The sequence below is a fragment of the Vigna umbellata genome, chromosome 3 (assembly GCF_029865625.1).
Source record: "Vigna umbellata cultivar VRB3 chromosome 3, Vumbellata_1.0, whole genome shotgun sequence".
Classification (NCBI taxonomy): domain Eukaryota; kingdom Viridiplantae; phylum Streptophyta; class Magnoliopsida; order Fabales; family Fabaceae; genus Vigna; species Vigna umbellata.
Window position 1 is genome coordinate 36,684,749 of NC_142167.1, and position 133,823 is coordinate 36,818,571.

At 35.6% G+C, this 133,823-nt stretch overlaps 3 protein-coding genes, 1 long non-coding RNA gene and 2 pseudogenes across 5 annotated transcripts; 5 read left to right on the plus strand and 1 right to left on the minus strand.

Moving 5' to 3' along the window:
- Positions 1-32,173: 32,173 nt before the first annotated feature.
- On the plus strand, positions 32,174-32,697 carry LOC148202455 (uncharacterized). The gene is made up of 2 exons (XR_015784749.1): positions 32,174-32,296; positions 32,424-32,697. It is a non-coding gene; the product is annotated as an uncharacterized LOC148202455 (long non-coding RNA).
- Positions 32,698-40,592: 7,895 nt separating this feature from the next.
- LOC148202456 (uncharacterized) lies at positions 40,593-42,119 on the plus strand (annotated as a pseudogene).
- A 5,719-nt stretch (positions 42,120-47,838) lies between these two features.
- On the plus strand, positions 47,839-54,140 carry LOC148202457 (NADH--cytochrome b5 reductase 1-like). Of its 2 annotated transcripts, XM_088110120.1 has the most exons (9): positions 47,839-48,030; positions 48,600-48,741; positions 48,868-48,958; positions 49,319-49,396; positions 50,163-50,243; positions 51,534-51,623; positions 52,525-52,590; positions 52,803-52,889; positions 53,840-54,140. In XM_088110120.1, the coding sequence occupies exons 1-9, from the start codon at positions 47,865-47,867 to the stop codon at positions 53,930-53,932; spliced, it is 894 nt and encodes a 297-aa protein (XP_087966246.1). In that variant the 5' UTR covers positions 47,839-47,864; the 3' UTR covers positions 53,933-54,140. The 2 variants fall into 2 exon arrangements, with proteins under 2 accessions (XP_087966246.1, XP_087966247.1); XM_088110121.1 differs by lacking the exon at positions 49,319-49,396.
- Positions 54,141-54,375: 235 nt separating this feature from the next.
- On the minus strand, positions 54,376-85,259 carry LOC124836689 (vacuolar protein sorting-associated protein 36-like). Its single transcript, XM_047311863.2, has 8 exons — positions 84,488-85,259; positions 82,788-82,991; positions 74,414-74,507; positions 74,259-74,316; positions 73,454-73,523; positions 56,555-56,690; positions 55,001-55,085; positions 54,376-54,618 (listed from the first exon to the last, which is right to left on the minus strand). Exons 1-8 carry the CDS (start codon positions 85,130-85,132, stop codon positions 54,561-54,563), a joined length of 1,350 nt encoding a protein of 449 aa, XP_047167819.2. The 5' UTR covers positions 85,133-85,259; the 3' UTR covers positions 54,376-54,560.
- LOC148202458 (uncharacterized) lies at positions 56,710-61,147 on the plus strand (annotated as a pseudogene).
- A 17,956-nt stretch (positions 85,260-103,215) lies between the features above and the next one.
- Positions 103,216-109,760, plus strand: LOC124836690 (uncharacterized). Its single transcript, XM_088108464.1, has 8 exons — positions 103,216-103,648; positions 104,391-104,564; positions 104,660-104,761; positions 105,429-105,527; positions 106,105-106,236; positions 106,529-106,666; positions 106,986-107,165; positions 109,203-109,760. Exons 1-8 carry the CDS (start codon positions 103,268-103,270, stop codon positions 109,602-109,604), a joined length of 1,608 nt encoding a protein of 535 aa, XP_087964590.1. The 5' UTR covers positions 103,216-103,267; the 3' UTR covers positions 109,605-109,760.
- Positions 109,761-133,823: the final 24,063 nt, after the last annotated feature.

Genomic DNA, 133,823 nt, shown 5'->3' on the forward strand with positions numbered 1-133,823 from the left:
AGGCAGAATAGGACGCTCGTCCAAGACACTCAGTGGACGCTCGGCTAGCTAGAAGTGGACGCTCGTCCAGAGATCAGTGGACGCTCGCCCATATCCAGATGGTCCGCGCCCGGGCGTGACAGAGAGGGCGCCCAGGCGCGACTTTTCTAGAGAGTCTCGCGCCCAGGCGCGACTGAGAGGGCGTCGGGCGCGACTTTTGCTGATGTGTCAAAATGCCTATTTATTCAAGTTGTCTCCAAGCATTTGGGGATCTTGGGCTGCCCAAACACGATTTCTCTCATTTGGAGTTCTAGGAGGCGAGCTAGGAGCTATGGGAACCGTCCTTCTTCACCCTTGGGTCTTCTTCCTTCCTCCATTTCCACCATTGTTGTAAGCTTGAGCTATCCATTCATGGAGAGTTAGTTTCATTATTGTTGGGGGATTGATGTAGCCACTGAAATCTTATGTAAACTAATATGTTTAGAATGAATTTATGCCTCTTTCATTGATTGTTAGTGTTTAATTCCTTTTCTTAATGCTTGTTGTGAAGTTGCTACTCATTACATGATTTTAGGGTTTGCTTGATATTGGGAAATGTTGGGTAAATCTGGACTTGGTTTAAACACCTAAAGGAAATAGTATCTAGGGATAGAATTAGGACCTTGGGTTGTCTTAGATCTCAATTCTTAATGCGGAAATAATTGTTAGGTCTTCTAAGGGATTGGAGCCTAATAAGGAAGTCTAGGCTCTCTCTACCAAGGGATTGGGTTTGAGTAATTTAGTAGATTGACATTGGCATATTAATGAAGAGGAAGTGATTTTCTATACATAAGAATGAAGTAGGTGAAATCATACCCCCAACAATACCATTCCATATCATTTCTAATCTTTCCATTTCCAAGTGTTTGAGTATCTAAGATCACTTTTATCAATTATGTTTCATGTTTACTTTAATTGCACAAAAACACAAATTATGAAGCATTCTTTAGTCTAAGTTAGTTGGAAATTATACGATTGTTTGGTGACACGAGTCTCTTGGGAAACGATATCCGGTCTTACCGGTTTTATTACTTAGAACGATTTGGTACACTTGCCAAAGTCTCAACAAGTTTTTGGCGCCGTTGCCGGGAACTCGTGGTTAACACTATACTTTTGTGTGATTCTTAACCAATTTAGGCTTTATTCTTATATTCTTTTTACTGTGAATAATTTTTGTTTTCTTTTATTTTTGGGATAACTTGGTGCTCTAGTATTGTTGTCTCTAGTGTGTGCAGGGCACAATCCGTACTAGGAGCACAACATCATCTGAACCTCTCCTTTTAGACCTTGAAGTTGAGAAAACTGCCCGTAGAAACAACAATAGAAGGAGAAGGCAAAACAAGGCTGCTAGAGAAACTTCTCTCATTCCTGAGATTCCTGAGCAACCATTCATACCTGTTTTTGATCAGGAAGGAGAAGATATGGCCGCCAATCCAAATGGTCATGGTGATGGCCAAGCTAGACGCACCTTGGAGGACTATTCTACATTCTCAGGGCCTCTTCACTTCAACAGCATTGCTAGGTCAAGGGTTAATGCCGCCAACATGGAGATAAAGCCTGCTCTCATCCATTTGGTGCAGAACAATCAATTCCATGGCCTTTCTCATGAGAATCCGTACAATCATTTGGCCACCTTCCTTGAGATATGTAATACTGTGAAGATTCATGATGTTCCTGATGAAGCTATAAGGCTCAGCTTGTTTCCATTCTCGTTTGGAGGCAACGCCAAGGTGTGGTTGAATTCTTTTCTTGAGAATAGCTTCACGGCATGGGAGGATGTGGTTGTCAAGTTCCTCAACAAATACTTCCCATAGTCAAAAGTAAATAAAGGAAAGCAGGAAATATCATCTTTTCAGCAAGATGGTAGTGAAACTTTGAGTCAAGCATGGGATAGGTTCAAGGGCTTACTACGAAAGACGCCCACTCATGGGTTTGATGAGCCTATTGTCCTGAATATGTTTTTGGGAGGATTGAGATCCCAAACCAAATTGATGTTGGATGCCTCAGTTGGAGGAAATATTCGATGGAAGACACCAGAAGAAGTCCATGAGCTAATAGAAAACATGGCTGCAAATGACAGTGAATTGCAGAATGAAAGAGATCAACAAAAAGATGTTTTTCAACTACAATCTCAGGACGCCTTCTTAGCTCAAAACAAAATAATGACCCAACAACTCGAAGCTCTCATGAATAAGCTCTCTCAACTTCCTAATGAGCTCCAGAATGTTTCTCAAGCTCAACATCAAGGATGTGAGCTATGTGGTGGAGATCATGTAAATGGTCAGTGTGCCATGCAAGCCAATTTCCAAGAGGTGAATTATATGGGTAATCAAGACAGCCAAGGTAACTACAACCAAGGATGGAGACCTCACCCAAGCATGGACCAAGGACAAGCTGGGCCATCAAACAGACCACCTCAACAACAATATCAACCACATCCCTCCTTATCTGACAGGACCTCAAAGTTAGAGGACACTCTTCAACAGTTTATGCAAGTGTCCATCTCCAACCATAAAAGCACAGAAGCTTCCATCAGGAATTTGGAGATACAAGTTGGCCAACTAGCCAAGAAGTTAGAGGAAAAGTCTGATAAGAATTTTGTGGCCAACACTGAAGTTAACCCTAAGGAGGAATGTAATGTCATTACAACAAGAAGTGGAAAAGAGGTTGGGGTTGATTACAAGAAACAACTGCCAAATAAAGAAAAGAGAAGCAATGAAGATGAGATTCAAGCACAAAAGGAAATTGATCAAGAGATTATTGGGGGAGAAGAAGAAAATAAAGGAAAAGAAAAAGAGAAAAAGCAAAAAGAGAAGGAAATTTTGAAACATCTTCCTTATCCGAAAAATCTTTCCAATAGAGAAAAAGAGAAACATTTGGATCGGTTCAAGCAAATATTCAACCAGCTTGAGATCAAAATACCCTTGACCGAAGCACTACAACAAATTCCTGCTTATGCAAGGTACATGAAACAATTCCTCAACAAGAAAAAGAGGTATTTAGATGAGGAAACAATTGAAGTGCAGGGAAATTGTAGTGCCATCATGCAGAAGACTCTCCCTCCAAAATTTAAAGATCCGGGGAGTTTCACCATTTCGTGCACCATTGGAGACCATGATATAGGGAAGGCTCTTATTGATTTAGGGGCTAACATCAACCTGATGCCTCTCTCTATGCTTAAAAAGATTGGTGGTCTTGAAGCCAAGCCAACAAGAATGATGCTTTAGTTGGCAGATAGATCTATCAAATATCCATTTGGTGTAGTTGAAGATGTGATAATAAAAATTGATAAGCTCCAATTCCCGGTGGACTTTGTAGTGATGGACATAGAGGAAGATGCGGAGATACCACTCATTCTTGGAAGACCTTTCATGAAGACAGCTAAGGTTGTCATTCATATGGAAGAGGGAATATTGAAATTAAAGGACCAAGATAGAGAGATAACGTTCAATGTCTTCGAAGCTGAGCAACAAAGTCGAGAAAAACAGGCTAGTCTTAAAGCCACAAATGAACTTTATCAGTGACTAGTCTAACAGGGCAAGCTGCCAAGTTGGTCAAGAAAAGCCTTAAGTGTTTCCACTCAAAAGTGAAGGAAGAGGAAGAAGATAAGGAAGATGAAATAGTTCACCAAGGCTCTATTGTGGAAAGTGATGAACCCAAACCTGGCAAACCAGTTAAGCTTAAGAGCAGGGTCTGGGTTATCAAGGCTATCAAAGCAAATGGGGTTCTCGAAATCGAAGCTCCATATTCAAGAAGAGTCAAGTTGGTGACAAGAAAGCTGCTTAGAACATGTTGGTGTCATGAAAGGAAGAAGCACACCAACATCAAAAACCAAACTTAAATGCTCATTTGTCAAGCTAATGACGTTAAACAAGCGCTTTTGGGAGGCAACCCAATTTTCTTACCCTTTTTACTTGTGTTTGTATTGTTTTAGTGTCATGTGCTTGTATGTGTTTCAATTTCAATTAGTGACTTGTGTTATGCATGTTTGTATTTTATTGCATGTTTGTGATTTTTGAGTTGTAATGTTGTTTTTGTGGTTTGTATAATATATTATGTTATTTGTAGCTTGGTTTGTGTGTAAGTGCATTGAACGAAGGTATGAAACTAAAAATCACATATTGAATGGCCAATCTCGCAAGAATCTGCATTATTTTCCCCTAGGCTAAACTTTCTCGCTTGGGCGAGATATGCAGAAAACTGAAAAACAAGTTTTACTGATATTTTCGCTTGAGCTAAAATTTTTCGCTTGAGCTAAAATTGTCCTGCAACTAAGGTTGAGCCACTTGAACTTTTTCGCCTGGGCCAAACTTTTTAAAATTGAATCCTGTCAGGACTAAAAAAAAAAATAATAATAATAATAATAATATACGTACGCTAGTGGAGTCCACGTGGCGATCACAGAACGAGCCACATCAGCAACTCACGTGGAGACAGCAGCACCTGACAACCACTAACGGACGCCAGGTGTCGCACGTGGAGGTGAGTCAGAAACGTTAGTGGAGAGCGACTGCCAGGGTGTGAAGGTGCGTCCGGCGGAAGTGGAAAACACGTGGCGACATCAGAGTGGACGACCGTCCGGTATGGGCTGTCAGAAACGTAGTGGAGTGCGCTGGCAGCATGGGAACGTGTCTGCCAGAATGGGAACGTGCGCTGGCGGAATGGAGACGTGCGCTGGCAGAGTGGAAAGCAAAACTGAGATTCTGAACTTATTCTCCACTCCCTCTGCACGCACCTCACCTACCTTATTTCTGAAAATTCTTTCTCTCCTCCTTCTCTCTACGTTCCCTGTGCCTTCTCTCTAAGTGTGCACTGTTTCATCTCCTCCAACCAGAATTCCGGCACCGTTGAAGGACGCTCGGCGTCAAGGACTTCAAGAAGAACCGTTCGTTTCGAGAACTGGACTGGTAAGTCCATCCTTCCCTTCTGTCGTTCGTTTTACTGGCACGCAAACCTAGTTTTGGGATCGTACGTTGATCACCATTCTCAAATGGATAGATCTGATTGGTGTCGGGGTTCGTTTGTGTAGTTTGGATTAACGAGCGTTGACGGTAGGAGAGTCTGTGGTTGAGAAGTTGTGTGTCTGCGTTTGGAGAGCGTTCGGTCATTTTTAGAGGTAAGGGAAGCTTATTTAATTTAACTGTTTTGATGTTGTGTTTTGTATGAACGATCGTTATCTGATTACATGAAAATAATATATGATGCATGATGTTTGATGGGATTGAATTGTATGAACGTTCGTTAATTTACTGCACGAGTATAATGCATGATATTTGATATGACTGAAGTACATGAACGTTCGTTGATGTCGTGAAATGAAATACATGAATTTTGATGATATGGATCGTATGAAATTAGGAAGTTGATTTTGATATGAACGAATGAAACTGAAAGTTTAAGATGAGAACCTTCCCTATAACAATCTGCGTTCGTTGCTGAACGGTACTTGACCGTTCGGTTTTCCTGGTAAAAATAGCGGATGTGGGATTCTTTCATTTGGATAGATCCCTTGTTGAGGACGAGCGTCCTCGTACTAAAATACTTTGCTTGAGCGTTCGGCTAAGCACTGTTGTATCTGGTATCTTTGATAAAATCCATTCTTTTGTAAAAATATATATATATGAAATAGTCCTTTTCCGTTCGCAAACAATATCTTAATAGCCCTTAGAATATTTCTTGAGATATATCATTTTAAGGTTATTAACGTTCGGTCTCACACCTAACGTTCGTCCAGAGTAGCGTTCGGTCTCACACCAGCGCTCGTACTGAGGAGTGTTCGGTCTTATACCTAGCGCTCGCTCTAAATGGTGCTCGGTCTTATCCTGAGCGCTCGTACTCTCTCTCGAAAACTAGTCTTATAAATAGCGTACGTCCAACTTCAGATTTACCACGCTCGGTCATTGACTGGCAGTGGGTTTCAGTTTGAGAATTTTTATAAAAACGTTTCCTTGAAGTCTTGAATGTTCGTGTTTGATGTATTCGGCCTAGAGCCTCCACACTTAAATTATTCTGGAAGTATTGGTTTAAATTCCCGAGAGTCAGTTCATCCAACTGATTCTTCTGGTAAAATAACGTTCGTCCCATGAAACTGGACATTACTTGGTTATTCCCGAACGTAGTCGTGACTCTGGTATACGAATATGAACGGGCGTCTTTTGGTCTCGTCCACAGCGTTCGTCCTCGGTCTTATTGGGGATAGAATGTTCGGTTTTTGATGGTCTCCCTATTAATGATGAAAATGGATATGAAATGATGAACAGTAAATGATGAAAAGTATATGAAGTGGAATGAGAGTTGTGACTATTGAAAGATCGTTCCAGGTAGGAACGACTCATGAATAAATGTTGGAATTTGTCAAGTATGACTGTGGGAAGTTAATGCTGGCTGTTCGATCCTTATGTTCCGTGAGTGCTCGTCCTCAAGTAGAGGGCGCACGTCATGCGTGGGAACGACAGGAGGTCGTCGTCCTTAGAGGTACTTTGGACGAACGGACTAACCTCGGGTGGCAGTTGATGAGGATGCCAGTTACCACACCACCCGGGTGCGTGAACGCCTGTAACTACGCAGAATTCATACAGTCCGGACGGTCAGTCGAGTGTTGAGTCTTATTTAGTACGTACGTTAAATTGTGTTGATATGTGATGAATTGTTATATTACTTGATGTGTTGATGCATGAGTTAAAATACATAAGCTTACCCTGCGATTTTCCTTGTGTTGTCTCGTTTTGTACGTCCGTCCTGTCATTGCAATCATCATCCGTGTGGATGTGAGTAGAGGGAGACGAGCGTTTGGAAGATGCACTAGACGAAGAGAACTTGGTTGAAGTTGAAGTGAAGACCGAGCAGTGAGACGTTCGGCTAGTAGTGTAGGTTTATGGTTGAGTGGTCGTTCGACCGCCCCATCCTTTATTTCTGTTATATTTCGACCGTTCGGTATTTTCTCGTGTAAACCGTTCGGTCAGGTTTCAAGTTACGTTCGGCTTTAATTTGTAACTCTTATTTAAGGACGTGCGGCTTTGCGCGTTCGTTTCTTTAAGGTTGTAAGACTGTACTCAAGGACGTTCGTCATTGAGCGTTCGTTTCGTTCGTTTTTGCTTTTAGTTGGAAAACTGTTTTGGATTATTATTAAAAGTGATTTTCTAATTATATGGTTTATGACTGTAGTTTTGGGATGTCACAAATCCTGTCAGTTTAGCTTAAGCGAAAACTTTTTAGCTTAAGCGAAAAATGTTTTGCTTAAGCGAAAACATTTTAGCTTAAGCTAAAATCTGATATGGTGCCCTGTTCTGTACATTTGTTTTTGTTGATTGATTTTGAGTTTTCTCTTGCTTTGCACTCTTTCACACACTCCGTTTGATGTGTTTTTAAACCTTTTTGTATTTTTGTACCTTTGGGAAGTTTAATTCTAAGACTTCCCTCTGTGTTCATGTACTTTTGTCTTTGTTTGTTTTGACTTTCATTGTTTTGTTTCTTTACTCTCTTTTGCATATTCCTTTTAGTATGTTTTATGGATTCTTCTCTTCAGTTGTTGACTATGGGATACTAATTTTACTTTGAGCTTTCTTGTTACAGGATAAGATCTTCCTTAAGACTTAACAAGTTTAAAACCACCAGTGGTCATCCTTTGAGGCATGCGTGAGTTGAGCAACCATATGACTTGAAGATTTTGCTGCTCGTGTAGCATGGCCTGGGGGCCAGGCCCCTACTGATGGGGGAGGTGGAGCAGTTGCGGAGTATAAGCTACTGGGAGGAGGAAGATGTTTCAGATCAAAGTAAAGCTAGTGTCCTACACTGCTAGAGATGCAAAGAGTCCATTTTGATCGGTTTTTCAGTTTTAATTTCAAGTTTTATTTGATTTCAGCTTTTGTGTTTTTGATTTCTTTTTGACTTGCCTTGTGGATAGTTCTTGTGCAATTGGTCTGGTGATTTGAGTGAATCATATGTTAAGCTTGAATTGAATGCAAATCTCTTGTGCTTGCTCTTTATCCATGAGAATTGTTTTGAAAATCTGATTGAGATTATGTGGTTGAGCTTGATGAACAGAGATTGTGGTTGCTTGTATCTGTTTAGATAGATGCATGGTTTTAATTGTGATCAATATTCTTGGCATGATGTTTATCAAATTTTGGAACCTGGAGTAAACCTGTGAGATGTTGTGCCTCAGAGTTTATTGATGAATGTTATTACTTTGAAATCACAGTTGATTTTGCCCAAGTTTCTCTATTTGAACTAGTTACTTGCATGTTACAAATGATCAAGGCCATTCTTCTTCCACCTCTTCTACATTTTGAGCCTAAAAGCCAATGTATAACCTTTGAACCTTAAAGAAAACTTTCTCATTCCCGAAACCTTAAGCCTATTGAAAAATCCTTAACCTCCTTACCTTGAGTAGAGATGAACATTTATGTTAGAATGAGGAGAATGGTTTAAGTTTGGGGGAGTTCTTGTCAAAAAGGGGAGCATTGAGAAAACAATAAGTTGAGTTAAAAAGAAAGAAAAAGAAGAAAGAAGAAGAAAAACAAAAACATGAATTCAATGAGAAAGAGTTGGGAAATAGGTTGAGAAGTGGGTTATTCAATTTTGGAGCAAAAGAGAGACTATGATACATCATGAATTAAATTGTTTGATCTCTCATCTCAAGGTGTTTTGTTGTCCAGAAAAACCAATTTTTCTTCTTAGCCCGGCCACAATACAAGCTTCAAAAAAGTCCTTGTGATGTAACTTGCTTGTTAAGGTGTTTGATATTGTTGAAACGAAAGGCAAAGTTGATTTGTGTAACACTGTAATAGTTGAGAGTAAGACACACATCCTTATACACTATTGTGCTTGAGTGAAACACTTTCTTTGGTGAGGATTGGTTCCATGCACTCATTGAAAACAACTTGCCATTTTTATTGATCTATCATTTGCATCTATCTTGTGACTTTTAATTTGTGAGCACCATGGTTGAAGTTTAGCTTCCTAAGACTATATTGTCTCTTGAATGTGATTTATAAGTTGAGCAAGCATGATTGATTTTGTCTATTTGATTAAAAGTGTGGTTAAAGTTGTTAGACCATTGGGATTGAATTGTTTACTAGGTGAAGTACTTTTGCTTGAGGACAAGCAAACTTTTAAGTTTGGGGGTATTTGATAACAGTAATTCTTGCCATTATTTAAGCATAATATTAACAACAAAATGACCTCCTTTCTAGCTTATAACTTGCTTAATCCTCTAATTTATCTTAATTTTATGAATAATTATGTTTTGGGCTACTTTGATGTAATTTCATCTATAATCCCCTATTTTGTAGCTAATAATGTGCTTGGAAGGGTCTCCAATAATGTCTAAAGTTGAACCAACCACTAGAAGCAAGCAGATCCGCAGAAACGCTCGTCGCATATGAACGAATGCTCGTCAACCTGTGGACAAAAGCTAGCGGACGCTCGCTCATAAACGCTCGCCCAGTGTGCAAGACGAGAGGACGCTCGTCCAGATAAGTGGACACACGAGCGGACGCTCGCACAGCGAGAAGAGGACGCTCACCCTGTGGACGCACGAGAGGATGCTCGCACAGAGAAGAGGACGCTCGTCCAGCTAATACGCTCAGTGGACGCTCGGCAAGTCAGAAGAGGACGCTCGTACAGAGAGGACTCTCAGTGGAGGCTCAGCCAGGCAGAATAGGACGCTCGTCAAGAGAGGATACTCATTGGACGCTCGGCCAAGGAGAATAGGACGCTCGTCCAAGACACTCAGTGGACGCTCGGTTAGCTAGAATTGGACGCTCGTCCAGAGATCAGTGGACGCTCGCCCATATCCAGATGGTCCGCGACTTTTCGCGTGACAGAGAGGGCGCCCGGGCGCCGGGCGCAACTTTTCCAGAGAATTTCACGCCCGGGCGTGACAGAGAGGGCGCACGGACGCGACTTTTCTAGAGAGTCTCGCGCCCGGGCGCGACTGAGAGGGTGTCGGGCGCGACTTTTGCTGATGTGTCAAAATGCCTATTTATTCAAGTTGTCTCCAAGCATTTGGGGATCTTGGGCTGCCCAAACACGATTTCTCTCATTTGGAGCTCTAGGAGGCGAGCTAGGAGTTGTGGGAACAGTCCTTCTTCACCCTTGGGTCTTCTTCCTTCTTCCATTTCCACTATTGTTGTAAGCTTGAGCTATCCATTCATGGAGAGTTAGTTTCATTATTGTTGGGGGATTGATGTAGCCACTGAAATCTTATGTAAATTAATATGTTTTGAATGAATTTATGCCTCTTTCATTGATTGTTAGTGTTTAATTCCTTTTCTTAATGCTTGTTGTGAAGTTGCTACCCATTACATGATTTTAGGGTTTGCTTGATATTGGGAAATGTTGGGTAAATCTGGACTTGGTTTAAACACCTAAAGGAAATAGTATCTAGGGATAGAATTAGGACCTTTGGTTGTCTTAGATCTCAATTCTTAATGCGAAAATAATTGTTAGGTCTTCCAAGGGATTGGAGCCTAATAAGAAAGTCTAGGCTCTCTCTACCAAGGGATTGGGTTTGAGTAATTTAGTAGATTGACATTGGCATATTAATGAAGAGGAAGTGATTTTCTATACATAAGAATGAAGTAGGTGAAATCATACCCCCAACAATACCATTCCATATTGTAACATCCCTTATAGGATATATTAATAATAATAATAATAATAATCTTGAAGCTTGAACCTTATGAAAGTGTTTTTTTTTTATTTATTTTTTTTTTTTTGAAAACAATCCATCACATAAACAAACCATACACACATCATAAGTTCATATATTACAACAAACCAAATCTTAATTGTTTCCTTGAAATAACAAAATCAAACGAACATAAATAAGAAAACATTATAAAAATCCCAACAAGTTTTATTTCCCGTCTCTCTCGAAGAACTATCCCAATCCAGCTTTATATTCAATACCATCTACTCCCGTACAAGTACGATCATCGTAGGTGGAAACCACAAGCACAACATTTCAAGGTGAGTAACCAGAAATATCATATCATAAACTTATTACATATAAACTATAACATTAATCTTTAGTGTAAAACTGCATTGTTGGATTACGAAATGTAATTAATTCTATTATATGGTTATTACTGTATTTTGGGATGTTACAGTACCAAACTAATGACCATATGATACCCCCAATAACCTTTTAGAGCTAGAATCTTTATCAAAATTATTCGGAATAATGAATGTACTCTCTTCTAAATTTGTTTCGAAAATATTCATTACTATTATGGTTTTTTTTAATTTTTTGTAATTCCATTAAAAGGAAACCACCAACAAAATATATATGCAAAAGAAGAAGAAGGAGAGTATCAAATAAATTGTAATAATAGTTACGTTTATCGAATAAAAAATATTATATTAACATTTTTACTTTCTAAATTGTTTTGAAAATAGTCATTATAATCTTTACTTTGTATTAATTAAATTTGTCTTTTTATAAAAGTTAAGTTTATGAAGTAAAATGTATTATTAACTGTAACTGAAATTGTTCCGTAACGGAGGAGCTTATGCCACCATTTCCCATGCATCAAAAACTTACAACAACAAAATAAAACAATAAAATAAGATTTTGGAAGTTAAAAGACACTTTTTGTAACATCCCAAAATACAGTAATTACCATAAATCAGAATTAATTACATTTAACAGTAAAACAATGCAGTCTTTACACTAAGAGAACGAAGCTCAAAAACCGAACGGCTTAAATACGAAATTAAATACAATTACAGCAGTATCGAATTCAGAACTACAAGAAGTTAGGACGAACGGTTTTACAAAATTAAATAACCGAACGTCAGAAATAGAAATCTAACAACTAAGCACTAAAGAGAACGAGTGTTCTAAGGTTCGGCTTTAACTTCCACTTCAACCAGGTTTTCTTCTTCAATCACGTCCTCTAAAGTGGCTTCGCCTTCTGCGCACATCCACACGGATGATCATTGCAAAGACAGGACGAACGTACATAGACAATAGACAACACAAGGAAAACGAAAGGGTAAGCTTATGTAATTTAATTCATACATCAACATATACATTTAACATTTCAATTCACACAACATGTAACTTAACATATAACATCATAAGAAATATATATCTAGACAGACCGTCCGGACTGTATGAATCTGTGTAGCTACAGGCGTCCCTTGCACTTGGGTGATGTAGTAACTGGAAAAACACATAAGCTGCCACCCGAGGTTAGCCCTATCCAAAGTACCCCTAAGGACTAGGACCTCCTGCCGTTCCCACACATGACCTACCCTCCTCTACGTGAGGATGAGTACCCACGGAACATCAGGATGGACAGCCAGCATTAGCATGCCCATAGTCATACTTTACAAAAATTCAATATTCAATATATATATATATATATTTATGAGTCGTTCCTCCCTTGAACGCTCGTCCAAAATCCATAATCGTATAATCATTCCATATCAGGTTCACCCTTTAAAATCTCATACTTCATTATCATTTTCATCTTTTCTTTCATAGACATAAAATAACGAATGTTCAGCCCTCTAAAGAACGAGGACGAACGTTAGAGATGAGACCGAGAAAGACTCATTTCCGAGCAGAATAAAGCCGACACATGTTATTTGACGAACGTCATTACCACTTGAATCAGTTAAATGAACTGACTCTAGTACGATCCGAATAATACTTAGAATAAGTTAAGCACAAGGGTTCTAGGCCGAATGCAAAAGGATATAAACACCATCCAACGAATAAAGAACTATACCGAGATCAATTCGATTAGGAAAACCGACTGCCAGTAAATGACCGAACGTAAAGAAAAAGGAAAATCTTGTTACAGTTGAACGAACGTTATTTTATCCAGGTTGATTATAAAATAATACGAGTACAAGGTATAAGACCGAGAGTTCATTAGGATGAACGCTAGGTATACGACCGAGCGCTGCTTATGACGAACGCAAGGTATAAGACCGAGCGTTACCAATTTTTTAAAGTATAAGGGTATACATATTACTATTTCATTTCAGAGACTCGGATACAACTAGGCTGAGCCGAACGCTCAGACATAGCATTTCACAGGAGGACGCTCGTTCTCGACCAGAGTTCTTTCCGAATGAAAGAATTCCATTTTTAAACCATTTACTAGGAAACCGAACGGTATAAGACCATTGATGGACAAATTTATGATCACCAAAATATGATGTCACAAACTTGTTTAACAATCGGCAAGTATGACCGAATCGTTTCAAGTAATAAACTCGGTAAGACCAAGTATCGTTCTCCCAAAGGACTCACGGCCTAGTTTAGTTGTGTGGTTTGTTGATTAGCTAAGACTTAAGGACGAAATATTTGGATTTTTATATGCAAAAGACGAAAATAAACATGTATGCATGAGGTTTTGATCAATGACAAAAGCAAAAGATAAACACTTTCAATGAAATATATGTATGAATATGTTGTTGGGGGTCAATTTCATCTTATCCACTCTCATATATTTTAGGAATTCAACATTCAAATCATCATTGTTAATGCCACCCTCTAAAGTACCTTTCAAGAAGGCTTCTCCCTAATTACGAGTTCATACAATTCCTAGCATTCCTAATAATTAGTTCATCAAGTGCAGGAGCTTAACGACAACCAATATAATATTGGGAGAGATTCCCCGGATCTAGACTTCCCCGTACGTGCCCGTATCGACAAAACCAATAATCATGCATCGAATGAGTTAAACAACGCAAGCATTAAGCAAAGAGGAAAAACCCTAACTAATGATGCTGCTGATGATGATGATGATGATGATGATGATGATGATGATGATGATGATGATGATGATGATGATGATGATGATGATGATGATGATGATGATGATGATGATGATGATGATGATGATGATGATGCTGCTGATGATGATGATGATGATGATGATGATGATGATGATGATGATGATGATGATGATGATGATGATGATGATGATGATGATGATGATGATGATGATGATGATGATGATGATGATGATGATGATGATGATGATGATGATGATGATGATGATGATGATGATGATGGTGATGGTGATGATGATGGTGATGGTGATGATGGTGATGATGATGATGATGATGATGATGATGGTGATGATGATGATGATGATGATGATGATGGTGATGATGATGATGATGATGATGATGATGATGATGATGGTGATGATGATGATGATGATGATGATGATGATGATGATGATGATGATGATGATGATGGTGATGATGATGATGATGATGATGATGGTGATGATGGTGATGATGGTGATGATGGTGATGATGGTGATGATGATGATGATGATGATGATGATGATGATGATGATGATGATGATGATGATGATGATGATGATGATGATGATGATGATGATGATGATGATGATGATGGTGATGGTGATGATGATGGTGATGGTGATGATGGTGATGATGATGATGATGATGATGATGATGGTGATGATGATGATGATGATGATGTTATTGTTATTATTATCATATTTTGTTAACGATTACAAATATTTAGTGATAATAACTATAAATTATATGTAATAAATATTGAGAAAATTTACTTTACGCTTTTTTTATTTTTAAAAATATATTTCATATAATTATAAAAATATATTGAGTTATTATTTTAATTTAAAAGTTAAAACTAAAATATTATAAATATTTCATATTTTACTATATTTTACTTTATAAATCATATGGATGAATAAAATAATAATAAGTTTCTTCACATAATATATTTTTTATATATGTGAAGACCTAGAAAATTGTATTTTAGAAGCGGTACTGAGTTAACAATAATGAGACTATTATTTTAATATTAAAAGGTTTTAATACAAAATGAATTGTTATAAATGAGTTTCATTATGTTAAAAGTCACCATTTATCTAGAAACTACTTATCTGGAGTCCTTTACTTTCTCTCTAAGGGTTCTTGAACCCTGTTCATCTATTTGAAGATCGCGAACCGTCTGTATGATCCTTGTAGTGAGATCTTCAAGTATGCCTGATCAATTTCTCAAATAGAGTAATTTAGTTTTCTACCCTTTTCTATAAGTTTCACATTCTTCAATGCATGTGAAGTTTCTCTTTATCGCATGTATGGTATGTGTGTTCTCTTAGGTTATGTACTGATTACTGGTTCTAATGGTATACCCTGATCATGTTTTCGAGATCTGTAGGTGTTGTTTGATCTCTTGGAGCTAAGGGAGCAGAGTAAAGTTCTCTAAAGTTAGCTCGAGATTCTAAGAGGTAAGGGAAAATAATTCCATTTTTCATATATGTAGTAGGAAATTTCAAACCTGTTATTGATGTGTTTAATATGGTTTATGATAACTTGGATATGATAAATTGGGTGAATACGTGATTGTTGTATTATATGATGTGTCCTTGCATTTATATGTATGGATGTATGTATGTTGTGTGAGTGCATGTATATTGAAATTGGTATGGTAGTAAATCAAAAGTTGTATTAGAGATGATATTAATGAAGAGAAATTGTTGAGGTACTACTTAGTGGTTTAAATTGATGGGTGTTGGTATGTCAAATTTTGAAATAATGAGTTAAAGAGAAATCTGTAGTTTGGTAAAGGTCATAGGGTCTAGTATAATACGTTTAAGTTTTAAAATAGTTATATTATGAAGATTAGATTGAGAAAGAACACTTGAGTTCATTTTTCTATTATTTTAGAGTGAAATTGGGGGTTTTGCTAGGTGAGTTTTTGAGAGAATGATGATTTGAGAAAAGTAGAAGTATGGGGACTATTTTGAGATCATTTAGGACTTGTTGAGACTTTAAACCAGTAAACTTTTGTTGCATTATGTAGTAGAGGGTTGTGAAGGTGTATTTTGCATGGTTTTGGTCCAAATGAAGGGTTTTGGGTAGTAAATTTCTAAGGGAGTGATTATGGGTTGAATTGGAGACTTTAGGATTTGTTCTCAAGTCATTTAAAAATGGTTTATGCAACTTGTGCAGTGGATTGAATGTTAAAAGAAAAAGAAATGGGTTTCATAGCTTAAAGAGCTTAATTTGGGTTTGGGGTGGCAAAATTGAGTTACAACAGTGTCTTTATAGTTTTCTTAAGGTTTAGAAGGTCCTAAGAGTCTTTAGAAGTTGTGGCGAAAACAATTTAAAAAGGGTAAGTTTCTGATGGTAATGTTGAGTGCCCAACGCCACCATTCCAAGGGCACCCGCGCTAAGCACTAGCTTTCTAGCGTTGAGCAACACCATTCCAGTGGCTTTGACACTGAGGGGTAACTTCTGGGCATTGAGCGCTATCGCACCAATTTTTGTTTCTATTTTAGCTTTTGGAAATACTAAATTCGGGGTCTCGAGTATCGGTTTTGGATGTTCTTTAGGCCGTTTTTAAGGGTTTTAGAACCTTCTCGAGCAGTTGGTGAGGGTTTCAAAGTTTTTTTCCTTTTATATTTCTTGTACTGTATAAGCTTTTTATGAACGCCAGCTAACTATATAGAACTAATCATATCAACTTTTCTCACATTAATTAGCATAAGATTAACATGAAAAAATAGTTTCCTACCGATTGAGTTCAGAATCGTTTGGTGAAATTTAACATATTGTGTAATTTTTTCTAAAATTATTAGAATGGCCATTTTTAAAGGGATTTTTGTATTGATAAGAGTAGTTTGATGAGCACAACTTTATATTAGAAAGATCACGTGACTTCAGTTTAAGTTCTTGTGTGCCATTGGAACCCTTTAAAAAGAACATAATTTTTATGTTGTTTAATTATTTTTTAAAACATAACCACAACATCTATTTAACTTTTGTCTAAAAATTGTTTGCAACTTCGATAAAAGTTGTAGGAACTACAAAAAAACATCAGTGGTCCTAAACGTTGTGGCCATATTGTGGTATGTAACCATGACATTGGTCTTCTACTTTTTGTTAATTTGTAGCAATCATAGCCATAGACAAGGAATATGGATTCACCTTTGCCTCTTTCTTATGTAACCAATACCCGTCAAATTTTATACACTCATACATTGGTTGCCTCGAATACTCAAAATGTATTAGTTTGGCTATTTATAATACTTAATTTCACTAAATTCAAAGTCTATTTTCTTAACTACAATAGAATAAGATGTAGATCTCAAATCAATTAAAGATAAAATGAATTTATAATATATAAGTGAGTACAAATATCAAACCGATTGTGTAGAGTTGCATTAGGATTAAAGTTCACTTCTTAAGATGGTATCAAAGTCATTTGAAGTTTATCCTAGCAATATTTGTTAACTTTTTAGTCTATCATGCCACTTGTTATCCAACTATCCATTAATATTCAATCTCACGCTTGATATGTATATGTCTTGATATGAGAAGGATGTGTTGAAGATTTCATATCAACTAGATAAAAAATGTAACATACATCATCTTACAAGTGAATTTTGTAAAGTTAAGTTAGACTTAAAATGTATTTCTTAAGATAAGTCATGGTGGTAAAGCGCGTATTCATTGCATTAAAGTCCACTTCTTAAGAGGGTTCAAAGTCATTTCAAGCCTATCATATCAGTATTTGTTATTTGTTGGATCCATCGTATCATTTGTAACATTTATGTCATGATGTCCTAGAGCCCTTCACTCTTTTCTTTCTTCTCTAACCTTTCTATGTGTCTCTAAAATTCTCTCTCTCTTTCCTCTAAAATTTTTCCTTCATACCTCGTCTATTTAGAATTTATCATGCATGTAGCAAAGGACCTAAGGATCCAATCTAACTAATCAAATTTTTCAATATAATAAGTTTTTATTTACTCTATAATTCTTTCTTCTTTTACTTTTCATATGATTTTGTCGTCAATCTTAGTGAGGTTAATTGAGAAAAGTGATTCTTTTAACTTGTTTTTATCACACACTGAAATGTTGTCATATTCGAATAATTTGTTCTAGGTCTCTAGATTTTGGAATACTTTATTCATCATAGTTTTGAAAATTGATTTTGAGGTAAACATTTCATATAGGTAACTGTTATGTTTTAACATTATATTTTGGAGGTGCAAATTTCATATTATTTGTCCTCTGATTATCTTTTATCAGTAAAACATTAAAATTAAAATTTAATTTAATTTATTTTTAAATTAACTTAAATTTATATTTTATTAGGTTAAATTTAATTAAAGTAAAAATGAATTTATATTTAATTTGATTTATATTATATTTAACATTTTTATAACTTTATTTATATTTTATTTTTAAAATTCATAACATATTTTTTTAGTTACTTTCCAAAATTCTAAAATTCTCATAAATATTTTTTAAACTAATATCCTATGAGTAACGAGACAAATAACATTGCGAGTCATAATTGTAAGATCTAAAAAAATGGTATTTTGAAAGTGGTGATAGTTTAAAAATAGTGAGACTCGATTATTTTTATATTAAATGATTTTTTAATATAAATAATTTCATTATGAACGCGTTTCATTATTTTAAAACACATCATCTCTCTACAAATCACTTTTCTAGAGTTCTCTGACTTCTCTCTAGGAGTTCTTCTTTTCTGTTCATCTGATTGAAGAATTGAGACCATAGGATCTTGGCAGCACGCTCTTCAAATCAAATCGATCAGTTTCTTCGTTTGAGTAAGTTAAGGTTCGATACCTTTTCTCTAGTCCTTTCTTTATCTGTTGCATGTGGGCCCTGCTCGATTTGCAACCAAGAGGAAGTTACAACCAAGAGGAAGTCAATTTTATGGGTCAAGTTAATCAATTTCGTCTAGGTATTTACAGCCAAGGATGGAAACCTCACCCAAGTAGGGGTCAAGGGCAAGCTGGGTAATTTAATAGACCACAAGAAAAACAATGGCAACAACAACCCTCCTTATCTGAAAGAACTGCAAAGCTAGAAGAGACACTCTAACAGTTCATGCAAGTGTCTATCTCTAATCATAAGAGCACTCAAGCTGCTATAAGAAATTTGAAGATACAAGTTGGCCAACTGGCTAAATAGTTGGAGGAGAAATCCGAAAAGCAATTTAGGGCTAATATTGAAGTTAACCCTAAAGAGGAGTGTAATGCTATCATGAGCATAAATAGTGAGAGGTTGAAAGAGAGAGAAATTGAGAGAAAAGAAAAAGATGAGTTGAATGAAAAAGAAGAAGAAATTGAAGAGAGAGAGAGAAAGTGAGGTTGAGATGAAGGAAAAGAAGAAAGAAAAGAAGAAGAAGAGGGCGAAAGAAAAGGAAAAGAAATTGAGAAGCCCCTTTCTTACCCAAAGAGCTTTTCAAAGACTGAAAAAGAGAAACAACTCGGGCATTTCATGGAGATCTTCAAGCAATTAGAGATTACTATGCCCTTGACCGAAGCATTGCAGCAAATTCCTGCTTATGCGAAACACATGAAGCAATTCCTCAATAAGAAGAAGAAATATCTAGATGAGGAAACAATTGAAGTGTAGGGCAATTGTAGTGCTATTATGCAGAAGACTTTCCCTCCAAAATTTAAAGATCTGGGAGTTTCATCATTCCTTGTACCATTGGAAACCATGATATAAGGAAGGCTCTTATTGATTTAGGGACTAGCATCAACCTAATGCCCCTATCTATGCTTAAAATGATTGGTGTTCTTGAAGTCAAGCCAACAAGAATGATGCTTCAATTGGAAGATAGGTCCGTCAAATACCCTTATGATGTGGTAGAAGACGTGGTGGTGAAGATTGATAAACTCCAATTCTCGGTGGACTTTATAGTGATGGAGATGGAGGAAAATGCAGAGGTACCACTCATCCTTGGACGACCATTCATGAGATAGCTAAGGTTGTCATTCATGTAGATGATGGAGTTTTAACATTGAAGGACCAAGAAAGAGAGGTAACTTTCAATGTTTTTGAAGATGGGCAGTCAATTCAAGAAAAGCAGACTAGTCTTAAAACAACATATGAAGTTCTATCAGTGACTAGTCTACCTGATAAAGCTGCCAAGTTGGTCAAAAAGGGCCTTAGTTGTTTCTCTATAAAAGTGGAAGGAGAGGACGAAGAGAAGGAAGGCAAATTGGTTCACCAACACCCTAAGGTGAAAAGTGATGAACCCAAACCTGGCACACCAGTGAAATTCAAGAACAGGTTATGGGTTGTCAAGACTATTATGGCAAACAGAGTTTTTGAGATTGAGGCTCCTTACTCTAGGAGAGTCAAGTTGGTGACAAGAAAATTGCTGAGATTTTGTTGGTGTCATGAAGGAAGGAGGAACACCAACATTAAAGATCCAGATTGAGCTTTATGGTGTCAACCTAATGACGTTAAACAAGCACTTACTGGGAGGCAACTCAGCTTTCTAAACTTACTTCTTTGGTTTATGCATTTTTGAATTTTGTGTTGTTTTCAATGTTAGTTTGAGCTATGTACTTGGCTAAATGGATAGTTTGCTGCAATGGTTTGGTGTTAAGTGATAAAATTGTTTATTTATGATGAGTAACATTATCTTGTGTCTACTTGAGTGTGTTATGATTCATGTTGAGTTAATGATTGCTTTAGTTTTGAAGCATAGATGGTGGTTGCTCATAATTGTTTAAAATTGATGCGTGATGTCAATTGTGATTAATTTGCTGGGTAGGATGTTATTGCATTGTGGAACTTGATTGAACCTGTGAGAGTTTGGACTCTAGAGTCTTTGATTGATTGAATGCTATTACTTGGAAGCATGATTGATTTTTCCTAATTTTCTATGATTGAACCACTTGTTTGCATGTTACATATGATCAAGGCCATGTTTTCTTTTTCTTTAGAGCCAATGCCAATCGGTGAACCCAACAAAGAACAATATTTCTCTTTATCTTTGAACCTTGATCCTAAAGTTGAAAGTTGAAAAACCCTTTTTGAAATCATTACCTTGAGTTAAGTAGAGTATGTTTATGTGGTAATGGAGAATGATTCAAGTTTGGGGTCGTGAGAAACCGGAAAGAAATTTGTGAAAATATTTAAAGAGCATTGAGCAAAAGAAAAAGAAAAAGAAAAGAGAAGAAAAGAAAGAAAAGAAAAGGTTAAGCTCAATGCAAGTAAAGTTAAGAATGAGTTCAAGATTGGTTTCTCACATAAAAGAAGAAAGAGAGTTGATTGTTAATGTGAATAAATGAATTGTTCACTCTCTTAACTCAAGGATTTTGTTGTCTAGAAAAACCAATTTTCTTCTTAGCCCGACCTCAATACAAGCCACAAAAAGTCCTTTTGATGATAACTTGCTTGCAAGTGTGTTTGATATGTGGTTAAATGAAAGGAAAAGTTGGTTCATGTGACATTGTGATGGTAGAGTGTAAGAGTGTCACCTCACTATACACCTTTGAGTTTGAGTGAAACACTTTTGAGTGCTTGAGTGAAACACTTTTGACTGCTTGAGTGAAACACTTTTGACTGCTTAAGTGAAACACTATCTTTTCGTGAGGAATAGTTCCATGCACTATAGGATAACATTCTTGCTTGGTTGTTGACAATTCATGAGTTTGCATCTGTTATATATTGTGAATATGTGAGCACCATAGTTGAGCTCATTTGGCTAAAGCATCAATGCATCTTGACTGATATTTTTATGACAAGAAGTTATGAGTGATTAGTTGTCTTAGAAGAAAGTGCTTTGTGATATGTTGAACCATTGAAGTGTTGTTTAAGCCGAGTTACATATTGTTTTGCTTGAGGACAAGCAAAGTTTCAAGTTTGGGGTTGATGTATTTGAATTGATTCCAACTTATTTATGCTTCTTTCATTAATTGTTAGGGTTATTCTTCTTTGCGCTATGCTTGTTATGTTTAACTCATTCATGACATGATCATTGGTTTTCGTGATATGGACACATACGGAGAAACCTAAATCTGGAGAATTGCTCCCAAAAGTAGTATTGCCTAGAATTAAGGATATGAGTTTTGGTTATCTTAAGCTTCTAATCGTAATGCAAAATTAATTACTAGGGATACAAGACATTGTGATCAAGTAATTAAGGATAGGCTTCCTTCGTCGAGACATCGGGTTTTAAGTAATTTGGAAAGTGATATTAACATTAATGAAGAAGATGAATTCATACATGCCTGAGAGTAAACTAGGTGAAATCTAAACCCAAACAACATATTCATCTCATATTTTCAATATTATCCATTCATCTTTGTGTTTTTCTTCAATTGATCAAAAGTGAATTCATATTTACTTTCTTGTTTTTGCATTCAAAACCCTAAAATTTTGCTTCCAAGTCTTAATTAGTTAAGTAATTACATGATTGTTTAGTGTCGTGAGTCTCTTTGGAATCAATACTTGGTCTTACTAATTATTATTACTTGATACGATTCGGTACACTTGCAGACATATTAACAAGTTTTTGGCACCGTTGCCGGGGACTCGTGGTTTAAACTATACTTTTGTGTCATTCTTAGCCGATTAGACTTTATCTTTAATTTTATCTTTTTATTTTAAATTTTATATTTTTGTTTTTTTATTTTTGTTTTATCTTTAATTTTATCCTCTTTATCTTTTGGTGTTAATTGGGTGCTCTAGTGTTTTGTTCTCTAGTATATGCAGGACAGTTGAAAATATTGTTATCTGTGACGCAATTTTGATACTAAATCAACCCTTTTTGAATTAGAAGCTTGCTTGAACTCATGTTTTTAGTTAGTTTTGTGAATAAGTGAGTAGAGGGTATACTTGATGATTTTATCACTAAATTCCCTTGATTTTGTAGGTTATTAGAATGATTTAAAAAAGGAGTTAAAGTACCAGGAAGTTGGAATGCAGAAAAAGAGAAAAAGACGCAGTGCAAAAAGGTGAAACTGAAGTTGAGCGCCAAAAAGGAGCCCTGAGCGCCAGCCAGTCAAGGCTGAACGCGAGTTTCATGTATCGCTCAAAGCTTGGGCGCCCTTTTAGGGGCGTTGAGTTCCAGTTTTCTCACAAGCTCGCCTGGGCGCTGAGCACTGACGACGTTGGCCCATGATCCAATTCAGTTGTATATAAGAACTTGAACGTCCTAGAGGGAGTATCTGTTGACAGAATTGACACAAATTCAGATTTTTTCAACTCTCTGGAGGCAGCACTGGATGTAGAAGCTCTCCTCTTCGATTTTTAGGGTTTATCTTTCATTCTCATTCCATTGTTCATCTAGTTTCTCCATGACAAGGGAGAATTAAATGCAATTTGTAGTTGGGGGATGATGTAACCTTGTGAACTCTCATGTATTTGAATTGATTCCAATTTATTTATGCTTCTTTCATTAATTTTTAGGGTTATTCTTCTTTGTCTATGCTTGTTATGTTTAACTCATTCATGACATGATCATTGGTTTTCGTGATATGGACACATACGGGGTAACCTAGATTTGGAGAATTGCTCCCAAAAGCAGTATTGCCTAGACATAGGGATATGAGATTTGGTTGTCTTAAGCTTCTAATTGTAATGCATAATTAATTACTAGGGATACAAGACATTGTGATCTAGGAATTAAGGATAGGCTTTCTTCGTCGAGACATCAGGTTTTAAGTAATTTAGAAAGTGATATTAACATTAATGAAGAAGATGAATTCATACATGCATAAGAGTACACTAAGTGAAATCTAAACCCGAACAACATATTCATCTCATATTTTCAATATCATCCATTCATCTTTGTGTTTTTCTTCAATTGATCAAAAGTGCATCCATAATTACTTTCTTGTTTTTGCATTCAAAACCCTAAAATTTTTCTTCTAAGTCTTAATTAGTTAAGTAATTACATGATTGTTTAGTGTCGGGAGTCTCTTGGGAAACAATACTCGGTCTTAGCAATTATTATTACTTTATACGATTCGGTACACTTGCAGACATCTTAACAAGTTTTTGGCACCGTTGCCGGGGACTCCTGGTTTAAACTATACTTTTGTGTGATTCTTAACCGATTAGACTTTATCTTTAATTTAATCTTATTATTTTAAATTTTATCTTTTTGTTTCTTTATTTTTGTTTTATCTTTAATTTTTTTTCTTTTTTATCTTTTGGTGCTAATTGGGTGCTCCAGTGTTTTGTTCTCTAGTGTATGCAGGACGGTTGAAGATACCGTTATCTATGATGCAATTTTGATACTAAATCAACCCTTTTTGAATTAGAAGCTTGCTTGAACTCATGTGTTTAGTTAGTTTTGTGAATAAGTGAGTAGAGGGTATACTTGATGATTTTATCACTAAATTCCCTTGATTTTGTAGGTTATTAGAATGATTTAAAAGAGGAGTTAAAGTACCACGAAGTTGGAATGCAGAAAAAGAGAAAAAGGCGCAGTGCAGAAAAGTCAAGCTGAAGTTGAGCGCTAGAAATGTGCCCTGAGCGCCAGCCAGTCAAGGCTGAGCGCCAGTTTCATGTGTCGCTTAAAGCTTGGGTGCCCTTTTAGGGGCGTTGAGCGCCAGTTTTCTCGCAAGCTCGCCTAGGCGCTGAGCGCTAACGACGATGGCCCATGATCCAATTCAGCTATATATAAAGACTTGGACATCCTAGAGGGAGTATCTTTTGACATAATAGACACAAATTCAGATTTTTCCAACTCTCTGGAGGCAGAAGTGGATGCATAAGGTCTCCTCTTCGATTTTTAGGGTTTATCTTTCCTTCTCATTCCATTGTGCATCTAGTTTCTCCATGACAAGGGAGAACTAAATTCAATTTGTTGTTAGGGGATGATGTAACCTTGTGAACTCTCATGTATTTGAATTGATTTCAATTTATTTATGCTTCTTTCATTAATTTTTGGGGTTATTCTTCTTTGCTCTATGCTTGTTATGTTTAACTCATTCATGATATGGTCATTAGTTTTCGTGATATAGACACATACGGGGAAACCTAGATTTAGAGAATTTCTCTCAAAAGCAGTATTTCCTAGACATAGGGTTATGAGTTCTGGTTATCTTAAGCTTCTAATCGTAATGCATAATTAATTACTAGGAATACAAGACATTGTGATTTAGTAATTAAGGATAGACTTTCTTCGCCAAAATATCGAGTTTTAAGTAATTTAGAAAGTGATATTAACATTAAGGAAGAAGATGAATTCATATATGCATTAGAGTAAACTAGGTGAAATCTAAACCCCAACATCATATTCATCTCATATTTTCAATATCGTCCATTCATCTTTGTGTTTTTCTTCAATTGATCAAAAGTGCATTCATATTTACTTTCTTGGTTTAAGTTCTAAAATAGTTATATTATGAAGATTAGATATAGAAAGAGCACTTGAGTTCATTTTTCTATTGTTTTAGAGTGAAATTGGGGGTTTTGATATGTGAGTTTTTGAGGGAATGATGGTTTGAGAAAAGTAGAAGTATGCGGACTATTTTGAGGTCATTTAGGACTTGTTGAGACCTTAAATAAGTAAACATTTGTTGCATTATGCAGTAGAGGGTTGTAAGGGTGTATTTTGCATGGTTTTGGTCCAAATGAGGGATTTTGGGTAGTGAATTTCTAAGGCAATGATTCTGGGTTGAATTGGAGAGTTTGGGGTTTGTTATCAAGTCATTTAAAAATGGTTTATGCAGCTTGTGCAGTGGATTGAATGTTAAAAAAAAAGAAATGGTTTATGAAACTTGCTTATAGTGCTTAATTTGGGTTTGGGGTGGCAAATTTGAGTTACAGCAGTGTTTTCATTTTTTTTAAGGTCTAAAGGGTCCTAAGAGTTTTTAAAAGTTATGGGGAAAACAATTTAAAAAGGGTAAGTTTTTGATAATAATGTTTAGCGCCCAAACCAAGCGTTGAGCGCCACCATTCTAGGGGCGACTACGTTGAGCGCCAACTTTTTGGCATTGAGCGCCACCGTTCCAGTGGCTCTGACCCTGAGGGGTAGCTTCTGGGCGCTGAGCGCTATTGAACTAGTTTTGGTTTCTATTTTAGGTTTTGGAAATACCAAATTTGGGGTTTTGAGTATCAGTTTTGGATGTTCTTTATGTCGTTTTGAGGGATTTTAGAACCTTCCGTAGCTATTGGTGAGGGTTTCAAAGTTGTTTTCCTTGCCTAAGTGTGAGTATCATGTTACTATGAAGAAAATTGTTATTATGTGATTTATAATAACTTGTATGTGTTTCTATTTCTTTAATGTATGATCAATAATGTTATATGTTGGTATTCAATGTGAAAATGTATGGACATATGTATGATTTCAATTAGTTTTCAAGGTTGGAAAACAGAATTCCCAGGAGGAATATCTTAGTAGGGGATACAGAATTCCCAGGAGGAATATCTTAGTAGGGGATTCATGTGTATACATAGTATATATTGTAAGAAGCCGATATGGGGTTATCCTGACACTCTAATGATCATTCATGCTCACTTAGAGAGTGATGAGTCATGTCATCAGAGGACAAGGAAATCCTAGCCTTGGGGGCCTTTCTTCAAGGTGCAAAAAGGGCATTTTAAGAACCTTGTGTGACAGCTTTGAGTGGGTTAGATATTCACCACACAAGTGCATAACCTTCCGTGGCTTGACATTTATAATATACTATAAAGGGTTTGGCCAAGTCCGAGTTAGTGGTGTGAAAGGGAAAGATGTTTTGATATGTGTGAATGGTGGAAGATGTTCTACTAATTATGTGATTGAAAATGTATGTTGAATTTTATTTTTCCATGTTAAATTGTTTTATCATTAGCTTCTCCTTGCTTTTGCTTTTGTTTGTCTGTGTGTTTTATCTTTTGCGATGATCACATTAATGAGTGTCAGCTTAAGGAAGACATCTTTCCAGTTGGCTCAGCGTAGGGGTGGGTGATGAAGCAGCAATATAGATAGTTTCCTTTGTGTTTTAGGAGTAGATTTTTCTTCTATTGAAATCTCAAGTTTGTTGTAAGTTATCTTCTTTGTATCTCTTATTTTAGTGATTTTATATTACTAAAATGGGATGTTACAATATTTATCTTATTTTTTAAAATTTAGAAAATCTTAATAATAAATATACTGTGTGTGATATTTATATCATGTTATATTATTAATAATTAGAGATGACAAAAATATCTAGGTCTATAGGTATCTATTTATACAGTGGATATTTTGTATGGACAAGAATAAAGATTATTTTAATATTTGTTTATAAACGGATCGAATGCGAGTATCATACTACATCCTATTATTATATTTTACTAGCAAAATATTAAAATTAAAATTTATATTAAATTAAATTTATATTTTATTAGATTAAATTTAATTAAACTTAAAATTAATTTATATTAAATTTAGTTTATATTATGTATCGTAGGATACCTGAACTCACCAGCTGTCGAGCGGTAAACTGGGCGACCATAATGCATCGATAGTCGATTGTTAACCCAGGCGACCGTTAAAGCCAAAAATAAGAGCACACAATGACGAACCGTCTTACGATCGTAAGATAGCGATCGTATATACACAATGACGAACCGTCTTACGATCGTAAGATAGCGATCGTATATATATGTCGAGCGCATCAAAGGCCAACGTCGGACCCACGACTTACCTTCTGAACATCAATCAATAAAATGATCGTTTTATAGCGATCGCATGTTTGTGTCGATGCACTAACGGACAAACGATCGTATTATAGCGATCACATGTTTGTGTCGATGCACTAACGATCGACAATGAACCAGCGATGTCACGACAATCCAGTAAATTACCAGAGGAAACGCATCCGGTCAATTTTAATCAAATTGAACATATTAAATCTTAATAAACGGTTAGAAATATCAGTTTAATGTCACGAATCACGGGATTAACTGATCCAGTACTAAGCACGATCTAAACGGTTACAATTTCCAAGTGGTCAACTTCTATAACTGACCGGATTTTCAGGTAAACGGTTTATTTTACTGTTTTAAATATGAAAAGCAGAGAGGAAAAAGGTACGTTTTTCCTAAGAGAGAAATTTGGATTATTATTATTATTGAACTGAAAGAGCTCTTTGATCCCATCTTTTCTTACTTGAGCGTCGGAGTGTCTTGGCAGGTACCCACCCCATTCTCCCTGAAACTTGTTGACAAGGAAAAGGACGTGAAGATAAAGGCATCATAGGAGGAGTGAAGGCGACTCATCAGGTTTATATTTCGGTCCCAACTTTCGTACTGAAACATATTATATAATAAATTCTTTTATATTTATATGGGTTAAATATGTTTTTAGTCCCTAAACTATTGACCGTTTTTGGTTTTCGTCCCTCTTCCAAAGTAAGGTACAATTTGGTCCTCAATCTTTAAAAAACGTTCGTTTTAGTGGAAAAAATGAACGTTTTGAGGACTAAAACGAGGACTAAAAACAAAATTTTGAGGACTAAAACGAACGTTTTTCTAAAGAATGAGGACCAAATTGTACCTTACTTTGGAAGAGGGACGAAAACCAGAAACGGCCAATAGTTTAGGGACTAAAAACATATTTAACCCTATTTATATTTATATTTTATTTTAAAGTTTTATAAAATATTTTTTATAATTACTTTTTAGAAAATTTTAAAAATCTTGTAGATATAGTTTAAACGAATATCCTAAGAGTAACAAGACTTTATTGCAAGTCGCAACGTTTAAACATTTTTCATGAGGACGGCGCGTTCCCACCACCACCTGCAGCGAACCAATCAAACACCACCAAATCAATCAAACATAAAACAATCCAATCAAGATGATAAAAAGGGGATAGAAGGAAGCTTCCTCCTTCGTTACAAAAACGAGAATGAAGAGAAGAAGAAGAAGAAGAAGAACGAGAACGACCACCGTGCCCTTGCGCCCCCACCACGTCTCTATCGCGTCTTCACTGTGCCTCCGTTTCACCATTGATGATCCCTCTATCAGAATAGAGAAGAGGAAGGAAGTCTCCCTCTCACCAAAGAAAGAAAATGGGAGAAAAGAGAGGGGTGGCGCAACTTCTGTCTCTGTTCGCGAAATTTAACCCTAAACACATGTTATTACCTCGGTTATTTTTTTAACCGAAGCAATAAGGGTCTACGACCTCAATTCTATAAAGAACTGATGCCTAAACCCTCTAAAAAAAATAAAAAATAAAAAATTCGACTATTTTATGCATCAGTTCTTTAAACAACCGAGGTAATAGACCTTTGCGATAATTACATAAATGTCACCACACTAGTTTTAAGCATCGGTTCTTTTTGAATCGAGGCATATACATTTCTGATAATTACAAAAAATGTCACCGCACCAGTTTTAGGCATCGGTTCTTTTTGAACTGAGGCATATAAGTTTGCGATAATTACAAAAATGTCACCACGCCATTTTTTGCTTCGGTTACAACTAAACCGATGTCAAATGCGCAAGTGAAAATCCTTTTTTTTTCACTAGTGTATGTATGAGGTGTTAAATTATAGTTAATATAATCATAATGTATGTATCTTGTTGTATGTTTGATTATGGTGAGTATAATCAAAAAATATGTATCTTGTTGTGTGTTTGATTATGGTTGATATAATCAATATGTATGTATTTTGTTGTTATGATTGTTTTATCGATATCTTACTCCATACATGTTTGTGTTTGTGTGTTTGTGAATGAAATTATCGACAGGTGATAATATAATGTATTATAAGTGAGCATATAATGTTACATATGTTCTAGAGGAATTACTTACTATTTAAATATTTTTTTAATATAATGTTTTATAGATGAGCAGTAAAAAGTTTTACTTTCATTTAATATTTTTTCAAACTTTTAATATTTTTTTAATTTTTGTAATTCCATTAAAAGAAAAACCCAATAAAAAATATGCAAATGAAGAATAAAAGAGCATCAAATAAAATGTAAAAATTACTTTTATTATATATATATATATATATATATATATATATATATATATATATATATATATATATATATATATATATATATATATATATATATATATATATATATATATATATATAATATTAACTATAACTGAATCATCTTTATTCAGTAAAAAAAGAATGCTGACAAGGTCATTAACGGCGCTTAAGCCACCAGTTCCCATGCATCAAAAACTCACATTTTGTGTGGTTATCTATATATAAAGTAAATTATTCATTTTATGTTGTAACTTTAAAATAAAAGTAGATAAAAAAGGAATAAAAGTTAACATTATCTCGAAGATTCACGAAAAGAATAAATGAACTGTTTTCTAAATTTGTTTTGAAAATATTAATAACTATTTTTACTTTCATTTAATATTTTTTTCACAATTTTAATACTTTCTAATTGTGGGGACTAAAATATGTTTCAGATTCAACTCTAACAGGAATTAGTTTATGTTTCTTCTTATCTTTTGTAATTCCATTAAAAGAAAAAAACAATAAAATATTTGCAAATAAAACGTAAGAATTACTTTTATTAAATTTATATATATATATATATATATATATATATATATATATATAATTTATTGTTATAAGTTTAGAAAATGGATTTAAGTTTAATTTGTTGTTATAAGTAAGACTATCTTTATGTATGGTGGTCTAATTGAGTTTCAAAAATCATTAAGATGATTTATTCTAATTAATATATTTTAAATTTATTTTATTTTTAATAAATTCAGGATATACTGATAAGATATAAATAAGGTATTTATTATTTATATTAAGTGTGTGATAATATTAGTATATATATATATATATATATATATATTTATATATAAGGAGTTTGCTAAGACGTATAAGTCTATTTTTTCGTTGGTATATTTTTTAGTAATGTGTATCAGTTTTAGTAAACAAAAGTATCCTTATATATATCATGAATTCTAAAGTTTTAAGGTTAAGAGTAAGTTTTAAGGTTAAGAGTAAGTTAGGGTATTTTAATAATTTTCAATATCAAAACTAAAAAAAAAATTCAAATCCTTACTCATTCCTCTCATTTCTCTTAACCCTTTCTCTTTCATCTCTCTCACTCCAACCTTTTCTCTGTCATCTCTGCTGTAACCCCAATTAAAAAAATCAAAAACACTTCTCTAACCTTAATTCACCTTCCTCACTTAATATGTTTATTTATTATGATTAATTTTGTATTACATGAAATTACTTATTTCAATATCATGTAAACTACTCGTACTAAATTAAATAAAGAAAACGAATGTCGTTCAACGCAGTTAATGCACTCTTCATACACCAACCAGAATAATCCATCCAGAATAATCCATTTGGAGTGGCACCCGTGACAGCCATGTTTTGCTGCTTCCAATAAGAAGAAGATTTTGCTGTGTGTGTTTAACTATGCATAAACTTTATACCAATTTTTTTTAACTTTAATATTTATTTTTAAAAAAAAAGTCATGTACACATCAATAAATAGACTCAGTGTATAATGTGATAAAAATATAATGAAATGTGGTGTAGATGTGCAAATGATGCATGGAAATTCTATGATTTTTATATATATGTATATATATATATATATATATATATATATATATATATATATATATATATATATATATTTCATTCAAAAGTTTATAATATTTATTGTTTTAATTATTTTTGTCTGGAATTTTAAAAATCACGTAAATACTTTTTAAATAAATATCTTACAAGTAACTAGACAAAAAACATAAATAATTTTGCTATTCCTGTTAATAACTAAATAAATACATAAAGGAAATGTTTTCATTTTATAGAGTTATCTTTTTGTAAATTTAAAATAAAAATATGAAAAAAATAAACATTATCTCTAAGTTCCACGAAAAGAAGAAAAAAACTCTTTCCTAAATTTGTTTTGAAAATATTCATTACATTTTTACTTTTATTTAATATTTTTTTCAAACTTTTAATTCCTTTTAATTATGGGGACTAAAATTTGTTTCAGATTCAACTTTAATAGGACTTAGTTTATGTTTTTTTTTTTAATTTTTGTAATTTTTAAAAGAAAAAACCAATAAAATATATGCAAATCAAGAATAAGAGAGCATAAATAAAATGTGACAATTACTTTTATTATAGATATTAAAATAATTAATAATTAATACTAATTTAGAACACTATTAATTAAAAAAAATTGAACAAAAATTTTAGAAAATGGGTTTAAATCTAATTTCTTGTTATAAGTAAGAATATCTTTATTTCCATTTATTGTAATTAATATATTTAAAATTGATTTTATTTTTAATAAATGTAGGATATGTAACTGATAAGATATAAATAAGATATTAATTATTTATATTAAATGTGTGATAATATTAGTATATATATATATATATCACAACATGCATCACATCAATCTATCCTAAAGAACTATTTTGAACTAAAGAGTGGTGAACTTAACATTAGTAAAATATCATTTAACATGAAGTTCATCACTTCAGTTTTGCTCCTATTGCTTGTTCTTTCCATTGAGATTGGTATGTTTTGATATTTTTTCATTCAACCTACTGACTAATTTGTGTTTATATTAATCTTTCAAATTTATTTTTGTTGTGAACGAGTTTATAATGAAGTTGGGTATTGAGTATTGCATTTGTGATGTAGAAAATGAAGGAGGAATGAAAATGGTAGAAGGAAGAAGGTGTGATGAGAAGTTGAATGAGGATTGTGTAGAAAGCAAGTGTAACAGTGATTGTGTCAGAAAGCATGGAAACTTAGCTAGTGGAATGTGTAATGCCATAGAAGATTGCATATGTCATTTTCCTTGTTAATTAGGCCTTTCATCTTATCATCCATCCAACATTGTGTTCTTATATGAATATTTCTCCATGTAACTCACAATGGTGGATTCAAAGAAAATAAAATTATTCCTTTTATATTTCTTGTACTGTATAAGCTTTTTATGAACGCCAGCCAACTATATAGAACTAATTATATCAACTTTTCTCACATTAATTAACATAAGATTAACATGAAAAAATAGTTTCCTACCGATTGAGTTCAGAATCGTTTGGGGAAATTTAACATATTGTGTAATTTTTTGTAAAATTATTAGAATGGCCATTTTTAAAAAGATTTTTGTATTGATAAGAGTAGTTTGATGAGCACAACTTTATATTAGAAAGATCACGTGACTTCAGTTTAAGTTCTTGTGTGCCATTGGAACCCTTTAAAAAGAACATAATTTTTATGTTGTTTAATTATTTTTTAAAACATAACCACAACATCTATTTAACTTTTGTCTAAAAATTGTTTGCAACTTCGATAAAAGTTGTAGGAACTAAATAAACATCGGTGGTCCTAAACGTTGTGACCATATTGTGGTATGTAACCATGACATTGGTCTTCTACATTTTGTTAATTTGTACCAATCATAGCCACAGACAAGGTAATATGGATTCACCTTTGCCTCTTTCTTATGTAACCAACTCCCCTCAAATTTTATACACTCATACATTGGTTGCCTCGAATACTCAACAATGTATTAGTTTCGCTATTTATAATACTTAATTTCACTAAATTCAAAGTCTATTTTCTTAACTACAATGGAATATATAAAATAAATTTATAATATATAAGATATTGGAGATCTCAATTCAATTAAAGATAAAATGAATTTGTAATATATAAGTGAGTACAAATATCAAACCGATTAAGTAAAGTTGTGTTAGGATTAAAGTTCTGTCACGCCCCATTAATTATTCTGCTTAGTCACCTCTCTGCTTCCATTAAAGCACCATGCCACGCAACTCAATGCATTAAAAATCCACTGAGAACGAGCACTGCATGCACGCCACTTGTCAATTTAGAAACTTCTGAAGTCAGTAGTGGGGTGCAGGTGTCGTCTAGAGGGACGCTCGTCCGTCTGACAGTGGGATTTGAACAAAAGTAACTTTTTGGAAAATCTCCCACTCTCTACGCGCACCTTCTCCCTTTCCAAACTCAGACTTTTCCTTTTCTCCTCCATCTCTCTAGAATTCTGATCTTTCTCTCTTCTGCAACTCACCATTCTCTACTCCGTTCACGTTTCAGCACCGTAAGAACGACCACTGCGACGTGAGCTTCATTTTGGACCGAACCATTTCCAGTTCTGGTAAGTTTCCTTGGGCGATCGTTTCTGGATTTACTACAAAACCTGATCCAGCTGCATGCATGGGTGTAAACTCAATTCTTCCATTTTCGTTTTGTTAAATTTTAGTTGAAGAGTTTAAGAGGAACCTTGAGAATAGAAAGCCACCTTTGGACGAGTAGAAACAACTCACTTTTAGGACGTGCACTACAATCCGGGTAAGGGAAGCTTATTAAGTTTAATTCTTGTAATTTACTGTGATGTATGAATGTAATAGGAATTACATGTTTTGTATGAGCGTTCTGAAAATCTGTATGCAGTATGATGTTTGATATTTGATTTTTAGTATGATTCGAATTGATGTATGGAAATGATGAAGTATTCTATGGTTTGATTAAATTGAAAGTGAGTTGTATGATGAGTTGATGCATGAAAAAGTATGGATTTTGTCCTATAATCTGAGTAAATTGATGTATGAAAGTTTATACTGAAAAATGTGTTTACCGTAAGTTGAATTTAAGTATGAAATTCTATGATAATGAATGTTCGATATCGAAACGGTCTTTGACCGATCGGTATTTTAGTAACTCCTTTGAAATAGTTGAACTCTTTCATTTGGGAAGAATTCTGGTCGAGTATGTGTTGTGTCGGTCTTCTACTTAGAGCTCATAATGAACAGTATCAAGTACCTTTGTTAATACAGATCATCCATATGTGTCGACCGACAATGTCGAGTACCATTGTTAATATAGATCATCCATCTGTGTCGACCGACAATGTCGAGTACCATTGTTAATATAGATCATCCATCTGTGTCGACCGACAATGTCGAGTACCATTGTTAATATAGATCATCCATCTGTGTCGACCGACAATGTCGAGTACCATTGTTAATATAGATCATCCATCTGTGTCGACCGACAATGTCGAGTACCATTGTTAATATAGATCATCCATCTGTGTCGACCGACAATGTCGAGTACCATTGTTAATATAGATCATCCATCTGTGTCGACCGACAATGTCGAGTACCATTGTTAATATAGATCATTCATCTGTGTCGACCGACAATGTCGAGTACCATTGTTAATATAGATCATCCATCTGTGTCGACCGACAGTATCAAGTACCATTGTTAATACAGATTATCCATCTGTGTCGACCGACAATGTCGAGTACCATTGTTAATATAGATCATCCATCTGTGTCGCCCAACAGTGTCGAGTACCATTGTCAATACAGATCATCCATCTGTGTCGACCACCCTTCTTAATGTAGGTCGTCCATCTGGGTCGACCGACCGTGTCGAGCCGCCTTGTAATATAGGTCGTCCATTTATCTTGAAGCCGGTATTACTTTATCTTGGAAAAGGGCAAGTTCTTCGGTCTCGTTCCTCACATTAGTTCTCATTATAAAGAGGTAGTGATTTTAGGTATTTGGACTGAAAGACAAAAAGACAAAAAATGAAAATAAAAGTGAAAGATTAAAAATGATGAACATTATATGAGGTGAACTATGGTTGTGAATTTTTGAACGAGCGTTCCAGGGAGGAACGACTCTTGAATGGAAATTGAGATTTGTAAGTATGAACGTGGTAAGCTTAGATGGTGGTTCATCCTGATATTCCGTGAGTGCTCGTTCTCAAGTAGAGAGGAGTATGTCATGCGTGGGAATGGCAGGAGGTCTAGTCCATAACTGTAACTTGGACAGAACAGACTAACCTCAGGTGGCTACTGATGAGCATTCCAGTTACCCCACCTGAGTGCACGGACGCCTTAGCTACACAGGATTCATACAGTCCGGACGGTCGGTCTAGCATCAGGATTTGGATGGAATTATTGTATGAATTGAATGTATATGTTGTGAATTTAATTGCTGAATTTGATAAGTATGAAATATCTGTCTGACTTGAATTAAATTCAATAAGCTTACCCTTGCATTTCCATTGTGTTGTCTGTCTATGTATATCCGTCTTGTCAAATGCAATGATCATCCGTGTGGATGTGAGCAGAGGGAGATGCTTCTCTGGAGCAAGCGCTTGAAGAAGAAGTTATTGCTGAAGATAACTTAATAGAAGTTAAAGTGAAGGCCGAACAGTAAAGGCGTTCGGTTATTTTAGTTAGTGTAGTTAGGATAGCGAGCGGCTTTGAGCGAGCGCTCTTTTGTTGGTTGTAAATATTTGGACGTTCGGTCATTTTTTGTAAATCGTTCGTCCTCATTCATTTTGTAAACGCTCATTAATTAATACATGAAAGGCCGTTCGGCCATTTATGAATTTCTGCTCCCTTTTTTATTAAAACTGTTTTGCCATATTGATTAATGTGATTATTCTAAGTATATAGTTGATGACGGTATAATTTTGGGATGTTACAAGTTCACTTCTTAAGATGGTATCAAAGTCATTTGAAGTCAATCCTAACCATATTCGTTATTTTTTTAGTCTATCATGCCACTTATTATCCAATTATCCATTAATATTACTTCGGTTTAAATTTAAAATCTTATATTTATATATATCATAGATCAAAAGAATGAGTTTATTTTATTTTTACAGATAAAATGGTGTTTAACATACACGGCCTTTTATGTTAAATTTATTAATGTAATGAATTCACGTTAAGAAATTCTTTCTTAAATAAAATTATGTATATAAAACAAAAGTTGAGTCCTATCATATTACATTGGAATGGTTAGAGAAAAACAGAATTTTTATGTTGTTTAATTTTCTTTCAACAGAAGTTGTGCATATTGAGCACAACATCTATAAATTGATGAATGTTTGAGGCAACCAATGTATGAGTGTACAATGTTTGACGAAAAGTGGTTACATAAGAAAGAGGCAAAGGTGAATCCATATCACATTGTCTACGGTTATGATTGCTATAGATAAACAAATGGTAATGTCATGGTTACACTACCCAATTTTGATGTTTTATTAAGCAAAATATTACAGCCTTTTAAGTTGAATTGGACAACTTGTAACTTGAAAGTCTATTTTGCACTAATCTTATAATTTTTAAATATTGATGTTGTTAAGATTGAATTGCTTTTTATTATCTAATTACAATCTTTCATATATATATATATATATATATATATATATATATATATATATATATATTTACGATAAAAATTTGATTCAATGGCACAACGTAACAAAAAAGAGAGTTTCATTTTCTTTTTCTAATTTGATTTTAAAATTCTGGTTTCATTTTATATACATTGATTCTTTTTTAACATAAAAAAGTAAAATAAGTATATTAAACTTATATTTGTTGAGAATCTGTGAATTAAAATCTTACATTAAATAGAAATAGAATATTATATACACTTGAAAAACCTATTAACTCATTATTTTAAGATTTTTGATAAAGGATGATATTAACTTTTGATTGAATTCAAATCTCAATTGTGTTGTATCTTCCATGAACGTCCTTCTCTTAAACTCAATAGTATTTTCACGATTTATACTTTATTGTTTTATTTATTTTACATGACGGTTTCATATCAATATTAATTACCCGTTAAAGCTCCTTTATCTTTATAGTTATAACATCAAGTTTCATTCTTGTTTTTTAAGCTGACAACAATAAATTCGTTTCAGGTGCATTGTTTGACAAATTTATTTTTAATTGTCTTCTATATGCCTTGTTTTTGTTTTATGATATATACTTTCTGGATCACTAGGAGAAAATAACAGTTTTGGATAATATTTCTCTTTCAGTTAAACAAGATTAGGTGATCTGCACAAAGGTGAAGGCTAACAAAATTCATATTTTCTGGATTTGCCATGGCTATTAATCTTTTTCCCCATGGATGTTACAGTTTTTTTATCTCTCTTTTTAATAATAATAATAATAATAATATATATATATATATATATATATATATATATATATTTAAAAAGAGAAAGGAAATTAGATTGAAAACTAAAAAAATAAAAAAGATGATACTTGAGTATTATTGTTTCAAATATTTTACTAAAAGTAATTTGAGTATTAGTAAACAAATTAAGGGGCGAAGACCCATCTGTGTAATAAAAAATATATGTGTAGTTGTTGGTAGGTGTAAGAACTTGGAAATTTAACACCGTAAAATCACCTGTCAAATCAAAAATTAATGCACTAAAACCCTGCTCAGACCATTAAAAACTCACTCACTAACTCTGACGCGTAACTGCCAAGTGTCAAATTGGAACATTCTGAAATCAGTAGTGGAAGACATGTGTCCGTATAAGAGAGTGCGTCCTTTTGACCTTGGGAAGAAAACTGATTTTTCTGAAACACTTCTTCCCACTCTCTACATGCACCCTTCTTCCTCCTGAAAACTGATTTTTCACATTCTCCTCCTTCTCTCTAGAAAGCTTCCATCTTCTCTCTACTGTAACTCACCACTCTCTTCTCCGATCAACATTCAGAAACCGTAGGAGCATTCTCTAAGTCGTGAGCTTCAATTTGGACCGAACAGATCCAAGTTCTAAAACTGGTAAGTCTCTCGACCCTAGACGTTCGTTTCTGGGTTACATGCAAAACCAAGATTTGGCTGCATGCTAGGGTATAAGCTAAATTCTTCTGCATTTTCTTTTGGTTAGACTTAGTTGAAGAACTTAAGAAAATCGTTGAGGGTAGAAAGCCATAGTTGGACGAGTCAAAATCATACTCTTAGGACGTTCACCACTGATCCAAGTAAGGGAAGCTTATTTAATTTAATTGATACTTGTATGTTGTATGAACGTCCGTTATTGACTGAATGTATGAGATATATGTTGATTGATTATGTATGATGATGGTTGATATGTATGAATGTGAATATGGATAATTATTGTAGAGTATGAATTGTTAATATGAATCCTATAAACTATATGAATTGATAATTGATATGAAATTATAAGATATGAACTGTATGAGAAATGTTGAGTTAGAAATAGATGAAAAATCTGAATATGACTTTCTTACTATGATAATGTACGCTCGTCGTCGAACGGTCTTCTACCGTTCGGTTTTCTAGTAAACGGTTTAAAATGGAATTCTTTCATTCGGAAAGAACTCTGGTCGAGAACGAGCGTCCTCCTATGAAATGCTATGTTTGAGCGTTCGGCTCAGCCTAGCGGTATCCGAGTATTTGAAATAAAATAATAATGTATTTATACCCTCGTACTTTAAAATAAGTAACGCTCGGTCTTACACCTAGCGTTCGTAATAAGTAACGCTCGGTCTTACACCTAGCGTTCTTAATAAATAGCGCTCGGTCTTACACCTAGCGTTCGTCCTAAGTAGTGCTCGGTCTTATACCAAGCGCTCGTATTATTGTATAATCAATCTTGATAAAATAGCGTTCGTACATCTGTAATAATATTTTTCCATGTTCGGTCATTTACTGGCATTGGATTTCCGTGGGTGAATTAATTGAAATATAGTCTTTAACCCATTTCTTTTCTCTCTGCATTGAATATGGTCTAAGACCTTCTTACTCTACTTACTTCTTAAGAATTGGTTTAACTCAAGAGAGTTAGTTCATTTAACTAACTCATGTGGTAACTACCGTTCGTCACAGATTGCTCTAGTTTACTCAGTTCACTTCTTAAATTCAAAAGATATTCTCTTAGTCTTCTTCTGTACCGAACGGGAGAATCGTTGATCTCACTATTATCGTTCGTTCTCGTTTTTCAGAGGGTTGAACTTTCGTTATTTCATGTCCTTGTAACTAATGATGAAAATAGTAATAAAGTAAAGGATTATAAATGGGGAACATTATATGGAAAGAATATACGATTATGGAATTTGAACGAGCGTTCCGGGGAGGAACGACTCATATATTGAATATTGGATTTGGTAAAGTATGACTGTGGTTATGCTAATGCTGGCAGTTCATCCTGATGTTCCGTGAGTACTCGTCCTCACGTAGAGGGGGTAGGTCATGTGTGGGAACGACAGGAGGTCCTAGTCCTTAGGGGTACTTTGGATAGGGCTAACCTCGAGTGGCAGCTGTTGAGTGTATCCCAGTTACTACATCACTCGGGTGCAAGAACGCCTGTAGCTACACAGATTCATACAGTCCAGACGGTCTGTCTAGTAATAGATTTCGTATGATGTTATATGTTGAACTATTTGCTTGTGTGGATTTGAATGTTTATTTTATATGTTGATGTATGAATTAAATTACATAAGCTTACCCTTCGTTTTTCCTTGTGTTGTCTCTCGTCCATGTACGTCCGTCCTGTCATTGCAATGATCATCTGTGTGGATGTGAGCAGAAGGCGAGGCATTACTAGAAGACGTTATCGAAGAAGAAAACCTGGTAGACGTGGAGGTCAAAGCCGAACCCTAGAGCTTCCATTTATTTTTAGATGTTAGTTTAATTTTTGAACGTTCGGTTGTTTAATTTTGTAAAACCGTTCATTCCGAACTTCTAGTATTTCTGAATTACTATATGGAATTCTGTACTTAAGCCTTTTGGTTTATGAACTCTAATTTTAGTGTAAGATTTATTCATGTGACTGTTAATTGTAATTAATTCTATTATATGGTGATTACTGTATTTGGGATGTTACATTAGTGGTATCAGAGCAGTTTTGTTCTCTTAAGGACACTGTAGGTTATGAGTACACTATGTTTTTGCTGTGTGCTTGATGTTTGTTTAATGAGTTACTTTTCAACTCTTTGAACATGACTAACGCTCATTTTTCTCTGTTTCCTAGAGAACAAATGGCACCTAGACTCCCTCCTCCACCGCAGCCCAAAGAACCTGATGCGCCCAACAACACTAGGTTGTTGGAAACAGTGATTGAGAGGCTGCAACAACAGAACACTACATTAATGGAGCATAACGCAGCTGCTCTACAAAGTTTGGAGGCTACGCGCGCCAACTCTGAAGCTACCCAGAGGCAGTTGATGGAAATTATCGCTGCCACTAGAGGCACACCAGGAGCGTCCTCTTCCAACACTACACATCAGGTTGAGTGGAGCTTGGAGAGCTTCCTTCAACACCACTCGGCCAAGTTTAGTGGAAAGTGCCTCCCTGATGAGGCAGATCAATGGCTGAGGGACACAGAGAGAATTTACAACGCCAAGAGATGTCCGGATGAAAACAGGTTGGCGTTCACTGAATACCTATGAACCGGGGAAGCGAGCCACTGGTGGGCGAGCATGAGAGCCATTTTGGCAGACGCCCAAAATCCCATCACATGGGAAGTATTCCGTAGCCAGTTTTATGAAGAGTACTTCCCAGACAGCGTCCGTTTTGCAAAGGAGGTGGAATTTCTTCAATTGGTACAAGGTGGCATGTCTGTCTCGGAGTACACAAATAAGTTCAAACACCTTGTCCGTTTCAATACGATGGCCACCAGTAAAGAGTGGCAGTGCAGGAAATTTGAGAACGGACTAAGAAGTGACCTGAAGGTATTGATATCCAGCTTGTGTATACGGTCTTTTCCTGCCATGGTGGAAAGGGCCAAAGTACTGGAGAAGAATATGGCAGAAGTAGAACGGCAGAAGAAGCAACAACAGGTGGTTAGGGGACCGATCGTGTCCAGAGGCAGTCTTAATCAGAGGAGAACCCCTTACGCTCGTCCCAATCAACCATCTAATGCAAGTGGGTCTCAGGCGTTAGTTCCTGTCGGACAGTCTGGGCAAGGAAACGTGACCTGTTTCCAGTGCAGAGGACCACACTACCGTTCTTCATGTCCTCAACTGGTGGGAGGAAAACACTGCACTCGTTGTGGAAGGAATGAACACTTGGAGAATGAGTGCAACATGGGTGGAAGTGCAGTGATGAGGCCACCAAATGCTGGAAGGAATCAACCGAGAGGTGGTCGAGCCCAAGCAGTTGGACGGGTATATGCTATAACGGGCGCGGAGGCAGCAAGCTCAGGTACACTTATCACCAGCACCTGCTTAATATATGGAACGTCTTGCTATGTATTGTTTGATTCTGGGACGACTCACTCCTTCATCTCGAAGGCGTGTGTTGAAAAATTGGGAATAACTGAGAGGGAGATGCAGTTCGACTTGGTGGTGTCAACCCCAGCGATTGGAGAGATTAGGACGTCTACCGTATGCATTAGATGTCCTATTGAGGTTGAGGGGCGTAGGTATAAGGTGAACTTAATCTGTTTACCTCTAAAGGAGTTAGAGGTGATTTTAGGAATGGATTGGTTGGCTACCAATCGCATTCTCATAGACTGTGGTAAGAAGGAATTGATTTTTCCGGATGAAGAAGAAGAGGAATTATAAGTGACGCTCGGCCAATTAAAAGAAGATATCATGGAGGGCGCCAGCTGTTTCCTGATTATGACGCACGAAGATCAGGAATTCAGAAGTTTGGAGCAAGAACGATCGTCCAGTAGTGACAATAAGGGGCGATCGGTAGTGGATGAATTCCTGGACGTCTTTCCGGAAGAGATACCTGGACTTCCCCCTCCTCGTGAAGTTGAATTCACCATTGATTTGGTGACGACGATAACTCCCATCTCTGTTCAGCCTTATCGGATGTCGCCTGCGGAGTTAGCTGAACTCAAGAAGCAGATTGAAGAGTTGATGGAAAAGCAGTTCATCAGGCCGAGCGTATCACCCTGGGGAGCGCCTGTACTCTTGGTGAAGAAGAAAGATGGCAACTCTCGGTTGTGTATAGATTACAGGCAATTAAACAAGCTGACCATCAAGAACAAGTACCCATTGCCAAGGATAGATGATTTGTTGGATCAACTGCATGGGGCCACAGTGTTCTCAAAGATTGACTTGCGGTCTGGATATCATCAAATCAGAGTTAAGGAGGAAGACATTCAGAAGACTGCTTTCAAGTCTCGTTACGGACACTACGAGTATGTAGTGATGTCGTTCGGTGTGACGAACGCACCAGCAATCTTCATGGATTATATGAATCAGATATTCAGGCCGTATTTGGACAAATTTGTGGTCGTCTTCATAGATGATATTCTCATCTACTCCAAGACCCAGGACAAACATGAGGAGCATTTGAGAATTGTACTTAGCGTACTGAGGGAGAAGGAGTTGTATGCCAAGTTATCAAAATGTGAGTTCTGAATGAAGGAAGTTCAGTTCTTGGGGCATGTAGTGTCGGCTGGAGGTATCTCGGTAGACCCAGCTAAGGTACGAGCGGTACTGGAATGGGCAAGTCCGCGTTCGGTCACGGAGGTCAGAAGCTTTGTGGGACTCGCGGGTTACTATCGGCGTTTTATTGAAGGATTTGCTAAGATAGTAGCTCTGTTAACTCAGTTGACCAGGAAAGATCAACCGTTCGCCTGGACCGATCGGTGTGAAGAACGTTTTCAAGAGCTGAAGCACAAGTTGACGAGCGCTCCAGTGCTAATTATTCCAGACACAGCCAAACCGTTCGAGGTATACTGCGACGCTTCTCACCAAGGTTTGGGTTGTGTGCTGATGCAAGAGAAGCGAGCGGTAGCGTACGCGTCTCGTCAATTGAAGATTCATGAGAGGAATTACCCAACGCACGACCTAGAATTGGCATCGGTCGTTTTCGCACTGAAGATTTGGAGGCATTACTTGTACGGATCTACATTCCAAGTCTTCAGTGATCACAAGAGCCTCAAGTATTTATTTGATCAGAAGGAGTTGAACATGAGGCAGAGGCGTTGGCTAGAATTCTTAAAAGACTATGACTTTGAACTGCTTTATCATCTGGGAAAGGCTAATGTAGTGGCGGACGCCCTAAGCAGGAAAGTAGTTCATGTCTCGGTTATGATGGTGAAAGAACTCAGTTTGGTTGAGAGTTTTAGAGATCTAAGGTTGTAGTTCGAATTGGAACCGAACAACATCAAATGCTGTAACCTTAGAATATCTAGTAACGTTTTTGACCGAATCAAGATGAAGCAACGAGAGGACAAAGACCTGGTGAAGATTTTGAACACGCTCGGTTCAGATCAAGCTAAAAAATTCAATACTGGAACGGACGGTCTATTGCGCTATATGGGTAGGACGTGCGTTCCAAACGATGGAGATCTGAAGCGGATCATCTTGGAGGAAGGGCATCACAGTCGTCTAGCATACACCTTGGTATGACTAAGATGTATCAAGACCTCCAACAATCTTTCTGGTGGCCTGGAATGAAGAGTGATGTCGTACGTTTTGTGGCATCATGCTTAACTTGTCAACATGCGAAGGCGGAACACCAGAGACCAGGCGGCTTACTTCAGCAATTGGAAATTCCTGAATGGAAGTGGGACAGCGTTTCCATGGATTTCGTGACCCACCTACCACGCACGGTCAGAAATCATGACTCAATTTGGGTGATCGTGGATCGGCTAACGAAGAGCGCCCACTTCCTGGCAATCAACTTGAAGATATCGATGACCAATTTAGCCAAGTTGTACATCAAGGAGATCGTTCGTTTGCATGGAGTACCTTCGAGCATCATTTCTGACCGAGACACGAGATTCACATCTCGGTTTTGGCAATCTTTGCAAGGTGAATTGGGAAGCAAGCTGCAGATGAGTTCAGCTTATCACCCTCAGACGGACGGCCAATCTGAGAGGACCATCCAGACACTTGAAGATTTACTGAGGACGTGCTTCCTAGATCACTTAGGCGCTTGGGATGAAGTCTTACCGCTAGTAGAATTCACTTACAACAACAGTTTTCAGTCTAGCATCGGAATGGTGCCGTTTGAAGCTCTCTATGGTAGGAAGTGTCGAACGCCACTTTGTTGGTTCCAAGAAGGAGAGAACGTGTTAACTGGACCTGAAATTATCCAACAAACGACCGAGAAGGTGAAGTTAATCCAGGAAAGGTTGAAGACGTCACTAAGCAGACAGAAGTCCTATGCAGATAAAAGAAGAAGGCCTTTGGAGTTCGCTGCAGGAGATCATGTATTTCTTCGACTCAACCCGATCACTGGAGTAGGCAGAGCCGTTCGTCCAAAGAAGCTATCCCCCAAGTTTGTCGGGCCTTATCAAATTCTGAGAAAGATCGGACCAGTGGCGTATGAGCTGGCCTTACCACCTCAACTATCAAACCTTCACCCAGTCTTCCACGTTTCCCAACTCCGGAAGTACAATGCCAACCCTTCTCATATATTGGAGTTGGAAGACGTTCAACTTCGCCAAGATCGAACACTGGAGTTGCAACCAGTTCGTGTGGAAGACAGTCGCACCAAGTACTACAAAGGAAAAGAGGTTCGTCTAGTGAAGATGGTGTGGGACGCAAAGACTGGTGACTCAACGTGGGAAGTGGAGAATGCTATGAAGGACTTGTACCCCCACTTATTTCCGGGTAAGTCTTAATTTTCGAGGACGAAAATTTTTGTAGTTAGGGGGAATGTAAGACCTTGGAAATTTAACACCGTAAAACCACCTGTCAAATCAAAAATTAATGCACTAAAACCCTGCTCAGACCATTAAAAACCCACTCACTAACTCTGACGCGCAACTGCCAAGTGTCAAATTGGAACATTCTGAAATCAGTAGTGGAAGACATGTGTCCGTATGAGAGAGTGTGTCCGTTTGACCTTGGGAAGAAAACTGATTTTTCTGAAACACTTCTTCCCACTCTCTACATGCACCCTTCTTCCTCCTGAAAACTGATTTTTCACATTCTCCTCCTTCTCTCTAGAAAGCTTCCATCTTCTCTCTACTGTAACTCACCACTCTCTTCTCCGATCAACATTCAGAAACCGTAGGAGCATTCTTTGAGTCGTGAGCTTCAATTTGGACCGAACAGATCCAAGTTCTAAAACTGGTAAGTCTCTCGACCCTAGACGTTCGTTTCTGGGTTACATGCAAAACCAAGATTTGGCTGCATGCTAGGGTATAAGCTAAATTCTTCTGCATTTTCTTTTGGTTAGACTTAGTTGAAGAACTTAAGAAAATCGTTGGGGTAGAAAGCCATAGTTGGACGAGTCAAAATCATACTCTTAGGACGTTCACCACTGATCCAAGTAAGGGAAGCTTATTTAATTTAATTGATACTTGTATGTTGTATGAACGTCCGTTATTGACTGAATGTATGAGATATATGCTGATTGATTATATATGATGATGGTTGATATGTATGAATGTGAATATGGATAATTATTATAGAGTATGAATTGTTAATATGAATCCTATAAAGTATATGAATTGATAATTGATATGAAATTATAAGATATGAACTGTATGAGAAATGTTGAGTTAGAAATAGATGAAAAATCTGAATATGACTTTCTTACTATGATAATGTACGCTCGTCGAACGGTCTTCTACCGTTCGGTTTTCTAGTAAACGGTTTAGAATGGAATTCTTTCATTCGGAAAGAACTCTGGTCGAGAACGAGCGTCCTCCTGTGAAATGCTATGTTTGAGTGTTCGGCTCAGCCTAGCGGTATCCGAGTATTTGAAATAAAATAATAATGTATTTATACCCTCGTACTTTAAAATAAGTAACGCTCGGTCTTACACCTAGCGTTCGTAATAAGTAACGCTCGGTCTTACACCTAGCGTTCGTAATAAATAGCGCTCGGTCTTACACCTAGCGTTCGTCCTAAGTAGTGCTCGGTCTTATACCAAGCGCTCGTATTATTGTATAATCAATCTTGATAAAATAGCGTTCGTACATCTGTAATAATATTTTTCCATGTTCGGTCATTTACTGGCATTGGATTTCCGTGGGTGAATTGATTGAAATATAGTCTTTAACCCATTTCTTTTCTCTCTGCATTGAATATGGTCTAAGACCTTCTTACTCTACTTACTTCTTAAGAATTGGTTTAACTCAAGAGAGTTAGTTCATTTAACTAACTCATGTGGTAATTACCGTTCGTCACAGATTGCTCTAGTTTACTCAGTTCACTTCTTAAATTCAAAAGATATTCTCTTAGTCTTCTTCTGTACCGAACGGGAGAATCGTTGATCTCACTATTATCGTTCGTCCTCGTTTTTCAGAGTGTTGAACGTTCGTTATTTCATGTCCTTGTAACTAATGATGAAAATAGTAATAAAGTAAAGGATTATAAAGGGTGAACATTATATGGAAAGAATATACGATTATGGAATTGGAACGAGCGTTCCGGGGAGGAACGACTCATATATTGAATATTGGATTTGGTAAAGTATGATTGTGGTTATGCTAATGCTGGCAGTTCATCCTGATGTTCCGTGAGTACTCGTCCTCATGTAGAGGGGGTAGGTCATGTGTGGGAACGGCAGGAGGTCCTAGTCCTTAGGGGTACTTTGGATAGGGCTAACCTCGAGTGGCAACTGTTGAGTGTATCCCAGTTACTACATCACTCGGGTGCAAGAACGCCTGTAGCTACACAGATTCATACAGTCCGGACGGTCTGTCTAGTAATAGATTTCGTATGATGTTATATGTTGAACTATATGCTTGTGTGGATTGGAATGTTTATTTTATATGTTGATGTATGAATTAAATTACATAAGCTTACCCTTCGTTTTTCCTTGTGTTGTCTCTCGTCCATGTACGTCCGTTTCATTGGAATGATCATCCGTGTGGATGTGAGCAGAAGGCGAGGCATTACTAGAAGACGTTATCGAAGAAGAAAACCTGGTAGACGTGGAGGTCAAAGCCGAACCCTAGAGCGTCCGTTTATTTTTAGATGTTAGTTTAATTTTTGAACGTTCGGTTATTTAATTTTGTAAAACCGTTCGTTCCGAACTTCTAGTATTTCTGAATTACTGTATGGAATTCTGTACTTAATTAAGCCTTTTGGTTTATGAACTCTAATTTTAGTGTAAGACTGCATCATGTGACTGTTAATTGTAATTAATTCTATTATATGGTGATTACTGTATTTTGGGATGTTAGAGTAGGAAACATCCTCAACTTTATTTCGTAAATGTTAAAGTATAAATGGAAGATGGACACGTTTGCGATTATTCTTTGCTTGGTTTCAGGAGAACAGTGAAAGGAAGAAGAAAAGAATAAAGTTGTTGTAATTATAAATATAGGAAGTTTGCATGCAGATGAAAGCAGAATTGATTTGGTTGATTTAGGGTTTGTTGGAAAAATGTTGGAAGTACCATTGAAGATGGCTCTTCGGTTTCCCAATTTGGATTTGAAGTCTTTGCCCTTTGCCCAGAACCTCAACCCTGAACTTCTTGGTGGCGTCGTTGCTCTTCTTGCTCTTGGCTTCACCGCTGCTTATATTAGCTATCGTACCAAACACCCCAAAGGTACCTTTCTCTCTTTTTTTTCTTCGTATCCATTTTTAACAACAACATGATAAAATATTATCGAATTATTATAAATATTCACTCTCATGAGCTAATTTTATAAAAGTAAGTTAAATTTAAACTCGATTTTTAGTTTTATGAGATTAGATGTGTTTTTTTAATTGTTATAAAAAATTATGTTTTGTCCTTAAATTATATTATAACAAATTGTTTGTAAAAGTATATTTTCATGAGACAAAGATGTTCCATTATATTATAACTTTTATATATTATTTGTTGAAAATGATGCTTTCTATGTGGCTTTTCATAGAGTTTAAAAACAAAGTAGTTTATAATTTAATTTAGGAGTGAAACGTTTTCTTATAATAATTTTGAAACGAAAAAATATATTTAAATGTTAAAAATGTATGTTGTCTATTGGTGTACTATTTTGACTTATGAAGCGATGGGATTTCAATATCAAAAAGTGAAAGTAACATTTAAAGAAAACTAATCAAAATTAATTAATTAACTTAGATTAGTCTTTACATACAAATTTACTATCAAATGGATTTATTTATTTTTTTCAGGATGTTTGGATCCCAAAAATTTCAAAGAATTTAAACTCGTAAAGAAGACACAGCTGAGCCACAACTCTGCAAGATTCAGATTTGCCCTTCCTACTCCTTCTTCAATATTAGGTCTTCCTGTTGGAAACAACATACTTGTTAGGTTTGGAAAATATTTACATTATATTGCTCTAATATTATATTTAATTTAATATATTTTAAATAAAACATACTATATATAATTTTGAAAAATAACAAAAAAAATGTATAAATTTTTTATATTAAGCAGAGGAAGAGATAGCCAAGGAGAAGAAGTTCTGAGATCATATACTCCGATCACGTTGGATTCAGATGTTGGGTACTTCGAGTTGGTTGTGAAGGTAAAACTTTTGTAGAAATTTTTTTCAAAAAATGAATTCACTTTTTCCATATATATTTATTTATGGTTTAAATACATTTTTTCTCCAAATTATTGGTCTATTTATCACATCATTTCTTGAAAAGAAATATTTTTTTTTTTATATTTCAAGTAAATTTATGTCATATTTTATTTTACATGAGATCAAATCGCAAATCAAGTTAACAAAGCCAATGCTACCACAACATGAAATACAATGTAATTTTTTGAAGACCATAAAAAACCAATAATAAAATAATAAAATAAAATTTCCAAGCTATTTAAAGATAAATACATGTTTAATTTTGTATTTATTGTTATTTTTGTTGTCATAACCAAGCAGATGTACCCAAATGGAAAGATGTCCCACCATTTTAGACAAATGAAGGAAGGTGATTATTTGGCTGTGAGGGGTCCAAAGGTATTATTAATTGTCTTTAATTAGAAAAATAAAATTTAATTAAAAAATATTAGAGCATAGTGGTACTTGTTTAATAAAGATCTTAAAATTTCTATTGTTCATAAATTTTGTAATAGAGGGAAATATAAAATATTTCCTATAGAGAATGTGTTCTTAGGAACCTAAAGATTTTCAAAGCTATAAAAAGTGTTATGTTTTAAATTTTATTTACTATAAAAGACTTACAAAATATTATTTAAGATATTAAATGGAGATCTATTAGTAGAATTAAAGTGGAATGAGATTTTATATTATTTAAGATTTTTAGTTAATGACCAAATAGTGCTAGTTGATGGGCTTGTGCTTTATAATTTCAAAATTAATAAACTAGAAAATATTTAGTAAAACTACTCGATAAACTAATCCCAAATATAAAATAACACACACAAAAAATGTAAATACAAAAGTTTATTATGTAAAATAAGGCTTGTATTCTTTAGATAAAAATATATTTTTATGTAATCATAATTTATTAAACTTTTAATAGAATAAATATGAGAGATAGTAAAAAAATATCTATATAAAATTGGAAATTTATACTAAAAAGAAAGTAAAATATATAAAGAAATATTTTAAAATAACTTAGCTAAAAATGTAATTTATAAATTAGAAAATTTTGAAATAGGTATTTGACTTGTCCAACCAACATAGTAAGTTATTGGTATTATTTGAAAGTGATAATTTGAAAAGGATAATGGAATATTAATTGTATGGTTTATAACTGTAGGGACGTTTCAGTTACAAACCTGGCCAAGTTAGGGCATTCGGAATGATTGCAGGAGGCTCAGGCATAACTCCTATGTTTCAGGTACTCACATCACATGTAAACCTTTTTAATAGATTCTATTATTTAAAAAAATTACTTATATATTATAAATTTATTATAAGAAACTGTTAAATTATTGGTAAATTTTCACTAATAAAAGAAATTATTGATAAAACAGACTTTATTGATATATTTTGTTGCCATATTTTAAAATTTTAATTACTAATAAAAATATTTATTAATAATAAATTCATTGATAAATCTTATTATTTACAGGAATATTTCTTGATAAGATTTTTACTATTGGTTGGTTTTGCTATCATCAATAAAATTTATTGATGAACATTTTAGTTACAAATCTTATTATTAATAATTTTGATTTACTAAAAAAATATTTGTCATTACTTTTATTTATATGTAAATCTGATTTTTTATAATAATTAATTTAATTTTTAATTGATATGGAATTCGAATATCTGACCTTATTATAACTCAAAAGTATTTTCAAACTCTAACACTCGTTGATATTTAGTTTAGTTTGAGAAAGTAAATTTTAGCTCATTTTAAGAATTTTTGTGGTGGAACCTAACTAAATGAAATCATTATGCTTTAGTTTCTCAATTTTTTTTTTAAAAGGGTACTTATTTTTTAAAATTTTAGAGAATAAAATTTTAATCTCTTAAATTTAATGTTTAATAAGATGGGGAAAAAATTCCTATATTTTAGCTCACTTTATTAAAAATAAGTCAGTTCTGTAAGACTCTTCAATTTACAACCTTGATCTTCCTATTTAGTTTGGTTGGCTCAATGGACCAAATTTTTTAGAAAAATTATCAAAATGGGTAAATTTGAAAAAAGTATATGGAAATGAGAAGTTGTGTTAAAGTGATACACATTTAATTAAAAGTGTTTTTAAAGTTGAATTCATGTTAAAATAGCACAATTTTAATTTAGAACATTTTAAATTGAACTAGCACGACTTTTATTAAAATTGAACTAAAATCTTGTAACACGACTTTGATTTAATATACATTGTACTAAATTTCAACTTAAAATTGTTTTATACAAAAGTCATGTCTGATACAACTCATTCTTGATAAAACCATATCAAGATGAAACGATTTATCTATTGTAATTTTTTTAAATCTATCTATTTCAATATTTTTTCAAAAAAAATCACCAAAATAATAGTGTTTTTGCCAAGGATAATTAAGTTTTACTAAATTAAATATTCATGATTAAGTAAATTTTTATATGAATATATACTTTAGGTTTTATTCATTATTGTTTGGAAGTAATAAATAGAAAAATAAGGTTTTTTTTTTTTTGCAGCTCATAAGAGCCATTCTAGAAAACCCTAAAGACAAAACAAAGGTGCATCTCATTTATGCCAATGTAACAGTGGATGACATTTTATTGAAGGTAATATCGTTACTAAAGTTCTTATTGCAATTTAAGTTTACTATGTTATTTATAATTTTTGTTCCTATCAAATTTTATTATTATTTTAATTTTAATTTTAATTTTTTATTGAAAAATATTAGTTAGTAATATTTTGTTAATGAAGAAAGTTGAACTCGTAATCTTTTACACTTTCCCTTCTAAATTTTTCACAAATCTTTATAACTTAGTTTAAAAGTTTAAATCAAATATAAATTTATTTAAAGATAAATATCTCATCATACATATTTCTTCTTACATTATACTTAAATTCATCATCGTAATAATTTTGACAAATTATAAATTTAGTGTAATTATTTAATGTAATTTTTAAACTTTAAATTATGTCTCATTGTACAATAGATATTCTTTATATTTATTTAACTTACTTTTTTAAATTAACTTTTTAGCATGTTTAAAAATAGTTAAATATATTTTTAGTTCTTGAAAAAAAATTAAAATTTGTCAATGTTTCAAACTTTTATATATTTTAGTCCTTAAATTTTAAAAATCAATAAATATATTCTATTTAATTTAATTATAGGAATTATTTTGACATGTTAAAGTACATTTAAAATAATATTTGAGTAGTTTACCCATTTGACACTTACCATTCAAATATCATTCTAAAACATAGTTGAACACAAAAAAAAAAATATATGATAGTGTTAAAAGGACTATGTCCATTTACTTTGTTAAGTTTATGAATAAAAATATAAAAAGTTTAAAGCATAGACGAATCCTAATTTTACGTCTAAGTTTTAGGATATTTAACTTTTTTTTAAAATTATCTCATTTATTTATTTCTATGTTTATTTTAAATTAAAATTATTTCATACATATTCTATTTGGTGTTTTTAAAATGATCTGTTTGGTGGTGCAGGAAGAACTAGATAATTTTGCCGAAAAATTTCCTCAAAGATTTGAAGTATATCATGTTCTTAATAAGGTTTGTTCTCATATAATTTCAAACTTTTCATACTTTAAATATCTCAATCATTTAAAAAAAAAAAAGAAGATCAATTTCATTTCAACAAATCTTTTCAGCAATAAGAAATAAAATTTACTATCATTTTATCACAATAAAGTTGAATAATGAAATGGTCATGAATGTCTCTGTGGATTTAAATGTTTGAAATTTTCATTATTAATTACTTGCAGCCTCCTCAACAATGGAATGGTGGCATTGGGTTTGTATCGAAGGAGATTATTAAATCACATTGCCCTGAACCAGCAAAAGATATTCAGGTTACTATGTATTAACAAATAGAATCTTAATTAAGAATAGACTTAAAAATAATAAATTTCTTTATCATCTTTAGAAGAAGAAAAGAAAAGAAATCATAAATTAAAACTAATTTGTTTATCAAAAAATATATAAATTAATCTGTACAAATATCTTATTTTATAATATGTAGATCAGTGTTTTTTTAACTTACATAAGCTATTTACGTATATGAAGATTTTTTTAAAAAATAAAAACACTTTCTTCTAAAAGTACTTATAAATAAGTTTATCCAAATAAATTTGATTTTCGTACATTTATTTCTTAGTTTAATTAATAGTCCTTTTTATATTACCTTAAATAAATATATTAAGAACAATAATCAAGTACATTATTAATAAAAGAAATAATATATATGTCTATATATATATATATATATATATATATATATATATATATATATATATATATATATATATATTATATATATATATATATATATATATATATATATATATTATATATATATATATATATATTATATATATATATATATATATATATATATATATAACTAAAATTAAATTTACAACTACAACTTTTCTAAATAAACAAATACTTTCATTTTAAAATAAAGAGACCAAAATTACATATTACTTATTAATGTTAAATATAATTTAAATACAATTTCTTTTTGATCCTTTGAAACATTTTCTAAGAACAAAAATTATGAAAAAACTATAAATTTTATATCTCTTTCCATCCTTTGAAAAGTCGTTTATAAACAAAACTTTGACTCAACTCCAAACTCTATATCTTGAATGCAATATTTAACCCTCATAACATAAATTGAAGAAAATTGTAGTTAAATCTTAAGAAAAACAATCCATTCTTTACTTACATTGCCCACAATAGACTCGGCTAGATTATTTATTACCATATATTTAAAGTGAAAATGGTAAAATTTTTGCAGATACTAAGGTGTGGTCCACCAGCAATGAACACAGCCATGGCTACTCACCTTGATGCACTTGGCTACACATCAGACATGCAGTTCCAATTCTAAGTTTCAATCTAATTCCTTTCATTCTATTCTTCTTCTTACCTACTTTTCATATGTGTGTGCTTAGCAAATTTAATCACATTATTCATTTGAAGACAGTTGATGTAAAGTGATGAGAGTGACACTTATCAGCTTAGTGTTTCTTTCTACTTGCCAAACAGCCAAATGTGCATAATAAAAATGCTCCTCCTAATTGTGACTACCAAATAAATATATATGCCTTGAGTATTTCCAGAAACTATTTTAATGGCTAAATATTTAAAGATTTCAAAAATTTTAAGGAATTTATTTACTTATCTTTAATAAACAATACAAAATATGTATTATCAATTGAAGGTGCACTTTACAAATCTGATTCACATGAGAAATTGAATGAATACAAAAAAGGCATTATGTCGTGCTTATATCATGGTTCTTGTTACTAACTGAAATAGAATAACAAATACTAACTAAAAGACAATGTGTATAAGCTTTGCATTAACATCTTTTCATTTCAAGTATTATAATCCTTCTTCACAATGATTACAGTAAGTATCCTCTACAAAGAAACTATCACATTGATTAAAGCACCGTAAAACGTTTCTTGTAATTTTTTTCCTTTCTTGGCTTGAATTCAACCAGCCTGGGACTCTTAAGCATGACTATGGTTAGCCTGTACCCACAAGGCATAAATTTCCCGATCTTTTACTCTGCATAAATGCCAATATAACACTTTACAAATAAATTATATGAAAATGAACAAAAGCATATGATATCATTGCAACATTTTACACCAGAAACCAATAGGACAATGTGAAAAGAATGAAATAAAAGTGAATTTTTTTCTTCATATGTGAAGGAATTCAATGAATGTCTCTAGTATGATTTAAAATGATTAAAAAAACATCGGAAAGATAAATAAAAAAAACAAAAACAAAAAAACAGTAAGGACAAGTGGTCAAGAAATATTGAGCAAGCATAATATAACGTAGGCTTAATAATACCATATAAAATTTTAACTAAAGGGGGAACAGACGTGATTAGAGTATCATGAAGTCAAAACTACAGGTTAAGTATAGAAATTTTACTTACAAATGTATATCATCTCGATCAATTTCAGGGAACAAGTTAATATAGAAGCGAAATCCATCGGGACTTATATCTCTGCACAGTAAACCTGGGAAAGATTCCATGAAAGTCAGTATTAGAGAAGTATTTTACTATGTATAACAGTCGGTAGTACATGTATAACAGTCAGTATTAGACGTATAGTTGGTTAAAGTCTGTTACGTCTGACACTCTTTATGTTTTATCCTACAGACTGTTCAATGTTACACAGCTACATATAGCTGATCTCTTTACGTATAGTTGGCGCGTGATTCGAATAGTTTGGGCATTCAGTTGTATTTGGAAGCTGTCTCTGTTCTTCCTCAGCTTCGTTTTATGCAGAATGCGAGATGGTTGAAACATTTACAGGGTACTATGTATTCGCTCTAGGTGTTTCTAGATTCGTGGCTCTGGCTTATTGGATAATTCAGATCTAAGAGACCAGAGGAACATATTTATTTTTGGCTGGAAGTGGCTATTTTTGGTTTTTGGCAGCTTTTATGGCTGAGATGGTTCAATCCTTCATCTTGGCTGACTTTTGTTACTATTACATGAAAAGCTTCATGCAAGGGCAACTTTTGAGGAAAATGCCTGCTTAAGGATCTTGGAACCTATTCTATCAAAAAGGAAAATCATGCCTAATTGATGTACAATGCTTTGAATGAGTTTTTATTTGTTGTAACTTTTGTTTGAGCAGAGACTAGGTTGTCCCGTGTATGTTTAGTTGGAATCAGTTATTGTACATGAACATCCTTTTGGTGTTAACCTAACTTTCATATTGCTTTCTACAAAAAAAAATTCTGTGGGCATGTTGTTCCACCCGTTATCGGGCCGCTATCGGACCACCCATTAATGTCTAGTCCCACGCTTGAGATGTATATACCTTGGCGTGAGGAGGTGTGTTGGAAGTCCCACATCGACTAGAGATAAGGTCAATTTATAGTATATAAGTGAGTGCAAACCTCACCTTACAACGGTTTTGTGAGTATTATAGTATTGTACTATAGAGTTTGTTACAATCTTTATGTTTTCTTCTCAGTTAGTTAGATATTAGTTACAATCTGTTAAATAATACACAGCTATATATAGCTTATCCCTTATCTTTTTGTATCTTGTCTAAGAATTTTACTCAAATTTAAATATTTATCGGACCACCCATTAAAAAATGTCTAATCCCCTACAAGCCGGTTTTGTGGGGTTAAGTTAGGTTTAAAGTCCACACTTCTAAGAGGAGTATTAGAGTAGTATTGTACTATGTAAAACAGTTAGTAGTAGATGTTCTTAAATGATTGAACAGTTTAATAGCCACTTAGAGTCTGTTACAATCTTTATGTTTTCTTCTCAGTTAGTTAGATATTAGTTACAATCTATTAAATAATACACAGCTATATATAGCTTATCCCTTATCTTTTTGTATCTTGTCTAAGAATTTTACTCAAATTTAAATATTCTTATTTATTTTCTCTGAGCCTTAACAATAACAAGCCGGTTATGTAGCTAAAAGCCTAAGAGATGAAGAAGAATGATCAAGCAGCATACCTTTGCTCTCAGCAGATAAGAGATGCTCCTTTGCCATTGCTGGGGCAACCCCTAGTGTCCTTGCAGCATCACTAGCACTTATCCCAGATCGAAGAGCATCAGGTTTCATTACAAGCATCTTGACTTTATTGAAAACCTAAACCAAATAGCAGTTAGTCATTTTAGTCAAATTTTACCACCTACCATTTCCACATTAGTAAAAGTTGAAGTAAAGATGAAAAAAGCGTTCATGAAGACTGACAACCTAAAAACATAAAATAAGGAAAACCCATCATATTTAATATAAAAGTCACAGTGAGGAAGATTGATATCATCTAAATATAATCTTATGTTCACGTAGCAACCTATTAAAGGTAAGATAGAAGAATCTAATAATATAAATCTATAATTTGGCATACGTCATATAATCCATTACAGATAAAAACTCAATTAAAAACTAAGGGGAGATCCAAACATCTACTTTAGAGCTCAAATAACAAGGTGAAATGTTTTGTAAAATAACTGCAGTTGAATTACTTTTCACATAAGCAATTGGAAAGGGAGAAAGCGGTTTACTGCTTTGCACAAACTACTGATCAAACTAATCAAAAGGCCATATAACTGGATTACTGGTTGAATCCCAGGTCCAGTAATCCAACCAGAAGTGATATAAACTGCAAACAACCAAATGTATGCAAGAGTAACTAGCTAGTTCATCCTCTCATATCATTTCTTTAAAACATTTGTTAAAATGGGAACAATATTCCAAACATAAAAGCTAAAAAAAAACTTAAGGCAAGTGAAATTAAAGATGTGTCAAAGAAGTTTGATACAAATATGTTTTCATTAATAAAGATAAATTGCTATGTAAATATAAATAAGAGAAGAAAATTAGTGGTAAGTTAGGCCGATATTGCTAGTAAGGAATTTATAACTGCAAGCAGACAGGTAATGTCATAACATGATAAAGCATGGTTCTTGTACATTTTCCACAGATTGAAATGATAATCAAAATGTGCTGTGCACAGTTTATCTGATTTGTGTTTCTCTTTTCCCTCTCTATCCTCTCCGTACTGTTATTCTTCTTTTTCCCTTTTTCTTTCTTTATCTTTTCCAGTTAAAAATCTAAAACAGTGATAACAAGATCCCATTATCCATGGCTACTATATCTTCTACAATAACGTGGCAGCTTGGCTCATTTTCAAGCCTAGTAGGGTTGCTATAGAGCCTGATTTCCAACCTTGGCATACCCCACCTACATATCCCTTCTAAACATTCAGTCATCAGGTGATCTATTAGGGAGTGGAGAGTTTGAGAGGAGAAGGAAGAGTTAATGTCTTAACTGTTTTGGCAGTTAGGAGAGGCGGGAAGTTAGGAATTGTATAAATAGAGTTAGGTACATTGTTTTGGGTAGCTTCTAACATTAGTTTGTATAAACAGGAACATTTGTCCTGTGGAGGGGGATTAGGCTCCTGTATATTGGATGTACATTGAACCTTGTTGAATTGAATACAGAAAACCATTCTTTTAAAGTTTGATTTCTTGTTTGTGAGTGATTGTTCTAGATAGGTTTTACATCCAAAAACCTATCAAATTGGTCTGACCTGCCAAATCCAATTTGGAAGAGAAAGGCGAAATGGAGGGAAGAGTCGAAGGGCGATTGAACGTAGTAGAAGGGCAACTAGAGGCTATGAAGATTGCAATGGATGGGTTGAAGGCGAAGACAGTAGCAATGCACCAAGACTCTACAGCAATGCGCCAAGACTTGCAAGAAGTCATGCGAATCTTGGGGGAACGAAACCGAAACAAGGAGGGAAACTCGAATGGGAGTCAAGCGTCCGTCAATGAGAACCGGAGGGGAAGGCGAGAAGAAGACGTTGGAGGGAGAGAAGTCGAACACCATGAGGGGCAACCCAATTGGAGGAGAAGGGTAGAATTACCAGTCTTCAAGGGACTCGACCTGTTGAATTGGATTAATAGGGCTGAGAAGTTTTTCGGGTGGCGGAGGAAGAAAAGGTGCACTTGGCCTACATCAGTATGGAAGGTAGCGCTGGCTATTGGTTGAAATTTTGGAAGAATAAAGACAAGAATCGTTCTTGGGAAGGCCTAAAGGGAGCAATGATCATGAGATTTGGAGGTAGGAACAGGGGTACCATCTTTGAAAGGCTAGTAGCAATTAAGCAGACTGGGACCGTAGAAGAGTACATTCAAGATTTCAAAATCTTGGTGGGTCAGACAAACAGAAGAGCAGTTATTAGGTATTTTCTCACAAGACTACAAGAAGGCATCCGAAATCAAGTTCGACCCCATGATCCGCATGAGTTGATGGTGGCTATGAGGATCGCAAGGGATGTAAAGGAGGCTCTCGGCGGTGCGAAGGCTGGGAACTGGAGTGTGACCAAGAATCAGTCCTCTTGGGGGCATACGACTGGAACGGTGAGGCGATCCGAGAATAGTCGTAATGTCCTTGATGTGTCCTAAAGGACGTTTTCTGGACATCATCCTCCCCCATGCGAATCTGGTGATACCCACCCTTCAAATCTACCTTGGAGAAGTATTTCACCCTCTCAATTCATCCAATAACTCCTCTATGACAGGTATTGAAAATTTGTCTGGGATGGTGGCGTGATTCAAGGCTCTGTAATCAATGCAGAAGCGCCAACTGCCAGCTTCCATCTTTTTTCTTGACCAATATCACGAGACTTGAATAAGGACTAGTGCTTGTTCGTATGATCCCCGCCTTCAACATCTCAGCCACCTGGTTCTCAATCTCCTCCTTCATCACATGAGGATATCTATAAGGGCGGACATTAACTGGATCAGTCCATTCCTTGAGCATGATCCGGTGGACTACATTTCAGACTAGAGGTAGGCCCCTAGGCTCATTAAAAACCTCTCCAAAATCTGACAATACCCGCTGCAACTCCTCTGTCTGGATCCTTCTAAAGTCTGGACTGGTTTCTACTGTCTCAAGTTTTATCTCTACCTTTCCCAAAGTCCAAACCAAAGTCACCGCTTCCACTACTTTCACTTTCATCAAAGCTTTCGGTTCTACTATTTTTCGTGCCAAAGTGAGGTCCCCTTTTATCATTACCACTTTCTCTCCCTGCTTATAAACCATTTTTAGTTCTCCCCAATTAATGGTTACTTCCCCCGTTTAGCCAACCACTCCATCCCCAAAATAAAGTCCACTCCTCCTAATTCAAACAAATAAAAATGCTCCATTACCTCCATTTCACCTATATTCACTGGAACCTCCCTGCAACAGCCTGTAGTTTGTTTTTATCTACCATCTCCCAGACTCACCCTATACGATGGGGTATCTTCCACTGGTAAACCCAGCTCCTTCACCGGCTTTGTTGCTATAAAATTGTGACTAGCGCCACTGTCAATGAGGATCATCACTCTCTTCCCCAAGACCCACCCTTGTAGCTTCATGGTTTTGTGCGGAGTAAGTCCGCCAACGGAAAACGATGACAACTCCATGCGTTTCTGCTCAGCCTCTTCCCCACCTTTTTCCTCTTTGTCACCGTCAGCTTCGTCTTCCCCCATGATCACCACCGGCAAGCTTTTTTCTGTATGATGTCTTGGACTGTAAGGGCCACCACAATGGAAGCACAACCCCTCTTCCCTCTTCCTGATGTACTCGAGATAAGGCAGATTCCTTCCTGAGGACCTTCCCTTCGGGTCGTCGCCGTACTCTCTACTACCCCTGATCGTCCCGGACCCGGTTTGGACGGTTTCGATCTCACTACGTTGCTAGTCCCACCTTGATATCGCCCCCACGACTGGCCGCTCTTGGTTACAGTTCCTCCAGCCGTCCTCGCACCTCGACTCGCCTCCTCCACGTCTTGCGCAACCTCCATCGCTGTTAATAAATCCCGTGGATTATGCGGATGAATCTGACTTCCAACTTCCCCTTGCAGACCCACGAAAAAAATACCCCAGGAGTTGATCCTCCATCCTGGCCTTTGTTTGCGCCACTAACATTTCAAACTCCTAGATATACTCATCAAGGGTGCTCTTTTGTTTGACTGCCACAAACCTCTCAAACACCGTTCCTCTATTGCAACCTCCAAACCTCCTTATAAGAGCTTCCCACAAACCTTCCCATGTTGGCGCCTGATTTTTTTCTTTCCAGAAGAGGAACCAATAACTCGCGCTCCCTTCCATGCAAACGTACGCCAGTCGGAGTTATTCCCTTTCCCTCACCTTCAGGATCTCGAAAACTTTTTCCGCACGAGAAACCCATCCTAATGGATTGACACCTTCGAAGGTTGGTAATTCAATCCTCTTCACCCAGTTCGGTTGTGCGCCATTGGAATCTTCTTCGTCATCACCTTTTCTTCATCCTCCTCTGTTTCCGTTCACCGAATCCTGACTTCCCTCCTGATGGCTCTCGGCATTTTGCCCCCGCTCTCTAAACATTCGCATCAATTCTCTAAGTTCTTGTCATAAGCACATCGTCTTCTCCTTCAACCTATCCACCGTCGTCTCAATAGTCTCCATTCGTCCCTTGATCACGTTCAACCTTCCCTCCATTCTTCCTTCCAGCGCATTTAATTTTCCCTCCATCTCTCTCTTGTCTCTCGTTGATCTGGCAGGTCGGACCAAATTGATAGGTTTCTGAATTGGAAACTTATCTAATTGGCACTAACACACTAAATAACCAGTAAAGAAGTATAAATTGTATAATTTTGTATTCAATATAGTCACTGCACTACCAAACAACCTCCAAGAGAGCCAAATTCTCTCTCCACAAGATAAATGTGATCCTATCTTTACAGTATACAATTCAAAAGTGACTAATACCAAAATACATCAGCTCTTTTATAGGAGCTTTATTTCCCGCCCAACTATTACTACAGTTATAACTACCTAATGTCTCTCCCCCTGTTTATTCCCTTTTCTCTGCCTTTCATAAACTCTCCATTCCCTATCAATAAGTCTGTTTCTAGGTGCTTTGATGAATAAAGAGACCATTCTTTTGAAGAGCTAGATCTTCCACCTTCACTGTTTGTCATTGGTGCGCCATCATTTTCGTCGTTCACCGTGACGGGGAGTTTGTTTCTATGTGGTCCAATCTAGTCCCTACAGTCTATCACTGTCAGCCACTACAGACCACCATCCGTTACTGATGGCAATCTAGTCCCTGTAGTTTATCGTTGTCTGACATTACAGGTCCCCATCAGTTACTAATGGCAATCTAGTCCCTACATTTTTTCGTTGTCCGCCATTGTTGGCCGTCGTCCACTACTAATGCTAATCTCTTTTGTTAAAGTCATCTTAGATGAAGTTTCACGGTTGTCCACCGATGTCCAATATTATTCTCCATAGTTTTTAGGATTTCTCTCTTCTGTTCATCCATGGCTTCTTCCGCTGCAATCTCTTTTGACCTCTCTTCTATCACTAGTGCGTTTGACCCGTCCATATATGTTTTTTTTCCAGTGGCAAGGATGGCTTTTCTTAGTATATTTTTAGGCGTGGTGGCTCTTCAACAATGGCTTCTTTATCCAATGGATGTCAACAATGCATTCCTCAATAGTGATTTGCAAGAAGAGATTTATATGGAGCAACCTCCCAGATTTGTTGCTCAAGGGAGTCTTCTGGGTGGAATTTCGTCTTTTATGTCGTCTTCGCAAATCATTAACAATTTGGTGTCACTCAAGTGCAAAAGAATATATTTTCACTAAATTTTTATTGATTATATTAGTAACAAGGTTGGTACATACGATTTGTATACACCAACTTGAGGGGAAGTGTTAGAGATATTATCTTTATCTTTTATCTTTAGTTTGTTATTATTCCTTATTTGTATTTTGAGCTTAGTCCATATTTCTTTTATTATAAATAGAATACCCTATGAATATATTTAACACAACAGAGATTAATCTCATACCTAGTTTTTATTATATTGAACAAAGTCATTTGCCCAGTACACAATATCAAAATGAGACTATTGAACATAACAAAAAACAAAGCCTTATACCAATGTTAAACATAAACATTGACATATTATAGAAGTCTAGCCCTTTTTGCTCAAGCATCTTCACATTTCATTTATTAGGAGCATGCCTTCCGGACTACCATTTGTCTTGTATTATTAACAGACTTACACAACCTGTTAGACCTCTACTTGTGTATAGTAGGAGAAAGCCAGTTACATAATTTAACTGTCTAGGCAGTTAGGGGGTTAGGGGGTCAGTTGAGGATACCTGCATATAAGGGTGTTACGTGCCTGAGTCTGGAATGTAACTAGAACGCGCTCTTCACACACTCTCACAGGCAATGGACAATGAAAACAATAGCTTGAATGAACCTCTTTTATTAAATACGAATACTGGATCAAGAAAAACAAACAATAACTGGGAGCAGGATCTCCGTCAGTTACCTGAGAGCATAACCTCTCTTACAAAACTCACAAATCAAAAGCATAACTTTAACCCTAGTGTCAACACCCAATTTCGTCCGGGTAAGTAAATATTTAAAAAAAAAAAAAAAATAAGATAATAATAATTAATGGTGGGTAAAAAGGGATAAAATAATGACTTTACTACAATATTTTTGAAATGTTAGTTTAATATGGTAATAATTTGAATTAATATTATGCTAATAATTATAAACAATAAATTAAAATAGTATATTAACATAATTTGTTGCATCAGTTGCTTTTAAAGAGGAAATTATGATTTTCTGACAATAATGATAATCAATGTTTTGAATATTATTTATTTTGTTTTCTGGCAACCATGCAATTTCTTTCCCTGTTTTGTTTTACTGTCAATTAATTCACAATTAAGGCAATATTTTCATAATATTACGATGTGTGTATATAAATACACACTCTGCCATAGAAGCAAGGGGACGAAAAAAAAAGGGAAAAAAGAAAAGAGAGAGGAGAAAGAATAGAGAGATAGTAAGGGTACTGGAGAGTATAGAGAAAAGTAAATTATCACGCTAGAGGAACTCTGCCAACAGAAATTACCAAGGAAGAATTAGAGAGTATTGAAAGCTGAAAAGGTACGTCATCTTCACATCCTCTTTTTTTTTTCTTTTTGTTGTAATTTGAAGGTTTTTCTAAAGGTTTTATTTTTTATATACAAATGACGTTCTTTTAAAAATCATGATTTTTGAAGTATAGATACGCGTCGACATATGGTCGGTTTCTTTCCTTTTTTTCCCACCGTTCTTAAAAATAAAAAATACAAAATCTTTAAAATAAAAAAAATATCAATCTTGTTAAACCAAATCTTTTTTCGTGTTCACTTTTCAAAAATCCAAATCAATCTATAATATTTTTTTTTTAACAAACTCACAAACCTTTTTCTAGATAAAGAACTACGTGATCCCTGATTGTCCATTAAATGGATGTACGTAGGACCAAGATCAATTCTTGTCGGGTTCATAAAACAAAAAATATATTTTTGTCTCTTAATAGTTTATTTATATCATTTTTTTTAGGGAAAATTAAACATTTAAAAAACCACTTCAATCTTTATACATTTAATTAAAGGTACTGCCTTTAGGCAGGCGCGATAGGGTGCTAACACCTTCCTTACGCGTAACCGATTCCCGAACCTGAAAATCTCTTTTCGCAGACCATGTCTTATTTTTTGGTTTTCCATAGTTTTTCCATAATAAATTATGGTGGCGACTCCACGAATCTTTTTCTCAAACCCGTTTGTTTTTCGGGTCGCCGTCCCGTCGCGATCCCGGTTGCGACAGATGGCGACTCCACTGGGGACTGTTAGAGAATCAGGCCTTCTTAATTAAATGTGCAAAATTGATGTGGTTTTTCATTATTTTATTTTATTTCATTTTTCCCCTTTATTTATATATGTTTGTCTTTATTTATTTTTGTAATCTATTTATATTCTTTTCTATTATTATTATTATTGTGCATATCATGAGTGGGACCCTATACCCGGGTCTGAGTGCAACATAGAGTTAGAGGGGTTGCGTAGCGGTGTCACGTCTGGACTACTTCCAGTTTGGCTATCGTGAGAATCCCAGCCAGTGTCTGTTCTCTTCACATGTGATTTCACACCTAGTTGCATCTCAACTGTTGTGGAAAATGCTGTGAAAAGGACCATAGCTCTGGTGGCCTTGATTTTAGGTTTAGGAAGCTTTCCTTGTGAGATTGCATACACAATGCTTAGACCTCGTGACATTGGACCTACATTAAAAGCATAATAAAAACATGTTGTTTTTTAATCATTATTTTGGCATAGACATCTTCACACATCATACGCGTTAGCAGTATTTTCATCCTTTTTCCTTCATTTTCTTTATACATAACAATAAATGTGTCATGTTTTTTTTTTAATAAAAGAACAGGAACAAAAATATCATGCTTTAATGAATAAATTAATAAGGAAAAATAAACACTTTTTAGTCAAATGAATTAATAAAACTTTCATTTTTTTTGAAACATTTATTAACATGAAATCTTCTTCATCATTTTCTATCATCCATTTTATCCATAAAAAAAATCAGTTTATAAGAGGCACTATCTTAAAGTGATCGCAAACAATCTTTTTAGCAAAAAAATAAAAAAAACAGGGGCAACTTATCTAAGTTAAGATTTTCGAAAATAAGGCGATCATAATTTAATAGGAAGATATATTTCTTCATCAAAAAAAAATTATCATTTCTTTCTAACCTATGTTGAGTCTTAAAAATAAAAAATAAAAAATGTTTTTGAACAAGTCAGGTTGACAGCATGTTATTTAAGAAAAAATTGTTTTTTTAAAAAAAATCAAAATTTCAAAACACAAGGGAAAAATGAAAATGAAAACTTAATTTTCATTTCATTGTAACAAGAACTTCTTTTTAAGCCCATTGGGCCCAATTGATAATTTTCTTCAAATTCAATTTCTTGAAAAAAAACAAGCGAATGTGATAAGAGGAAAATAAAAAAATATTTCTCAAAAAGTTTTATCATTTTCATTTCGCAAAAAAAAAAATAAACATAGAAAGGGAAATCATTACATTTTTTAGTAATTTATACGTTTTTATATAAACAGTAGCATTTTCTATTGAGACATGTGTGTGTGCATTGCTTGAAAACACTCATTTTCCAGCCTTCCCCAAAAGAAAAGAGATTGACTCTAACAAACAATAACGCTACCATATACTAGAGCATATTTGTCTTGCCAAAGTTATTCTCGTTTGTGTTATTTGAGAACTCCCTAACTAGTCATGCAAAAGAAAATCAAACCATTTGGAGCAATCCTTTTTCAGTAAACCCTTTCCATACCCGTTCCCTATCATGAGCAAAACCCATGCCTAAAAACTGGGGCAGCTTTGACGTTCATGGGTACATATATATTACACACCAACGTGGCTATCCAGTGTCCTTTAAATCCTTACCACTTTCAACTTTTCTGTGATTTTCGTTTATTTTTAGCATGCATCATTTCTGCATTTTCGCATAAATCGTTTTCATCTAATCTAAGTTAATAAAAACAGTATAAAGTTTAAGAAAAAAAAATAACGGCGAAACTTCCACGACATCCTTATAAGACTCGAGCAAACTCCAAAGCTATGGAAGATTGGGAAGAGGAACGTGAAACTATAAAGGCCGATATTAGTCAGCTAAAGGATCAAGTCGGTCAAATTTTAGAAGCGTTGAAAGCCATGAAAACCGCAGGAGAGACTTCGTCTGCAAAGGCTGATGATAATGCTCACACTCCAGTACATGACGCTGTGGGCACACAATTCACATTTCCAATGTATGGTTTACCACCAGGTTACACACCGCCAATTGGAGATTATTCAGAGGCAGAGCATACTTCTTTGGCTTTTCCCGTAACCAGCAATGCACTTCCCATTAGTACCCAGGGGCCTATCCATACAACTGAGGCAAATCTGAATGAAACGTCCAAGCTTCCCCACACAATTGTCGCACAAGATATTGCTTTGCAGGCGAACGTAGAAGGAGCGAAGGATAAACTCGAAGTTCTAGAAGGTAGATTGAGAGCCATAGAAGGGTTTGAAAGTTACGGGTTTGGTGACGTGGCAAAGTTGAGTTTGGCTCCAGGAGTGACCATTCCACACAAGTTTAAGGTGCCAGAATTTGAGAAATACAAGGGAAACACATGCCCTAAGAACCATTTGACCATGTATTGTCGAAAAATGGCTGCCTACGCATACGACGATAAACTACTTATTCATTTCTTTCAAGATAGTTTGGCTGAAGCAGCGTTGAGTTGGTATACGCATCTGGAATCCTCTCATATCCATTCTTGGACAGATTTGGCAGATGCCTTTGTAAGACAATACAAATACAACATGCATGTCGCGCCAGACAGGTTACAATTGCACCATATGGCAAAGAAAGATGAGGAGTCTTTTAAAGAATACGCACAACGATGGAGAGAGCTGGCAACGCAGGTTGAACCACCTCTATATGACAAGGAGATGGTTGCAATGTTTGTAAGCACACTACAACCACCTTTTTATGAGCATATGATTGGCAACGTGTCTTCCAATTTCGCCGATATCATCATCATAGGCGAAAGAATCGAAATCGGACTGAAAAGTGGGAAAATTATATCTCAAGCCACCACTCCGAAAGAGAAAGAAGGGGGAGTGCATGCAACATCAGCAATACCCATGTGGGGAGGTCATGCACCCACACATAGCTATCAACCAAGCCCGAGTTATCCTCCTTATGTGAACAATACAGTGTCTGGTCCCCAAATGAGACCTCGACAACCAGGATATTATCAACCACAACAGGCTAATGCCAGGGGCACTGGAGCCGGTTTAGGTCCAGATCAGAATGTTGGTCAGAACACTCATCCTAGGAGAGAATCAGAGAAGAATTTCACTCCCATTCCTATGACATACACAGAATTGTTACCTCATCTCTTAAAGAAAGGCATGGCCAGTATTCGTCCCATGAAACCTTTACAACCTCCATACCCTCATAATTATGATCCAAATGCAAGATGCAATTTTCATGGGGGAAGCATTGGCCATTCGACTGAAAGGTGCATGGGTCTTAAGTTCAAAGTACAATCGCTAATTGATGCAGGATGGTTGAAGTTCCAGGAAGACAAACCTAGAATTGAGGTCAACCCCCTTGCCGAGCATGGAAACGCCTCAACCAATGCCATCGAGGTTGGACGACACAAACTAGTAAGGAATGTAAGTGAAATTCAAAGCTCCAAAGAGATCATTTTTGATAAATTGGTAAAACTGGGTTTGCTCAGGAGCAAAGGTGACCTTGAGAAGGCATGTGGAGTACATCTAGGATCCGAGCATTCCATTAATGAGTGTACCACGTTTAGACTCATTCTCCAAGATTTGATCGACAGAAATTTCCTACAAGTATACCACAAGGATAAAGAAGAAGATGTATTTGCAAACCAAAGACCTGAAGGATAAAGAATTTGCCTGTGATGCTTATTGAAATGTAATCATTTTTTAATTAACCTCACTGCTTTGCCCGGAGCCTTGGGGTTCCTATTTTAGGGTTGACGCTTTTTTTTGCATTTGGTTTAACATTAAATCATGTTTGTTTCGTTTTTATCATCATCTCGTGTCTTAAATATTTTTTTAAAATCGAATAACATGGATATGACAATAATGTTTTTCCTAATTTTAAGCACCCAATCAATAACATGGAAGATGATTATGACTGACCCGGAACCCTCTCCAGAGTTAATGATATTTGTGAAGCAAGATTCTAAAGAAATAAAACTCCATCAAGTAAAGGTTGAAGTCTTTAGTGTAAGAGAAGAAAGCGAGAGAAAAAAAGGTAAAAGTCGACACTAGCACGAAGAAAGAGTTCAACATGAGTGTCTTCAGAATCAAAGATGAAGTACAAAAAGCAGTTCGATGCGAGATTTCTAGCTGGGGCAAGATACTCCCAAAAGGTGGCAAGTATCGTGTTGAAGAAGGACTATAATGAGCAAATTCATGTCGACTATCATACTTTAAAGACAATTTCTCATTGCCGCAAACCTGAACAATCAAACTTCCCATCGTCGTCCAAAGATGAATGGGATAGTCAAGGCCGCTAATAAAAATATATCAAGAGGAATATACCTTCAGTTACCTCACATCGGTACGCATATCGACTGGGGCAATACCTTTTTCTTGGGCATATGGAACCGAAGCAGTACTACACTTTGAGGTAGAAATCTCATCCCTACAAGTGTTAATGGAAACCAGTTAGAAGAAGCAGATGGAGTTCAAAATCGGTTTGATCAGCTCAATCTCATTGAAAAAAGATTGACCACAACATGCCATGGCAAACTATACCAGCAAAGGGAATTCCAAGAAGGTGAATTGGTCCTAAAAAAGATTTTGCCAATACTAAAGGATCATAGGGGCAAGTGGACTGCAAATTATGAAGGTCCGTATGTAGTAAAGAAGACTTTTGGTGGTGGTGCACTTATTCTCACCAGAAAGGATGGAGAGGGGTTACCTTTGCCAGTTAATTTTGGCGCAGTAAAAAATTTTCTAATGATTCCATGATAGGGAATGCTTTTAAGGTGGAATTGACAATATTATATTATTCAATAAATTTTTTTTTTTCATCTCCTTCATAAGGTCGTTCTTAACTTTCAAAATCCCTCCCGAAAATAATAAGCATCACAGGCACATTCACAGGGTGCGAGCTTGTCCTTAAGGGATGTCGTGGATTTAAAACAAAACAGGAAATATAATGCCATCTTTGGGCTCAGCTAATTTTTCACCCATACATGCATGCATTCATCATAGTGTAGGTATCATCATAGGAAAAGCATGGCACACCATTCATCGCCAACAAGAATTTGTAATTTCAATAGAATACAGTTCAAGGAAAATACATCAGTGACAAAATTCAGAATTTTCAAACAAAAAAAGAGACCAGTTTCTATCCTGGCACCTAAGACCAGTTTCTATCCTGGTACCTAAGCCCAGTTTCTATCCTGGCACCAAAGACCAGTTTCTATCCTGGCACCGAAGACCAGTTTCTATCCTGGCACCAAAGACCAGTTTCTATCCTGGTACCTAAGCCCAGTTTCTATCCTGGCACCAAAGACCAGTTTCTATCATGGCACCGAAGACCAGTTTCTATCCTGGCACCAAAGACCAGTTTCTATCCTGGCACCTAAGACCAGTTTCTATCCTGGTACCTAAGACCAGTTTCTATCCTGGCACCAAAGACCAGTTTCTATCCTGGCACCAAAGACCAGTTTCTATCCTGGCACCTAAGACCAGTTTCTATCCTGGTACCTAAGACCAGTTTCTATCCTGGCACCAAAGACCAGTTTCTATCCTGGTACCTAAGACCAGTTTCTATCCTGGCACCAAAGACCAGTTTCTATCCTGGCACCAAAGACCAGTTTCTATCCTGGCACCAAAGACCAGTTTCTATCCTGGCACCTAAGACCAGTTTCTATCCTGGCACCTAAGACCAGTTTCTATCCTGGTACCTAAGCCCAGTTTCTATCCTGGCACCAAAGCCCAGTTTTCATCCTGGCACAAAAGGAGTTATATGAATTTTACGAGGTTTCTGCACTCACCATTTAATTTTACGAGGTTCCTGCCCTCATCATTCAAGTTATGCGAGGTTCCTACCCTCACCATTTAATTTTACGAGGTTCCTGCCCTCACCATTTAATTTTACGAGGTTCCTGCCCTCATCATTCAAGTTATACGAGGTTCCTGCCCTCACCATTTAATTTTACGAGGTTCCTGCCCTCACCATTTAATTTTACGAGGTTCGTGCGCCTCACCATCAAATTTTACGAGGTTCTTGCCCTCACCATTTAATTTTACGAGGTTCGTGCGCCTCACCATCAAGTTTTACGAGGTTCCTGCCCTCACCACTTAATTTTACGAGGTTCCTACGCCTCACCATCAAGTTATACGAACAAAGTTCATAGGGTATGACACACCCTCCACAAGTGTCACGGCTTTTTCAGCGAGCTCCACAAGGTTGCCACATGCTCTACCAGGTAAGCTTCGAGGTAACCTCTCTCCTTTTCTTTAGACCCGAACGAAATTAGCGTCTTTATCTTTATTTAGCTTTTACTGTGATAACACAAAAACTCTAAGGTTCATGTTATCCAGCAAAATCCAAATAAAGAGGGGCAGCTGTCAACACCCAATTTCGTCCGGGTAAGTAAATATTTAAAAAAAAAAAAAAAAATAAGATAATAATAATTAATGGTGGGTAAAAAGGGATAAAATAATGACTTTACTACAATATTTTTGAAATGTTAGTTTAATATGGTAATAATTTGAATTAATATTATGCTAATAATTATAAACAATAAATTAAAATAGTATATTAACATAATTTGTTGCATCAGTTGCTTTTAAAGAGGAAATTATGATTTTCTGACAATAATGATAATCAATGTTTTGAATATTATTTATTTTGTTTTCTGGCAACCATGCAATTTCTTTCCCTGTTTTGTTTTACTGTCAATTAATTCACAATTAAGGCAATATTTTCATAATATTACGATGTGTGTATATAAATACACACTCTGCCATAGAAGCAAGGGGACGAAAAAAAAAGGGAAAAAAGAAAAGAGAGAGGAGAAAGAATAGAGAGATAGTAAGGGTACTGGAGAGTATAGAGAAAAGTAAATTATCACGCTAGAGGAACTCTGCCAACAGAAATTACCAAGGAAGAATTAGAGAGTATTGAAAGCTGAAAAGGTACGTCATCTTCACATCCTCTTTTTTTTTTCTTTTTGTTGTAATTTGAAGGTTTTTCTAAAGGTTTTATTTTTTATATACAAATGACGTTCTTTTAAAAATCATGATTTTTGAAGTATAGATACGCGTCGACATATGGTCGGTTTCTTTCCTTTTTTTCCCACCGTTCTTAAAAATAAAAAATACAAAATCTTTAAAATAAAAAAAATATCAATCTTGTTAAACCAAATCTTTTTTCGTGTTCACTTTTCAAAAATCCAAATCAATCTATAATATTTTTTTTTTAACAAACTCACAAACCTTTTTCTAGATAAAGAACTACGTGATCCCTGATTGTCCATTAAATGGATGTACGTAGGACCAAGATCAATTCTTGTCGGGTTCATAAAACAAAAAATATATTTTTGTCTCTTAATAGTTTATTTATATCATTTTTTTTAGGGAAAATTAAACATTTAAAAAACCACTTCAATCTTTATACATTTAATTAAAGGTACTGCCTTTAGGCAGGCGTGATAGGGTGCTAACACCTTCCTTACGCGTAACCGATTCCCGAACCTGAAAATCTCTTTTCGCAGACCATGTCTTATTTTTTGGTTTTCCATAGTTTTTCCATAATAAATTATGGTGGCGACTCCACGAATCTTTTTCTCAAACCCGTTTGTTTTTCGGGTCGTCGTCCCGTCGCGATCCCGGTTGCGACACCTAGGTTCCTCCTTTATTAATACTAATTACTCCTTCCCAAAAGGGTCGAGAATAATAATAACTATTATTTATTATAATTATCTGGTAAGAATATATCTATTCTTATTTATTATATTTATGCGTATTTATTATAATTATCTGGTAAGAATATATCTATCCTTATTTATTATATTTATGCGTATTTATTATATTTATGCGTATTTTTTATATTTCCTTCTATAATATCCTTCTGTTGTCAGTTCGACGCTCGTCCTCGCTCAGGCCGCTCGTCCCTTGCTCGTTCAGCCCTTGTTGCTTCCACTCGCTCAGGACGCTCGTCCTCGCCCCTCGTTGCTTCCACTCGCTCAGGACGCTCGTCCTCGCCCCTCGTTGCTTCCACTCGCTCAGGACGCTCGTCCTCGCCTCTCGTTGCTTCCACTCGCTCAAGACGCTCGTCCTCGTCCCACTCGCTCAGCTCTCTTTCTCTTCCCCTTGTCGTTCGGCCATCAAGCTCCTCCCTTTCAACCGTTCGGCCATTGTCTTCTTCCGTACGGTCCCCTTCTCTCTCCCTCCTATATCTTCGTCTCTCATAAACTCGCCAGGTCCTAACAAAGGGAGATTAGTTGTAAGTGGAGGGTAGTTAGTGAATTCATTTGTTTTGATCAGGAACTTGTTAGTCCTGATAGGGGGAGGTTAAGCTATCTTCTTTCTGTAACCATTACCTGCATATTGAATAAAGGAGATTGTTTCAGTTCCACTATGGGCTGTGTGTGAGTTCAGAGGCGTGTTTTTCATAGGTTCTTGATAAAGAACCTCTCACAACCTCTCTTAATAACAAAGACCTTTAGACTAGACTGTCTGATTATAAATTCCTTAGCCACAAGTATTCCACTGATGAAGAATATAGTGTTTCTCAATATGATAGATTTTATATCTCTGTATATCCTTTTCATGTTTCATTTAAGTCAGAAAACTCCCCACTGTATTCAATCGCATTCTCCCCATTTCAGCATAACCACCTCTTCTTTCATTTCCCATTACTCCTACTTCATCTTTTTCAGCTTTCATTGACTACTACTTCTCCAATCTCCATATGCAAACAATATTCTGTTTCATCAGAATATTTAACCTATTAGCAGCCAATCAAGCATCACATTTGAATAACACCCTTTTAATAAAGGATATGATTACTAGATGAAGTTTATTTGCAGAAACCTCCTAGTTTTGAATCTGCTAATAAATATCCAGTTTTCAAGCCAGGCTGCTGTGATTCATGAAACTATGCTCTTTATGTTAAGTACTAAATGGCGTAGAAGAAAACCCAACCTCTTTGTGGGACTCACCCTACCTATAACAGTCAGTGAACAGGGAAGAATCTTAGTAAAAGTTTAAAGATATCACGGTTCATTACAAAAACACAGGTAGAATAAATACAAGCTATTCTACAACAATACACAAACTTCATCTCACAATTTCACAATTTGTACAAGGATGACTTTTGCAGGTAAATAACAATAAAAAACCAAAAAACAGTCAACCACGGAAGGAAAGATGAAACGAACTTACCTCCTCATCACTATGAGACTTAGTTTGTATTACCATGACTCCACTATCGAACTTTCGCAGAACCACCTGGCTGAAACAATAGAATAACATAATCAATGCATGGAAATACAACAACCAAAACGGGTATTGCATTGAAGTATTAAAAAGGGTAGAATCCTAACAAGTTGGTTAACATCAAGATCTTACCACAATGCAGGAAGAGGGGTGCACAATGTAAAATTGTTAATTGAAAGTAAGATTTTACAAAATTCATATAAATATGCTAATATGAGTACATAGACATGCATATTAGTACATATAACCTGAATTCATAATCAACATTCCATAAATGTCATGCACAATATTCATAAATCTTAACCATATCGCCACTTTAGTTCAGTACAGTGACCGAGCTAACATAGAAAAAGGTGGGTTGGGTTCAAACAATAAGGAGTAAAATTCCAAAACCAAAACCTGACCACTCCAAACAAAAAATAATCTAGAAAAAGCAAAACAGAGAAAAAATGGTGACCGGTGCAGGGAGCCATGGAGGGTGGCAGCTGACTCAAACAGAGTGAGAATACAGTGGCTAGGAGACGGTGCAGCTTCACATATCACTCTAACTTTTAAAGCAGGTACAATGTTAACTTTATAACAGGAATGAAAAATGAAACTTGGCAGCTTCAAATAATCTTAAAATCATAATTTTACCACTTGAATCACAATTTTACAACAATTTCACTCCAACTACAATTTAATTCCGATTTGAAAAGCCATGGAACAGAGTAACAAAAGTGATTTAAATAGAAGATAATGCCATACATACACATCAAACTTCTCCCACAGAGAACATGCTTGCAACAAATCATCGGGTGAGATCAATTCTGTTTAATATACAATCAAAACAAGGGGAGCATTAGTTCAAAAAATGTATTACTTGATAGAAAATTTCTAAGAGAACACAGAAGGAAGTACTGGAACCTGTGCCACGAGCCCGATTGAATAAGCAATATATATCAATAAGATTGATAATTCCCCCAGCTTTCTCAAGTGGAGTTTTAACAAAATCTGCCAACTAAGCATTAGCAAGGAGATTAGATTGCTTTAAACAACTATAAAACAAATAAAAGGAAATTAAAAAAGGCCATTTTATATTGGTTCTTTTATACAAGTGAGAAAATCTAAAAGAAAATTATATGAGCACAACCTGAAGGTGTTAAAAATATCAAAACCAACAACCCACATCCCCAGGAATGAGACTGAATGAGCTTTTTCTAGGTTATTGCACAACAAAGATGGAGTCAAAAGACCACTGTTGTGCAATCCAAAGAAACAGATACTGTTTGACAATCTTGTGCATGCATCAACATTTTAACCACAGCTTTTTGTACATGAAGCATATTGTTAGGATATTTATCCTATTTTATCATCATTATAGTGTGTCAAGGGTTACCCTATTTATCATGTATTTGTGTATCAATTTATTCTTATAAATAGAAGATTGTGAGAGGGATCAATTAAGCCCTCAAGAATTATTTCTTTTCAATCTTAAGTTGGTATCAGAGCGGGTCGATCCCGCTCTGGTTTCTGTCTCGTAATATATATCTGTCCGGCGCCACAGTTCTTCGTCGCCCGCCGCTGCCCGCCGCTGCCCGCCGTCGGCCACCGTCAACCGCCGGCCACCGTCGCCGCCGCCGGCCACCGTCCGGCCACCGTCGCCGCCGGCCACCGTCGTCCGTCGCCGGCCGCCGTTCACCGCCCGCCGTTGCCGGCCACCGGTCGTCCATCACTGTCACAGTTTCCTTCGTCTAAACCCTTAGGGTTTTCTTGTTCCTCGCTAGTACTATTTGTCTTCTTCAGAGATGGCGTCTGGCAGTACTCTTTCCTTCTCTGGAAGTCCATCAATTACCTCCGAGAAGCTAAATGGAAAAAATTATCTATCATGGTCTGCTGCGGTTGAAATGTGGTTCCTCGGCCAAGGGCATTATGACCACCTTGAGCGAGATGGAAGCCATGTGCCTATTGAAAAAGCTGCTCAGTGGAAACAAGCAGATTTCCAGTTGTGTACCCTGTTATGGCAATCAGTGGAACCCAAACTTCTTGTATCTTTGAGGGCTTTCAAAACTTGTCACTCCTTTTGGAAGAAAGCCCAAAACATTTATGCCAACGATATTCAACGTCTCTATGACACTACGAACAAGCTTGCATCTCTTAAAATGGCTGACCATGATATGGTGTCCTTCATGGCTGAAGCCCAATCTGCTGTCGAAGAACTTAGGATGTTTTTGGAAGTAGATCCATTAGAGGATATCAAAAAGAAACTAGACAAATTTTACATGGTGTTGATCCTTCGTGCCCTACATCCCGATTTTGATCATCTCAGAGATCAACTTCTAACTAGTCATGAGGTCCCCTCTATGGAAACATTGACCACTCGCCTTCTACGTGTCCCGGTATCTCAAACTCAAGAAGCGCATGAACTAGTGGAACCATCTGTCATGGTTGCCACACGAGGAAGAGGAAGACGTGGCACTAGAGGAGGAGGACGAGGAGGTCGGGGACGTACTCAATGCACATATTGTAAAAGGATGGGTCATACTCAAGAGAATTGCTACTCCTTACATGGTTTCCCTTCCAAAACCGCCAATATTTCGAAGACTGAAACTTCCACTTCGAAAACTGAAACCTCCACTTCTATGTTTTCTGAGGATGAATATCAAGAGTATTTAAGGTTAAAGTCTAACAGCTTGGCACAACCATCTCAATCTCCCAATACATCAACCGCCTGTGTTTCTCAATCTATGGAATGTCAAAATTCATGGGTAATTGACTCAGGTGCTTCTGATCACATTTCTGGTAATAGCTCTTTGTTCTCATCTATTTCCTTTCGAGAAAAACCTCATTTCATAACCCTTGCAAATGGATCTAAAACTTCTTCCAAAGGAGTCGGTCATGTTTCTTTGTCTCCCTCCCTCAATCTCAACTCAGTCCTTTTTGTCCCTAATTGTCCTTTTAATTTAATTTCCTTAAGCCAGTTGACTAAAATGTTAAATTGTTCAATAACCTTTGATCATAAATCTTTTGTTATACAGGAGCGTGGTTCGGGGAGACAGATTGGAGAAGGATATGAAGCTGGCGGATTATACCATTTTGGATCTCGTCCAAGGGTGTCTTGTGTTGCTGCTCCTAATCCTAAAGTGCTACATGATCGACTTGGTCATCCTCATTTGTCCAAATTAAAAAAGATGTGTCCTGAACTTAGTAGTCTCCAAACCTTAGAATGTGAGTCATGTCAATTAGGAAAACATGTTAGATCTTCCTTTCCTAAAAGGTCTCAATCAATATGTAATTCTAGTTTTTCCATCATCCATTCTGATATATGGGGACCTAGTCGTATCTCCTCCTTTGGTTTTAGATATTTTGTTACCTTTATTGATGAATATTCAAGATGTACTTGGGTTTATCTTATGAAAAATCGTTCTGAATTGTTAGCTATCTTTACATCCTTTTTGAATGAAATCAAGAATCAATTTGGTCAAGTAATCAAAATATTAAGAACTGATAATGCAAAAGAGTATTTCTCATCCTCCTTTTCTGCCATCTTGAGTTCCCATGGTATCTTACATCAGTCTACTTGTCCTCATACACCACAACAAAATGGTATAGCAGAACGAAAAAATAGACACTTGGTTGAAACTGCTCGTACCCTTTTGCTTGGTGCCCATATTCCTGTCCATCACTGGGGGGATGCCATCTTAACTGCATGTTATCTTATTAATAGGATGCCCTCCTCCTCTCTTGATAATAAAGTCCCTTTCTCCATTTTGTTTCCTAATGATCCTCTCTTTCATACATCTCCCCGAGTGTTTGGCTGTGTATGTTTTGTTCATGACATGTCTCCAGGTCTAGACAAACTCTCCGCTCGCGCTCTCAAATGTGTCTTCTTAGGCTATTCTCGACTTCAAAAAGGATATCGGTGTTACTCTCCTGAAACTAAGAAGTATTACATGTCTGCCAATGTCACATTCTTTGAACAGACTCCTTACTTCTCTCCATCTGTTCAGGATGTTTCTATCCTCCAGCAAGTCCTTCCTATTCCAATGGCTGAGTCGAATAGCTCCACTGTCTCTGTCATTCCAAGTCTTGATCACAATCCTTCTACACCTGTTTCTCCATATACTGAGATCATCCCACACAGGGCCTCAATGGATAGTCCACCTCCCCAAGACAATGGTGAATCTCCTACTTCAGATTCTTCTCCCTCGTCACCTCCTCCCACGCCTCCTGGTGCAAATGATTCAGCATGGCCTATTGCCCTCAGAAAAGGTACTCGTTCCACTCGGAACCCTCATCCCATTTATAATTTTCTAAGCTATCATCGATTGTCGCCCTCCTATTTTTCTCTTTTATCCTCAGTGTCCTCTGTTGTTATACCCAAGAATGTGAAAGAAGCACTTGATCATCCTGGATGGCGACAAGCTATGATTGCAGAAATGCAGGCTCTTGACCACAGTAATACTTGGGAGCTGGTGCCCCTTCCCCCAGGAAAAAAGGCGGTTGGTTGTCGATGGGTGTATGCAGTTAAAGTTGGCCCTGATGGTGAAATTGATCGGCTCAAAGCGCGGCTTGTTGCAAAAGGTTACACTCAGGTTTATGGTCTTGATTATTGTGACACTTTCTCTCCTGTTGCCAAGATGACTACTATTCGTCTCTTCTTTGCCATGGCAGCCATTCGTCACTGGCCACTTCATCAATTGGATATCAAGAATGCCTTCCTACATGGTGATCTTGAGGAAGAAGTTTATATGGAGCAACCTCCTGGGTTTGTTGCTCAGGGGGAGTCTGGTATGGTATGCAAATTGCATCGATCTCTATATGGCCTCAAGCAATCCCCACGTGCTTGGTTTGGAAAGTTTAGCTCCATTGTTCAAAAATTTGGGCTAAAACGCAGTGAAGCAGACCATTCAGTTTTTTATTGTCATTCTTCTCTCGGGAAATGTGTTTACTTAATAGTATATGTTGATGATATTGTCATTACAGGAAATGATGCTGTTGGAATATCTCAACTAAAAGAGTACTTGTGTAGACATTTTCAAACCAAGGATCTTGGAAGTCTCAAATACTTCTTAGGCATTGAAGTAGCGCAATCAAAAGATGGAGTTGTAATCTCCCAAAGGAAGTATGCTCTTGATATATTACAAGAAACAGGCATGATTGATTGTAGACCGGTAGACAGTCCCATGGACCCAAACCAGAAATTAAGGACAGAAGAAGGTGAATTATTCTCCGATCCAGAGAGGTATAGGAGGCTGGTTGGCAAACTGATTTATCTCACTATTACAAGGCCAGATCTATCCTTTGCAGTTGGAGTGGTTAGTCAGTTCATGCAGGCTCCATGTGTTGACCATTGGAATGCTCTCATTCGCATTCTAAGGTATGTAAAGAAGGCTCCCGGGCAAGGATTGTTATATGAAGATAAAGGAAGCATTCATGTATCTGGGTATTGTGATGCAGATTGGGCAGGTTCACCTATTGATAGACGGTCTACAACAGGATATTGTGTTTTTCTGGGAGGAAACATTATTTCATGGAAAAGTAAGAAACAGAATGTAGTAGCTCGATCAACCGCAGAAGCCGAGTATAGGGCAATGGCATCATTAACATGTGAACTTATATGGGTGAAACAATTCCTTCAAGAGCTTAAATTTTGTGACATCCATACTATGAAGATGTATTGCGACAATCAAGCTGCTCTCCACATTGCATCAAATCCAGTGTTTCACGAGAGGACTAAACATATAGAAATTGATTGTCATTTTGTTCGTGAAAAGTTGTTGACCAAAGAAATATGTACTGAGTTTATTGGGTCAAACGATCAACTCGCAGATGTATTGACTAAGTCATTAAGGGGTCCTCGGATTGAGTTTATTTGTTCCAAGCTTGGTACATACAATTTGTATGCTCCAGCTTGAGGGGGAGTGTTAGGATATTTATCCTATTTTATCATCATTATAGTGTGTCAAGGGTTACCCTATTTATCATGTATTTGTGTATCAATTTATTCTTATAAATAGAAGATTGTGAGAGGGATCAATTAAGCCCTCAAGAATTATTTCTTTTCAATCTTAAGTCATATCTTCTGTTTTTCAATTAATCCAGGATATTCTAATCTTTGGTTCACTTTCAAAATGGTAATTTTTTCAATTACTGAACGACCTAAGTAACAAGAATAAAAATAGCAGGAATAAAATGCTTCACAGTAACAATAGGCTCCGCAATAATAATCCTTAATTGTGAACTGTTTAGATCAAGCCAACCTTTAAATGAGAGGAGAAAAAGACCAATAATAATAATAATTTAGAAGGAATAATATTCTACTTTATTGTATCAATTCCGAGATCATTGAACCTATAAAACATGAGTCTGCTGGTTACTTTAGGAAATATGAACATCTAATTCTAAGGAGCCAAATCCCTGTGATGATAGGACTGTTTCTTAATATGACTGGGATAGCATCAATAGCTGAGATACGACTGGGATAAAGAACAAAATTACATCAAGGATGAAATATAAAACTCACTAAAATACACAATGAGCAGTACAGTTTTGACACTCTCACTCAAGTTGGTGACTAAGTGTTTTCCATTCCCAACTTGGATATAATTCTTTCAAAGTTAATGAAGTTCAGCCCTTTGGTGAGTATGTCTACAAATTAACTGAGTGGACAAGTATTCAGTGTAAATCAAACCACTGTCTAGCTTTTCCTTGATAAAATGTATGTCCACTTCGATATCTTTAGTTTAATCATGCTGCACCAAGTTGTGGGACTATAATAATTGCAGATATATTGTCACAATATAATCCCATGGGTTCATCCCACTTTATCTTCAAATCTTCCAATATAATCTTTAGCCATAAAAGTCCACATATTCTTTGGACCATTGCTTGAAATTTTGCTTCAGCAACTACACTTTGATTTTTGCATTTCCAAATCACTAGGTTTTTCATGTAATTTCCAACACTTCTCCCTTGTGTGATGTGGCTTGTTATAGTAGGTACACTAGACCTCATGTTTTTTCTCCAAATTGGGAACCCAATTTTTCCTCTGGTTAATAATCGTGATTTGTCCACCTTCAGCCATCATTGCAGAGTTTTCACTAGTTGGGATCTCCAACATCAATCCTCTCCTACTTTCTTCATTTTGGATAATAGCTACCACTTCAATAAGCCCTGGGACTTTCTCTTTTCCTAGATTTGGATTTGGACCTTGTTGAATATAGTGAAAACTATGTATGTGATTAATCTCTCTTGTGTTGAATATACACATAAGGTCTTCTATTTATAATAGAAGAAATATGGGCTAAGTCCAAACTACAAGTAAGAAATAATAACAAACTAACTAAAGATAAAAGATAAAGAAAAGATAAAGATAATATATCTAACACTCCCCCTCAAGCCGGTGCATACAAATAGTATATACCAAGCTTGTTACTAATATAATCCATAAAGACTTAGTGAAAATATCTTCTTCTGCACTCAAATGACACCAAATTGCTAATAATTTGCAAAAGACGACATAGAAAACGAAATATCAACCCAAAAGACTCCCCTGAGCAATAAATCTGGGTGGTTGCTCCATGTAAAACTCTTCTTGCAAATCGCTGTTGAGAAATGCATTGTTGATATCCAATGGATGGAGAAATCATTGTTGGAGATCCATCACAGCAATAAATAAACTAACAAAAGTCATCTTTTCCATGAGAGAAAAAAGCATATATGGACGGGTCAAATGCAATGGTGACAAAAGGGAGGTCAGAAGAGACGACAGTAGAAGAAGCCATGGATGAACAAAATAGCAAACCCATAAAAATTCAAGATTCTCCAATGAAGGCACCTAAAAAAGGAAAGAGAGCAACCTCGATGATCTGAATAGCTACCTGAGGAGATGGGATGGTAGACGATAGCGCCACTGGCAGCAGTAGATGGCGCTGCCGCCGCTAGCAGCGGCAGGTGTAGTGGCAGAGGCAACATAAATGTTTTCCTCAAAAGAACCTTAGGCTCTAGATACCATGTTGAATATAGTGAAAACAATGTATGTGATTAATGCTTTCCACTCAAACCAACTCCCAAATCCACTCCCGAAAACAAACACATCCATACTGATTTAAGAAAAAATGTAGGTATCACTGATTTCTAGAACCATCAAATTCCACAACCATGCCATTGTCATGGAGAATTCTTCATCACATGATTTGAACATGGCATCAATTTCATTTTGGGGAATTATGAATCAGGTGATTGACGATTGCTTTTCCTTTAAAGATGGTTCTAATGAGTTGAAACCATTCGAGAAAACTCTTTCTATTTAACCGATAAGCAGAATGAGCATTATACAATTTTCTAGCAGTCTAGGATGTGTCACAGTTTCCAGACCATGATTCATGATCTCAACTATCACAGATGGGTGTGATCTAGGTAGGGTGGATTGCGCAACAATGAAGGCTGCAATAAGGCTCAAGGTCATTCAGCGATGAAGGCTAAGGTACAAGGTTGAACAACAATGAAGGCTAAGGTGGAAGGTTTCCCAGCAATGAAGGCTAAGGTGCAAGGTTGTGCTGCAATGAAGTCTGCGTCTGACAAAGGCTACCAAAGACTACAAGCACTGATAATAACATCTCAAATTTAGAATGAACATTCTACAATTCTCCAGCAGTCTAAAATCTGTCACAGTTTCCAGACTGTGATTCATGATCTCAACCGTCACAAATGGGTGTGAACAAGGTAGGGTGGATTGCCCAGCAACAAAGGATGCAATAAGGCTCAAGGTCATGCAGTAATCAAGGCTAAGACACAAGGTTGCACAATAATGAAGGCAAAGGCACAAGGTTGCCCATCAATGAAGGCTAAGGTGCAAGGTTGTGCAGCAATGAAGGCTTCATGCAAGGGTTTACATACATTCAGAGGCCACCAAAGATTAGGAGCACTAGTATCATCCCAAATTTAGAAGGAAAAATATTCTACTTTTTTGTATCAATTATTAGGTCATTGGACCTTCACATACATGAATGAGCCTTACTGGTTATTTTAGAAAATATGGACAGCAAATTCTAAAGAGACAAATTCTTGTGATTATGGGATTGTTTCTAAATAAATAAAACTAGTATTACTAGCGAGATATGGTTGTGATAAAGAATAAAATTACATCAAGGATAAAATAAAAAGTTCTTAAAATAGACAATGAGCAACACAGTTTTGACAAATAATATAATTATCTCTCTTAAAATGTCTTACAAATTGCATTATCTTTCTATTACTATGAAAACAACACATGGTTGAGGAGGAGTAATTAGAGAACCTGACGAGAAAGTTGTTGATGATACAAAGCACCTGCAGACTCTTTGGTAACTGGGGATATAATACCAACACTCAATAACCAATCTTGCATCTCTTCCTTTGAACCCATCTCTTCATCGTTAGTTGCATTGGCTTGAGAATTTGAGCCGGACAAAAGTTTTAGCCTCATTTTCTCTGCTAGCATCACCATCTCTTTAGCCTTACTCTGCAAATCCAACATCAACCCAAAATTTGAACACCTTTATCTTAATACAAACTACACAAAACCAGATCAAGAATTCCAGTCTAAGGACTTTCTGATGAAACTATAATTGTAACAATCAAGTACTAGAAACTGAATTGATGACTGTTTGTACAAGCACATGGGTAAAGTTCAGCGCACAATTTCACATACAAAACTAAGAGAAGAAATAATACATTTATTGGATCATCAATCATTTTCCGTAGTGGTCCTTCCTCAATCTAATTGAGTGATGTTTCCCATTTTAACCAAGTCTAAAAGGAGAAGGAAACACATTTTCAGCAAATTATGATGAACTAGCAAATTCCAGACCAAATCCTATTAACCCATAATTACAGGTTACAGATCCCACAAATTAACTACATTTTCTGGAAAGCACAATTCAACCTATTTGTGCTAACCTCTTTCAACCGAAAAGCTCAAAGCAAATAATCTATTCGAAACAGTTTTAGTGATGCACACCTAACATAAAAGTTATGTCTTGGAATAATTTTTTATCTCCACACTCATAAATCCTAACTCGCATCGTGAGTTAAAAGTCATCACTAACACTTCACAATACCCAAATACCATTGCTAAAAATACACAAGCAATTACCTATCCAATTTCTGATAATATTTTCACATAATCAGAGTAGACACAAATAAACAAATTGACATCGCATATGATTATCACCAGATAAGTTATAAAGCCGTTCACAACACTTTAAGAAGAAGGAATTCCTAAGATACCATTGCTAAAACTCAAAACAACCCTTGTTTTTTCCAACAAGAAAAAAATTATCTACCAAATAATACTTTCAGACAATAAGAGTACGCACAAAACAAACCAGATACATTATCTGAACATGAAATAATTGACATCATACATAATTATCTCTATCTCCTCCTATAAACATTCAAAAATGTAACTGACTCCTTTAAAGTGAACAAGTCGTTGTATAGGGTAAAGTAAGTAATATCAACCATTGACTCTCTAAAGTAACAACTTGCTATAAAGGGTAAAGTAAGTAAACCAACTGTTGATTAGAAAATCAATAGTCAATGATACCGAGACATGTATAACAAATCATATATCTCAGTCGTTAGTGAAAAAAAAAATCAACACTTAATGTTATGTATACATGCATAACAAATCAAAAAGGTGTTTGAATATTAATCATTTGGTTTCACATCACCAACCACTAATGTTAAACCTTGGTGATCAGTTGATCATGGGCTCGAAAGCCTCTTTGCATATGCAAGGAGAGGCTGTATACAATGACTCTTCCCATACCTTGTCATAGCCATGAGCCTTCTGGCACAAGGATGTAACCCGGTATTTTCTCGTCAACAAATTCACCCTCACACGATGAGCCAAATCTCTCAAAAAAATACTCTCTAAAATCAAAGGGGGAAACATGCTGCACTCAAATTGTACCAAATAAAAAGAGAAGACGATTTTGCAAACACATTACATACCATGAGAGCATTCAAATCCTGAAAAGCCTCCTGCAAGCTTCTATCAGTACTCTCCCACATTTCCTGCTCCTTTCTCAGTATTCCGGACACTCCTACCATCCTCACCGTCCCGTCACTCGAATAAATTCCTCCTGATGACGATGTCGTAGCCGTTTCCGCCGTCGCCGCCGCCGCATTACTAGACCCACTACCTGCCTCCTCCCACGCTCTGGCGCGCCAATTTTCCCAAAACTTGGCCAGAAACGCGTCGCAGTCCCCCTTCCCCCTCACCACCACAGTCACCACCACCGATCGCGATCCCACCGCCTCGACACGCCCCTCCGGCGAAAGTGACACTTGGAACCGGACCCGCGGCGAGGAGAACACTGAACGGAGGGACTTCTTGACGGAGAAAATGTGGGAGATGGCGGCGAGGGGGACTGCGCCGGCTGCTCCACCGCCTGAGGCTGCGGAATCCGGGAGCCAGAGGAGGCGGTAGGTGGTGAGGATTAGAAGGCCGGATTTGAGGTGGGGGAAGGAAGTGCTGGGCTCGTCTTCGCAGAGAAGATCAACACCGGAGAGGAAGAAGCACTCGATTTCGTTCGGTTCGAGCACCGGCCGGCCACTTCCGGTGATATTGACCGGCGGCAAGCAGTTTCCGGCCATCGGCGAGTGGCGAGGCTCGACGTGGCTGTGAAAGTGGCAGCTTTAGTTCCAGTGGAGAATAGATTACACTTGGAATCACAGACTACAAATTGTGAAGTTTTTTTCTAAGTTATTCTTCTCGCATACAAACTTCTTCAACTTCTTACAATATTTGCAAAAAGAAAAACCAACGAAAAGCAAATTGTCAAAATTAAAACGAAAATCAAACAAAAAGAACTACATCATTTAATTTAAAAAACATTATTATAATTATAATAGTTATTATTATTAGATTTCTCTTATTGTTTAATTTTATTATTAATTATTAGGTTAAATGTTAATTCTTGAATATTGAAAAAAAAAGACTATGAAAAATATATTATGTCTTCCATAATCTTAAGAAACAAATAAATTCTGCCATTAAGTTTTTATTTAACATTATTAAAAATATTTATTTTTATGTTATTGGTGTGCATTATAAAAAACTTATTTCGTTATTTTTATATATTATTTTTTTATGATGAAATATTTAATTCTGTTGATGATTAATTTTCATAAAAAATATAGTTATTTACTCTTTTTCAATCAATATTACTAATTAGAACGTTGACCATTTGAATTGTTATAAAAATAAAGATGAAGTGATGAAAATAATAAATTCAAAATCTACATATTCAAATTGAGTGTATAATTATGGATCTAAAAGAATTAAAATATTGTAATATAGGTATTCTTAATATCTAAGCCTAAGATAAAAGTTTAACTAAAAATACTATTTTTTTATGGAAAATTTTGTAAGCTAAGGACCATGTCGATGTGGAGTAATTCGTTATAGATTCCTAAAAGTATTACTCCTTTAAAGGTTCATGTCCATGACAACTTTTATTTTATTTACATTGATATAGTAGTTCCACTTTTTTCTTTGAGACTACTTCACTCATCCATTGCATCTTTACTTGGTCTGTGTGTAGAATTGCTTATTTGCTTGAATGTTTTGAAATTTTATAATCTAGTTTAAAGTATATTTTGAATAGTTATTTGTGGAATGGTACGTCAATTTCATGTTGGATTTTTTATTTTAAAGCAATACACTCTTTTGTATTTAATTAATTTTCACATAAATGATTATTTTTCATTTGTATTCTTATGAATTGTGATTAAAAGAAGTTGATGATTTCGAATCCTCGTGGAGTTGAGTTAGTTTCTATATAAAATGTTTGTGTTTATGTTTAAAATGCAGTAAGGTATTATTTTTTTCCATATATATGTCAATTATAGGTAAGTAGTATAAGAGTTTTCATATGCCTAGATGATGTTTTCATGTCTTCTATAAAAAAAAGTAAAGTATAACATTTTATTATCAAATCTTACCAGAAAAACTAGATTTAAGGGCTCTATATAGGATGATTCTAATACAATTGGTTGAGTTGAAAAAACAAATAAAAAAAAATTACCTAAGAAATAGTTGATTCTATGATAAAATGTTAGCTCTACAAACTGAGTTTAAATAGAGTTTAAAATAGTCAAAAATAACTTTTTCAGCAAACATTGGTAAAAGGTTATATGATAGTTTTAAAATAAGTTTGCAACAATTTTCACTAAGATTTAAAGAATGATCAATAGTACAAAACACTCACATCATAGATAAAAATAGGGAAAATATTGGTTTATAATAATGGGTTATTAACTAATATCTTCATGAGATAAAACACCAAATACATAACAAATCTTCTCTAAGCTAAAGTGTGCAAAATATTTTCAAGCTATATTGTTGATAGGGGAACAATGTGAATATTAAACTCAATCCCTTATGTGTTTGGTTTTTTATTATGACAACACATATATGTTTCCATCATAACAACAGACATGTTTCTTTATGTTTAAAGACATATATTGCCTAAACTGTTTGGGTTGCATAATTTATATAGTCATACATATGTTTACATCTGTTGTATGCATACTCATGTTTTCATATGTTAAAACCACTTGCACAAAGTAGATATGTATGAAGTAATCGATTACAGTGGTTATGTAATCAATTAAGTTAATCAGATAGCTAATGCTTAAATTGTGACAAACTACAAGTTTTAACCGATTACATTATATGTATAATCGATTAAAACTCGTGTCTTTGCCAACACCCGTTTGCTATCTGCTATGATGAGTTTTGAGAAGAAAAAGTTTTCAAAATCGTCTAAGTGTAATTCTTAACTGATTACATTGTTTACTTGATCGGTTAAGTCTGGTATTCTTTGAAATTGTTTTCTAGAGATGTTCTAACTGTCACAACGATCATATTTTCAAATAATCTGACTTACAGTTTATGTTCAATCGATTACATTAATTGCTTAATCAGTTAAATCTGTTTCAATGTAATTCTGGTGTAACTATGTTAAAAGTGTAACCGATTACATTACTTTTGTAATCAATTAAAAAGCGTCAAACATAAGAAAATCTGTATAATGATGCATTGCACTCTACATTAACAACTTTTGATCATTTGAACTTTTATATTTGGTATCAATGAGTCAAAAAAAGAACTACAGGTGCGCTGATTGCTCCAAGAATCAAGATACAAAAGATTTGTAGATTTTTGAAGGATTCTTGAACGATAGCTTTGGACGTTTATTGGTTGATCAACTACTGCATGTTAAGTTGTTTTCTTTCCTGATCAGAACTTTGTTTTGCAATCAAGAGATTGTGGTTTCCCTGTGCGTGTTGCCAAGAAGAAGAACTTGGTGTTCTTGTGACTTTGAGAAGGGTCTAAAAGGGGTGCTGCAGAGAAGAGGATACAGGGTGTGTTTTTACTATATTAGATTGGTGAGTTATAGAGGAGATTACATTTGAGAGGTGTTCTTTGTAAAGTCCTGCTGTAAAAACTCAGATCTTTATAGTGGAAGGTCTTTCAATCTAAGGTTAATTGGAAGACCCTAGATGTAGGCATTGAGGTCGAACCAGTATAAAAAGTTGTGTTTGTTTTTTATCCTTAAACTCCTTTACTGCATTATTTTCATTATTGTGTTGTGTTAAAGATCATTCTAAAGATTTCCAAAAAGATAGAAAAGAAAGCGTTTTTATTAAAAACCAATTCACCCCCACCCTCTTGGTGTTGAGAAACAAGGCATAAAATTTCTTACAATTGGTATCAGAGTTGGTTTTTTGAAAATTGTTCGTAAACTAATCGATTAAGTTTTCTGTTAAATCGATTAATTTGATTCTGATGGCCTCTATTTCTCAAACCTTTAGAGAAGGTGCTTCCACAAACAGATCCCCTTTGTTTGCAGAAGAAAATTATCCCTTTTGGAAAATTAGAATGAGAATTTTCTTAGAATCTATTGATATAGGTATTTGGGATGCTGTTATAAATGGACCTTAAGCCTACTAAAATTGTTGATGGTAAAATTGTTTTGAAATTTTTTTCTGAATGGAACCAGGATGAAAATAAAAGAGCATAATATGATATTAAGGCTAGAAATATTATTTCTTCTGCATTTACTATTGACGAGTTTTTTAGGGTATCAACGTGTAAAAGTGCAAAATAAATGTGGGACGTTCTTGAGGTGACTCATGAAGGAACCAATGAGGTTAAGAGGGCCAGGAAGAATTCTCTCATTCAGGAGTATGAAATGTTTCGGATGAAGCCTGGAGAGAATATCTATGATGTCCGGAAGAGGTTCACACACATTGTAAATCATCTCATTGCATTAGGTAAGTCATTTGTGAAGGAAGAAATCAACATAAAGATCCTGAAGAGTCTGAGTAGGAGTTGGCAACCTAAGGTGATTGTCATAGTTGAATCAAGGGATCTGACTACCATAAATATGGCTACACTGTTTGGCAAACTCAGGGAGCATGAGTTGGAGCTTGGAAGATTGAGAGAGGAAGAGGAAACTGAACATAAACACTCCATAGCTCTCAAGATATCCACAAGAAAGCCTCAAGAAGCAATGACTCAGATGTTGATTTTGATGCAGAAGTTCCAGAAAAGGAAGTGTTTAACATGATGGTAAAGAAATTTACCGAGTTTATGAAATCTAGAAACACTACATCTGATTTTGCAGGTAATTCAAGAGGAGGCAAAAGGAAAGGAAAGGTCGCTCCTCCCACCTGTTATGAATGTGGAGAAGAGGGTCATATCAAACCTGATTGTCCAACCTTGAAACAAAAGCAAAGAACTAAAGAAAAGCTTAATCAGGACAAAAGAAAGAACAAGCAAAGAAAGGCCTACATTGCATGGGAGGACTGTGATTCAGGAGGTTCTTCAAGTGATGAAGATAACCAAAGCCTGGAGGAGGAGACAAATTTGTGTCTCATGGCAGGATCTGTCAATTTAGAAAGCAGCAGCAACAGTTTTGGTGATGAGACTATAGAGGACAAATATTACCAGTTGTTGGATGCTTTTCAGGAACTCCATGTAGAGGCAATGAAGCTTCAATACAAGGTTAATAGATTAAACAATGAAAGAAAGGACTATGAATATAGAATTGAAAACCTTGTTAAAGATAATGATAAATTGAAAACTGATCTTGATAATGCTTTACAATTTGCTATGAATGTTAAATCTGAAACTAGAATTGTTGAACAAGATTACAAAGAATGTCCTACTTATCTGGAAAAAATTAAGTATCTTATAAGCACACTTTCAAAATGTATTCTTGGTAAATCTAACCTAGAAGTTATTCTAGGATCTCAAAGAAGAGTAATAAATAAGCAAGGAATAGGTTACAAGGCTAAAAGTGAAAGAATTAACTCAAAGAAATTTACTGATTTGAGTAAACCTTTTACTGCTACCTGTTTTTATTGCAATTCAATTGGTCACACTGTTAGATCTTGTTATTATAAGAAAGTTGGTGTCTCAAAGGGAAAGTTTAAATGGATACCCAAAGAACTAACTAATGTGACTAACACAAAAGGCCCCAAGTTTATTTGGGTACCTACTTCTAAACCATTTAATGATTTTGCAGGAAAATAAACTGAGCTGGTGGCAGACAAGGACTTAAGGAAGGACCATAGAGTAAAAAATCATAAATCTCTTGAGCATCACAAGCGGTAATTGTTGCTTAATTATGAATTCCATGCATCATTCTTAATGTGTGATATGTATACTTATGTATGTGAATAATCTGTGTTTGTCTGCATTGAAATTGGATGAAAGATGTTTTCACGATTTCTAACTGATTGTATTAGTAATGTAATCGATTAAATTGTTCTCAATATTTCTCTATTTTACAAAAGTTTGAGACTAGTTTAGGTTTAATCGATTCAATAACTAATGAAATCAATTAATAGTCATTTTTAACTACTACATATGTGTCACATTGTAATTAATCGAATGTGTATTTAGGAAATCGATTGAAATGTTTTTGTCTAAAAATTTAAATTTTGGGCTTCCCTCCAAACACAATTTGTGAATCATTAACCCTAACCTAAGCAATTTGTTCTTCACACATCCTCTACAAAACTTCACTCTCACTCTCTAAGTCTCTTTGTAATTCTTCACAATGACATCATCTTCTTCACAAAGAAAAAGGGTCAAGACTATTGCTCAGAAGAATTTGTGTCATGGTCCGAATCTTGAGGGTTAGATCAATGACGATAACACTCAAACCAACTTCATTGACAATTGGAGATTGAGGAAACTCATTCCTCACAAGTATGCGAAATTCAATTTCTTCAGGAGAGAAGGATTTGTATTTCAAAACTGGCTAAACAAACAAGGATTGAAGAAGATGATTGTTCTTTCTGTAGGGTGTGTTTTTACTATATTAGATTGGTGAGTTAGAGAGAAGATTACATTTGAGAGTTGTTTTCTATAAAGCCTTGCTGTAAAAACTCAAATATTTATAGTGGAAGGTCTTTCAATCTAAGGTTGATTGGAAGAGACTAGACGTAGGCATTGAGGCCGAACCAATATAAAAAGTTGTTTGTTTTCTATCCTTAAACTCCTTCACTGCATTATTTTCATTATTATGTTAAAGATCATTCTAAAGATTTCCAAAAAAAGAAAAAAGAAAGCATTTTTATTAAAAACCAATTCACCTCCTCTTAGGATTAAGAAATAAGGCATAACATTTCTTACATGAAAGTTTTTCAAGTGTACAACGAAATTCATAGAAATGATATATAAAATACATACTTCTTATATAAGAGGAGTTTATGAGCATATGCTCTTTTAAGAGTTTATGAAAATTTATCTTTGCATGCAATACCATGTAAGTAGGGATGGCAACGGTCGGGTCGGGCACGGATAGTGCCTACCCGCAACCCGACCCGACAAAAATAAATCTACCCACTACCCGCACGGATATCCGCTTAAAAAATATCCGCAGATATTTTAAAACCCGCGGATATCCGTGGATACCCGCGGATACCCCACAAATATTTAAAAAAATATATTTTTATAAAATATTATAATAAAATTTAAATAAAATTACAAAAAATATATAAAATATAATATATTAAATTAAATATAAATTAAAATTTAATTTTACTTATATTTAACTTTATAAAATATAAATTAATGTTAATTTTAATTAAATTTAACTTAATAAAATATAAATTAAATTTTTACTTTTATTTGCTGCGGGTAGCGGATATCCGCGGGTACGGATAGTATAATACCCGCACCCGACCCGTTTATAAGCGGGTATTAAAAAACCCGCTACCCACAACCCGCGGATAGTAAATATCCGCGGGTACCAACTATCCGTCGCGGATTTTATCCGCGGATATCTGCGGGCGCGGATTTTTTTGTCATCCCTACATGTAAGACATGTGTGATTCATTATGTATCAACATGAGAAATTTTTCTTCTATATGTTTTGAATCAAATCGTTGTGACTTGCATACACCATTTTTTTCCTTAGAGACAGCAACTAAAAGTTATGCTTTGTAGTTAAATAACAATAGTCTAAGCTTAGAAAGTTATTTGACAAAAAAATTGACAAAAAAATTCTAATATTAGATTATGTAACCCCAAACGTTTTTTAAGTGGTTTTTTTTCTTCTTAAAACCACTTTTTTAACTGTTTTCTTAAATCATTAGAATAAGCCACGCTTTTTAAATAACATTTAAACAAAAACTTTTTGTTTATAATTTTAGACAACACATTTTAATTGTTACCTTTTGCTTGTTGGACATGATTTTTTAATTATTTTATTTGCTTTTAAGTCATGATTATTAAATAGTTGTAACATCCCAAAAATACAGCAATAAACCATATAATCGAATAATTACATTTAATAATATTTCAGTTCAGTCTTACACTAAGAAAATGTACGCTCATGGCCGAACGGCCTTACAGAGGGGGAGTTACAATATAATCAAAACATAAAAACGAGTCTGACCGAACGGTTTACAAAAACCTAAATACCGAACGGTCATACATACAAAGATGAGAAAGTGGCGAAAGGCCGCCTCATTACAAAACTACTCTACTGACCGAACGTCCTACTGTTCGGTCTTAACTTCAACTTCTACCAAATTTTCTTCTTTTAGCGCCTCTTCCAGCAGCTCGTCTCCTTCTGCTCACATCCACACGGATGATCATTGCAACGACAAGGACGGATGTACAAAACCAGACAACACAGAAAAATACAGGGTAAGCTTATGTAATTTAATTCATACGTACACATACATTTCAAACAATCCAACACACGAGATAAATTTCATCATACGAATCATACAAAGCCTATCATTAGACTGACCGTCCGGACTGTATGAAATCTGTGTAGCTACAAGCGTTCGTGCACCCGGGTGATGTAGTAACTGGGATGCCCTCAACAGCTGTCACCCGAGGTTAGCCCTATCTGTCCAAAGTACCCTTAAGGAATAGGACCTCCTGCCGTTCCCACACATGACCTACCCTCCTCTACGTGAAGACGAGTACTCACGGAACATCAGGATGAACAGCCAGCTTAGCATACCCACAGTCATACTTTACAAATTCCAATATTCATACATGAGTCGTTCCTCCCCGGAACGCTCATCCATAAACTACAATATTTCCATATCACATTTTCTTCATCTTTCACTAATACATATCTCATTTGATCACCTCGTTCAAAGATTCATGAGGATTACAAATAACGAACGTTCAACCCGAACTTAAAACTGGGCCGAACACATAGAGTGAGACCGAGAGATCTTCAAATTTGAGAGTAGATTAAGACCAAGGGTTGACATTGGGTTTTAAGAAAGATAGCGAGCACAAATATATCTATTCCAAGAAACGAATGGAACGAACATCGATTTCAATGCTGAGCCAATTAGATGAACTGACTCTTGAGAACTTTATCTGAACATCAAAAGACCAGACTAAGAACGAGGACTCTAGAGTGAAACCAATGAATAAGAATATTTCAAGGCACGAAAAATAATACTTAGAATTGTCTCATATGAAGAAACCAAACGCTTGTGAATACTCAATTTAGTTGAGTTTAGTAATCAAGAATCCAAGTGACAGTCAAAGACTGGACACTACAGTGAGCGAACCCTAGAGGGCTTGAACGAACGCTCATATAAGGAAATTTAGCTTAAGGAGATAGGACAAGTGCCAGGTGTGAGACCAAACACTTGCTTAGGACGAACACTTGGTTAAGAACAGGTGCTACTAACGGATACAAAAGAAAATGGATTATTATGCCAAGGTACTATTGAAGTAGCATTTAAAAATAACTAAAATATTTCACAGCAGGATATCAAGACAAAACTATGCTTGGCCGAACGCTCAAGCACAGAAGTTCGAAGTGTAGACGCTCGTCCTCAACTAGGATTCTTCCCAAATGCAAGAATCCACTACTAACCAAATTCACTATAAAACCGAACGGTCAAGGACCGTTCAGTAACGAACGTACACTTTCTTAGGGGAAATTTTATCAGGATCATTTATATTCCAACTCATTTATTACATATAATTTCACAACTTTATACATTCATATTTCATACCCTCCAAACATAGAGATTTCATATATTTAATACATCATAACATAACTCAATCATATTTCATTTACACTAATTGAATAAACGAACGTTCATTGTACTACAATCATATTAATCATCATGCATCCAATTCAATCAGTCAACTAACGAACGTTCATACATTACAACAACATACAAATTAAATTAAATGAGCTTCCCTTACCTCTTAAGATAGCCGAACGTTCACAGATACAGACTAGGGTTCTCCTTCTAACAAAGGCCTTAACGTTCTACAGCACGTTCTAAGAACTATAACCAACATAAAAACCAGAAAGATACTCAGAATGATAGGATTAGCTCATGCAACCAGGAATCTGGGTTTGCATGTTACAGAAAATACACGAATGGAGGAAGGATGAACTTACAGTTCATAATCCTAAACTGATCGGTTCAAACGATCGTTTTCTAAGCCGGAAGAGTAGAACTGGTGCCTGAAGGTTGATCGGAGAAGAGAAGAGATGAGAATTTGTAGAGAGAAGGGAAAACGTTTTAGAGAGAAGGAGGAGAATTTGAGAAGTTCAGAGTTTGGGAAGAAGGGTGCATGCAAAAGAGAGTGGGACGGAAGTTTCAGAAAATCATTTTCTTCCCACATCAAAACGAGCGTCCGCTCTTCTGCTGACACCTGCATCCCACTATCTGATTTATGATACTCGTTGCTTGACACCTGATGTCCGTTCAGAGGGTTTTTTGGTGTGTTTTTAATGATTCTGACAATAGTTATTATTGAATTTAAACCATTTTATACAACACTTTTACAAATGTTATTATACATTTAAGCTACATAAAATTAAATCCTAGATAAAATTTTACCATAAGCTAAAATGTGATTGCTTCTTTTGAATTTACATATCAAGCAACATTTATAACAATTTTAAAATATAGTTTATTCCTCTATACCATAAATGAAATATTTCGGAAATTATGACTTACTTCTTAAGCTATTACGTTATTTTGAATCAATGTTATTTCAATATAAAAATATAGTAAATTATATAAATTATTAGAAAAATATTTATTCAATATTTTCTAAAATAAATAAATCTATTAAAAATCAATATTGTATTTTTTTTTTGTAATTAAGGATAACATAAATAAATTTTATTACATTTAAAAATGTAATTAAATGTGCAAATAACATAATGTATACTTAAAACATTATTGAGCAACTAAAAATATTAAAATGCGATTCAAAGTTGCTTACCACTTTCAAAATTAAAACTAATTACAACTTTTAATAAACGACTCCTTCAATTTTTAATATTTCACTAATCTGATGTGAGATCATTGGAAGAAAGTTTTTAAAACCTCAAGATTTTTTTCACATAATGTTATGCTAGTGTTTTAAGATCAAGATATTAGGTAGAGAATTTCGACTTTCTTTAAGTTTATGTTGAAGAGTTTCTATTATTACTAAAAGTGTAAGGTGAATGACGATCTTTTTATTTTTAATTAGGCTTAATGTCTATTTTGGTCCTTATATTTGTTAGTTTTGTTTAAAATGGTTCTCAAGTTTTTTTTACATTCAAAATGGTTCATTCTTCTGTAAAAGTTATTCAATTTGGTCTTTTTCACTGACGGCGTTTAAATTGTTAATGGCGTAATGTCCATCCTAGCCAATATTCAATGTGTTGTCAATTTTTAAAATACTTGGCAAGATAAGGCCAAGTGACGTAGTAATGTTAAAAGTTAAATTGTTTTTGTAAAAGGAATTGCGATTAGGGTTAAATTGGGGGTTCAAGAATACAAATTGAATAGGTAAACATATTCCACATTCCACTCAATTGTTGGAAGAGATTGCACCACACAGAACTCCAATCCTCAGCTTTGAACCTATAGGGAAGGATCATCGTCGAGAACGATCTCATTCTACCTCAGAAAATTCCACATAACAGACGCTTGAATATGTCGAAGCAATCACTTAGTGTAAGAAAGATAATGCACACTATAATAATTGAAACAATCTCCAATTGCATTTTCAACGAACCATGAAACCCAAATTGAACACCAATTTTACTAGATTCTTCAACCCCAATTTAACCCTAATCACAAATCCCTTTTGAAATGGTAATTTCCTTTTACATAAATCATTTAACTTTTAACATTGTCACGTCACTTGACCTTATTTTGCAACGTATTTTAAAAATTGACAACTCATTAAATATTGGCTATTAGCAATTTAAACGTCGTCACCGAAAAGGACCAAATTGAACAATTTTTACGAAAAAGGGACCACTTTGAACGTCGAAAATATTTGAGGACTATTTTGAACAAAACTAACAAATATAGGGAACAAAATAGGTATTAAGCCTTTTACTTACTTTGTTCTTTCCACGATACTAAAACGAGGACATAAAATCACAGTTAAAATGTGTATGTATCAAAATCTTCTTAAGAAAGTATGAGTCAACTTTTGTTAAGATTAGACAACCCTTGAACATAAGAATCTAATGCATACTACATATGTATATCATTTATTTAATTTTAGTGTGTTTAGATATAGTAACTTACATCCAAGAATTCTTTTAAAGTCATCTAGTCTTCTTACACATGCGTCTAGTGTTTTTGTGAGACTTAGTTTAATTTTTATATGTAGTATGTAGAATTATTTCACATTGCATTGAAAACTTTAGTATGACTTGTTTTTTTCTTCTTTGATTTTGGAACTTCTTTTATTATCATCGCTTTAAGATATTTGCATTTTAGCAATTTGTGAAACTTATATTTCTTCGTGACAAAGATTTTTTTCATTTAATTTCATCTAAGAGTTCGGTATGGCCGTATTGATTTACAAACTTGAGTTATTTGCTTCACACTATATAAATTTAGTAGACAATTGTAACATCATATTATTTGTTATCATTACAACTTTGGACGTTTTGAGCAAGATTATCATATGTAGGCTTGTGTCTAATTATTATATTCATGTCTTAACAATCTTTTTTTATTAAAACAAATAATATTGGTTTTGTCAAAAAGGAAGCAAGTATTTCATTTTCTATGTATGTTAGGATAAGACCAGTTCGTCTTATAGAAACTTTGGTTTTGAAGTTTAACTATATAAAATGAAGAGACGATCAATAAGATTAGGTATTTGATCGTGTAGCACAACAAGCGTCAAACTCGAAGAATTGAAAGGTTCCTAGAAATGTACATAAGAGTTCTACAAGATCATCATAAGAATCTTCTAAAACCTGTACAAAATAACTCTCTAAAGCCATAGGATAATATTTAGTTTGCTTTTGTTGTTGTTGTTCTTCTTCTTTGTTGTTCCTTCTCTTATTTTATTTTCTTGTTGTTTTATGTTTAATGATTAATGTGACAATCTTTATTGAAATCTAATTGAAGGATGTGTGTAAAATTGATTTCTTAAATCATATAGACCTCAAATAATAAACAACAAGATAAACAAACAGGAACTAAAATTGAAACAATATTAGGAAACCAAAGCAATGCAAAAGCATTAACAAAAGAAAATTAAGAGTCCAACAAAACAAGGGGAGTTCACTATTTCTCTAAGCATTTTTGATATTTTACAAATAAGGGGGAGAGAAATACATACTCAAGTAAGACTCTTCCTAGTAGATCATACCGCTTTTCTAGTAAGACTCTTCGTCTAACATGTGTATTTGTTAAACATAAAAAAGGGGGAGATTTTCAGGATAAGACAAGCTCGCCTGATAGAAACCTTGGTTTTGAAGTTTAACTAAATAACATGAAGAGAAGAAGTCTCTGTGTATGGAAAGCTAACTACAAACTAGAAAAACACTTAGCAAACCAAATGGGATAAAACATCTAGGTTAAGAAAACAAATAACACTAAGTTAGAAAACTCCAAATCTAAATTAGGAGACCAACCTTTAGATAGACACTAGGAAAGAAAAACCCCAAGTTAGAAGACAAACTTAAGATAGAAACCACTAAGTTAGAAAACCCCAAACCCAAATTAGGAAACCAACCTTCAGTCAGACACTAGGATAGAAAAAACCCAAGTTAGAAAACAAATCTTAAGATAGAAAACAATCATCAAACACTAAGGTAAAACATCCTAGAAAACCAACTCTAAGATAGAAGAAACACAAGAACCCTAGAAGGACACAAAGCCATGATCCAAGAAAGGGAAATGAAACTACAACTACTCAGGAAATAGAGTAGAAAACAAAAGGTCTGAAACAATAGGATAAAACTCTAGTTAGAAATAGGATAGAATTCTAGCTAGAAAGAATATATTCAAACGTTATAGGTGATCATTTAGGAGGACGGATTAAAAAACGAAAACGAAAAACTAGACTAAGGAACTTAAAAAGAAATAATAATAATAATAATAAAACACAAGAAGAAAACTTAAGACATAAACCAAAGACAAACAACTTAGGATAATAATCACAAAATAACTTAGAATGAAAAACACAAAACTTAGAACCTGAAACACAAAACACAACATGTAAAAACCTTAGGAAAACACTTAGGTTCTTAGGACATAGAAAAAACATCTAGGTCAAAACATTCAGACGCATGGCTAAACGCTATTGTGCCTAAAGCGTCTAAGAGAGTTTGAGTTAAACGCTCAATGTTTATAATACCTAGAATATGTATTCAGCTTCTCTCGATAACAAAAATAGGTCAAGATAATGTCTCTAACAAAACGTATTAAAAGACATAATTATTAAAGTATGAAAGAAAGCTTAAGCAAGCTAAACGTTATCTGTCTAAAAAGAGACAAAAGCTAAAGAAGTGTTTACTTGACTAAACGATGTCATGAGCTTAACAAGTATCTCATCCTATGATGAAATATATATCTACGCTTGATATCCTTAGAGTAAAGAACATAATTGTAAAATGCTACCATAATTGTAAAATGCTACCTAATAGTAGAAAATCAAAAACACTTTATTGTTCTGAGCAAGCATTAAATGATATTAAATGCTCAACATTCAAAAAAACAAAAATGATATTTGATAAATTGATTGTACAGTGAAATCAGATCAGAAGTAGGTAACAGCAAAGACACTAACAAAATGTTCTTTCCCTAGGAAACAATAATATAAATCCTGTGAAGAAACAAATCTCAAAGAAGTAAAACACTAAAAGACTCTCAAATTAAAGTGATAACAAAATATAAGAATCCTAAAACAAAAGATAAAAACATTAAAGATAAATATAATTGCTATATATGCATCTATCTTGTGCAGGACAATCACTACGAACGTTCATCTTATAGATGCCAGAATGAACGTTAAGAAAAAGACAAAGAGGAGCACTAATCAGATTATCAAAAGTTATGCCAAAAGATAAGTCTATAAAATAAAACACTTCAACTTAAGAAATATATAAAATACACTTATCCAATATAATTATAAGTCTATTCCATATTTAGAATGTTAAAGAAGAACAACATAAATATTTACATAATATCTCTCAAAATATAACTATATTAAACTAACTAATATACTCAAGTTGTATCATCGCCTCCCAAAGCCTGCTCTACATAAACATTTCATACTCTGCTCACACCAATCAGGTGATCATTGCAAAAAAAAAAAACCAAACATACACAAAAAACAAACAACAAACACACAAATGGTAAGCTAATGTTAAAAGGAACAAACACATAATATTATAATTCATCATACATCAAATTTCATACAAAGTTAAACAAACATCTTAAGCATACCATAAACCTAAACTTGACCATCCAAATCCAAAGTATGAATGTCGAGCTATGGTGGGTCATGGACTTGTGGTGCCTTTACTACTCTAGAAAGTCATTCACTAGTACAAAAATATCGTATAATGTCAGTGTTTTTCGGCCTTTCACGTCGAATTTGAGGTCGACGTTATATCGGAAGACATTAAATTGACGTCGAACATAAAACAATTGGACGTTCACACTAAAACAAATTTACGTCGAATTTTATTAATATTCGACGTTAATCAATTTTTTTTGTTTTTTTAATTAATTGTAATCTTTTTTTACAACTCTACTAGACTTGAAAAGCAGAAAAACAACAAATTTCATATTTCGGTATTTTATAAAGCATGAACTATGAACGTGTAGTGTAGTATCAATAACAATAACAAACAACAAACAAGTTCAATAAAAAACAACAACAAACAGGTTACCAAACAACAACAAATAAGTTCAACAAAAAAATAAAATAAACAACAAACAAGTTCAACAAATAAGTTTTTCAAAACGAAAACGAAAATGAAAACTAACCTTCAAAAGGTGAGTTCGTCGAAATAAAGTGTTGCCACCAGTGAGAGAGAAAGCATAATGCGTCTATGAAGAACAAGAACTCGAAAATAATCGGTCAAAACAAACGGAAATCATACCTAAAGTAATTAATTAACATGTATTTGTAACAAATGAAAGAAAGATTACATGTGATGGTCGTCAAATAACAAATGAATGAATTTTCAACCTCCCGCTCAAATTTTTATTGAATTCACTAACCTTTTAATGTTTAACGCTGGGGCATTCAACGTTTTATATCCTTTTGACGTTTAATTCTAGAGAATTCGACATCATACGTAAATACATTTTCACCTTCGCGCCAAACATTTTCGCAAAATTTACCCAATATAACAAATTGACGTCAAATTACAATTCTAAACGACGTCTAATAATTGCATTTATTTACAAAAATGTCACAGGTCATTTTTAACATTGACTATTCAGTGGTTGGACGTTGAACATGTGACGTTATACTCTGTTTTTGCACTAGTGATTGCCAATGGGTTTCACCATACCACACTCATAAGGTTAGTCCGTTCCGCGTCTTAGGATATAATGGAGCACGTAGATTAGGACCTCGTGCTACTCTTACCACATGCATTGCTCCTCTCTAATTGAGAATGACTATTCATTAGAGTGTCAGGATAACCCTCAAGAACTTCGTACATTCATACACAACTTGAAATAACCACTAGAAGTTTTCCTTAGAAACTCTTATTCAATCATACATTGATATAGACACTAACATCATTAGTAAACTTTAATAACATTCATAAAATATACTGAACATGTCATAAAGTACCAATCAACCTTAAAATAAACCACATAAGCAAAAGAATGAAACAACAAAGAGAGAATGCCATAAACACTAGCGTTGAGTGGCACATCCTTGTTGTTAAGGCCATTCTTTGCGCAAACCTAGCGCGTGAGTGCCTTCCTACTGCAGTTGAGTGCTAAAGCTCTCGGCTCTCTAGCGCTCAAGATCCGCTGACTGTCGTTAAGCGCCACACTAGAAGAGTGAAAACCTCTACTTTTAGCCCTAGTTTCCCCCCATACCTCTCCTAATGATTAAAATGATATCCTAGACATTGGGAATGATTTAAAAACAATTTTATAGCTTAAATTAGATACACTAAACCAACTTGACTACTCCAAATTGCCTAAACTCACTTCCACACTTTTTAACGCATAAATTAACAACCTAAGGGTCTAAACTAGTCAGAAATGATCCAACAACAGACCTCAAACATTTACTTCAACTCAAACTTACTATTTTAGAATCTCACTAATAAAAATCACTAAAATGAACCAAAAACCATACAAAATACACCCTATTAACTACCAACCAATTCTACATCAGATTTCCACTAACTCAAAGCTCAAAAAAATTTTAAATGACCCTAAAACAAACACAAAAACTCAGTTCCACCCATTCGACCTTTACTTCAAAATCTCGCCTATCAACATCCCCTCTTAAGGTCCAAAACTACCTATAACTCAGTTTATTATCTACTTCCTATTACAACATCAACTTCTTATCATTTTTATACATCCTAACAACAACATTTGCAAGTTCATTCCATTCCCAAATCAAAATTATCAATGTCAACATGCATCAATTAACTAAGCTTACTCAATAAAACACGATTAACACCATTGCAATTATAACCAAATTAACATACAATAACTTTAAATACTAATAACCACCAATTCTGGTTTATAATTCAAATTAAAAAGAACCACTTGCTTCCCTTACCTGATTGAGAAAACTATCACGACTTTATACATCATACTATCTCTGCCTCAACTCAAAAAGTTCTAAAAACACCTACAAACCATATAATCTTGATCAGAGTAAGTCTTGCGAACCTTTTATCAACAATGAGTTAGAAAAGAAGATCAATGACACATACGAAAAAAACTTATATGCATGTGCCTTAAACTAAGACTTAAAGAAAAATTAGTAGAAACTTACTTGTTTTATAATAAAAACCGATAGGTAGAAAATGGAGAACTCACTATTGTGATCTCTTAGACATATCTTAATCATCAAACAAATGTATTAAGAATACAAAATCTTAGAAAAGAGGGAGGGAAAACTCAAAGAATGACTTTTAGAAAAGATAGTGCATGTTAAAATAATAAAACATATTTATGAAATTCTATTTATATTAATTAATTATTTTAATATTAAAATATTCAGTCTCATTATTTTAAAACACATATCCACTTTAATACTCTACTTTCTAAGTTCTTATATATTATATAAATAAAAAACCAAAATTTAAAAAATATAGAATTCAAAACTAAAATTAACTATGAAGTTTTTTTTTTTTTTACAAATAATAGTTTAAAACGAAAACACGAATACTTTTCTCTGTTTTGATAACATTTAAAAGAAAAAAAATAGAAGTAGACGAGAAATAATGTCAATTGTTTTTTAATCATGATAATGGTAATTGTTTGATTGAATAAAATTCGGATAGAAAATAGAATAAAATTTATTATTATTTTTATTATATTGTTATTTTCTTTCTATCCAATCAAACAATTTTACTTAATATTTTATAATTGGACCTATTTTATTTATTTTTTCATCTATTTTAGTTCTTTCTTTACAGCCAAACCTACCCTTAAAATAATTATTAAACCCTTGGTTTCTTAAAACAACATTTGATCCTTGATAATCAATAAAACTTTATTGAATAACACTAGATTCAGTCAAAAGGCCACACAAATAATAAAAAACGTTAATAATAATGTAATAAGAAGAAAAATTAACAAAATATAAAATAAACGACAGTAATAAAATAAAATCCTTGAATTGCAGAATCCGAATCAAACACGAAGATGAATGCAGATGCAACTTTCGCACCGTTCCCTTTCTAAAATCCATTAATATTTTCTCTCATTTTCTCACACTTTCTCTCTGAACTTTCTTCAATGGCAGTTGCAGCTTTCAAATCCTCTTCGCGAAGAGGAACCCAATCCTCTGCTCCTTCCAACGCCTCTTCTTCCTCTGGCAGATCCTCCACTAGAGCTCCCAACCCCACTCGCAGGTCGAGGAGCGTGAGCGCGTTCGCTAGGGGTAGTTCGGCCATTTCCACTGAGTTCCTCAACAAGAGGGATAATCCTCTTTTCGACGAAACGCAGTCCGCGAAAACTGTTCTAGAAACTTCCACGGCGCGTGGAGCGGCGCGAAGTGCCGAACCCGCGCGCAGGGAATCAGGTCGGGCTCTTTCCAGAGCAGAATCAGGTCGACGGACGCGGTCAGCTTCGCAGTGCCCGGTTTCAAGGCGGCATCTGAGCTATTCTACTTCTGAGGTGCGTTGAACTGGTCTCTAATTACAATTAAAAGTGTTAATTGATTTAGGACTTTGCAATTGAAGTATAATTATTAATTATCAATTTTTCATATGATTTATTTATTTTATTTTGTTTAGTCCAAAAATGCATTCATTCGAGTTCCTAAATAATGATTTAATTATAATATAACAAATAAATGTAGGTAAAGTTGAAGATTAAACTAGGAGTGTGAATTTTTTAAAATAGATTATTAAACATCTTTTTTTTTTCATGGACATGAGGCTGGTAAGCAAAGTTTAAGCGAGTAATGTGTTTATTTTAAAATAGAGAATTGAAAATACAAATTGAGTAAAGGGACTAAAATTGTATTGAGATTTGATTGTTTAAAAACAAAAAATGTAATATAGTGTAAATTGAGGAATGAAAGTTTTGTTTGTTTGTTTGTGTGTGTCTATAATATCATTATGTTTTTGGAACCCCAAATTTGTGTTGAGAAATTTGGGGGCTCGGAACTACATCTGTCAGATAACAACTGGTGTAAGAGGTAAAATTAGTTTCTTAAATAAGTGCTGTTGTAGCTTTTCAATGTAGTATTGATTACTGTTTTTTTTTTTGTATTTATATCTCTAACCATATTGATGATGCAGATCAAAAACTAAAATGAATTAATATGATAAGGTTAACTTTGGAATGGGGGGCATTGAAGGAAAGGTTTACGTGAAATAGAACTTATTTGCACATTTGTTGTTTTTTTGTGTAGAGCGAGGTTGAATGTAAAGAAGGGAATGATTTGAAGTTAGTGGGGAGTAATAGAAAAGGTGATTTGGTGAGAAGAAGTGAGAATGGTGTGACTGATCAAGTGAAGGATTTGCACACATGGTCTAGTCGGCATTCATCTGTTGAGGTCTCAGATTGTTTTGCTGCACTCTGGTTAGTTCCTTCCATTGCTGGTGTGTTTTGTAGCGTATTGGAAACATCAAGTCAGGAAAAGTTTACTTATTTTTCAATGGTCATTTTGTTTGTTTGTAGTCTGGTTTGCAAACTCAAACCTGTGATGACGAAGCATCAACAGCAAGTTCTGGATTTGGTTCTGATGAGAAAACTATAAAGGCAGTTTTTGAACAGATGAAGGTGAGGTAACGAAGCGTGCAATGTATTTTTGGATTGATTGAACCGTCAAGTTGATCCTTCAAAGTTACTAGCTTGCACAGTAGTTCCCTAGATCTTTTGTCTCTAGGGCCTACTTGCTTAATAAAATCATTTGAGGATTGTTATGGTATCGTTCTAGTTCTTTGAAAAACTGGTTTGGAAATAAAAAATTTCAGGACATGTGGTGATATATGTAACTTTGGTCTAATAATTCAGAGGTTTACTCTTCAAAATATGGTGAAATTGAAAGGAACCAAGCAGAATCGATTGCAGTTTTTCACCCTTTGTTGCCTCTGTTTTTGTTCCCTTACAACGTAGAACCAACTCTTTTGTTTATAAATTATAATCCATTCTATCCCAGTGGATATGAACAATATTATAGTGGTTTATTTCGTTTCATTCCTCCTACCATTAAAAATCAATACAAAGTCATTCATAGTTTTTTTGTCATGTGTGCTTAAAAACTTGATGCCACAGTTCACTGATGTAGAGTTTGTTTCCCACGAATAGGAAATTTCAATCCATGAGAAATTATTCCTCCTAGGGAGAAACTTTAATGCTTATATGATATAAAGACTGCATAAAATGAATAATTGTTCTTGATGACAATTAGATAACTTTTGGTACATTTGGGTCTTGATTTCTGTAGTCAGTACAAGGAGATCTGCCGGAAGCCAGTGATATATATGAAACAGTTCGTTCTGAAGTGAGGCGTGCTATTTCTGAGATTCAGATTGAACTTGAAAGTGTATGTTTCATAAACTCCTATATTTCTCATTGTTGGTTTTAAGTCAACTGCCACTGTTTGAATTGATTTAGCTTAGCGTGATTAATACAATATGTCACTATTCATGAGTATGTGTTTGTGTGTCTCATACTAATAATTACAATTGTATATTATTAACATTTTAAAGCTGTGAAAGGAAAAGGTTGGGTTCGACAGCTACTAGCCTTAAGTAATTGCTAGCCAAGAAGCAGGGCATGGCAGTTTATTCTCTGGAAATAAATCATAAATTGCCCCTGACGAAAAAATTCAGGACAACCTCTTCTAGTTTCACTGCATTTTCAAAGTTGGAAGTTCAACTCGTCCAGGAACACATGACATTTTACATGACTTTTCTCAATTGATACATTTCTTGTGATTTTCATTTATATTTCTAGGGAAGTGCTTACTAACATCATTTCTTTCTTTATAGTTTGTGCTCAAAATTTCTGGTTGCCCATCACAACACAACTCACAAAGTTGGAGTGTTATTTATTGTTGATATAATTGTAAAAGGAAGTATTATGCTATGTTCTAACTTGTTTCTAACTCTGGGTTTTAGGCTATCCAAAAGAGAAATGTTACTGCCATCTCTGTTAGTAATGTGGCTGATATTCCTCCTGACTTGGTAAACCCTGGTGCAATAGAATTGGTTTTGGAGATTAGAAAAGAGTATGCCAAAAAGCATGAAGAGGTGATGTTCCATTCGATACTTTTAAATGGAGCCTGGTTAACTTTTTTTTCTTTGTTGGTGCTCATCTCATAGTTGAGCTTGAGGGTTGGTATCATTGTTGCCCAAGAACATGTTTTGTTTCTGAAGCTCTTTTGTGTTTTTATGTGGGAACTCTCAAATGAGCCACCAATTCCTTTCCTCTCTCAAGATCAAATTTCAGTCTTGCCCTTTGTTTAGAGTTTATATTGTGTATTAGGAATATAGTCTCGTCTATTTTTAGTTTCACTCTAAGCAGACCTTATCATACTTACAGTCCCAGCAGCGAGCTAGAAATCTTCGAGCAGAACTGGCCATTGAAGAGCACCGTGAGCGGGAACTGGATAGAATCCTGAGAGAAGTTCTTCCATCTCCCAAGACCCCTATTGTACAAAAATCTCGTACAGCAAGAAAAGTATGTTTTATTTTGGCATTTGTTTATTCTAATGCAACTTTTCAAACTTGTCATGCGTGATTCTTAAATTCTTTGCCCATTATAGCATGTGTTTTGTATTGTACATGGAGCTTATTTTATCATTATGAATGTAGAAAGGAAAGATTTGCCTAAATCATAAACCTTATTTGAAATATTTTAACTCATTAATCTCAGTGCTGTGGGATGAAGATGATGATAGTATAGCTGTTGCTATAGATATTTATGCAGTTGTGCTTTTTTTTCTGTGTATTTAATTCTGCTCCATTTCCATTTTAATGAACCAAAAACTTGGTCACAGTCGTCTAGCTTTGAAAGAAGGAGGATGTCAAAACGTCTTGCAGAAGATGCCAAAGCTTATTTTGATGAGTGTGTCTCGCTATCAACTTTTGATAGTTCTGACTTTTCATCCCAAGAGGATCCCTCACTCAATTTGGTTGGTCCACCTACTCCATCTGGCAGCCATGTATGTTTAACCGAGGCAAGTCCTAATGCTTCAGTTTCTACTTTCATTACATTCCTCAATGATTAAAAGGTCTCTCAAGATTACTTTCTCGCATAATTTTTTTCTAAATCCCTAATAAAGTTCTTAAATAATATATTTTTAATCTTATTCCATTATAATACTTGAAACCTTCGGTTATCTTGGTGTCTTAAAGGCATTAGTATGGAAATATTAAGTAATTAAAGGTGGGATACTATCATGCTTATTGAGACTTGAAAATGGGGTCTAAAGTGTATGCATTCTCATTAGAGGCAAGTAATGTACACTGATCAACTATGTTGCTTGTTTGATGATCTATATTTTTAACTGTTTGCTTTTTGATATTGATATTAGACCTATAATAACTTCAAGGCTACTTAATTGTGTTCCGGGAAAATTTCTCTCAACCTGGTAGGAAGTGAAGAGCTGGGAATGAAAAACTACAGTTCAAACCACTAAGAAAATTTGAGGTCAATGGTTTCACTATACATTATACATTTTGACATTGTTTGTCCAATAGGGAAAATGGTTGATTGTTGTTTTATAAGATTTTTCTTATGCAAGGGACAAGAAGGAAAATTGGGAATAACAAATGACAATGGTAAGATGTGTTTCTGTTAGGTTACTTTATGCGAGTAACCTAAATCTATATTCTACTCTTGCTTCAACAAACGAATAACAGAAAATAATAAAGTATGTATGCATTATTGATTCAGTAAAGTATCGAAAATACAAGTATACTCTCCCTCAAGGAAGCCTACCTTCCTCCACTGGCAAATATGCCCAGTCTTTACCCAAAAGAAATAACCTAATTAATTAGAGTGACAGGAAGACTATTTATAGTGTCTCATTCTCGCGCCCTATCCTTTCTGCTAACATGACCTGCTTCTACTAATTACCGTTCGGTACTAGGGTATACACTATTCGGCCTTTGATCCCATCCTCCTTTAATTTACCGTTCGGTACACCTTCTTCCTTCTGGATACCGTTCGGTCTATACTTCTCTTCTCCCTTCTGTCTACCATTCGGCATGTACTTCCCTCCTCCCTTCATTTGCCGTTCGGTACCCCTCGGCCTCTACTACCCTCCTCCCTTCTGCAAACCGTCTGGTCTATACTTCCCTTTTCCCTCTGCTGTTCGGTATGTACTTCCCCCTGCCTTATGGTGATACCGTTTGGTCTACTTCTCCTCTCTTACCCCGTTCGTCCTAGCTTCTCCTCTCTTACCCCGTTCGGCCTAGCTTCCCTCCTTCCTTGCTACCGTTCGGTCTTCCTCTTTTATTCCTAACAGTTTCTGGCCACACAAAAGAGATCATGATAGGAAATGATTGTAGATGAAGACCGATCGGTGTGACACTAATTAGAGAATGTTGAATGATTTTCAGTGCTGTGAAAAGGGCAAGAAAGTTGGACGAAGTTGCTAAAATGGATTTCATGGTTAACAATACCTTAAAATATTTGGTCTTTAACTAAGCTGCATGATGGCATATAAGCCATGCAACCAATCTCTCACCCAGTGGGATAATAACCTTCCAATTTTTTTGATTTTCTGTTGCATTAAGAAGACTGGAACCAATAACAACATAACTTCTATGTTGGTTCAAAATAATTGGCTATAAGGAAGTTGCAAGTTCTAGTCATTTGCCTATGCTCTGAGAATAGGAACCAAAAGGCACGAAGAAAATTGATTGTAGGAGTGGAAAAGACGCCTTTTACTAGCTTACTATAATAACTCTTCTCAAATGTGCTTGTTAGGGAATATCTTTCTACAAAAATTGCTAAGAGGAATGTTTTATCATCTATGGAGTGATCTTATTTCAACTTTCAATGATGACATAGTCATGTGCTAATAATGATTCCAATTCCTTATTTTTCCGTTCCATTGAATGTAAAAGGTTTTATGATAAGAAAAGCCTCGAAAAATGTGTTGGGTGAAGTTAACCTGTTTTTGAATTGATTGAAGTTGTTACAAATTCTGTCTTGGCCTAGTACACTCCTAAGGGAAATCATGAATATTGTTGCATCATTTTCACAGGAATCAGGCACTCGAGGACAATCGATGAATATCCATTATGGTATATCACAATCTCCTGCCAACAATGATTCTGTGGGAGCTTTTCATGGTCAAGTCAGTTCAACCTCTGACATCACAGAAACTGGTTCCAAACCCTGCTTTTCCTTTGCACAGAAACCATCCGAAACCTCTGCAATTCAACAAGACATTCAACAATACATAAAAAAGTTCGAAAAAAATGTGTTGAAGTCTTCAACAGTGAGATCAAATTATTGCGAACCTCTTGAGTATAGTTTTCAGTCATCAACTGAGAGCTTGTTGATTGATAGGGTTCTTTTAAAAAGTAGAATTGATTCTGGTAATTTGTTACTATGTGGTGGTGGTAATAAATTGTTGTCAAAATTTTACGGGAGAGGGATTTGACTTGGAAGGCATAGTTCAAGCTAACTCTTTTATATGCCTTCTAATTTTGATCTTATCATTTACACATGTATAAAATCTAAAGGTACAAGTGTTTATCTTTTCATGTACAAGTACAAATGTTTGAGCAATGCATTCTTTTATAACATTTTCACCATTGATTAAGATTCATTAAATGCTAATATATGAGAACCAAAAATATAAATTTTAGCAAGTTTTAATTAATCCAATGTCTTGAGTGTTTCTAAGTAAGATATGGATTGATAAAATGAGTGATTACTCGATTTTTCTTGTGTTCAACTAGTTAAAAACTAATTTGGATTGTATTGTACTCCTTTTTAGAATATATTATAAATTAAGTTACAATCTTATCCAACTCTTGCAAGCTTGTGAATTGGGGTGAGTTAATTCTTTATAATTTGAAAAATATGAAGTTATGAAATGGCTATTCATGTGTTGACCTACTTAAATAAAAATATCTAAAAAAATCATAACCCTTCATTAGTTTATCAAAACATTCAGATATAACTTCAATTTAAATCAAATACAACTATCAATGTTCTTAAAAAAAGCCGAAGTTAGAAATATTGTAGTTCATCAAATCCAATAAAATCTTAATAGTAAGTCTGGGCGAGTTATAAAAAAGGGTTAATAAGTGAAAATATATCATCATTTTTAAAGGACTAAATAAATCAATTCAATGAATTAAACTTAATTTGTGATCTCTTTTTTATTCTCCTTACCCCTTTGTCCATGTTAATATAATATGATTATTGGCATCATGTTTTCTCATGGACAAAATTTTAAACACTAATTTTTTTAATATATATATATATATATATATATTATATATTATATATATATATATATATATATATGAGGTTGCTAATTTACGTAAGGAGTTTTTTTAATTGGTATATTTTAGGAAAGTGTATCTAAGTTTTAAGTTACAAAAAAGTTCCTATTAAAAAAATCAACTTTAAATTCAAGGATATTTTAATAATTTTAAAATTTAATTTAAAATAAAAAAATAAAAAGTAGTTTTTTATCATCTTGATTGGTCCACAAAGTTATTACCTTTTTATTATATATTTTTTTAAAAGGTAGTTGTTTTTTAAAATAAAAAATAAAATATTTTTGTGATTTTTTCAATTGGAACTAAGGGATGATAGAGAAAAGGTTGAAGTGAGAGATGAAAGAGAAATGATTGAGAGGAATGAAGGACGTGACCAACGGTTTGAGGTTTAGATGAGTTTTGATGTAAAAACTGCTTTTATGTAATAATAAGTATAAGTGGAATTTACTCACAACTTATAATCAAATTAAATTTATATTTAATTTTATTAATGATATTATTTAAGATTTGTCGATTAGTTTAGATATTATTTTGATTTTCATATTTATATTGGATTAAAATGAATAAAGATGGTAACATGGAGAATGTTAAATCAGATAAGCTAACAATTAATGGACTGAAAAGAAAAAGTGAACAATGAGTGAACTTAGTTATGTGAGGGTACCAATAAACTCTTTTAAGTCATTTTGTGATTGATGTGGTAAGTCATGGAAATTTGGTTTATTGGTATATAATAACTTAAAATTTAGAAAAGTAATGTTAGAGTTCTAATTATGTCATTGAGATACTAGCGTGATTCAGTTTGAATTTTTAATTATTTTTTATCTCGATACTCATATATAGTTTTGGTGTTATCTTAATTTATTGTTTTGCTATGGGGTAATAACTATATTTATTTTTGAAGTTGTTAAATGACGTTAAAAAAAATTATTAGTGATACTTGATGCATATATATATATATATCCCTAAAATATACGGCATGCATATATAATAAGGACGTCATTGAGTTATAATAATAGAAAGCAGTTGGAAACATATAACTGAATATTGAGAATTACAGTCATCCTTAAAATACTATGAAGTCAAAGCTTGAGGTACTAGAGTTTTCCAAAATGCCAAGGGTTTTATATATTAAAGTTTTTTCAAAACACATAAGTTTAAATAAGGAGATCCTAATGAAACTAGGATTCAACGTCATCTTCCTCTAATGCTTGCTTCAGGGGCACTTCCTCGACATTTGCTCCCATCCAAGTGGATGATCATCGCAAGAGGAATCATACACAAACATAGCACAAACACAAACAAGCGGGGGTGAACTAATTATATAAAAAGCATACAATATGACAATATGTGCATGCAAGAGTTAACTCCAATCAAGCAAGATAAACACGCATCCTAACATGTTATGTTCTAGACTTGACTCGTCCGGACTTTAGAATGATAGTCGAGCTATGGCGGGTCTTGCACTCGTGGTGGCTTATGAAACTTGGGTTCCCTCACCCTACCACACTCACGAGGTTAGCCTGTTTTGGGCCTTGAGGCATATTGGAAGCCCCCAAGACTAAGACCTCCTACTACTCCTCACTACATGGTTCAATCCTTCTACGTGAGAAGAAAGACCATTGGAGTTTCAGGATGACCCCCAAGACTGAGCTCCTACTCTCATTCTAAACACTAAGAATCTCACCAAGAGATTCTACACAGATGGAACTTGGTTTACAACTTGGATCATCTTTCCACCACTTTATAACCATACACTTTTTGCTACAATCCACATACTTGTTTGAATATCACAATGCAATACTATAGATGCAAAAGAATGTTTCACCAACAACCAAAGAGCACACTAATCAAACGCAACACAAGAGAAAATTTAGAGAACCAAACCCAACACTCGTCGCACAGCGCACCACCCTCGCAAGGCGACACTGGCGCTATTCGCATAGCGCACCCACCCAGCTTGCCTTGCAAATTAAGTCTGAATAAGTATCAGACTTTGGGTCTCGCGCCTAGCGCACCCAGGTCGCTATGCGAGGGCCCAGACAGAGACCAACCCCCTTAAAACTCTCGCTATGCTTCCCACTCGCCTTTCGAATTAAATGGGCAGTGGTTCCAGACCACCACTAGTCGCATACCGACAAAATTCGCCATGTGAATCCACAAACAGAGAGCAACACCCTCTGGTCATTCGCAAAACGCACCAGCTCGCACAACGAATGACTCAGACAGTGAGCACCCTCTACAAGGTCTCGTAATGCGAGACAGCTCGCACAACGACTCTGCGTCATCTACAGAACGCAAATTTTGGAGAATCACACACTCACACCAGCCCTTACCATTTCTAGGCCTCTTGGCCAACTTCTAAGACCTCCAATTCGTGTATTAAGCTCAATTACACATGCCTAGATGATCCTAACCCTCCCCATTACTAATCTAAACTGATTAAGATCAAGTTTTATCTTTTAAAACATCAACTCCTACAACTTACAGACCAAATTTCAATTCAACCCTTTTGCACTTGTTTTGACCAGTTTGATGACTCTAACAAATCACAAATAACCTCGCTATATTGTCCCAACAGACTACAAGAGCTCTATACCCTTAACCCTCAAATTCACTATCCCACTTCCTCCAAAATAACTTAAACCATTTCCAATTCATTATGCTTTCTTTCTAAACAATGTTGTAACAGACTTCACACCCCGAATCACTCCCAACCTGATCCATTACAGTAAATTAAACTCATCCACTCAGTTCATAACATCACAACACAATTCATAGTTTTCACACATCAATACATATAATACAACATACTCAAAAACGAAACATACAACTCCAAACAACATACACATTTATAAAACAAATTTAAAACAAACAACTAGCTCCCCTTACCTTGGTGGTTATAAGCACAGTACTGATCAGAACAGTAATCAAGACCCCAACAGTGCCTTACACAGCCAGCACACAACAAGACCCTACAATTCACTAAAGTGGAGACAGAAACAACTCTTAGAGCTATAGTAGGCAAAGAATCAACAAAAGGGGGGACTACTGGCTACATGCAACTAGCAAAGTTGCATGCCTAGGTTCAAGAGATGGAGAAACAGAAAAGAATGACTTACCCATCCAAAACGGAAACTAATCGGATGGATGGAAAGCTATCAACTCCGTGAACGAAAGAACACCACCTATTAGACAATGCAACGGTTGAAATTTATGTAAGGGTAGAGAGAAGACAGAGCAAGAAGAAGAAGAACAGAGGTTAGAGAGAGAAAGAAAGGTTGGCTAATGAACTCAGAGTTGAAAAAGAAAATCCCTTCTAAGGTCATGATGTCCTTAGTTTTACGGGCCTGACTGCCTCAACATAAGGCCCAATGGCCCTATATTTTTCAGGCCCTTACAAGAAGCTTTTGGTGAAATATTGAGACAATCTCATGGATTAATTTTTAGAAATAGTGATAAAATGTTTTATAAAAATATAAGTGACTAAAATCTTATGTTGATCCTTTAATTTTTATAAAAATTCAATTAAATATATAATTTCAATTTAGTTTTTTAAAATATCTAATTAGGTCTTTTATTTTAGATTGTTTAACTATAATAAAATTAATATTAAGTGTTATTTTTTATAATGACAAATAGTATTATTAATATTATTATTATTTTAATTATAAATTAAATTATTAGAATAGCTAAAAAAATTAAACTTCAATAATATTAAGTCTTTTTTAATTTTATGACATTATAATATTGTATTGCTGTTATTCAATGTTAATATATTTATTAAAAGAAAATTATATTATTTAACTATTATTTGGACTAAATTTCCTTAGTACACGTGAAAAATGTTTTGAAATATATATAAAAAAGAGTATTAAGATACTGTAGTAACTTGTGACTGATTATAAGGTACAGTTTATTTGTAGAAGATGTTCAAAATTAATTATGAATGGAGATGTACAATTTATTAATTAGGAATCTGACTTATAAGCCTAGCATTCAAAGAATACTCTTTTTTGCATACGAAATTTTATACATGATTTATCTCTTAGAATATTATTAGTCACGAAGGCAAATAATTTAACATATTACTAATTATTCTGTTTTTAATATCTTAATTTGACTATCAAATTAAAGAGTGTCACCACATTAATGTTTGGTACCATAGAACCATTTTTTATAATAATTTAAACGAAATTGTGTTAAAGTTATTATTGAATTGGATCGAGTGTTAAATAATAAAAAAAATTACTATTATATTATTATATTGTGTTAGCATAAAGCTAAAGAGTCAAGTGTCATGAGTTCTTATTGCAAAAAGATCTTCGTAAAAATTTGTTTTATGTTAAAATTTTTGTAATTTAGTAGATTTATATATAGGTTGTGGTTTATCTTTGATTCTATGTATTGTTTATCTTAGATTGTGTTAAAATTCATTTTGAATCAGAAAACCTCATTCTATACTCAAGATAATCGATTATCAAATTATAATAATCAGTTATGAGTAATCAATTATAAATAAGTAATTATGAGAATTTTTATGCAAGTGTTTTACGGTTGTGCATTTTGGAGGTATCCTTGAGTGAGATCTCTCTAAATTATTGAGACTCTCATTCTAAAATACGAAATACAACATTTGAAATAAGTGTATTTTGAAATTCTTATCTGTAGTGTGCGGTGATAAGTGTTATAGGGTTTGTGTAACCCTTGTGTTGTGGCTTTGAGAACTTGACCTGTTGGCATAGAGCAAAAACTTTCACTAGGAGTGTGATTGAGTGTTGTTGTTGTTGCTGAGTTGAAAGAATGTCATCCTTTGTGAAGATTCAAAGGAGGTGTTCATTCTTTGTGAAGATTCAAAGGAAGTGGTCATCCTTCGTGAAACATTCGAAAGAGGTGTTCATCCCTTGTGGGTTACAGGAAAAGTGCGTTTCATCTTTTGGGGTAATAAGAGAGGTGTTCTAACCTTCAACTTGTTTATTTTCTTTGTGATTGTAATAGTTTGTTGGTTTGTGCTAGTGAAACGTTAATTCTCGGTTAAGATTAATAATTGGATCTAAGATCTTTGTGATCCGAACCAGGATAAAAATTACTTGTGTAATTTTCTATCTTCCTTACTCTTTTTATTTGTTTAAATTGTTTTAAGGAATTTATATTTACGTGAGAAAATTATTAAAAGAACGATTTGTGATAAGAAACCAATTCACCATTCTCTTGGTTTGTTGAACATGTTAACCATTTCACTGCACCGTTGCACCGCTGCACCGCTCTGACATATTGATTTTACAGGTATTCATTAATTGTTATTTATTTATTTATTTATAGCATAAAAGAAAAGATTAAGTTTAACAAATAGGAAAAGAAATGTATAATATAATAATTAATATTATCAACTTCGTTTAATTAAACATATAATCTGGGAATTACTTTTTGAAAAGTTAAAATAAAAGGTTGAATAGTGTAAAAGTTCATTTTTTTTAATATGTGATTCTATCGCTCCATAATCCTACATCATTTAAGGGTTGAGGTATATATAAGAGTTTAAATACTCCTTTAACCCTTCAATGTGCTTTTTAAGGAATAAAATCGTGAGGAAGCATAGGCTCTAAAGTGAACAATACATCAGATGATAGGTGATTGACCTTAACGATATTACTGGACAGACTTAAGATAAAAACATTAATGTCCATTGTAAGGCCTTGGTAAAACTTTTCCCCAGCCTCCATCTTACATGGTTACGACTCAAAGCCAAGTCCAATTGTCACACATATGGAATCCAATCCAATGACAACCCTTCAAGCTCAAATGTAGACATTGATTTAGCAAAGTAAGAAACTGCATAAGGGTTGCGACGAAGAGCTCGAAGCTTTGTGTACCAGTACCAGGCAGACCTTCAAGCGTTGAACTAAAAGCTAGCCACCTTGGAGAATAGGAAGCCTCCTCCGTGTCCTCGTCCTTGGAAGAAAACTCCCCAACCAGTGGTTCAAATGTAGTACTCATCGGCAAGCGAGGAGTCTCACTCGCAAAAGAATTGCGATAAGAGTAGCATTCCGGTGCGTCAAGGAAGTCATCAAGGAGAGGGTTTATGCAACTCCTAGGTAGATCAAAGCTCGTCACCATGACGAGACTCCTAGGTTAGTTGTAGTCGATTTATTCAACATAAATCCTGAAGAGCTCAAAGCAAATCGACCTAGTGACGGATCCGGGAGACTCACGAACGATCCTGCCACTCAAGATGAGATCGTAGTGCATAGAGGAATCACAATCCCAACCAAGATGGAGAGTCGATAGAGTCTCAAAGTTGTATCGAACATCCCGATAGACTGGTAAAATGAGAAGGACATCAGACCTCTCGAGCACACCCCTGACACCTGAATTTCCAAGATAGTGTTGGTACCTATGCCTACCTAACATCGACAACTTCTATTTCATCCTAGAAGTAGCCTGGGCTAACATCCTATAGGAGATTTTCATCAATATCTACTGGATGAAGTAATTGACCTGACGACTCATCAAAAGGTCTATTTGATCCAAGCATTATTCATATTCAGGACAAAAAAGTATTTTGTATATTATTTCCTACCACCTTGGATTGATATTACATTCTACTCCTATACTTGGTGGAACCATTTGACGTGTTAAGTACCATGTATAGAGTTTGGTTTGCCAACTACAAGACAATGTTCGCCACCTTGGATACTTTAAAGTACATGACTCTCAACAACCCTCCTAGGTCTAGCAGCCCGATCCATCTCCTATGTAGCCTCTAGTCCGAAGTCAAATCGTCCAGGCACAAACTAACCCAACTCAGGTGAGGGGAATCATCCATACCATCACAAGAAGTTTCACCGAAGGGGGAAGCTCCTAGGCAAGGTAGGAAAGGTACAAAAGGAGTATCAACATAGTGAGTCATTTCCTACCATGATGTTTACCTCCTATAACCTTCACAAAAGAAGACTTTTGTATAAACAATCTAGATCAGGACGATCTAGTAGTCATCACAACAACCATTGTCAAGAAGTGAGTTCACAAGATCCTCATTGACCAAGGAAGCTCAGTTGATGTCCTATTCTGGCACGTCTTCAAGGAGTTAGACATTCTGACCAACTAGATCTAACCCTAGCCAGAACCTTTGCTTGGACGGGAAGGAGAGCGGGTTCACACAAAAGGTTATGTCGACAACACTCTCGACCTTGATCCTAGGTCGTAGTTCCATAATGACGGTCGACCTTTATCTGATCCACCAAAGCAAGGTTGCCTCTTAGGGACCAAACAACCCTAGGTCACAAAGGTCAACGAAAACACAGGAGAATCAGTCCGCGCTCAAATAGAGGAATTTGCCTGTTCTCCAACTGACATACCAAGTATTGATCCCGATTTTCTGTTCCACCATTTATCTATCTTCCCATAAGTTAAACCAATGGCCCAAAGAAAAAGAAGGTTGATAACAGTTGAAAAACTGTTATTTTCATGCTTAAAATTGATACTAAAAGCAACCTTTAACACTTAGAAACTAGCTTGAAATCATGCTTTTGTGCAGGTTTTAAGGTGAATTTGGTGAAAGAAGTGAAGAAGGACAGAGATGGAATCAGAAAAGACATCAAAAAGTGCAAAAGGAGAAGCCGCAACTGCCGCTGAGCGGCAGTTTACCGCTGAGCGGCACTCAGACAATCACGTTGGATCCGCTGAGGGGTGAAAAGGCCGCTGAGGGGAAGAAAACAACTCACGCACTTACCGTTGAGCGGCACTATTTTGGGCTTGGGCCTAATTTTCTGTAATTTTAGAATAGTATATAAGCTTTAGGACGTCCTAGGGTTTGTATCTTTGGCAAAGACGAAACAAACACTCTCTTTTCCACCCCTTGAAGGAAGATCTTGGATGCTCAGGCTACCTCCTCCTCTTTCTAGGGTTCTATCTTTCATTCTTTCATTATTGTTCATCTAGTTTCGCCATGAATATGGTGAACTAAACCTTGTATTGTTGTTGGGGAATCAATGTAGTCTTGTGAAACTCTCATATATGGAATTTGATTTAATGTCTTATATTAAGATATATGCTTTCTTTCATCTTTAGCTAGGGTTTTTCCTCTTTGCTTATTGCTTGCTTTGTTTAACTCATTCATTGCCATGATTATTGATTTTGTCGATACGGGAACGTACGGGGAAGTCTAGATCCGGGGAATTTCTCCCAATAGCATATTGGTTGCCTTTAAGCTCCTGCACTTTAAGAACTAATTACTAGGAATGCTAGGAATTGTATGAACTCGTAATTAGGGATAGGCCTTCTTGCAAGATAATTTAGAGAGTGGCATTAGCATTGATGATAATAATGATGAATTCCTGAAAATATATATGAGAGTGGATAAGATGAAATTGATAACCCCAACAACATACTCATCCGTTTAATTCATTAAAGTGTTTGTTTTCCTATTTTCCATTGATCAAAATTCATGCATACATGTTTAATTACTGTCTCGTGCATTTAAACCTACAATCAATTTGTTCTTAAGTCTTAAATAATCAACAAATCATATAGCTAAACTAGGCCGTGAGTCCTTTGGGAAAACGATACTTGGTCTTACCTTGTTTTATTACTTGATACGATTCGGTCACACTTGCCGATTGTTAAACAAGTTTGTGGCGCTGTTTTTCGGTGTTCATAAATTTGTCATCAAAGGCTTATAACAAAGCACCAAGCAACGGACAATAAAGAGGTAACAACCCTTCTTGAGGCTGATTTCGTCAAAAAAATCACCTACACTACATGGCTTGCCAACGTCGAAAAAGTTCAATGACAAGTCATATGTGTGTCGACTGCACATATCACAATAAAGCATGTTTCATAGACAAATATTTGTTACCAATATTGATAAGCTCGTGGACAACACGACAGGGTATAAGTTGTTGAGCTTCCTAGACGCGTACTCAAGGTACAACCAAATTTGGATGTATCCGCCCAATGAGGAGAAGATGACCTTCATGACAGAGAGAACTAACTTTTGTCATCCCCTTCAGGTTAAAGAACACAGGTGCACCTTATTAGCTTGATGGAAAAGGTGTTTGTCGACCTCATTAGAAAGATAATGAAGGTCTACATATATGATATGGTCATGAAATCCACAGTTGCTACCAACCATCCGACACACCTACAAGTCATCTTCGAAAGGTATGTGTTAACCTTCGGCAAGTGTAATCGAATCGTATCAACTAATAAAAAATGGTAAGACCAAGTATCGTTTCTCAAAGGACTCACAGCCTAAACAGTTATGTGATTTGTTGATTATCTTAGACTTGTAACCGAAAATATTGTTGTTGAATTATGCAAAAATAAACATGAATGCAAGGTTTTGATCAATGGACTAGAACAATGCAAAACATGATTGAAATATATGATGATTATGTTGTTGAGGTTTACCAATTCATCCTATCCACTCTCATGTATTCAAAAATTCATCTTTCTTCATTAATGTTAATGCCACTTTCTAAATTACCTTAAAGCCAATGTCTTGGTGAAGAAAGCCTACTCCTAATCACTAGTTTACAATGTCTTGCCTCCCTAGCAATTATTCATGCATTACATTCGCACAAAAACTTAAAGGCAACCAACCATCATATCCCTATGTCTAGGCAATACTACTATTGGGAGAATTTCTTCATGTCTAGATTTACTTATATGTGTCAATACAAATAATATCAATGATCATGCAACTGAACGAGTTAAACAAAGCATGCATAGAGTATAGAAGAAAAACCCTAACAATTAATGAAAGAAAGCATATGAATTAAATAACCAATTCAATACATGAGAGTTTCAAAAGATTATAATGGTTCCCCAACAACAATGAAGGTTTAGTTCACCATGAACATGTTGCAACTAGATGAAAAATAATGAAAGAATGAAAGATAGAACCCTAGAATTTGAAGAGTGGAGCCTGAGCATCCAAAATCCTCCTCCAAGGGGTGAAGAAAGTGTATTATGCTTCGTTCCAGTCAAATATGACTGACCTAGGTCGACTAAAACCTTATATATTATTCTAAAAATTACAGAAAAGTGGCCCAAGGCCCATAAAAATGGCGATCAGCGGTAAATACCGCTCAACGGTAAGTGCAGTACTTCAGATTGACGCTCAGTTGTAGTTTTGCCCCTCAGCGGTTACTACGTGACCTCAAGAACACCACTCAGTGGTAATTTCCACTGAGCGGTACTCGTGTCTTCTCTTTTTGTGCACTTTTCACTTCCTTTTCTGATTCCAACTTCTTCCTACTTCACTTCTTTCATCCAATTCATCTTAAAACTTCCAAAAACAAGGAAAACCAAGCATAAAACCCATTCAACTCTCTTATTTCAAAAACATAAACAAAAGCATGATTCAAAGCTAGTTTCTAAGTCATAAAGGTCGTCTTTAAGGTCAATTTCAAGTATAAAAATAACAAATTTTCAATTGTTATCACAACCCCAAACTTAGAACTTTTCTTGTCCTCAAGCAAACAAGATGTAACTCAATTTCCACTAATCCACACAATGGTTCACCACATTCAAAAATCCTTCTTTCAAGACAAGTAGGTACTCAAATTAGCTCATCACAAAGACTTCAATCAAGATGTGCATATGCTTTAATGTTCACGTAATCACATAATATCCAACAAATGCTATTTTCATGAATGATCAATCAACTAAGCATAAATGTTCTTATGTGTTTCGTGGACTCACTAGATAAAGTGTTTCACTCAAATACACAAGTTTATAAGAGATCACTCATCCACTCTACTATCACAATGTCACATGAATTAACTTTTCCTTTCATTTAACCACAATAAAAAACATTCACAAGTAAGTATCATCACAAGAACTTTTCTATGGCTTATAATGTGGCTGGGCTAACAAGAAAATTGGTTTTTCTAGATCACAAAATCCTTGAGTTAAGTGAGTCATCTAAACCATTCTTCCTTCTTCCCAACTTTCTTTTGCATTGAGCCTTTCTCTTTTTCTTTCTTTTCTTTCCTTTTTCTTTTAATTTTCAAGTGCTTAACTCTTGGCTCAATGCTTGTTATTTTCTCTTTCTAGACTTCCCAACAACACCAAACTTGAACATTTATCAATACCACAAAATATTCTCAACTTAACTCAAGGTAAAGCTTTTCACAAGGGTTTTCAAATCATGTTCAAAGGATAGAACACATAGTGCTCTCTTTTAGTGGGCTAAAATCATGCATTTTTGCTAAAAAGGGTTAACAACAAATGGCCTTGATCATATGACACATACAAGCAAGTGATTCAATCATAGAAAACCTAGGCAAAGTCATTCATGCTTTCAAAGTAATAACATTCAATTAAGAACTCTGGAACTCAAAAACCTTACATATAAGCTCATTTAACCATTCCACATACACATCCTGCTTAGCATCATAATCACAATCACAACATCTTGCATTTGTTCACAAAGCTTGTGAACCATCACCTGTATCTCAGCATATAGTGCACAATCTCAACATCAATCAATATCAAAGCATCATCAAGTAATACTCATCATGCATAAGTCACAAGCAAACCATCATAACAGACACAGTTTCAAATTGAGTACATCGAACCCTATTCTACTAACAGAAGCAAATAAGTTCAATAGTACAAAACAAAAGATAGAAAAGATCTTGCTCTAGTGCAGATAGCATCCATCAGTAAATGTTATCTCAGCTCCACATTAGCCTGTGATGTCCTCTGAATCTTCCTCCTCTTCATCATCCTCAGTGTCTTCAAATGCGTCCTCATCATCATCATCCTCCTCCAGAGATGAAGCTTCAGTTGCTCCAGCTCTACTCCCCTGGGCTTGCTCCTCTGTCCATGCCACCACGTTATGAAACTCATCCATGGTCCACCTATGTGCTAGGGTGTATCATACATTCCAATAATCATCTCAGCGGTGGCCACCTGCCCTCTGTGGATCGACTGCATCTGGGCGTCTATAAGAGACATGTACATGTCCCTCATCTGAAATGGCTCTGCCTCATGAGTCTCTGCAGATGCCTGACCCTGTGGTGGTCCTCTTTCTCTACGAGGACGGCGTGGTGGTACTGGCTGAGCTACCTCATCACCTCCACAATACTGTCTGTAATAGGCCTCATCAATAACTTTCCTCGACCTCTCAAATGGTGGAACAAAGATGTTCAATCCAGCAAGCTCACATAAGTGTGTGATCAAAGAGGGGTGTCCCAAAGGTGCCTTGGTGTTCATAGTGTTGGCACACACCTGTATCTCATTAGCTATCACTTGGCCAATGTTAATGCTCATCCCTCTGAGTACACAGTATAAAAGAAGTGCCCTGTTAACAGTAATATCAGACACATGGGAGCAAGGCTGAATGTTGGCATGAGAGAAAGTCATCCAATACTTTGCTAGAGGAGTCAAATCAGTTCTCCTAATGTTCACCACTGCACCATTCCTATTTCTCTGAAAATGCCCTCCAGGCACACACAACACACTCTCTACATCATCAAAGTCTGTTCCTTCCTCCATATTGAGAGCGAACTGACATTGCTCACCAACCCATTCAGTATCTAAAAATCTATTGATAGAGTCAGAATCATACCGAATGGTGTGGCCTCTAACATAGCTCAAGTAATCCTCAGCAGGATGATCAGTCAACCTCCTTGCATTGGTGTAAAATTCTTTCACCACTGCTATGTTAGCTGGTGTAGAGTAGGTGGGTAGCCTCCTCTAGATCTTACTCATCATTTGCTCTCCAAACTGTGAAGCTAATTCAGGAATCAATCCAACCTTCCTTTCCATTAGGAGCCTCCTATCTTGGACAATTTTAAAATGTTTCTCATGCTTTCGGGAAAGGAACTTGCTAGAATGGGTGCGTGTTGGTTCCTTATCCTTCCTCTTGGATCCTATAGTCTTGTATCTCTTGCCAGATGAGGAGGTCATCCCTACATCAAACACAATTCACAAAAACACAAGACATGTTGTTAATCATCAATAAACCACAAATAACACCCCAAAACCATGCCAAATCACCGCTGAGGGCAAACAGAGCCCCTCAGCGCAACCTATGCATCAAACCAGCAAGTAAAAGAGCCAAAAACCCATTCTGTCATAATCGTGCTCAGGGGAAATTTCCGCTGAGCGGCGATTCTGCAGATTTTTCAAAATTCCTTTTAAAATGTCCTATTCTCCACCCACATGCAATCTTCTTAGTTCCAGACCCAAATCAAGCATTTTAATCGGTTCAAACAACAATAAATTCATTAAATCATGCATAAAAATCAAAATCCCTAAAGAATCATGCTTAAACAACCATGTTTATATCAATTCATGCTTTCAAGAACCCTAGAATGAAAATTGTTTGAACTTACTTGGGTGGAGATGCTAGATGAATGAAAAATGCTCTAGGAATGTGAAGAAATCAGCTCTGAATAGCAATGCTCTCACCAAACTCCAAACTTGGATGGTGACCTAGTGAGAAAGTGAGTGGAAGAAAGGTTTTGTAAAGGGGAAGAGGGAAAAAGTGTAGAGAACTCTTGAGAAAGTGTTTAAGAGTGTGTGAGAAGAAGGAAATATGAAAATAGAGGTAAAGTCGCGCCCTAGAGTATAAAAATACCCTAATGGGCTCTACTCCCGCTGAGCCCAAATGAACCAAACAGTCAAACCCAAATCTGCAGTGTTATCGCTGAGCGACACTTGTGTTACTTACTCTCTTTCTTCCTAGCTCGCCCTAGGTTCCTGTCAACACCCAATTTCGTCCGGGTTGACTAAATAATGAGTCTCTTTTGATTTTGCCTTATTTTATTTTATGTTTTTATGATTTTAATTCTATTTTTATTATTATTTTATTTCGTTTTTTTATTTCATTTGATTTTTTCATATAAGTATTTTAAAAAAAAGCAAAAAAAGAAAAAAAAAAGAAAAAAGGAAAAAAACGGTTACTCCCTCACGCATACACACTGGCACTGCCCTTTCGCTCTGGACCACCCCTATGTTCCTCACACACCCAGAACGACCCCAACCACTTTTCCCTTTCCATTCCAAAATCCATTACCTCCAACGGCATCCATGATTCACCTGGGGACCATCCTCCATTGACGGATATACACCCATTATCATTCATCCATATGCCCTCACAGCGAAGATCACCATCTTCATCCCCTTCATCTTTCATTTTCATCTCCAACACTTAATACCCGTAATCATCTCCTATACCTGTCATCATCTCCATCCCCTGCTACAACTCCCATTGACCATCACAGGCACACACAAAAAATTTCTATTCCTCCATTCACTTAACAGAAACCATTTTTCTCCCTGATCACATAACAGACATTTTGCTTGCCACGCCTCATTGCTCCAGTCCATCACGCACTCACCTCCAGCACCATCCAGCACTCACCTACAACAAAACACAACAGAAAAGGGGGGCAAACACCATATGACCACGGCCATCATCTTCATCCATTTTCCTTTTCCGTTTCATCATCATTCATTCATCAGATACCCACTTCACCATCCAGATTCACCCATGGCCATATCATGACACTCACGGTTACTACCAGCCACCCTTCAACTACCGTTTGCTTCCACTCTTTCCGCCAAAAGGCGCCATCAAAATCACAATCCAGAACAACCAAAACTCAAGTCCATAACCCAAACCGGAAACGTTTCCATAGACTACATCATGGCCGAGAAGGGAAGGAGATAATCATCTCCCTCGCGTGCAAAAGGGAGAAGCAGGGAAGAAGAGTTGGAACGGCGGTCGGCGATAATCTCGACGGAGAGCGGCGACCCTGGTTTGGTGGCACTGGCCACGGCTCGCGATGGTTGTGCTCCCTCAGGCGGCGAAGATGCGGCGCGAAGAGAGGAGAGAATCTCTCGCGAAGGCTCCGATGGCTTGCGGCGGCTCACGGCTGCCAGTCGAATGGAGGTTTGGGCGTGCGGCGGTGGCTGGAAGCAGTGACGTCGTGGCCGCTGTTGGTTTCCGGCGATTTCGAGGCTGATGGAAGGCGGTGGCGTGGTGGCCGGTTCTGGCTGGGGCGGCGACGAACCTCCGCGAAGGGAAAGAGACCTCGGGTCTCTGAGGGGCTGAGTATGAGTATTGGGAATGAAGAAGGTGTGAGCAGACCCCTAATGGGATTCTGAATAAAAGACCTTGGGCCTAGGTATTGGGCCACATCCTCTCTGTCTGCCACCACGCGTAACTCCATTCACACCCTCATTCCATTTGGGCTTAAGCCCATTCTGTTTTTGCAAACAAAACAAAGAGAATTGGGCTTGAACATATATTTCGGGATGCACCTCCCATTTCTCATTCTTACACTCCTGACAGCATTGGCCCAAGCAAAGGAGCCTCATTTCTTCGCACCCCTGGTTTTTAATCTCTACACCCCTATTCATGTTGGGCTTTTCTCTTGCTTTATTTTTATGCTTTTGTTTTCTTTTTATTAGTTAGTTTTTTATTGCATGTAACCCCTTTTTGATAGTCCACACGCTTTTGTTTTATTTATATCGGTTAGACTTGTTTGTTTCATTTTCCTTTTCTTTTATAAAAATCAAATAAAAATATTTTGAAAAGGTTTTAAGCACACGTGCGACCGCTCGCGTAGGCCTTGTGCTGAAAATCTTTTCCTTTTCTTCTACAAAAGTTAAAAATCAAATAAAAATATTTTGAAAAGGTTTAAGCACACGTGCGACCGCTCGCGTAGGCCTTGTGCTGAAAATCTTTTCCCTTTCTTTTACAAAAGTTAAAAATCAAATAAAAATATTTTGAAAATGTTTAAGCACACGTGCGACCGCTCGCGTAGGCCTTGTGCTGAAAATCTTTTCCTTTTCTTCTACAAAAGTTAAAAATCAAATAAAAATATTTTGAAAAGGTTTAAGCACACGTGCGACCGCTCGCGTAGGCCTTGTGCTGAAAATCTTTTCCTTTTCTTTTACAAAAGTTAAAAATCAAATAAAAATATTTTGAAAAGGTTTTAAGCACACGTGCGACCGCTCGCGTAGGCCTTGTGCTAAAAAACCTTTTCCTTTTCTTTTACAAAAGTTAAAAATCAAATAAAAATATTTGAAAAAGTTTAAGCACACGTGCGACCGCTCGCGTAGGCCTTGTGCTAGAAAACCTTTTCCTTCTTTATTAAAAATACTAAAATATTCCCAGCTACAAGTAATCTTTCAGCTAGAACTACGTAACCCTGATTTCTCATTTTGAATGAGAATACGTAGGAGCAAGGTCAATCCTTGTCGGGCCCAAAAAACTAAAAAAATATATTTGTTTATTTATAATTTTATTTTAGGGGATAATTAAACATTTTGAAAAACCACATCATATTCGTGCATTTAGTTAAAGGTACTGCCTTAGGGCAGGCGTTGTAGGGTGCTAACACCTTCCCTACACGTAACCGACTCCCGAACCCAGAATATGGTTTTCGTGGACCGTGCTTTATCATTTTGAGGTTTTTCCATAGTTTTCCATAATAAACTATGGTGGCGACTCCAAATCTCTTTTTTAAACCCGTTTCTTTTTTGGATCGTCGTCCCGTCGCGATTCCGGTTGCGACAGATGGCGACTCCACTGGGGATGTCTAGAGAGTCGAGCCATTTACTTAGATGCGCGAATTCAATGTGGTTTTTCTTTATGTTTTTCTTCCCTTTTTCTTTATCTATCTTTGATATTTGAATAATCGCATGTGAGTAAATTTGCCTGTTGGATATTGAACCCTAGGGTAGAAACCATGTTTATATCTGCCTGGGAATTTTTCTGGTTGTTTTGCAGGTGAGGGTTTGGGTATGCATTGCATTCTCCCTTCACACACGCACATTATGCATATCATGAGTGAGGCCCTATGCCCGGGTCTGAGCGCAACTTAGAATTAGAGGGGTTGTGTAGCGGTGTCACTCTGGGATGTACTTCCTGTTTGGCTATCGTGAGAACCCCAGCTAGAGTCTGTTCTCTTCATTTGTGTCTTCACACCTAGTTGATTACTCTGACTGTTGTGGAGATACTATGAAGGGGGCCATAGCTCTAGTGACCGTCGACCTTTAAGTTTAGGGAACCATCCTGGTGAGATTGCATATGGTTGACCTCGAATCCGAAGCGTTGAACCTTATCTAGGGCACAAAGGGAGATGTGTGCAGCCTTATAATCCTCATTGTTTCTTAATAAAATCCAACACCTTGTATATATCTTTATACCGTTTTTATACACCTTTTCTTTCTTTCTTTTTCTCATGCATTTTTATGGTCTTGTCACTGGTTCTAGTCAGGAAATTATAAATTTGTGACTAAGCCTTTGAGATAAAATGGAAATTAACATGAGATCTGAAGTCAAGGGGGCTTCAAGTTCAGACATTTTAAAGGAAAGGATAGCCATTGAAGTAAAGGAGGGTAATATGGATGGCCTGAGAGAACCGCTGAAGAAAATGGAGACAACCCAAAAGGATGCATTCAGGAGGGAGTATGGGAATTTGTTGAGCCTGTTAGAGGTGGAAGTTCAAACACCGGCCATTACTCTTTTAGCCCAGTCTTATGAACCACCATTGAGGTGCTTCACTTTCCAAGATTTCCAACTTGTGCCATCAGTGGAAGAATTCGAGCAAGTCTTAAATTTGGAAAAAACTCCATACAACTACTTTGAGCAGTATATCCTTGTCTTGCAGTGAGCGAGGATCAGGAAAATACACCTAATGAAGTTGGAAAGCGAGTTCAATCAAGGGCAAAGTGAGGGGCCTTCCTCAAAGATACTTATAGGAATACCTACATCATTTGGCTTAAGAGGAAAATTGGGAAATGTTTACGAATGTATTAGCTCTTCTCCTCTATGGTGTCACGCTTTCTCCTAAATGTCAAGAACCTCGTCGACTATGCCGCTATGAATGCATTCGTGGGATACGAAGAGCGCTGTGAGAATCCAGTCGCTACCATCTTGGCTGAAGTTCATGGGACCCTTAATCATTGTTATGAGTTGAAGGGAGGGAAAGTGTTATGTTGTGTTCATCTCCCGTGTGACTGAGGACGCCTTAAAGGCCACCTGTCCCATGTTTGAGCTATGGCAGTATAAACCAAATGTGAAAGGGGCAAATGAATGGGCGCAACTTTGTACAAGTTTAAACAAAGAACAATTTAAATGGTGTGTCCCTTGGCAGCATAGATCGCAAATTATATATCATTTGCAGGAGTTAAAAATGAGCTTGGAAGAGTCTCCAACAAAATTATAGAGATGAATCAACAAGGCACGCAGAAACGCTCGTCACACATGCAGAAACGCTTTTCGCAAGGGTGACGCCAAGTGAACGTTCGTCCAGCTCTCAAAAGACAACGCTCGTCCTGAAGCAGAAGAGGACGCTCGTTTTGAAGGAGACGTTCGTCCAGATGACGTGAGAAGAGGACGTTCGTCCAGGACTCTTAGAGAGGACGATCGTCGAGGTAGAAATGGACGCTCGTCACATAGCGAGCGCACACAAGTATCGCGGACGCTCGTTGATAGAGAACGAACGGCAGAAGAAGCACAGGACGCTCGTCGCAAGAGTGGCCGCTCGACCAGACATCTCGCACAAGTGGACGCTCGTCCTAGACGCTCGTCCAGACATGTTAACGCTCGTTCAGAAAGGGAGCTCGTGCAGGACGCTCGTCACTTAGCGAGCGCACGCTCGTTTCATGGCGAGCGGACGCTCGTTGACAATGAAAGTGGACGCTCGTGTAGCAGAAAACGTTCGATCAGATAGTGGACGCTCGTCCAGACATCCAACGCTCGCACACGGACGCTCGCCGAACACAGCGCTCGTCCAGAAGAGGACGTTCGTCCACATTCGTCTGCACGTTCGTCCAGAAATGGGACGCTCGTCCAGGAACGCTCGTCCAGAATCCAACGCTCGTCCAAGGACGCTCGTCCAGAATTGGGTCGCTCGTCCAAAAAAAAAAAAAATTGGACGCTCGTCCAGAATTGTATCGCTCGTCCAGAAAATTGGACGCTCGTCCAGAATTGGGCCGCTTGTCCAGAATTTGGACGCTCGTCCAGAGATGACCCGTGACTCAATTCTTGTACCCTTCTTTATATCAGAATCCAGAGGCAGTTGGAAAGGGGGATCTAGAACGAGGAGGAGACCGGGGACGCTGCTGCAGCTGCTCCAAGGGGCTTCCATGGTGGAAAAAATCCAATTTCCACCACCCAATCCATCATTTCTCTCTTCTATGTTGTATATGTGTAGCTAAAACACCATTTCACTGGGGTTAATAAAGATTCCCTTGGCCAATGAATCGTAGAGAGGGTTAGGACAATCAAGTTACCATTCAAGTCGATCCCTCCTTACCGAAGCAAAAAAAAAAAAAAACTTCGTAGTGCTGAGCAGCGGATGGAATCAGCGGTTGAGAAGTTGGAAAAATGTAGCATCAAGTTAAAAAGGAGACATCTGTAAATAATGATCTATATAAGAGTATTTCGTGGAACAAGGACAACTTACAAAGAAGTGGAAGAGAAGTCTCTCATAGCTAGCTTCCCTTGCCAATGGAGCTATTGAAAATGTCCCTAAGTTCTTAGCTGATGCTGAGTCTGTAATGTCAATCATCAACCCGCCTAAGGGGATTGAAACATTTCTCAATTGCTGCAAGAAACTGATAAGAGAAATGAAGAATGTGATGGCTAAAGCCTGAGGTGGTTGACCAAGACTTCCTGTGTCTCACGTTTTGGGAACTTCTGAATGATGAACCGCCTTATGGACTCCGTTTCGTGTTAATTTCCAAATTATACCAAGGCAAAATTTTCACAGCTTTATAATTTCCGACTAGAGTATTTAAACTACATTGTCTCTTCTTTTTCTTTTCATTTTCATTTTCATTTTCTTAAATTGTTTCATCTAAAAAAAATAATATACCTAAACATCCAAGATACCCTAAAGGACTTGAACCAGTTAATAAATCTTGGAGAACCAAGGAGAAATTCAAGATGGGATGAAAGTCGATATCCAACAACTGAAGGGATAAGTGAGCCAAATCCTAGAGGCTCTGAATGCCTTACAAAGCCCTGAAGATTCGTGTGCACCACGACTACAATACAGAGTTCGAGAGGCCTAAATTTTCTCCTCATATGGTCTTCCCCTACATTACACTTCACCCTTGGGAGAGGAATTGAGGCATGTTCACACTTAAAAGGCAGAAAATACCGTAGTTGAAGGAAGAAACAAGCTTGGGGCAACCACTTTCATGGTCCCCTAGGAGATGATTCAGCCACGCCTTGTGAGCAAGATAATGACGAAGCAACCCGAGTTGAAATCTTTCCCTCATTGTTGTTGCACCAGTGGATGTTGATGCTGACAAGCTTAAATTTGAAATACTGGAAAAAGGATAAGAGTCATGGAAGGGGGAGGAAGCTCTAAGTTTGCAAATGTTGCAGGGTTATGCTTAGTCTCAGATGATATGCTGATACCTCCCAAATTTTAAATTACCCGGAGGCACCACTTGTCCAAGAGCCATCTCATGATGTACAGAAAGAAAATGGTTGTGCGTTCCTATGATGAAAAGTGGTCAATTCGTTTTTCTAAGGTAGATTAGCTGGCATGACACCAAACTGGGGCACTCATCTTGAATCTTCGTGCATCCGGTCTTGGGGAGATTTGGTGGATGCTCTCTTGAGGTAGTACAAATACCACATGGACGGGACATCTCATTGATTACAACCACGAAGCATGGTGAAGAAGGAGTATGAATTATACAAAGGATACGCCCAAAGGTGGAAAGAGATTGTTGCTCAAGGAAAGTCTCTTATGAGTGATAACGAGATGGTTGACACATTCCTAAATACTCTGCAATCACCCTTCTGTGAGACCATGATGAGCAGTGTTTCCCTAAACTTCTCAAACTTGGTGATAATTCAAGAAAGAATTGAAATTGGTGTGAAGACTGAAAAGATCGCACAAGGTTCTACTATGACAACAAATGTGAACAAGTTTGGTCTAAGCCTGGGATAAGGAGAGAAGAAAGAGCTCAATCACATCCCACTGCTCAAATACCATTGGCCTACCCTTTGAAACTGCTCTGAGACAAAAATGGACTCGACCCAAACTCAATTTCCCACCAAACTGTTAGGCAAACATGCCGATCAAGACAAAGGGCTTATGAGTTTCACTCCTAACCTTCTGACTTATGCAACATTTCTTCCAAGTCTTCTGCATAAAAAGCTTGGTCTTTACTTGTTACATGAAGCCTGTAAAGCCTCATTTCCACAAGACTCGTGATGCATCATATACAAAAGGTGATTATCATGAAGGGGCTATCGGTCATTCCACCAAAAGTGCTGGTGGTTCAAGCGCAAAGGCAAACTTTGATTCATTCAAGATGATTAAAGTATGAAGAAAGTCAACTAGACACTAAGGCAAGGCTTGTGAATGCCTCTACAAATGCCATGAAGAAATGAAGTGGGCTTTAAGACCACATAAGAAAGCATAAGTCATTGTACAAGTAAATTTGATGTTGTGAAGTGTCTTGCTACCAGGGAAGTATGCGTTTTGATATCGCACTGTCATCCATGACTTGCAATGCAAACACTCACTACAGGGTTTCTCCAAGTAGTGCTGGAAATCGAGTCCTGAAAGGGTATCGTGAAAAAAAAAGAAAACAAAATTGAAAAGAAAATGAAATAAAGTCAATCTTGAGTCACTTATCTTTCTTGCAAATCGTCAAACTTTTGTTTTTCGAAAATAGAAAAGAGCAAAAAAAAGAAAAATGATGAATAATCAAAAGGAAAATTGGGATGTCAAGTTTTTCTAAGGTCAAGTGTTTAATCGAAAATAACAATTTGACGCTTTCTCCCGAGACGTTTGTGCGCATTTTGCTTGAAAACCTTCACCCTTCACTGTTCCAAAATAAAGGATGTTCCCCAACAAACACTGTCACTGCCCTTAGTAATGATGTAAGCCTTTACACTGGGGCAGATTGGCCTGGCCAAAATTTTCCTTGCTTGCGCTAGTAGGGTTATCCCTGAACCCATTGAGACAAATAAAAGAATTTTCAAAAGGAGAATAAGTCCACTAGATTGAAAACCCAAAAGGGCGGTCTAGAAAGAAAAGGAAAGGGAAAAATCACTCATGTTGAGGTCATCTAGTCGTAGAATTAATCTTTTGAAAAGAAAGCAATCAGAATTTGAAATGATGTGTGGCCATTTATTCTTTACCAAAAAAAAAAAACAAAATATATCCATTGTCACCCTGTTTTGAGCCAAAAATAAATCCTTTTTCAAAATTATTCCCAAGCAAGGATTGTCATCAGGCAGGAGTCAACTTAGGAAGCAGTTGAAGAGCACTCAATGATCAAACGGAGGAATCCTTCAAAATGGTAAACAAAAACGAAAAAAGAACAAAAAATCACAAAGTGATGAGGAAAAAATAAAAAAAATGGAGTTCAAGGAAAGCAAAGTGCTCAGAAGGTCAAATAGTTGACACAATGCCAGATGACAACCCTTGCTTCAAAAAAATGTATCCGACAAACATTTATTTGGGCCTTTATACCCCTTCCTTTCAATACCTTCTAGCCCTAGCCACATTACAAGCCTAATAAAGTCCACGCAAATTGAATAATGTTTGCTCAAATTTTCATAAAGCTTAATTTTGCGATAAGACAAAATGACTTACAATGAGTCCAAAAAAAACAAAAAAAAAAAAAAAAAAAAAAACAAAAAAAAAAAAAAAAAAAAAACAAAAACTTTGAAAAAAAAAAAAAAAAAAAGAAAAAAAGAAAAAAGTAATGTCTCAGGAAGAAGGGATCTCTTTGCCAACTAAGCAAAAGCATGCAAAAGAAAATCAGACCAATTGGGGTCATCCTTTTAGCTTATCCTTTTCATGCCCACTACCTCTTCCAGGTAAGAACCCATACCCGAAAAACTGAGGCAGATTTGTGAATCTCACACGAATTCTTCGCCTTGCAACTCATTGACACATAATCCCAGACTGGGGCAGCTTTGCGGATCTTACTTGAATTTTTGACCCGAATTTTCAAAGATCCATACCCCATGCTCATTTCCCCAAACACCAAACTGGGGCAGCTGTTGGGTGTCTCGTTTCCTTTAAGCAATGTATAAGGAATGATGTGCTTATGTGGTTGTCCCAGACTTCTCCAAACCATTCTAAATAGCTCTCATTCTTCACTTGCCAGTAAATTCAAGCAGGTGAGCGTCGATGTCTCGAAAGGAAAAGTCAACATGAAATCATATCAAACATTAGACCTCGAATGTATGACATTCCTCAAATTCACAAAACATTGAAAATAAAGATCAGTTTGATGATGATTGCAAGTAAGATGAATGACTCAAGCAAAAAAGAGAGACAAAACACAAAATAAAGCAAATGTTTTCCATATGTGTGCATTCATCCATCAAAAGAAAATCTTTCAAATCGAAA

Excerpts from the sequence above, each read along its gene's own strand:
- LOC148202457 (XM_088110120.1), top strand. The coding sequence starts at position 47,865 with ATGTTGGAAGTACCATTGAAGATGGCTCTTCGGTTTCCCAATTTGGAT. Across the intron at positions 48,031-48,599 it reads TCGTACCAAACACCCCAAAG|GATGTTTGGATCCCAAAAAT; the intron begins GTACCTTTCTCT and ends TATTTTTTTCAG. Across the intron at positions 52,890-53,839 it reads AACCAGCAAAAGATATTCAG|ATACTAAGGTGTGGTCCACC; the intron begins GTTACTATGTAT and ends AAATTTTTGCAG.
- LOC124836689 (XM_047311863.2), bottom strand. The coding sequence starts at position 85,132 with ATGGCCGGAAACTGCTTGCCGCCGGTCAATATCACCGGAAGTGGCCGG. Across the intron at positions 82,992-84,487 it reads AGGATTTGAATGCTCTCATG|AGTAAGGCTAAAGAGATGGT; the intron begins GTATGTAATGTG and ends TTGGATTTGCAG. Across the intron at positions 73,524-74,258 it reads CTGTGGGAGAAGTTTGATGT|CCAGGTGGTTCTGCGAAAGT; the intron begins GTATGTATGGCA and ends CTATTGTTTCAG.
- LOC124836690 (XM_088108464.1), top strand. The coding sequence starts at position 103,268 with ATGGCAGTTGCAGCTTTCAAATCCTCTTCGCGAAGAGGAACCCAATCC. Across the intron at positions 104,565-104,659 it reads GTTTTGCTGCACTCTGGTTA|TCTGGTTTGCAAACTCAAAC; the intron begins GTTCCTTCCATT and ends GTTTGTTTGTAG. Across the intron at positions 107,166-109,202 it reads GCCATGTATGTTTAACCGAG|GAATCAGGCACTCGAGGACA; the intron begins GCAAGTCCTAAT and ends TCATTTTCACAG.